We start from the raw sequence: 144,179 nt of genomic DNA on the forward strand, positions 1-144,179 counted from the left end.
TTTATCCAGCAATACACATTTAGATATATGTTTCCTTAAGAGAGGACACGTGGCATCCCCTAGGGGTGATATATGGCAGCCCCCCTAGGGCGCCATCTCATCCATGCGCCCACTCACATGCTGCTACATGGAAGCGTGGGGTCCACCCCAAGCAGGTGAGTCACCTACTTGGTCCAAGTAGGTACATCACCTACTTGCTTCCAAGTAGGTGCTACTCCTCCTTCCGCCTCTTTTATGGGTTCGTAATCTCGTATTACTTTAAGAGCCTGTGTATTCCTTTCTACTTAAGCTCGACGTGTCACAAGTAGCTTAGTTATGTAATACGTCCTAGTCGGTAGCTTACGCAAGCAAGTTGAGTTCCACGACTTGTTATTTGGCCTCCAACTCCTTTCAAATTCTTATAACTCTATTTCTAACCTTCCCTATTATGGGGCATCACATCCTCCATTCCTTAGATTTATTTGATAAAGTTTAGATACTCTGAGTCACGTGGCAACTTTTAAGGAGCTTAAGAAAGCGTTCTGAGACACAAAAGTACGGGGCATAACACTAACACACATGAAAAACTAGCAAAATCATCTGAAAAGTGATGTTTATCCAGCAATACACATTTAGATATAGCCATGGCTGCCAAGGTAAGCTCTCGGACTTTCCTTAAAAGAATTTAGATAAAACGTTGGAGAGGAGGAGAGGAAGCTATAGCCATGGCTGCCAAGGTAAGCTCTCGGACTTTGGTTCCATGAATTAATTATTTAAGATATCCTAAGGTGATATAACAGTGTTTAATAGCGTAAATTAACTATTTAGGGCAGCAGAGTAGAGCCAAAAATAGTCTGCTAACTTTCAACATGTTAAGGAGCTTCCGAAGTTAATTTTTAGCAAGGTATGTGTTGGTTCTCTTCTCCCACATTTTGGGTAAGGTTTTGGACATGTTATGAAGGTATAAGTATGTATTGGAAACATGAAAATATATAGGTTAGGACCAAAGAATATTGCAGGTCATGTAGGGGCTGATTTGACGCTATTCAAATGGGTTAAATTTTGGCTAGAGTCGTTGTTATTGTGGTGTTGTGTTGGGCGTTGTTTTGTAGTGCTGCAGGGATGGGACATGGTTAAAAATGACTGTATAGGCTTCTGGTTGCAGCCATGTAACCCTCCATTTTGGTGTGGTTAAGATTTTACGAAATAAATACTAAAAACTCTATTTTGGTATCATGATGTTGGGCGAGTCATTGGGAACTTGTATTACATTGTATTGTCGTAATTCAATGTTGTATAGTTGCTGGTTGGTATTGTTAATGTGGCTGCTAATATTTGGAGGCTAAAACGGAAGTTTGGATAGGGCAAGTTATAGGGGAGATGCTGCTCGACTTCCGCTAACTTTGGAACTAGTAATGAACTAGTCTAAGGAAATGGTTAAGGGATTGGTTCCTATGGGTAATTGGTGGTAGAATTACAAGCTGGAAAGTTGAAGGTCACTAACCTTAGAATTAATTTCGTGTTAAATAGGTTAAGGGAGTAGCGAAGCGAGTCTAGATATGATTAACCCGTAACAGGTATGTAAAGCTAACGTTTCCTTCTTTTGGCATGTTTTTGGCACAAGTATGTAAAGCTTACTCTTTCTCTTGGCATGATTTGGCATAAGTATGTAAAGCTAATCTTTCTTTTGGCATGGACTTTATGAAACAAATATATGAATTTTTTATGGTTCCAAGGAAGTTCCTATTCCTAGAGCCACTATGATGGCCAATTTCTTGATTTCCAAAAGATATTTTATTACGCTTTGATACGAGTATATAATTCTAGAAATTCTATTTTGATGTAATCTATAGTGACTTTTAAAAGGTACTTGATACGATTCTTGTCTTGATTTTGAACGATAGCTCTTTTTAATTATTCCATTTGACTTATGTTGAGTAGAATTCAAAGGAAACCTTTTGCTATGCTTCCAAATATTAAATGACTATTATTTTAATTATTCCATTGAGCCCCATAATATATTTTGAAATATGGAAATAATTTTAGAAAGACTATTTTGACATAGACCATCGTGACATCTGAAAGACATGTACTATGATTATCGCTCAATTTCTCTTATATGACTTGTCATTGGAGTTATGCTATCGAGTCTCTGGAAATGTTTTGTAATTTATATTGTATTTAGTTTCCCACTACTCCACTCGTGGATGCCTCAATACTTCTTTCACTGAGACCGGGCTAGGATTTGTTATCGTGCGTACTTCTCTGCATTATTCGTCGTGCCCCGATGTAAGAGGGCAGGTATGACTTGTACATGGGATTTGTAGAGTTATGATGTGCCATGTACACATATGATATGATATTATCTGATATGACCATCTGATATGATATGATCTGTTACGGAGATATTTCCTACTCCAGAGTTATGATGTGCTGTGGCACTAGTGACGGAGAGGCGACCACGATTTGTTCACCGAGTTCCATAATGGGGCCAGATATGGCATATCTTTTCTGCATACATTATCTGTGGTTATGAAAAGCATTTTGATATTCTGTATATCTTGCTCATTTTTGCACCTTCTGTTCTAGTAATGACTTTACTTATTACAGTCTATGCTTTACATACTCGGTACATTGTTAGCCCATGGATTTTTTAGGTGCTTGGGGTACAAATCAAATTTTCTTGGGTTCTTCTGTAGTAGCGTTCATAACGACTTAGCGAACGACACCAGTAGACCCAATGATGCTTTAGAGGGGTTTAAAAGTATTTTATTGGCGACGCAGGAGGAATTAAGCGATTTTGCCAGTATTTCGAGTGTGTTAGCCCATGGATTTTTAGGTGCCGGTGGTCCGGGTTCTATTTTTTGTGATTCTTCCATATTAGCATCCGTAATGACCTGGGGAACGACTCTAGTATCCCTGGCGATGCTTTAGAGGGGTTTAAAAGAATTTTATTATTGATGCAACAGAAATTAGCTGATTTTGCTAGTTTTTCGTATGTGTTAGCGCATGGATTTTTTAGGTGCTGGGGGTCTGGGTTGAATTTTTTTGGATTCTTCCATAGTAGCGTCCGTAACTATCTAGAAAATGACTACAGTGGCCCGGCGGCGATTTAAAGGGATTTGGGAGCATTTTATTGGCAACACAACAGGAATTAGATGATTTTGCTAGTTTTTCGTGTGTGTTAGCCAACAAATTTTTTAGGTGCTGGAGGTCCGGGTCGAAATTTCTTGAATTCTTCCATAGTAGAATTAATAACGACTTGGGGAATGACTCCAGTAGCCCCAATGGTGCTTTAGAGGGGTTTAGGAGTATTTTATTGGTGACGCAACAGGAATTAGATAATTTTGTAAGTTTTTCGTGTGTGTTAGCCCATAGATTTTTTTAGGTGTTGGGGGTCCGAGTTAAATTTTCTTAGATTCTTCCATAGTCGAGTCCGTAACGACTTAGGGAATGACTCCAGTAGCTCCGAAGGAGCATTAGAGGTACTTAGGAGCATTTTATTAGTGATGCAACAGAGTTAGGCGATTTTGCCAGTTTGTCCTGCGTGTTAGCCCATGAATTTTTAGATGCCGGGGGTCCAAGTCGAATTTTCTTGGATTATTCCATATTAGTGTCTGTAATGACCTGGGAATGACTAATTTAGCCCTGGCGGCGCTTTAGAGAGGTTTAGGAGCATTTTATTGGCGAAGCCACATGAATTAGGCGACTTTGCAGTTTTTTGCGTATGTTAACCCACAGATTTGTTAGGTGTCAGGGGTTCGGGTAAAAGTTTCTTGGATTCATCCATAATAGTGTCTATAACGACCTGGGGAATGACTCCAGTAGCCCCGACGGCTCTTTAGAGGGATTTAGAAGAATTTTATTGGCGACGCAATAGGAATTAGGCGATTTTTCCAGTTCTTTGTGATTTAGCCTATGAATTTTTTAGGTGCCGGGGGACCGGGTCGAATTTTATTAGATTCTTTCATATTATCGTCTTTAACAACCTGTGGAATGACTATAGTAGACCCTATGTCTTTTTAGTAGGGTTTAGAAGTATTATTTTGGCGACGCAACAGGAATTAAGTGATTTTGCTAGTTTTTCGTGTGTGTTAGCCCACGAATTTTTAAGGTGCCGGAGTGCTTTGTCAAATTTTCTTAGATTCTTCCCTAGTAACGTCTGTAACAACATCGGGAACAACTCTAGTAGCCTTGGCGGCGCTTTAAAGAAGTTTAGGTGCATTTTAATGGGGACCACTGGAATTAGGTTATTTTGCTAGTTTTTCGTGTGTGTTAGCCCACAGATATTTTAGGTGTCGGGGGTATGAGTCAACTATTTTTTGGATCTTTCCATATTAGCCTCTGTAATGACTTAGGGACCGACTCAAGTTGCTCCGGCGGGGCTGTAGTGGGGTTTAGAAGCATTTCATTGGCGATGCAACAGAATTAGGCGATTTCGCTAGTTTTTCGTGTGTATTAGCACACGAATTTTTTGTGTGCCGAGGGTGCATTTCAAATTTTCTTTGATTCTCCATAGTAACGTCCGTAAAGGCCTAGGGAATGACTTCAGTAGCTTCAACGACGCTTTAGGGGGTTTAGGAGCATTTTATTGTGATGCAATAGGAATTTGGCGATTTTGCCAGTATTTCGTGTGTGTTAACCCTCAGATTTTTTAGGTGTCGGGGGTCCAGGTCGAATTTTCTTGGATTCTTCAATAGTAGCATCCATAAAGAACTGGATAACGACTTCTGTAGCCCCAATGGTGCTTTGAGGGGTTTAGAAGCATTTTATTGGCGATGCAATAGAAATTAGACGATTTTGTTAGTTTTTTCATATGTGTTAGCCCACAAATTTTAGCTGCCGGGGGTCCAGGTTGAATTTTCTTAGATTCTTCCATAGTAGCATCCGTCACGACCTGGGAAACCACTCCAGTAGCCCCAGTGGTGCTTTAGAGTGCTTTACGAGTATTTTATTGGTGACGCAACAGGAATTAGATAATATTTCTAGTTTTTTTGTGTGTTAGCCCATATATTTATTAGGTTCCGGTGGTTCGGATCAAATTTTCTTATATTCTTCCATAATAGCATTCATAACGACTTGGGTAACAATTTCAGTAGCCCTAACGGTGCTTTGAGGTGTTTAGGAGCATTTTATTGGCGACGCTACAGGAATTAGGAGATTTTTACCACTTTTTCGTGTGTGTTAGCCAATGGATTTTTAGATGTCGGAGTTTTGAATTGTATTTTCTTGGATTCTTCCATATTAGTGTCCATAACGACCTGGGGAGCGACTCTAGTAGCCCCGGAGGCGCTTTAGAGGGGTTTAGAAGCATTTTATTTGCTACACATTCAGAATTAGGTGATTGTGCTGATTTTTCATTTGTGTTAGTCCATTGATTTTTTAAGTGCCAGGGTTCTGATCGAATTTTTTGTATTATTCCATAATATCATCCGTAACGACCTGGAATGACTCCAATAGCCCCAGCGGTGCTTTAGAGGGGTTTAGGAGGATTTTATTGGTGATGCAACATGATTTAGGAGATTTTGCAAGTTTTTCATTTGTGTTAGCCTACGGATTTTTTAGGTGCCGAGGGTCTAGGTCGAATTTACTTAGTTTATTCCATAGTATCGCCCATAGTGACCTGGAAACGACTACAGTAGCCCCAGTGGCACTTTAGAGGGATTTCAGAGCATTTTATTGTCGACGCAAAAGGAATTAGGCAATTTTGTCAGTTTTTCGTGTGTGTTAGCCCACAGATTTTTTAGGTACTAGAGGTTCGGGTCAAATTTTCTTAGATTCTTTAATATTTGTGTCTGTAACGACCTGGGGAATGACTCCAGTAGCCCCAGCGGCACTTTAGAGTGCTTTAAGAGAATTTTATTAGCGACGCAACAAGAATTAGCTGATTTTGCAAGTTTTTCATATGTGTTAGTGCACAAATTTTTTAGGTTCAGGGGGTCTAGGTCGAATTTTCTTGGATTTTTCCATAGTAGCATTCGTAACGATCTAGAAAATGACTCTAGTGGCCCCGACGGTGCTTTAGATGGGTTTAGGAGCATTTTATTGGGGACGCAATAATAATTCGATGATTTTGCTAGTTTTTTGTGTGTGTTAGCCTACGCATTTTTTAAGTGCCGGAGGTCCGTATAGAATTTTCTTGAATTCTTCCATAGTAGCATCTATAACGACTCGAGGAACGACTCTAGCAGCCTCTACGATGCTTTAAAAGGGTTTGGAGCATTTTATTGGCGATACAACAGGAATTAGGTGATTTTGCTAGTTTTTTGTGTGTATTAGCCTACAAATTGCTTGGGTGCCGGGGGTACGGGTCGAATTTTCTTGGATTCTTTTATAATAGCGTCCGTAACTACCTGGGGAATAACTACAGTAGCCCCGACGATGCTTTAGAGGGGTTTATGAGGATTTTATTGGCGACACAACAGGAATCAGGTGATTTTGTCAGTTTTTCGTGTGCGTTAGCCTACGGATTTTTTAGGTGTTGGGGGTCCGGATCGAATTTTCTTGGATTCTTCTATATTAGCATTCATAACGAACTAGGAAATGACTGTAGTAGCCCGGCAGTGCTTTAGAGGGTTTAGGATTATTTTATCAGCGACGCAACAAAAATTAGGCAATTTTGCCTGGTTTTTGTGTGTGTTAGCCCACAGATTTTATAGGTGTCGGGGATTCGGGTCAAATTTTCTTAGATTCTTCTATAGTAGGGTCTATAATGATCTGATAAATGACTCCAGTAGCTCCGGTGGTGCTTTAGAGGTTTTAGGAGCATTTTATTAGCGACGCAATAGGAATTAGGAAATTTTGCCAATGTTTTGTATGTGTTAGCCCATGGATTTTTTAGGTGTTAGGGGTCCGGGTCAAATTTTCTTGGATTCTTCCATAGTTGAGTCTTTAGCGACCTATGGAATGACTCCAGTAGCTCTAAAGGTGCTTTAGAAGGGTTTAGAAGTATTTTATTGGCGATGCAATAGGAATTAGGCAATTTTGCTAGTTTATCGTGCATGTTAGCCCACAGATTTCTTAGGTGCCAGGGTTCGAGTCAAACTTTCTTGGATTCTTCTATAGTTGAGTCTTTAGCGACCTATGGAATGACTCCAGTAGCTCTAAAAGTGCTTTAGAGGGGTTTAAAAGTATCTTATTGGCGACACTAGAGGAATTAGGTAATTTTCCCAGTTTTTCGTGTGTTAGCCCATGAATGTTTTAGGTGCCGATGGTTCGGGTTCTATTTTCTTGGATTCTGCCATATTAGCATCCGTAATGACCTGGATTTTCGTATAATTAGCTGATTTTGCCAGTTTTTCATGTATATTAGCCCACAGATTTTTTAGCTGCTGGGTCCGGGTCAAATTTTCTTGGATTCTTATCTATTAGCATCCATAAAGACCTGGGGAACGGTTGCAGTAGCCGGACGACGCTTTAGAGGGGTTTAGGAGTATTTTATTAGCGACGTAACAGGAATTAGGCGATTTTGCCAGTTTTTATGTGTGTTAGCCCACAGATTTTATAGGAACTAGGGATTCAGGTCAGATGTTTTTGGATTCTTCCATAGTAGCGTCTATAAAGACCTGGAGAATGACTCTAGTAGCCCCGGTGGTGCTTTAGAGGGGTTTAGGAGCATTTTATTAGTGACGCAACAGGAATTAGGCAATTTTGCCAGTTTTTCGTATGTGTTAGCCCACGGATTATTTAGGTGTTGGGGGTCCGGGTTAAATTTTCTTGGATTCTTCCATAATCGAGTTCGTAACGACCTAAAAAATAACTCTAGTAGCTCCGATGGTGCATTAGAGGGGTTTAAGAGCATTTTATTGGCGATGTAACAGGAATTAGACAATTTTGTTAGTTTGTCCTGCGTGTTAGCCAACGAATTTTTTAGGTGGCGGGGTTCTGAGTCGAATTTTCTTGGATTTTTCTATAGTAGGGTCTATAACGACTAGGGGAACGACACTAGTAGCCCCAACGGTGCTTTAGAGGGGTTTAACAGTATTTTATTGGCGACGCAAGAGGAATTAAGTTATTTTGCCAGTTTTTCGAGTGTGTTAGCGCACGGATTTTTTAGGTGCAGGGGTCCGGGTCGAATTTTCTTGTATTCTTCTATAGTAGCATTCGGAACGATCTAGAAAATGACTCTAGTGGCCCCGACGGCGCTTTAGAGGGGTTTAGGACCATTTTATTGGCGATGCACCAAGAGTTAAATGATTTTGCTAATTTTTCGTGTGTGTTAGCCCACAAATTTTTTATGTGCCGGGGGTTTGGATCAAATTTTCTTAAATTCTTCCATATTAGAGTCCATAACGACCTTGCGAATGACTCTAGTAGCCACGACGACGCTTTAGAGGGTTTGGAGTATTTTATTGGTGATGCAACATGAATTAGTCGATTTTGCTAGTTTTTTGTGTGTATTAGCCCATAAATTTCTTAGGTGTTTGGGGTGCGGGTCGAATTTTCTTAGATTCTTCCATAGTAGCATCCGTAACGACTTGGGGAATAACTCCAATAGCCTTGGCAACATTTTGGAAGGGTTTAGGAGGATTTTATTGGCGACACAACAGGAATCAAGTGATTTTGCCAGTTTTTCGCGTATGTTAGCCTACGATTTTTTTAGTTGCTGGGGATCTGAGTTGAATTTTCTTAGATTTTTCTATATTAGCATCCATAACGACCTGGGGAATGGCTGTAGTAGCCCGGCGACGCTTTAGAGGGGTTTAGAAGTATTTTATTAGCGAAGCAACAGGAATTAGGCGATTTTGCTTGTTTTTTGTGTGTGTTAGCCCACAGATTTTATAGGTGCTGGGGATTCGGGTCAAATTTTCTTAGATTCTTCCATAGTAGTATCTATAACGATCTGGGAAATGACTCCAGTAGCCCCGGTTGTGCTTTAGAGGGGTTTAGGAGTATTTTATTAGCGACGCAACAAAAATTAGGCAATTTTGCCAGTTTTTCGTGTGTGTTAGCCCACAGATTTTTTAGGTGTTGGGAGTACGGCTTAAGTTTTCTTGGATTCTTCCATATTTGAGTCTGTAATGACCTAGGGAATGACTCCAGTAGCCCCGAAATCTCATTAGAGGGGTTTAGCAGCATTTTATTGATGATGCAACAAAATTAGGCAATTTTGCCAGTTTGTCCTACGTGTTACCCCATACAATTTTTTAGGTGCCGGGGATTCGAGTCGAATTTTATTGGATTATTCTATAGTAGCATTAATAACGACTTGGGGAATGACATCAATAACCTCAACGATGCTTTAGAGGGTTTAGAAATATTTTATTGGCGATGCAATAGAAATTAACCGATTTTGTCAGTTTTTAGTGTGTGTTAGCCCACTGATTTTTTAGGTGCTGGTGGTCCGGGTTCTATTTTATTGAATTCTTCCATATTAGCGTTCGTAACGACCTGGAGAACTACTCAAGTAGCTCCGGCGATGTTTTAGAGGAGTTTAAGAGAATTTTATTAGCGACGCAACAGGAATTAGCTGATTTTGCCAGTTATTCGTGTGTGTTAGCCCGCAGATTTTTTAGGTGCTAGGGGTCCGAGTTAAATTTTCTTAGATTCTTCCATAGTTGCATCCGTAATGACCTGGAGAATGACTCCAGTAGCCCAGGCAGTGCTTTAGAAACATTTTATTAGCGATGCACCAGGAATTAGGTGATTTTTCTAGTTTTTCGTGTGTATTAGCCCACAAATGTTTTAGGTGATGGGGGTCCGGGTCAAATTTTCTTGGATTCTTCCATACTAATGTCCGTAACGACCTGGGAAACCATTTCAGTAGCCCCGGTGGCGCTTTAAAGGAGTTTTAGTGAATTTTATTAGCGACGCAACAGGAATTAACTGATTTTGCTAGTTTTTCGTATGTGGTAGCGCACGAATGTTTTAGGTGCAGAGGGTCCGGGTCGAATTTTCTTGGATACTTCCACAATAGCATCTGTAACGATCTAGAAAACGACTCTAGTGGCGCCGGCGGCGCTTTAGAGGGGTTTAAGAGCATTTTATTGGCGACGCAACAGGAATTAGATGATTTTACTAGTTTTTCGTGTGTGTTAGCCCACAGATATTTTAAGTGCTGGGGGTTCAGGTCAAATTTTCTTGAATTCTTCTATAGTAGAGTCCATAAAGACCTAGGGAACGACTACAGTAGTCACGATGACGCTTTAGAGGGGTTTGGAGAATTTTATTGGTGATGCAATGCGAATTAGTCGATTTTGCCAGTTTTATTATGTGTATTAGCCCACAAATTTGTTAGGTGCCGGGGGTGCGGGTTGAATTTTCTTGGATTCTTTCATAGTAACGTCCGTAACGACCTGGGGAACAACTCCAGTAGATCCGGTGGTGCTTTGGAAGGGTTTAGGAGGATTTTATTGGCGATACAACAGGAATCAGGTAATTTTGCCAGTTTTTCGTGTGCGTTAGCCTACGAATTTTTTAGGTGCTGGGGTTTGGATCGAATTTTCTTGGATTCTTCTATATTAGCATTCATAACGACCTAGGGAATGACTGTAGTAGCCCAGCGGCACTTTAGAGGAGTTTAGGAGTATATTATTAGTGACGCAACAGGAACTAGGCATTTTGCCTTTTTTGTGTGTGTTAGCCCACAAAGTTTATAGGTGCCGGGAATTTGGGTCAAATTTTCGTAGATTCTTCTATAGTAGCATCTATAACGACCTGGAAAAATGACTCTTGTAGCCCTGGTGGTGCTTTAGAAGTGTTTAGGAGCATTTTATTGGCGACGCAATAGGAATTAGGCAATTTTGCCAATTATTCGTATGTGTTAGCCCACAGATTTTTAGGTGTTGGGGGTCCGAGTCAAAGTTTCTTGGATTCTTCCATATTCGAGTCCGTAACGACCTAGTAAATGACTCCAGTAGACCTGATGGCACATTAGAGGGGTTTAAGAGCATTTTATTGGCGATGCAACAGGAATTAGATGAGTTTGCCAGTTTGTCCTGCGTGTTAGCCCACAAATTTTTTAGGTGCCGTGGGTCTGAGTCAAATTTTCTTAGATTCTTCTATAGAAGGGTCCATAACAACTTGGGGAATAACACCAGTAGCCCTAACGACACTTTAGAGGGGTTTAGAAGTATTTTATTGGCGACGCAATAGGAATTAGATGATTTTGCCAGTTTTTCGTGTGTGTTAGCCCACATATGTTTTAGGTGCTGGTGTTTTGGGTTCTATTTTCTTGGATTCCTCCATATTAGCGTCCGTAACGACATGGGGAATGACTCTAGTAGCCCCGATGAAGGTTTAGAGGAGTTTAAGAGAATTTTATTAGCAACACAACAGGAATTAGCTGATTTTTCTAGTTTTTCATTTACTAACTAGCCCATGGATTTTTTAGGTGCTGGGGTACGGATCAAATTCTCTTAGATTCTTCTATAGTTGCATCTATAACGACCTAGAGAATGACTCCAGTATCCCATGCGGTGCTTTAGATGGCTTTAGAAGCATTTTATTCGAGACGCACCAGAAATTAGGTGATTTTTCTAGTTTTTCGTGTGTGTTAGCCCATCAATTTTTAAGGTGTCGGGGGTATGAGTTGAATTTTCTTGGATTCTTTCATAATAGTGTCCGTAACGACCTGGGAAACCACTTCAGTAGCCCCAGCAGCGCTTTAGAGGGGTTTAAGAGAATTTTATTAGCGATGCAGCAGGAATTAGTTGATTTTACTAGTTTTTCGTATGTGTTAGCACACAGATTTTTTTAGATGCAGAGTGTTCGGGTCGAATTTTATTGGATACTTCCACGGTAGCGTTGGTAACGATCTAGAAAATGATTCTAGTGGCCCCGATTGCAATTTAGAGGGGTTTAGGTGTATTTTATTGGCGATGCAATAGGAATTAGATGATTTTGCTAATTTTTCATATGTGTTAGCCCACAGATTTTTTAAGTGCCAGGGGTCCGGGTCAAATTTTCTTAGATTCTTCCATAGTAACATCCGTCACCACCCGAGGAATGATTCTAGTAGCCAAAGCAGTGCTTTAGAGGGGTTTAGGAGCATTTTATTGGCAACGCAATAGGAATTAGGCAATTTTGCCAGTTTTTCGTGTGTTATCCCATGGAATTTTTAGGTACTGGGATTTGGGTCAAATTTTCTTGGATTCTTCCATAGTAGCATTCGGAATGACCTAGGAAATGACTCCAATAGCCCCAATGGTGATTTAGCAGGGTTTAAGAGGATTTTATTGGCGACATAACAGGAATTAGGCAATTTTGCAAGTTTTTCATATGTGTTAGCCCACAGATTTTTTAGGTTCCGATGGTCTAGGTCGAATTTACTTAGTTTCTTGTATAGTATCGTCCATAACGACATGGAGAACGACTACATTAGCCCCAGTGGTGCTTTAGAGGTGTTTAGGAGCATTTTATTGGTGGTGCAATAATAATTAGGCGATTTTGCCAATTTTTTGTGTTTGTTTGCCCATAGACTTTTTAGGTGTCGGGGGTCTGGGTCGAATTTTCTTGGTTTCTTCTATAGTAGAATCCGTAACGACCTAGGAAACGACTTTAGTAGCCTCGATGGATCTCTAAGATTGACTTGAGGTCGGATTACCAATAGTTGAGAGTTCGGGATTCTGATATCTCAAAGACCGCACTCAGGACTCATTATAGGTACTATGAGCTTGTGGTCATGTATTTTGGGCTAACTAATGCCCCAACTACTTTTATGGAGTTGATGAATAGTTATTAAGCTAGCGGGCTACTATCATTGGTTTGTTCAGAGTTTCTCTTTTATCGCATCTCTATTGACTTGGTTGACTCAGAAGATCATAGCTTTTCAGTGGACTGATGAGTGTGAGACGAGCTTTCAAAATCTTAAGGAGTTATTAACTTCAACACCTATTCTAGAATTACCACAGGATGGTGTGGCATTTATTATATTATGTGATACTTCAGGTGTTGGTTTGGGTTGTGTGTTAATGCAGAAGGGGAGAGTCATAGCCTATGCATCTCGATAGTTGAAGGTGTATGAGAAAAACTATTTTTATTTTGAAGTTATAGAGGCACTATCTTTATGGGGTGCATTGTAAGGTCTTTACCGAACATCATAACCTCAAGTATATCTTTTAACAGGCAAATCTAAACATAAGACAGCATAGGTGGTTGGAACTATTGAAGAATTATGACATCACCATTCTTTATCATCTAGGCAAGGCTAATGTAGTGGCGGATGCTTTGAGTCAAAAAGCACCTAGTATAGGTAGCTTATCCTTCCTTAAGGTGAAGGAGAGACCTTTAGCATTAGAGGTTCAGTCATTGGCTAGATAGTTTGTTTGACTTGATATTTTGAAACCTCACAGTATCTTGGCCTTTGTAGAGGATAGTTCTATCTTGATGGATCAGATTCGTACTCATTAGTTTAATGATGAAAAGTTGGGGACTATTCGAGACAAAGTGTTGAAGTGTGAAGCTAAATCGGTTTCCCTTGATCTAGAGTGAGTTTTGAGATTAGCGGTCATTTAAGTGCGCCCTAATTTAGTGATTGGTATGTAAGATATTGAAAAAAGACTCATTGTTCGAAGTATTCTATTCATCAGGTGGGTGGAAAAGATTTTTCATGACTTGAAACAACACTATTGGTGGTGTGGAATGAAGAGAGACATTGTGGATTTTGTGGCTAAGTGTTTAAATTTTCAATAAATGAAGTATGAGCATCAAAAACCGGGTGGTCCTAGCAAAGGATGCCTATTCCCGAGTGAAAATGAAAGCGTACTACTATGGACTTTGTGACAGGGTTACCCTTAACTTTGGGTAAACATGATTCATTGTGGGTGATTGTGGATCGGTTGACCAAATCAACTCATTTTATTTTAGTAAAGACTAGCTACAATGAGGAGCAGTTAGCTAGGATCTACATCTGTGAGATTGTTCAATTGTATGAAGTGCCCATTTCTATTGTGTCTGATATAGGTACGCAGTTCACCTCTCATTTCTAGAGATCTATGCAGGAGAAGATGGGTATTAAGCTTGAGTTGAATACTACTTTTCATCCTCAGACCGACGGTTAGTCCAAGCAGACTATTTAAGTACTAGAGGATATGCTTTAGATTTATGTCATGAACATTGGAAGTCAGTGGGACCAATCCTTTCCTTTTGTGGAGTTTTTCTATAACAACAGTTATCATTCCAACACTCAGATAGCATCATTTGAGGCTTTGTATGGGAGGAGGTATAGATCTCCCTTGGGGTGGTTTGATTCTTTTAGGATATGACCTTGGGGTATCGATTTGTTGAAAGATGCCATAGATAGGGTGAAGTTGATTCAACAGCGCCTTGTGACTGCCTAGAGTAGGTAGAAGAGTTATGCGGATAGGTGTGTTCATGATGTGTCATTTTCTATTAGTGAGAAAGTGTTGCTCAAGATGTCACCCACTAAGGGTGTGATGAGGTTTGGAAAGAAAGGGATGCTCAGTTCGAGGTTCATTGGTCTTTTTGAGATTTTGGAAAAGTATGGGGAGGTAGCCTATAGATTGGCTTTTCCAAGCCTTTCAACTGTTCATATTGTGTTCCATGTTTTGATGCTTAAGTGATACCTTCATAATGATTCTCATATAATTCAGTGGGACTTGATTGCTTTGGATTAAGATTTTTCATTTGAGGAGGTGCCTGTTGCTATCTTGGATAGACAAACTAGATAGTTGAGATCAAAGCATATTGATTCAGTAAAGGTGCAGTGGAGGCACCAACCTTTTAAGGAGGCTATATGGGAGGTGGAGTCCAACATGCATCATACATGCCCTCAACTCTTTGCCCCTATAGGTACTTTACTTTATTTTTTGTTCGAGGAAGAATGTGTATTTTAGTGGTGGATGATGTAATACCCTCTATTCTTGAGAAACTGCTTTTGTATGAAAAATGACTATTTTGCTCTTTTCCATAACATTTTCATACTTTGTTTGTGATAAAGGGATGGTTGGCATGGTTTTCGATGTGATCTGATGTGATTTTAGCAATTTGAGGTATTGTGTAAGAGGTTTTATTGAGATAGTTGACTTTGGTCAACATATTGAGATCCGAGTGTTGATGAGAATTCCTTTAATTTCGTTGCGTCCGAAATGTCGAGTTTGGTCTAGTTGAGTGTTGACTTAGAGCCCCAAGACCTTAGTTTTCATTTTGGGAATTTAGGCTAAAAGTTGAATTTTAGGCCTAAAAGGGGTCTGAGAGGGTATTTTCATCATAATGATCTTTTTTTTTGAAAATTTGACAACTCAATTGAGTCTGGAATATCGATTTTGGTGTGGTAGCATATCCAATTTATTTTAATCAGACTTCGAATGAATTTCAAGGGTCCGTTTGATGACTTAGATTCTTAAAAAGTTGTTGTTTCTGGTGCAGTCCCTCTCTCTCTTTGCATTCGCGGCTAGGGAGCTCCCGTTCGCGAAGAGTCTCTTTATGAGTCCATCGCGTTCGGGACCCTGCTTCCGTGTTCACGATGAGGTGACCTCCAATGCTTCGCGATTGTGACAATCATGCCTGCATTCGCCATGGTCTTTCTTTCTTCTGTTCCGCGATTGCGGCTTAGTGGCCCGTGATCGCGATTAGCTTTTTCGAGTGAATGAATAGTAACTTTGGATATTAGCCCATTTTTCCTCGTTCCACCATGTTCAAACATGTGGAGCTTTGGGAAGGTGATTTTTGAAGTAATTTCTTGGAAAAGCTTGTTTGGGGGAGTCCATTTTACTATTCCTCATCAATTTGTCCAATTTTAGTCTTTCGAAAATATTCAAAAATCAAGATTTCAAGGTGGGTTTTGGGGCTCCCTCTCTCTCAAATTTCAAAAATAAGTAAATTCATGATTTTGAACTTGATTTTAATAGAATTTTCAATCACAAACTCCTCTTGATGTGTATAACATAATTTTTAAATAAAATTTCAGTTTTGCCCTTATCATTTTTGAAGTGATTTTTGGATAATTTTGACACCGATTCTAAAACCTTGCAATATGGGTATCGTTATACTCGTTTTGATGAACTCATTTTATTCTTAAGAGTAGGTAATTATTTTGGAGTCGTTGTTCATGAGTTGAGCTTCGGTTAGAGTGTTCGTGTGAAATTTCAGCCTTCGAGGTAGGTTTAACTATCATTCGTTGAGACTGGAATGGGGTAATTGGTCATTCTTATGTTATCGACTTTGCGATGAGATTGTAATTATATTTAGGATTGTTGATTATATTGTGATGCTCGTCCAGGGGCTTGATTATATTATGTTGTCCGTGTGGGGGCTTATTTGTGCAGTTTAGCCCGTATGAACACCTTATTTGCTATTCTATTTTCTTTGAGAGCATGTGATTCATGATTTGAGTGTGAGAGAGGCTGATAATACTATTTGACTAGTAATGTCCGCGTGAAGGGTTGAGGGTTTTGATCACACTTGAGTAATGAAATGATTTCGAAAAGCGGTGAACACTTATTTCAATTTATTTCCTTCCTATTACTATATATTTGAGGGTGTATATCATGTTTAGCTAGAGTTTTGAGAACTTTATATCATTGATCTTGGAAAGTTGAGAAATGTGAAAATTCTTTTTGAGAAAGAAAATGAGACACTTTTTTTTATATCCTTGACCACGAGCTATGTGAAAAGTTGATGAGGTATTAAGATTGTGATTTGGTATATAGACTGTGAGTCCCCCATGGGTCCTTGTATGGAATCCTTAGCTCAACTGGTGTATATTGCAAGTTGTGCGACATCCTTGATTCCACTGTACCACCTCATCATTGCATCATCTCATTGGATTGCATTACTCTTTGAACTATTTAGCTTAATTGATAATATGTGAGATTGAATTATCCTTATATGTTTACTTTACTTGCGTCGTTCTATGTAAATTGACGGCATCGGTGTTGGAGTGGGACTTTTCTGTATGCAGGTAGAGGCGTTCCTTAGTTTATTTCATAAGTTTGATTAATTCCTTATACTCAATCGGTCAAACCTACTAAGTACATGTGGATTGTATTCACACCTAATTCTATGTCTCTTTTTATGCAGATCCTAGTCAGGGTATCCCGTGCGGCAGTTGACCTCTCTAGCAGATATCACATTATCAGATTAGTGGTGAGATCTTGGGATTCGAATCGCCACTAGTTCTATCCTTTATTTTTTAGTCTTTACTGTTACACAAAGACTTATGATGTAAATCGGATTCAATTATTGTATTAGATGCTCTTTACACTTATGACACTAGGTTTTGAGATGTTTTCTTCATTGTCCTTCTTTTCGTTTACTTTGTGGCCTGACTTCCTCTTTGGGAGTCTCGTATGAGTTTTACTGTTAGGCTTACACACTAGATTGAGGTTTGGGATATGTGTCATCATAACCTCGATTTTTGGATCATGACGAGGATGTTAAAGACCAAGAAGATAGTGTAGAGATATCCGCTCATCAACAACAGGAAGTATCATCAATATTTTTTTTCCTGTTTGTTGTGTATTATTAAATTTGTATCTTTAGTCAATTATATTAATTTTGAAGGTACTCCTTGATTGAGGGTTGGAAGTAATACATGGTTTATATTGACAATGTATACACCTTTGTAAAGTAGGGCAGATGATAGTACAATCTTTCATTACCTATGTTAGCACGGGCCTTGTCCATCTAGTATATAATATAAGTCAACAAAAATAAGCCTTGCAAAATACTATTTTTTCTGTTTGGTCCCTTGGCTCCTTTCACTCACAACAAAAGATCTATTTTAAATGAGATAAGTACAACCACTACTTTTTCCACTCCAATAATATTGTTTTCTCTTTCTTATATATTATTGCTACATAGTATAGTACATATTACTCAAGAATCATTTTTAAAAAATGGAAAAATCGCATGAGAATGAACATCCCATTAAGGCATTTGGATGGGCAGCTAGAGACAGTTCTGGGGTACTTTCTCCTCTCAATTTTTCAAGAAGGTACAAATTTATTCATTTCTTTGATTTGTGAAATTATACCGACTACGTTATTGTTATTGAGATTTAATTTTGGATTTTGAAATGGGTGCAGGGTAACTAGTAAAAAAGATGTGCAGTTCAAAGTTATGTATTGTGGAATTTGCCATACTGATCTTCATCAGATCAAGAATGAATGGGGCATCACCAAATATCCCATTATACCTGGGCAAGTTTACTCTTTTTATTTTTATTTTTTTATGTTCCTTAGTTGCGATCATTGAAAATTTTTTACCATGCATATAGGTAACAAAAAATTGTACATATTTATACAAAAACTGTTCACTCAATTTTACATAAGAGAATTTTTTTGGGTTTTTTTTATTAATATTCTCTTGTAAGAATTTCTGACTCCGCCACTTAGTAAATATGCAAGAGCTATTCATTAATAGCATTCAGCCTTCTATTATCTGTTGGGACCTATGTTGCTTAGACTATTCAAACATACATTTGGTCGTATATCGGATCCTACAAAGTTCGATATGGTGCTTCAAGGGTCCGAGCAACATAGATTTGCACTATGTGGTAAACAATTTTGAGCCTCAAGAAGATTATGTAAGTGGATGTTGCCTTTTAACACCCCAAAAAAAAACTTGGATGGAGGGGTCAGAAGGCAGGTCAATTTCTTATATAGTCACTCAATTACTTATAATTATTATATCAAGGAGTCATTTTTTTTATTCCATTTTTTTTCATTAAAGAAAATTATTATCTGAGATAATATTAGTTGAGTGACGAGAATGATCAACTCGTATAGGGATAGTAATTTATTTTTGTATAGTTTTAAGTCAACTAAGAAATGTGTAGCCAAATGTAAAGTGAAATTGATTAACAAGCTATGCCTTGGAGGTCAATATAGTTTTGAATTTATGGGATCAAAATTATGTCAATCTCAATTGATTTTTCAGGCATGAAATTATTGGGGTGGTAACTGAGGTTGGTAACAACTAACTAGGTAGACAAGTTCAAAATCGGAGACAAAATAGGCATGGGATATATAGTAGGATCGTATCGCGAATGTGAAAATTGTGCCAACGATCTTGAGAATTACTGTCCCGGTCAGGTAATGACAGCCAATGGTACTTACTCTAACGGAACCATCAGCCACGGAGGTTACTCCGATCTCATGGTTGTCGATGAGCATTTTGTCGTTCGTTGGCCAGATAATTTGCCTATGGAAGCTGCTCCCCTGTTATGTACAGGGGTCACAACTTACAGCCCTTTGAGATATTTTGGACTTGACAAGCCTGGAATGCACATTGGTATTGTTGGTCTTGGAGGACTTGGACATATGGCTGTAAAATTCGCCAAGGCGTTTGGAACCAAAGTGACTGTCATTAATACATCTCTTAGTAAGAAAGACGAAGCACTTGAGCGTTTAGGGGCAGACTCATTTTTGGTTAGTCGTGACCTGACCAAATGCAGGTTAGTCAGTCAATCAATCAATCAATCAACTATGCTTCAATTTCAAATTTATAATGGTATTCATGTGACATAGGAATAATAGAGTATGAATTTTCGTTTGCACATGTAAAAACGAGCAGGCTGTAGTGGGGTCGCTTGATGGTATCATTGACACTGTCTCGGCAGTTCATCCTATTTTTCCTATGCTTAATTTGTTGAAAACTAATAGGAAGCTTGTAATGGTTGGTGCACCAGAAAAACCATTAGAGTTGCCCGTATTTCCCTTGCTTTTAGGTACATTTTGCGTAATACTTTATTCTTCATTTAATTTCGAACATGTTCATTTCATTAAAATGATAATACAAGTTTATAATGTGGAAAATAGGACGGAAGCTAGTGGCGGAGAGTTCAACAGGAGGGGTGAAAGAGATGCAAGAGATGGTAAACTTTGCGGAAAAACATAACATAACACCGGATGTTGAAGTCGTGCCAATGAAGTACGTGAATACAGCGTTGGAGCGTCTCGTGAAATCGGACGTGAAATATCGTTTTGTGCTTGACATTGGCAATATAATGAACAAGAGTTAATATAGGGACATCTTGTTCTTGTTGTGTGTTTGTATTTTAAGCAAGAAAAGATGGTGTGAGTGCATAAGGGAATTACTAAACATTCCTTTCTACTACTCTTATGTTCCATATTATATGAAACGATAATAAGTATGCGTAATTTATTTTTAATAATATGTTAAATTGCACTGATGATGATGTAAAAAATCATTATACACTATCAATGAATATACTCTTTTTATAATTATTTTTCATCTAGTGTTTGGTACTCGCATTGAGGTTCGACAAATTCTGGACTTCTTTATTTTTATTTTCCATTCAGTGTTTGGTAGCTACTTTGAGGCTCCGATTAAATTTGAATTCAAGTCGAAAAGTCCTATATTTGAGGGGTAAAACGTTCTCTAATAAAGACGAATTTGTACTTAGAAATATTTGAATTCGAAACTTTTGATTAAGGATGAAGAATCACTTATTACTCTACCATAACCCTTGTTGGTGCATATAATATAACTTGGTAGTGACTCCGCGATAGCTCTCCAAAAAATCAGAATAAGGTAAAATTGAAGATAAGATTTGCATTTAATTCTTTAAATTGATTGTACGTTGTCTGATTTTTCGACAAAATCCCCCCAGCTTCAATTTTCTTTTTAATATTTTGATCGAAATTCAATTTGATCCAGATATTAGATTTCTTTTTCTTTTTGGAAATTTATGAATATTCTAAGCAAACAATATATTGGATCGAGTGACATGTCATTTAAAAAAAGTAACATGAAGCTTAGAATTGGAATGTACATAGTCAATACCTTTGAACGAAATGCGACAAAAGAAAAAGAACAAAAATTCATGGACCGACCCCATCATCTCCACCCCGTAGGAATTACGAGATCAACCCAAGGACGCCATCGGCATCCAGGGGTCACGAACCAACCGTTCAAGGCGTAACATTGAAACTGCTATGTAAGCTTTTGTTTACCGAGGGTTGAGAGAGATTTTGTTTATGAATTTTTGAGTAGAATATGATTGTGAAGTGTATAAGAAAAGAAGGTTTGTATGGCTTAAACACGTGTGGATATATTTTGTAATATTTGTCTCTTTTTTATTTTTATTTTATTGTCGTTCTATGTCTATTGACTATTCGGGGCAACACAAATTGTGCTCTCCGAAAACATAATTTCAATTTTCTATTCGATTCAAAATTCAAATTGAAGTATGGTGAGATGTGGGGGTTGAGGCGGGTGGGTGGGGTAGGGTACGTAGGCCGCTAGAGGAATGGAATGGGAAGAAAATAATTTATGTGAAATATTACGTATGAAACTTATTTTTTCTATTTTTATCAAGAATTTATTCTCCTGATTTTTAACGAAATTGCAAAAAAGTATTTTTCAAAAATATTTGACCAATCAAGTGTAGAATTTAGAAAATATTTTCCCAAATACCCTTCACAAGAAAATTATTCTACTGTGTGTATAGATCATATCACTTTGAATTTTTCATACTGAACACAGCCAATTTATTATTATTTTTTCAAATTATTGTTCACCATATCTTTTCTGATGGCCATTCTGGAAAGGTTAATCACAAACCATGCATATATCCTAATTAGTTATTGTGGAACGAAATTAAGGTGACGCAATTATGCATGGCCACACTATGTATAATTAAATAATTTAATCATATAAAAATAACTATTGCAGCCAGATCTTAGTCCAAGCAATGTCCAGAAACATCAGAGTATAATAATATATGTAATATAATAGTCTTATATTATTGATCCATAAAAAGGCAAATTGTACAGAGAAGACATGACGATAATATTTGCTTCACACCTCATCGACTACGTCATTATCTAAGGGATATTTATACCAATGAAAATTGAAAACCAATACATTTGTTGTAATAATATCTCCAAAAACCAAAAAATTAAATCAAGAAAATGGCTAAATCATATGAAAATGAACACCCAATTAAGGCAGGGCAGCTAGAGACACTTCTGGAGTTCTTTCTCCTTTCAATTTTTCAAGAAGGTACAAATTATTATTTTTTGGTTAAAAAAGTTACCTTTCTTTTTTGTTCAATTCTTGTAATTTTAATGACGTGTTTTTCATCTCTATCGAAAACAAATTGTCTATCATTACAAAAGAAAAGATAGGGTAAGATGTGCCTATACACGCTATAACAAAAACAGTTTTTAGAGACAATAAATGTATATATTAACGAAAGTGTTAAAAATCTTTATCAACATTAGTTAATTATCATTAGATTCAATGTTGTTATATATTTTAGCAGTATTTACAAAGAGTGTTAAAATATATTTGTTACTAATAATTGCCTCTAATAAGACATATTTAGCGACAATTAAGTTATTATCGTTAATTAATTACCACTAAGAATCATTTTTGGTATAGTAACACTATCTTGCTCGGACCCCACCTGTATGATTCCTAGGCTTCTTTCATCCACCTGTTTTGGCAAATTAATCCTGCCATTTATCTGCAATTTGTGTCCCCAAAGTGAGCATCTTCCCACCCATCCTGCCAATAGGGGAAAGAATGAGAAGAAATAATCTTCTATATAAAGAGAGAACACAAATTCATGAGGTATATACCTATATTTAATCTCAAATCCTGGGCTTAGAAGAGGAGCAACTGGCCTCTTCATGATGTTCATCTTTATACATCAAACGAACTCCAAACTTCTTCTTTTCTCCAGTGGAAAATAACCTAATGCGCCCATAGTCATTTGGTGTTTTTCCATTTGCATTAGATGCATTCCATAGGCCAGCAAGGGGTACCAACAAAAAATTAATACCAGTATATTTGGAATGGTTGGATAAGGAAAATTCCTGGGTGATCGACGACATCCCATTAATACCAGTATAATCATAATGCTTGGATAAGGGAATCAAGTGAGCTGTGATGTCAATTAATTTGCCAAAGCAACATACAGCAAATCCAAAGAACTTATCAGATACATACCAATTCTCAGGCAAATAGACTGTTACACTTGTACCTATTCGCTGATGGTGGAACCAACTTGGGATATCCCTCTCCCAACTCGTAAACACTCTTAGTGACAAGGAATCTGAAAGAGAGATGCCATGCTGCAATGATGAGATATTCTGAAACAACGAATTACAGATCGAATCATTGCTCCAATCTGCATTTATTGTGTCTAATTGTTGTGGAAATTCTGGCAGCTGTGTAAGCCTCTTGCAATATGGTAAGTTCAAGAATCGAAGAGCACCAAGCTGGGCTATGCTTCGAGGCAAATGCTCAAAATTATTTCCCCTGAGATCCAACTCTTCCAAAGAGGATAAGGATCCAATGTCTTCCGGAAGTCCTCCATCTATTAAATTGCAGTAAGTGAGATTCAGGCGTTCCAATGAGTGTAACCCTTCATTCACCTGAGGGAACACAAAGTACGCTCTATCTTCTGCTTTTTCTTTTTCAAAAGTCAACAATTTAAGCCTGTTCAAGCGGACGATGGAAGACGTAGGTCGTGAGATTAGAGTATATCTGGCATCAAGCTCCTCCAACTTTTCTAAATCGCCTATCTCTTCCGGTAAGCTTTTAAGTTTTGAGCAGCCCGATACATGTAGCTTCACCAAACCTTTCAACTTACAAATGCTGCTTGGAAGAACTACAAGGCTGTTTAACCTACTCAAATCTAGCTTTGTAAAATGAGCTAGCGCATGATTGATAGATAATGGCAGTTCCCTTATCCCAGACAATTGCATCTTAATCTTTGACTCCGGCTTCATTATTCCGACGATTTCTGGAAATTTCTTTAAACTAGAGCATTGGAAAAGACTCAGAGATTCAAGAGATTCTGCATTAACATATGGAAACCTCTCAAGGCTTTCACAATAAGACAAATTTAAAGCAATGAGTTTTCTAGAACATCTCAGGGAATGGTGAACCTCTTCAAGACTCGTACAATTTGCTAGAGTCAAATGCTCCAAATTTGACATCCCCGTGAAATCGGGTGTCCTCTTCAGCCTTTTGGAGTAACTTAGATCTACCTTCCGTAGAGACGGCAATTGCTGCTATTCAAAACACGGAAAGAATGTTGAAAAATGAGTAGTAAACGACATTTTTTAGATTATGACTGAAAGCGTGAAATGAAAATTTGTTTATTTTACTTTATATGGAAATTACATGCTCAGAAACTAGATAAACATGTTACTATTATAAATAGAAGGAAAAGTATCTACAAAAAAGGACCTTAATCCAATTTTTATTATCTCAAATAGAATGGTACCTTTGTTTCATTCCATAATTGATGCAACGAACTCCATCGGAGATCAAGATGAACAAGCCTTCTGAGATTAAAATTTTCTGGCAATAACTTGCAAGGATAATAATGCCAGACAAACCAACACAAGTTGTTGGGAATGACAATGGAACCATCATGACCATTGAGTATCAAAGAAAAATTGATCCTATCATGTATGCATAATATCCGAAGCCTTCGCATATTTTTCATTACGTCATATTTGTTAAAGAATAGATTTTCAGAATGAGTAAACCAGATTGCTTCCATTGCCATGGTCCCCTATAAAAAGATTAAACAAGTCATAACTTTACAATCCGCTTATCAATATCACTATATATTTTCTTACTCTATTCCCACCATGCAAATTTTTGAAACAAAATATAAGATACAAATATTAGTCAGACATTTCTTAAGAAATATTACAGCTTAAGAGAACCGATTTGTACAATTAATTCTATTATTGCTTGTTTAGCCTACATACCGTATTGTCCACCATCATATCTTTGAAACCTTCAACGTCCCATATTCTGCTAGGCTTTCCGGAATCTTTTTGCAATTTTACTATGTATTTACCCATATTTTGTATTAAGTCATGCATTTGAACTGTATCATTGTCAGAGATGAACACAAGAGACTTGTCAATTAGGACACTCAATTCAATATATGCTCCAGAATAACAGCTCTCAAGAATTGACAGGATGTAATCTTTTCCATACCCTCGTAAGAAGCATGCTATATCTAGAAATATGTCTTGTTGTGTAGTCTCCAGTCCATCATAGCTAATTTTGAGCTTTTCAACGATTTCTGATTTAGAGTTCATTTTCATTTGCTCTATAGCACTTCCCCATGCAGTTATGTCCCTATTATGTAAGAAAGAACCCCACACTTTTAGGGCTAAAGGAAGGCCTTGAGCATGACTTACAACCTCCAATGAGAGCTTCTCAAAACATTCACCTGGAACTTCTTCTTTGAAAGCATATTGATGGAACAATTTAATAGCATCATGGTCAAGTAGTCTAGTCACTTCATATACTACATCATTCTTTCCTATCAAATGCTTATCTCTAGTTGTTGCAATAATCCTACTGCCCTTGCCAAACCAATCAAGATCCCCTGCTAGGTTATCCAAATGATCATTGTGATCTATGTCATCAAGAACAACTAAAACCTTCTTAAATCGAAGTCTACGAGCTATCATGTGCTTTCCATCTTCCTTATTATTCACATAATTATCGTTTTTCCTCAACAGTTCTGAGAGAAGGATATTTTGCAAAGAATGCATTCCAGATTTGTTTTCTTTAATATCCGCAAGAAAACAAGCACCATCAAATTGATTCATGTTTGTATCGAAAATAGCCCTTGCTATTGTCGTTTTACCAACTCCTCCCATTCCCCAGATCCCCACAATCCGAACATCATTGATTTCCATCTCTAGTAAGGATTTTACTTTCTCTAAATGAGTATCTATTCCCACAACATTTCGCAAATAAGATACTGAAGCCTTGCATAATTTGGACGAAACTTGGTCAACAATATGTTGAATACACTCTGATTCAATCCTATAAAAAAGAAGAAGAATATTGCTGATATACACAGATAAGAGAATCAAGAATAAAAGGTAGTATTTCACATTATAGAGTACTCCATAATTATGATAAATCAAACTCTTGAAGAATTAATCAGAATATTATCCCTTCTTACTGATATAAATATATAATCAACCATCATTCATTATTAGGGAAATATGAAAAAATATATTTAAGATTCTGTCTCGACTCATTTTTGAGGTTTGTTCAATAGTAATATAGTATTTATAGGTAGTATTCTTTTCAATTGATGTGGGTTCAACTCACCCGTCACGGATATCACATCCTTTTAGATTTGCGGCAGCAGTTAGGGCAGTTCTCCATGCTTGCACCATCCGCATCCCCTCAACATCATCCTTATACCTCGATTCGTGTTTGGTAAATGCTTCTGCAAAGCTCTCACTTTGGTATCGAACATGTGATGGATCCACATCATAGAAGATCGGTATGACGGTTTGTCTATTTTCTTCCTCCTTGCATTCCATGATCTTCACTAGTTCATTCAAGCACCACCTTGATGTAGCATAATTCCTTGAGAAAACGACTAGTGCAACTTGAGACTCTTCGATAGCTTTCAAGAGTTCTTTTGAGATGGAATCGCCTTGCTCTAGCCTTTTATCATCTTGAAAAGTGAATATTCCTCTGTTTTTCAAACCTTCGTACAAGTGACCCATAAATATCTTACGTGTATCTTCACCTCTAAAACTTAGAAAGACATCGTAGTACTGTGAATCACTCGCAAAAGAAGAAGATGATGCCATGGATTTGGTTTATTTGTAGAAATTTGAGAAAAAAAGATTAAGAATTGTGTGAATAGATAGAATTGATGATATTTGGGTCCAAGTTATTATATACAGGACAACAAATAGGAAAAAGTTTCCAGGAAGATGGGATCTACTCCAATTGAATTGAATTGAATTATTGCTATGGGGTCCACAGTAATATGAACACAATGGACAGCTCAAAATATAAGTGGATGAAGCTGCAAAGAAAGACTATACGTTGGAATTATTGGGAGTGTATTCCATATTCTGTACGCGAATAGAGGCATGACTTAATTCAGATTCTGGAAAATCTTACCTAGGGTAAAATAATTTTTAATAAAGGCTACTCAATATTCAAGGCTCAAATCCAAAATATTTAACTAAAAATGGAGAAATAATTATCGCTCTACCACAATTGTTCGTATCCCTCTCTCTTTCTCTTTTTTGCCAAAGAAAAAAGGCCCTATAATTTTTCTACATGTGTAGTCTTAAATGATATAGGTAATTTACATAAAAAATAGTCAATAACAAATATGTTTTTTCGAACTCAAGATTTCTCAACTGTTGATATTCTATTTTAACTCACTGCTCTGAACTACTTAATTCATTTGCTTGATTGACCATTTTCAGTAATTAACTCCGATTCATAAATTGCTTATATACCATGCATGGATATCAATGGAGGAGAAAATATTTGGGCTTGGCCACTTGAGCTACATTGGTTCCAAGAGAGGTGTCATATCACCTGTACAAATGACGGAAGTTCTATAAATATATGTAGGTACAAAATTATTAATAAGTGTGTAATTAGATAGTTTTTCACCTATTTTTAATGTGTTGTTATCTCCCATCATAATGAATGGATGAAGTCAGATCGTATTGTTGGTGACAAAGAAATTACCCTTCTCTTTTCCTTGCACCTTTATCTTCTTGCACTTTTAGTAGTCCATATTGTGTGCATCTTACATTGGAGTTTTCAAGATTTTGAAGATTGTATTAAATTATTGGTGAAGTGTTGTACTATTGCTTTTGAATATTACTCATCCATAGTATGCAGTAGGAAATTCTTCTCTCTATGGCTCCAAATTCCACAGTAAAATATGTACACAATGGAGAGTTAAAAGTACAAACGGATGAAGCTGCAAAGAAAAAGAATATCCCAAATGAGAAGAACCACAATTTTAGTAAAGGTTGAATGGAATTATTGGCATGGGCGGAGTGTAACACCCCCAAAAGTTTTCACTAAAATTCGAACCCTTCTTCGTGTACGTGTAGGATCGAACTCGACTATTGTGAAGTGTATGCATGAGTTAGGATAAGTACCTAAGTAATTGAAGAGTGTTAGAGGTGATTTAGGGTCATAAGGGATCCCTAGAACCAAGCTAAGTCCAAAGGATTTGTCTTGGCTAAGTTTTTTCGATGAGTTCGTATAAGGGTCGACTTCCAATGACCATATCTTTTTGAATGTGACAATCTGGGTGGCCCTTGACCTATTAAATTAAAGGTCTTTGAGTCTTCTTTTCAACGCCGCCAAGATTGTAATTTTTGAAGTTCGGAGTCAAAAGTTATGACTATCTTAAGAAGGACTAGCACTGCAGGAATTTCAAGCCTGGCTATAACTGCAGAAAAACCTGGGCTTGGCACCGCAGTGGCGCGATGCGCCATTATAGCGCCAGGAACAAGCCTCAGTAGTTTGGTCCTTGGCGCGACGCACCACTATTAGATGTGCAGGTTTTTAAGCCCATTTTCTAGAACCCAGAAAATTTAGGCTTGGCGCTAGAAGGGCGCGATGCGCCATTATAGCGCCAGGAACAAGCCTCAGTAGTTTGGTCCTTGGCACGACGTGACACTATCAGATGTGCAGGTTTTAAGCCTATATTCGACTTGGCGCTGCAGTGGCGCGGCGCGCCACTATACCGCCAGGAGGATTTTAGCCCATTTTTCCAGATTTTTGAGGAAGGGCAAATTGGACATTTTCCCAAATGATATATACATTAGCCTTGGGACGTTTTGGACCATTATTTTCAGTCCCTCCCTCTCTCTAAAAGTCCTAGAAAATCCACTCTCTTCTCCTTCAAATCCATCTCCAACAAGGATTGCCTTCAAGAACTTCAAGGATTCAAGCCTTCCATTGAAGACCCAACATCAAGGTTTCTTCAAAGTCTTCACCAAGGTATGTAAGGCTACTCAAAACATGGGTTGATTCCACCCATGTTCCCTACACCTTCTTTGAGGTTAAGTGTTCATAAAAATGGAGTTTCTTGATAGACTTATATCCAAATGAGTCTTTTCATCTATTATCCCAATTTTTGTTATGTTGATGTTGTAGAGTTAAGAAATGATGTGCTACATGTTGGTATGAGTTGATTGATAGGAGTGGTTAAACATATTTTGTTGATTTCTTTAAATATGTTAATTTTCTTAAATATGTTGATTACCCTAAATTGTTGATTTAGAACCTTGGAGTCTTGATGAGTCCCGGAAAGATTTGCTAAATGAATAGAGGAATGATTGGATAGGATTGTATGATGTTATAAATGCATTTTTAAACTTCACTTGAAAGATACGATTGAGATTGATCGGATAGTATGATTGGAGGAGGTTTGATTGTGATAGAATTGACGATTTGACAAGGTTCCAAACGAGACTTGTCGATATGATTTGATTGAGTTGATTGGATGGAGTTTTATGAGCATTGAGTCTTGGGAGGAGTATCGAGCAATGAATTGGGTAAGAGTAAGTAATAACTCGAATCCAATAACTACATCGCCAAACGTAGGAGGGGATTAAACCGTTAAAGTCGTATGTTTCCCCAAAATTATTGTCCTGACATGATAGGACTTGGTTGGATTGGATCCATGATTGGTTGATTCGTTCATACCCTGGCAAGGTATGAAAGGACGTGGCAACAACGTCGACTTATTATACTATCACTAGCTCATAAGTGATGGTTGTCGGATAACAGAAACTCCTATATAGGTCTTGATAGTACTCTGAGTCGGATTGAATTGAATTGTATGTGATTGGTCCCGTTTAAACCATATTCTTGTTTAGACTTAGGACACTTGGTTGAGTTGTTCTTTCTTATGAGTTGAGACTCCGAGTTGATTTGATTCTTCTTTGATGGTTATTTCATTCGGCCATTTTACATACTCGTACATTCCATGTACTGACGCCATTTGGCCTGCATCATTTCATGATGTAGAGATAGGTACTAGAGATCATCAACCAATATACCGTTAAAGATCTATTCACTTCCAGCTAGTTGGTGAGTCCTCCCAGTTTTCAGAGGATACCGAGATTTTCTTTATCATTTTGATTTATTTTTCTTATTTTGATTTTTGGTAGCCATGGACTTGTCATTGGCACCTCTTGGATTGTTGATAGAGGCTTCATAGACTAGAGTGTGAAAGTGTTGAATTGTCCGTTTTGACTAGTTTTATTCTAGCTAGTTATTGATTGGGTATTTGTTTGGCCTTTGGCCCTAAATTATGAATAACATTCTTATGATTGAGTCTTCCGCTGATAGAATGTGAATGAATGAAAGTGTGACTGGACCAGGTGATTCGCTTGAAGGCCAGAAATGGCTTTTGAGTGTCAGTCACGTCTAGAGTACCCTTCCAGGACGTGACAAACATGGTATCAGAGCACAAAGTTCAAGAGTCCTAGGGAGTCTATGAAGCCGTGTCTAGTAGAGTCTTGCTTATGGGTGTGTTGTACACCACACTTATAATCAGGAGACTATAAGACATTAAGAATTGTTTCACTTCTTTCATACTCTGAACTCGTGCGATAAAGTTAAACTCTATAAAACTTCTTTTCTAATTCGTGTGTTTATACGTTGAAGATAATGCCTCCTAAGCATACTTCCAACCAAAGAAATGCCGATAATACAGAGATTCCACAATCAAAAATATGCCCATTGAGGAAAAGGGGCCGACTTGCAAGGTATGCTGAGGCACCTCAAGTGTCTACCACTCCGCCTGCACCAACTTTGAAGGCAAATTTTTGAGGAGCGATTGTTATACTCACTTAATTAGTGGCTGCCCGCAATGGTAACCAGAGTTCGCCAACTCTTAGCTCTAGTTCCTAAGAGCCTTTTACTGGCACAAGAATTAGAGACTTTTTGAAAATGAATCCGCCGGCATTCACGAGCTCTAGGGTTGATGAAGACCCCCAAAATTTTATTGATGAGATATGGAAGATCCTGAAAGCTATGCACGCTACGAAGATCGAGGGGGTTGAGTTGGTGTCTTATTAGCTCAAGAATATGGCAAATATCTGGTATAATCAGCGGGAACAAAATAGAGGAGAAAATGCTGAGCCTGTTATTTGGGATTCTGAGGGAGCCTTTCTTGACCACTTCTTTCCCAGAGAATTGAGGGAAGCGAAAGTGTAAGAGTTTGTGAATTTGAAACAAGAGGGTATGATCGTTAAAGAGTACAGTCTAATGTTCGTCCAGCTATCCAGATATGCTCCAGAGATAATCCCATATATGAGGTCGAAGATGAGGAAATTTGTCTTCGGATTGGGAAGACATGTGAAGAAGGAGTGCAAGGCAGCATTGTTGATCTCTGACATAGATATTTCCATATTAATGGTGTATGCTCAACAGGTGGAGGATGAGAAGAGGAAAGATATGGAGGAGCATCTGAGCAAGAAGGCAAAATCAGCTGGGCATGAGAATGAACAAAGGCAGAACAAGGGCAATAGGTCCTTCTTCCAGAAGAGGTCTTCCAACTATGCCTCATCCACCGCAAGTGCACCTATGTCGTATAACAAGTATGATCGGCAGGGATAGAGTCACCAGAATTTTAGATCCCAGGGTTCTTAATCCCAGGCTAGCATAGGTCGAGGTTTGAAAAGGAAGCCACTATGCGGCAAGTGCGGTAAACTCCACTTGGGAGAGTACTGAGAGAGGGATGCGGGTTGTTATAAATGTGGACAGGTGGTCCATTTTCAGAGAGAGTGTCCAATATGGGGCAACAGGGCCCAGTATTCTACCCCCGCACCACCAGCTAGAGGTAATCAGAGGGGCACTACTTCAGGTACGAGCGGAGGTACAAATCGTCTATATGTCATGGGTAGTCGCCAAGATCAGGAGAACTCCCCAAACATCGTGACGGGTATAATTCGATTCTCTTCTTTTGACTGTTATGTTTTGATGGATCTGGGTGCCACACTATCTCTTGTGACTCCTTATGTGGCTAGTAAATTCAATAAAATTCCTGAATGTCTTCTTGAGCCTTTCAGTGTAGCTACTTCTATTGGTGATTCTGTCTTAGCTGAGAGAGTCTATAGAGATTGTACTGTGTCAATCCATCACAGGGATACCTTGGCCAACTTAGTTAAGTTGGACATGGTCGATTTTGATGTGATCCTTAGCAGAGACTGGCTTTATGTCTGTTATGCCTCTATTGATTGTAAGACTCAGATTGTCAAGTTTAAATTCCCGAATGAGGCTGTCATAGAGTGGAAGGGTAGTCCTGTCATGCCTAAGGGTAAGTTTATTTCCTACCTTAGTGCCAGAAAGCTGATCTCGAAAGGGTGTATTTATCACATTGTCCGAGTAAAAAATGACAGTATTGAGTCTCCATTCCTTGAGTCAGTCCCAATTGTCAACGAATTTCCTGAAGTCTTTCCTGAAGATCTGCCCAGAGTCCCTCCTGATAGGGAGATCGAGTTTGGGATCGATGTCCTTCCTGGTACCCAGCCTATCTCTATCCCTCTATATAGAATGGCTCCTGCTGAGTTGAAAGAGTTGAAAGAACAGTTGAAGGACTTGTTAGATAAGGGATTCATTAGGCCGAGTGTCTCACCATGGGGTGCTCCCGTCCTATTCGTGCGAAAGAAAGATGGGTCCCTTAGAATGTGTATTGATTACAGGCAACTAAATAAGGTCACCATAAAGAACAAGTACCCTCTCCCCAGAATAGATGATTTATTTAATCAACTTCAAGGTGCCACTTGTTTCTCAAAGATAGACCTAAGATCGGGTTACCATCAGTTGAAGGTGAGGGAGTGTGACATCCCAAACACAGCATTTTGGACCCGTTATGGCCATTTTGAGTTCTTGGTTATGTCATTTGGGTTGACCAACGCCCCTACAACTTTTATGGATCTCATGAATCGAGTATTTAAGCCATATCTTAATATGTTTGTGATTGTATTTATTGATGATATTTTGGTTTACTCCAAGAATGAGGAGGAGCACGCCTATCATCTTAGAGTCGTCTTGCAAACTTTGAAAGACCAGGTATTGTATGCAAAGTTTTCCAAATGTGAATTTTGGCTTGCATCAGTGGCTTTTCTAGGCCACATTATATCTGGAGATGGTATTCAGGTTGATGCTCAAAAGATCGAGGCTGTGAAAAATTAGCCCGGACCTACATCCTCGATAGAGATAAGAAGCTTCTTGGGCTTAGCTGGCTATTATTGAAGGTTTGTAGAGGGATTCTCATCCATATCATCACCATTGATCAAGCTGACCCAAAAGAAGGCTAAGTTCCAATGGTCTGATGTATGTGAGGAGAGTTTCTAGAAATTAAAGACCAAGCTAACCACTGCTTCTGTTCTAACCTTGCCTGATGGAATAGAGGATTTTGTGATCTATTGTGACGCGTCTAAAATTGGTTTGCGATATGTGTTGATGCAGAGGGTTAAGGTGATAGCCTATGCTTTAATACAGCTTAAGGTTCATGAGAGAAATTATCCAACTCATGACCTTGAGCTGGCAGCGGTGGTATTTTCTCTTAAAATTTGGCACCACTACTTGTATGTAGTGCATGTGGATGTGTTCACCGATCATAAGAGTTTGCAATACGTCTTCAGCCAGAAGGAACTCAACCTGAGATAAAGGAGCTGGCTCGAGCTACTCAAGGACTATGATATGAGCATCCTCTACCATCCAGGTAAAGCTAATGCTGTTGCTGATGCTCTTAGCAGGTTGTCTATGGGTAGCACTGCCCATATAGAGGAGGGGAGGAAAGAATTGGCTAAAGAGGTGCATAGACTAGCTCGATTGGGAGTTTGGCTTGAAGAGAATAATGAAGGCGGAGTTAATGTTGAGGATGAGTCTGTGAATTTCATAATTTGTGGGGCCCTCCCCCGACCAAGCCGAGGTGGCGTACGTGAATTTTAAATATTTGGCTTTACGGAGTCGTCTATCAAGGTTATAGGATGATCCGGTCTCATAAGTAGAAGTTATGGATATTTGCACGTTTCTTTCCAACATACATGAGTTTTTAATTCAATTTCACTGAATGGATTTATAAGAAATTTAAGTTCGGATTCCCATAAGTAGAATTTTTTTCGAGATTCAAATTACAACCTACTACACTTAGGATATGCCAAAGAAGAAAAGGAAGAGTTTTACATACCTTATCCGCCTATTACACTCACCTCAACTCAACTCCCATTTTCTCCAAAATCTATAAATGGTCACAATTATCAATTGTAAGTTATGAACCCTTAAGAGTTAAATTTTTTTCCTTACTTGTCTACAAAAATTTGGGCAACACCTCCCCTATAAATTTAACATCCTCGAGAATTTAACTTAACAAAATATCAACAACAACATCCACAGTAATACCGAAAACATCAACAACACTACAAAATACATTGTAACATCAATAGTCTCCCTTTTTACATAAGGCAACCAATTCTACACCCATTTTACACCTTCCAACTAATATCAATATTTTTATGTCAATTCACTAATTCAAGACCAGCTAAACATAATTCAAAAGAAATTAACATTATTCCATACATTATATAAAAATTCCACCAAAACCATAATCCACCCAAAACTTCTACGAACGCAACGAAACTATCAAATTGCATTATGTTCTTCCAAATTCATTAAGAATAACAATAATTCTCATATTAGAATTTCACTTCCATAATTACATAAAACTATACTAAAATCACATAATTCCCTATAACAACTTATAACCAATTTTAAGGTCATCTCGAATCATTAAACTATTAATTACACCATAATCGTCATAACGCCACAACTAACAAGCTAAATAAAATTCAATTTCTCTTCCCCCAACCATCACACCACAAGGCCACACCCACTTGCACACCCATACAATCACACAGACACATACATCACAATTACATGATTTTCATTTAATTCTAACACTTACAACACATACACTTCTTCCATAACATAGAAAGGTAGAATTCTTACCTTTTTCTTTAATTTCGACTTGCCACAAACGTAGTTTTCTCTCTTACCCAATTATACCACATTAACGAGGACCTTGAACTTAACAAGAATTCAAGAAGGAAGAAATTTTTGGATCAAAGTTGAAGAACTTGGAAATTTTCTTCTCTTTTTTTTCCTAGAGTCGGCCCTAGTCTCACTCTCTCTCTAGTTGATGACTTTGATTTTTTTTCTTGAAGTTTCTAGTAAGTAGATGATATATTTATATAGATAATACATAAGTAATGGGCCTTCTTGATTAATTGCTATATAAGATTAGTTTTTCCATGGACTTGGGCCACTTCTTGTTTTGGGCCTCAACTTCTCTTATTATTATTATTATTATTATCATTTGAGCCCAACAAAACCATAAGTCTTATTTTTGTAATTCACAAACTAATTTCCAAAATTTCCAATTTTACCCTCGGCCTTCCTCCGTATTTCCACATTAATTTTTTCATGAACATCACACTGGTACAAAATAGAATAAACAAAATAAATCACAACGTCATTCCTTGCAATCAAAATTTTTCTTTCTTTTCGAATGCCCAAAAGTGCGGGATATAACAGAGACCATTTGCGAAGCACTTTAAAATCTTTGGTTTGATTTGCTATGCCCATGTTCCTTTAGTCAAAAGAAGAAAAATTAAATCGAAAAGGTGAATTGGGGATCTTTATTGGTTATTCATAGCAAGCCAATGGTTATAGAGTTTTCAACTTGCAAACAAAAATTGAGAAAGAAGAGATGTAGTAGTAGATGAACATGCTTATTGGAACTGGCATAAGGAGAAAATTGAGAAAGATATTACAGGTTTTTAAAATTTGTAATTGATGCCTGAAATCTAATCATTTGACTCTGAAAATTTGGAAGAAGAAGAAATATCAGACGGGGAATCCTCACATGATTCGCCAATTTTAAAGACAAGGATCCTTTTTGAGATTTATGAAAGATGTAATATTGCAATCTCGGAACCAAATAGCTATCAAGAATTATCAAGCCATGAAGTTTGGATTGAAGCTATAAATGAGGATATTGGTATGATAGACAAGAATGAAACTTGGAAGCTGGTTGATAAACCCAAGACACAAATGTAATACGGGGTGAACTGGGCTTATAGAACCAAACTTAATCCAAATAGATCAGTTTATAAATACAAAGCGAGGTTTGTTGTAAAAGGTTATGCGCAAGTTGCAGGTCTGGATTATGGAGACACATTTGCACCTTTTGCACGGCATAATACAATAAGGCTTCTATTTGCTTTGGCAGCTCAATCAAATTGGAAGGTATATCATTTGAATGTGAAATCAACATTCTTAAATGGACAGTTGCAGGAGGAGGTTTATGTCGACCAACCAGAAGGCTTTCAAGTTGCAGGAATGGAGGATAAAGTCTACAAGCTACATAAGGCATTGTATGGAAGTAAGATTGCTGCTCATCTCATTTATTGTGGCTTCAAAAAAAGTGAAAATGAAGCCACTTTATGTGTGAAGAAGGCTAAAGGATGAGATGTTCTTGTGGTAATACTCACTAATAAAAAACTGCCAAAAATGACAGAACAAAAAGCGACGGACTGCGTCGCAAATAAAATGCGATGGAGAAAACAACGCTATCCGTCGCTTTTTTTATTTTTAAATTTTTTTTAATAGGAGCGACGGACAGTGACGCCTAGTCCATCGCTTATTTTGGCAGATTTTTCTGCTAAAATTAAATATTATTTTTATATAAGTATTTTATATATTTTATTAAAAAATAATTATTTATAAATTAAATATTAAGACGCCGTCCGTCGCTTTTATTTTTATTTTATTTTTTTAACTTAGCGACGGATTGGGTCGCTAAGTCCGTCGCTACTGGTCAAAATATTTGGTCAACATATTTAAAATAGCGACGGACGGTGTCGCTTTGTCCGTCGTTTTTTGGTCAAAATGGCGGTCAAATATTTTTAAAAAAGCGACGGACTTAGAGATGTTGTCCGTCGCTTTTTGTTAAATATGTTCAACACAAAACATTTTTTTTCAGTTTTCTCTCTCTCTCTAAACTCTCTATTTCTCTCTGCCTTCTCTCTAAATCCGTCCCTCCCACCGCCGTCTCACCACCGTCCCACCACTGTCTCTCAGTCCTCCATCAATCAACCGCCGTCGCCACCGTCTTGTGGAGCTTTTGGACTATTATTCATTTTTAAGAGGTTAGATCTTAAACCTAAAACTAAATTTTTTTATTTTTATTTGTCATTTGTTAATTAGTTGATTACATTTAGTTTGTTGTAGTTCATTTGTATATTGGATTGTAAAATTAGTGAATGTAGTTATAGTTTTGATTTTAGGGCTTAATTTAGATTTGGATTGTTGAATTAGATTGTAAATTTTTTAGTAATTTGTGATGTTAGTTAGTTAATTAGGTGATTACATTTAGTTTGTTGTAGTTCATTTGTATATTGGATTGTGAAATTAGTGAATGTAGTTATAATTTTGATTTTAGGGCTTAATTTAGATTTGGGTTGTTGAATTAGATTGTAAATATTTTAGTAATTTGTAATGTTAGTTAGTTAATTAGATGATTACATTTAGTTTGTTGTAGTTCATTTGTATATTGGATTGTAAAATTAGTGAATGTAGTTATAGTTTTGATTTTAGGGCTTAATTTAGATTTGGGTTGTTGAATTAGATTGTAAATTGAATAGTAATTTGTGATTTAGTAGTTACTTAATTAGTTTATTTCATTTAGTTTATTGTAGTTTGTTTGTATTTTGGATTGTAATTTAGGAAGTTTTAAAGTTTGAAACTTAAAGAAAAATATTGAAACTTAATTAGAGGCTTGAGTTTTAGGACTTTAAAACTTATAATTAGAATAATTTAGATACTTGAATTTTAGGATACTTAAATTTAGAAGTTGAACTTAATTAGAACTTTGAAGTTGAAATTTTTGTTTACTTTAGAAATCTTGTTGAGGTTAAACTTCCTTTTGAACTAATTAAGCTAATGTTGAACTTTAGAATAACTTAGATACATGAATATAGGAAATTTTGAAATTTGAAACTTAGAAAAATATTGAAAATTGGATACTTGAATTATATATAGGACTTTAATTTAGAACTTATAATTAGAATAACTTAGATACTAATTTTAAACTTCAGGTTTGTATAATATTTGAAATCTTTAGACTTTAGAACTAATTAAGCTAAGTAGAGTTAGATATTTAAAGTCATGAAGTTGAACTTTAGGACTTTTGAAGTTAAACTTAGAAATTTTTTAGGTTTGTATAAATTTTGAACTCTTTAAACTTTATAGCTAGTTTGAATAACTTAGATACTTGAATTTTAGGATATTTTAATTTATAACTTCAACCTGAATGTCATGAGGTTTGAAACTTAATTTTTACTTGAATTAATTATAACTTGAATTAATTAGAATATGAACTTAATTATAACTTGAATTAATTAGAACATGAAATTAATGATAACTTGAATTAATTAGAATATGAACTTAATTATAACTTGAATTAATTAGAACTAGAACTTAATTATTATATAAATTAATTAATTATAACTTGAATTAATTAGAACTTGAACTTAATTATAAATTGAATTAATTATTATATGAATTAATTAATTATAACTTGAATTAATTACAATTTGAATTAAGTAGAGCTTGAACTTAATTATTACATGAATGAATTAATTATAACTTGAACTAAATTATTATATGAATTAATTAATTATAACTTGAATTAATGTCGGTTGTAGTCTCGATGAATTATAGTCTTTATGAACTAATTACGCTTGAATATATGTAATTTTATAGATTGATAATCGTTTGTGGATGTATAACATGCATTATGAAGTTGGTGGTGGTTTGAAACCTGAATTTATTGACAGTGTAAGAAGTTTTATCGATCATACCATGACACTTGATGTTTTTAAGCGAAATGGATTGGTTAGGTGTCCTTGTCGTGAATGTAGGTACTTGAAATTTTTTAATCCATATAGTTATGGTTCATTTGTATGGTAATGGATTTAGGCCCATCCAGCTACATATTATGAGAAAGATGCTCGAGGTCTTGTCTGTGCACCTTCAAATAGTGCTGCAGACCATATACTTGAGAAACTTGTCAGTCAGTAGAATGTTGAAGTGCAGGACCATGAGATTTTTAGGTTGAATGCACTCACACGTCCTTTAGACGATATGAATCCTAGTTGCTTTCCCTTTTGCAATGTTGAAGATAATGCTTTTAAGTGTCCTCTTCTCAGGGACCTTAGAAGATATAGGGTTATCATATCTACATATGCTAGCGCATTTCTTCTTTATGCAGAAGGCATCAAACGGGGACACTTCTGTCATATTTTCTTGGATGAGGCAGGACAGGCATCGGAACCTGATACCATGGTTCCTCTGTCACATCTTTTAAGGAAGGAGACAGTAGTAGTACTTGCTGGTGACCCACGGCAACTTGGTCCCATAGTTTTCTCAAAAGATGCTGAAAGTATGGATGGGGAACGTCATACATGGAAAGGTTATTTAAATGCCAGTTATATAGTGCTCTCGACGAAAATTATGCTACCAGACTAGTAAGGAACTATCGGTGTCATCGGATAATTCTGCAGCTTCCCTCAGAAATGTTTTATGGAGGAGAGTAGATCTCATGTAAAGAAGAAAAAACTTTTACTGGGACTTGGGTGGACCTGCTTCGAAACAAGGAATTTCCTTTGCTTTTCATTGGTTTACAAGGTTGTGATGAAAGGGAAGGAAGCAACCCGTCATGGTTCAACAGGACCGAAGCAAGCAAGGTAGTAGAGATGATCAGAGATCTGATAGAGAACAAAGGTCTGAAAGAGGAAGATATTGGGGTGATAACAACTTACAGGCAGCAAGTACGGAAAATAAGAAGAGCCCTTGAGAGCTTTGATTGGGCTAATATAAAGGTTGGCAGCGTAGAGCAATTCCAAGGTCAGGAGAGAGAAGTTATTATCATATCGACCGTCCGATCAACGATACAGCATAATGACTTTGATAGAATCCATCATTTAGGATTTTTAAGCAATCCGAGAAGGTTTAATGTTGCTGCTACAAGAGCCAGATCATTGCTTGTAGTTATCGGGAATCCACACATCATCTGCAAGGTAATTCTGTATTGCGATTTAATTTTTTTGTACCAATGTAGATTTTATATGCCATAGTAAAGGTGGAGTTTCTGTCTATCCTTTTTCTGAAAATTTTCCTTGCAATATTCGATATGGCAGGACCTCTACTGGAACAAGCTTTTGTGGTATTGTGCAGACAATGGATCCTACAAGGGCTGCTTCTTACCTGAAAAACTGGAGATCGTTCAAGAGGACTCGTAAGAAGCAAATAATTGGAATGATGATGCACAAACTAAATGTTGGGACTGTGAAGGAGCACAAGCTAATGATTGGGACCAAGACCAAGACCAATGGGGACAAGTTAACAATTGGGATCAAGATGAATGGGGACAAGTTAAGAATTGGAACGATGAAGGCACTCGCGATAATGAAGAGGAACAGAGTCTTCATCCAGCTTCAGTACTGCACTACACCTCGGTCCCTGATATGGATGAAGCTGAATGGTCTGATGGTTGGAAATAACTGCTTTTGGAGGTTGCGTTGAACCTCAAAACTCACAGAAAGATTTCTTCTCAGGTTCTGCACTAGCATATGCAGTTTTTGTATTTTGAAAAATTTCAAGCTCGGGAATTAATGGATAGCTACATATATACTGGTTTAAATTTTAATTAAAATTGTTGGTGATTACAAGTTTGTTGTGGATTATCGGATTATGTAGTCACAGACTATTTTTCAGTTTACAATGAAAAATATTGCTTATTCAAACTTTATGGTAGCTTAACTTATCAAATGTGTCTTTATTCTAAGACAAATTGACAAATGACCCTTTACAACAAGAGTTTCTGCTTGTTTGCTACTTCTTGTAAAATGATCTGAGAACTTGACTTGGATGTTGCTTTAGATTCTGCAAATTTTCTAAAATAAGTTGTTTTTCTAATATTTTATTTTTAAAAAAATATTAAAATAAACCAACAAGACTAAATTTTTGATATTAAACCAACTCAACTACTAAGAATCTCCCGTTGACATAAGCTTCATGTTGGATTCTTACCTTGTCTCCTTTTATTTATCATCCCTTTTGATCCCTAGGCGTTAACTATTTTCCAGTTTAGACGTGTATACCTTTTCATTTCCTTGATAGCCGTTTCTATCTCCTTCTACTTAATCACATCTTCATGGTGCCCTTTTAAGTTTTTAAATTCTCAAATTACAGTTATTAGAAACTGCATTAGCAAATTAAGAAAAGAATCAGAATGAGCTATTGAAATTCATTTAATCGGACATCACTTAATAGTAAGTGAAAAAAGAAATTTCAGAAACACATTCTGCTCCTCCTTGTTTACTTCTAAAAAAATAATATATACTTCCTTGTGGTCATAAGAATTTTTTACTTTTGCCGAGTTTTTTTTTTCACTTTATAATTTTTCCTTTTTCATTTATCCTAGAAAAATATTTTTATGAAATAACCCCATTTAACAGAATGGCGTCAAAAAGTTTAATTACTGACTTAAACAAAGGTGAAAAATTAAACGATAATAATTACGATATTTGGAGTCATAAAATATGGTATGTACTAAAGAGCAAATACTCTTGAAGGTATCAACCAGAAGTGGACAACACATAAGAGACCTTGAAGCTTATAAAACTTTAAAAAAGGCTCATTCCACTGTATGTAGAATAATAGTTAGTTTTGTAATTGATGACCTCATTCATGAATGTGAGAAATTCCCTGCTGCTCATGCCATATGGGCACATCTACGAGGAACATAATTGAATATCAAATTTGACACTTACAAGAAGCGTCATGATCAGAATGTCAAACAACACCTTAAGGTGATCTAAAACATGATAGCTCAACTCAAAAATGATGGCCATGTTCTCTCATATTAGAAACAAGTTCAAGCAGTGATTCAATCCCTCCCAATAATTGAAAACATTTGAAGGTTAACTTGACCCATAATGCTAATATCAAAAGCTTTTTTGATGTTGTCCGTCATGTTGAACTTGAAGACGAGCGGCTTAGTGTTGCTAAAGTTGCTTTTAATGCCTTTGTGACAGAATCAAGTGGTACTAAGTCTTCAGATTTCAAACAAAAGAAGAATTTGAGAAGGAATGAGAAGAACAAAGAGACTCGAGAAGGACCTTTTAAGAAAAAGAACAAGCCAAATTTCAAGAACGGAAAATAGTTTTTCAAGAAGAGATCACAAGAGCAAAATGAAGTGCTACAATTGCCAAGTTTGTCACGCCCCGAGCCTACACCCTAAACGTGGTCGGCACTCGAATATCATTATTGGTCCCAAGCACACCCTTGGCCTGACTAGCTAGTGAACGAAAGATTAAACATACATGCGGAAGCTTTATAAAGTGAATATTTAAAATTATTTAAAACATCTTATATTGCAAAAGTCTGAAATAAATCTGAATATAGATAATAATGACAATAATAATAATGTTTGAAACTTCTGAATATAAAAGACTGAACTGACTCACTAACTCTAACTATCTATGAAGTCTCTACTAACTGAAGATAGGTGTCAATACAAGACTCACGGCTACTTGACTATAAATCAAATAAAACTGAACTAATTAGATTGGAGCTCTCCGAAAGCGAAGAGGTCTCACCAACTGCTCATAAAATAATGCAACGCCAAATGGCTTCCATACATGAAATGCACGGTATGTAATAAAGCTGAATGAAAATACTGACTGAACTAAATAATCATGTTGAACGGAATACTGAATATATCTTGACTGAAAGTAAAACAATGCAGTGTAATGAAAAACCTCAAAGCTTTATAACTAAAAAAATGTAGCAATATTGAATATTGAAAATAATATAACTTTACTTTTCTTGGGGAGTTTCTCTAATCGACAACCATCACTATGAGTCTCGTGATGATACAACATTCTGTGTGCGTTGCCAGACCCATCCAATACTTTGCCAGAGTATAGGAAAATACCTTAACTTATGGATCCATCTAAATAAAAATTCTCTTTTGGGACTAAAGTGAGGAATCGTCCAAACTAATGGTACGATCCTATCTACGTTAGAGGCACATGCTATGGGATTTGAGTTATCTTAACTCGTACTCAAATCAAAGCCCAATGCTACTCCCAAAACATGCACTATGCTCAATAAATTTAAGGATGTCCCACTTTAGGGAAAAACTGAAAATCAGATACTTAGAGCCTTTGCTCAAAATACTTTCTTTAAACTGAATTGAACTCAATTTTAATTGACTGGAAGCTGCTTTCTCAAACTAATAATGCTACTTTTAAAAGTAGTCATGCTTTTTTAAAAATAAAGTAATGCATTTGGAACCCTTCAATTCCCTTAAAACTCATTCTCAATAATAAATACAAAATACTTTAACTCACTTAAAACTCGGTAAAATCATGTATAATGAATAGTAATGCAAAAGCTCTTCTTTAACTGATAACTCAAATTATTTTAGAACTTTACTTTAACTGAAAACAATATATAATCCATAGCAATATAAAACCTTCAAATAACTCTTTGCTAAATACGGTTCATGTGAAAAATATGCACTAAAACAATCAAAAATAAGGAATACAAATAGATGGTTAATAAAAATAAAAAAGATTATCAACGAATCAGGCTTTAGCTAAAACTGTTGTTTCTATGTTTGGTTCTATGAAACAGGAGTCTGTCTCATTAATTATCTTTTATTTTAATGTACTAGCTCGCTTTTAATTTGAGTTATAATAGAAGAAAATTCATTAAAAGAAGAAGAGACTATATTCCTGTTCAGTTAACTACTTATTAACTTTGTAATTAATCTGAGAATAGATTATGAAATCCCATAATCCTAACTATAATTAAGTATGTACCGTTTTCTCTTGTAAGCTTTAGCTAAACCTTGTTATTTCTAGTGCGAGTCTTGCTTCACTTTCTTTTTAGCTTTGCCAAGTAATATGCATTATTGTTATCATGTTTACCACTTCCTTCATCTTTATTTGTTCACTATATTAAAAATACATACCCAACAATACTTATTCAATTTATGAAATCAAGAGATAATTTACACTTAATTCTTAGTTTACCCTTATTAATAATTAGTAGTCATTTCCCTATTACATTTTTTCAAAACATTATATTTATTATATTCAAAGAGTGATATGGTAAAATTATCCTTCTATTTATAATTTATTAAGAATTGTGTAAACTTAATGGTGGATAAGTATTGTTGGACGGAGGAAATAATAATGAAGTAGAGAAATCTCAAGTTCGTATATGAGACACGTGCACTCTTCTACTGCCAAAAAATCAGTGTGTGAAAGAAATAAAAAAAAACTCAAAGAAATAATATAGACACAAGTGAAAAACCCAACCATGAAAATATGGAAAAATTTTTTTATCAAACCAGAGAAGATATGAGAATTTACTTAAAAACCGAAAAAGTACAATATTTCGAACTAAATTCAAATGAGAGGCAAATTAATATTATTTTTTTTATATAGTTCAACTTCACAAGTATACAATGACACGTTATTACAAATCTTACCTAATCATGAACCCTTATTAGTTAACCTACATATTCCCTTTCTGTAATTTTAAATGAAAAAAAAAAGTCATCCACAAGTAACCAACTCACCCACAAAGAATGTATAAATACCCCCAAAACACACACACATCACAGTACATTATGTCAAAAATGGGATCGAACGTCAAAATTTGCGTGCCTTTAGTTGCAATCTTAGTAATAGGGATGAGCTGCATGATTTCAAGAGGAGTAATGGCTCAATCTAACTGCATGAATGCATTTTTAAGCATGTATTCATGTCTTAGCTATGTAACAGGATCAACTCCAAAAAACCCGCCGTCGAGCTCTTGCTGCTCCGCCCTTTCGGGGGTGCTGCAATCTCAGCCCAGGTGCCTTTGCACCATTGCTAATGGAGGCGGTTCGTCGTTAGGAGTTCAAATTAATCAAACTCTTGCACTTGCGTTACCTGCTGCATGCAACCTTAAAACTCCTCCTGTCAGTAGATGTTATGGTAAGTAATTAATTAACAGTACGACTTTATGATCCATGCATTTAATTGTGTTTAAGATGATGTAATTAAAAGTAATGTTTTTCTCCCGCCGTTCTTATTTACTTATCAAATATTTTCTAATTTGATTTTCATTTTTATTTGTCAATTTTTGACAAATCAAGAAAGAACAATTTTTTTCTTCTTATTATACCTTCAATTTATTAACATTGAGTTAATGTCTTTGAAAAAATGTTGTGAATAAATATGTTTAAAATTCTATTCCCTCCGTCCCATATTAGATGGGAATCTTACTAAAAATGTTTGTCTCATATTACTTGATCATTTACTAAATCAAGATAGAATTAACTAATTTTTTTCTATTTTAGCCCTACAGTTAATATGGCATTTTGAATGTGAACAATTCTCAATACTAGATATTTCTATACTCTATGTATATTGCATTGATATAAACAAAGGGCAAAATGGTAAAGTCTTCCAATGTATTAATGATTTCTTAATCACCGTATAAAGTTGGAAGTGTCCATCTAATATAAGACGGAGATAGTACCAATTAATAGAAGTAAATTGATAAACTCACTATATCAATCATTGTTTTTTTAATAATTATGTCAAGTTAAAATTTGACAAGTAAAAAGAAACAGAAGGAATGGTTATATAACATTAATTAGTACAATTACTTTAGTAAAATAGTAGTAATACATTGTACCGGCTGTTACAGGTTAAACTACATTAATTAATAGTGTCAAAATAATAGTTGAGTCGCCTTTTGAGTAATAAACTTGTTGTTATTCTTTCCGTTTCAATTTGTTCATATTTTTTTCTTTTTTAGTTCGTTTTGCGAAAAATGAATTGTTTCTTTCTATTTTTGGCATGTTAAGTCCATAATATAAACGACATTAGTACATTCTATGTATCTTTAGTTTAAGACAATAAGATTCAAAAAACAAAATTTACTATCTTAAATTTCATGTCAAATCAAAATCAAATAAATAAATTGAAACGAATTGAGTACTCATTTTCGTACACTCATAGTTAGAAGCAATTAATTTATAAAATTTTCGTTTATATATATACACACACTTATCTCTGATTCTAATTTTGTCGCAATTGTGCTAATAATATTTGATAGCTGGTAATGGACCGGCAATGTCTCCAATCCCAATGGGTACTCCAGTGGGCTCGCCAGAGGGTTCATCTTTAGACGAGACTGCGGATCCTCCAATGCCAGGTAAGTCTTGAACAAATACACCACATGCCGTGCCTAGTCAGACTAAGAACATCTGAAATTGAAAAGGTCGAAAAATATTGTGCAAGTATAACTATAAATAGATTGCGAGTGTAATTTCACCGGACCATGTACAATATCTCTTAATTCATGAGGAATACCTATGATTGGTTATCATATTTTTAAAAAATAAAATAAAACATTGAAGTACTCAAATCATTCCGTGCCTAGTCAGACTAAGAACACCTGAAATTGAAAAGGTCGAAAAATATTGTGCAAGTGCAACTACAAATAGATTGCGAGTGTAATTTCACCAGACCATGTACAATATCTCTTAATTCATGAGGAATACATATGATTGGTTATCATATTTTTAAAAAATAAAATAAAACATTGAAGTACTCAAATTAACGGTAAATAGGAAAAAGGAAAGAAATTTAAAAAAACGAAGATCAATTTATAATCATGAATTACAACGTCTATTAAGCATCTATTTATGAGATCATACTTATACACTTTATGGTTGGACGTTTGGAGTTGACTAAACATTTTATTCGAACAAATATAGAATCAAAAAGATGGCTTTGTGTCGTTTATCAATTATTTATGATATGCTATACGTTTTATGGATGGATTAAGCAGGGCTCGAAGACAACTGGGAGTAGCAGTAGCTGAGTTTTCATCTGGGTCTAAAGAAGTTTGTTACATAAATTAGCAATACATTTTAATCTAATTTCATGTTATGATGTTATGTTGTGGGATTATTTATATTGGTAATTACTTGTGTACTGTTTCCGTTCATTTCTGTGTTGTATTTGCAATGAACTCCAAAAGTTTGAATTTATGTGGTACTATTACTATTTAATTTGTAATTGAAAATTGGTAGGTGTGAAAATTAATTTTGTCTACGTGGTGCCCTATTTAAACAATGTTCTCAAAGTTTTAGTATCATTATTATTTAATTAGATGAATAGCAAATATTTTATTTATGCCAGTGATGTGATATTAATTTATATCAAGGAAGTGCCCTAAGCTAAAATAGAGAGGAGAAGAATGCAATTATCTAATTAGAAATTTTAAAAATCTTGATTTAAGAATTGAACCGATTGTTAATGCAATACAGCCAACTCTTTAATATAGTAGTTAACAACTACAAAGTCCACAAATCAATTTCTTCTCGAGATCAAAGCTTGTCGTGTGGAAATGTTGTTGAACTATTGTTGGTGTTGAAATTGTGTTTCTCTGTAAAAAATTTGTTGCTGCTATGTAAATCTGAGGTTGCTGTTATGCAGAAATGATACTATTTGTACAGATTTTGCACTTACATTCTGCAGAAGGCTTGTAATTAAGCCGTACATAGATGTTGGTTCACGTGCCCCAATTTTTGCCTATAATTTTGCCCCTGATTTCAGCTCAAAGAAATTTTTGAACGAGTTATTAATCCATCTATTTATTAACACAATTTGTTTTAACCCGCTCATTTTAACCTTTAAATTCTTGAAGGTCTTAGTCTTGAACAGAATCCTCTGTTACGACTTACGACTTACCACCAAACAAATCGCATCAACTAGTCACCCATATAACTAACCACTACCCCAATTTTACCTAACTTCTATATATGTAAAATATGCCAAATGCTTATCAATGTCAATCTGTCATATAATTTCTTTTCTAGTCTTCCTCCCATCCACATCCTTTTTCCAATATAAACCAACAGTCATCCAGAAAGATTATTAGTATGTGATCAACCTTTTAAAATCAGAAACTCTTTTCTTCCTCCTCATTTCAGTGGGATTGATTTTTGCTAAAGGATGGCCCATCAAAGGTATGAAATGAGTCTTGCGTTGATTGTGTTCACGGTGATCTGGACTAGAGTAATTGCTCAAGAAAGCGATGACTGCACAAACGTGTTGGTCAGCATGTCGCCTTGCCTGAACTACATAACGGATAGCTCCTCGCCGCAATTCTCAGGTTGCTGCACGCAGCTTAGCACGGTGGTGGCTAAAAAGCCAGAGTGCTTGTGCCAGGTCCTCAATGGGGGTGACTCTAACCTGGGACTCAACATTAACCAGACTCAGGCTTTGGCCTTCACTACCGCTTGCAAAGTTCAGACTCCACCTGCTAGCCGCTGCAATGGTAAGAGAAGAGTATTCACTCTAAAATCCCCACTTATCAACACAAAAAGCATACAATCATATTTTACAACTACTACTATTACTACGCATCAATCTCGAGAATACTCCATTTGAATCTATAATAGATGAATCAATTTTGGGTTTACAAAAGTGCCTTAATATAATTCCATCAACTATGACAGGACGTGGATCTTCATCACAAGGAGGTTCCAATGATGCAATTTCAACCAATATGGCTGCTCTTTTTTCCCTATTCTTTCTCTTTATTGCTTCTTATGCTTCAATTATCAACATGACCTAACTTTCTCTACCTACCGTAGACTTTTCAGTGCATTGTATCTACTGTATTTTGTTAGTTAGTTTACTCTGTCATGAAAGTGGACTATTGCTGATTTGCCATTGTATTCTATATTCTACCGGCTAACTGTATCTTTTAATTATATTTAAAAGATACTATATAAATTGAGATAGAAATAAATATCAAATATAATTTACAAAACTTTTCTTATCATTATCTAACTATAACTTAAAAATAATCAAATATTCTCCTTTTTATGGTATGGATGATCTTTAATTATAAATAAAATCCTTTCGTAAGCAACAAAAAAAAGTATATTCTCCTTTTTGAATTTTTAATTGAAAAAAAGGTCAAAAATGTCCTTAAACTATTTGAAATAAACAAAAATGCACTCCGTTTATAGTTTAGTCCAAAAATGTCTTTACCATCAATAATTTGGTCCAGAGATGCCCTTATTGTTATTTAATGGATCAAAAATACCCCTATTATTACAAAATGAGTTTAAAATGCCTGTTTTCCGAATAAATATATATTTTTTTTAAAAAAAAACAAATCTTGCTCCTTAAAAAATATTACTTTTAAGAAACGTTACTCTTGATTTCTTTCTTTTTAAACCGCTTTAAGTAATAAAAATGTAGAAAATTATTTTATTTTTCATAATCTCATTTTATCAATTAAAAAGGAATAATTTCATGTAATCTAAATTTTAACGGATAATATATGTCATATATATAAGATCATAATAAATCCATCATTAATTTTTATTCAAATAACGATAAAAATAATTATAATAAAATAAAAAAAATAATTTTTTTTCTAATTGAAGTAGAATAAACATTTGCTAATAAAAGAAATATTATTAGGAAAAAAATGTGTTCAAAAAGTAAACAAATAATATATTTATTTGAAAAAAAGGGGCATTTTTGACTCATTAAATAACAATAAGGGCATTTACAGACCAAAATATTGACGGCAAGGACATTTTTGGACTAAACTATAAATAAAAAACATTTTTGTTCATTTCAAATAGTTTAAGAGCATTTTTGACCCTTTTCCCTTTTTAATATAGAAGTATATATGTACAACAAATTAAAAGTTGAAACATCTAAGGCAATTTTAAAAATTATTCTTAACCCTTGGGAATTACTACACTAGTTATAACAGAAAGTGTAGCTATCAGCTTGAGTACTGCCATCAAGAAAACAGTTTGCAAACACAACAACAACAACAACAACAACAACGAACCCAGTGTGATCCCACCATGTGGGGTCTGGGGAGGGTAGAGTGTACGCAGACCTAACCCCCACCTTAAAAGGTAGGGCGGCTGTTTCCGAAAGACCCTCGGCTTAAGAGAGAAGAACAAGGGAGGAGAAACAAGGAAAAACAAGACATAGGTCAGTAAAGCCAGGCATATAACAGACAATATAAAGATATAAATAATGAGAGCGATAAAGCGATAAAGTCAGGGTAGGAAAGATCGGGGATAAAGGGGCATTAACTACTATAGATAAAATAGGATACCCAAAGTAGACTGGGCCAACTAATATAAGCAGTAATCCCATGCAAAATCCTATGTTAAGACAAATGAGCGCGACTACGACTACTATGGAGAACCGATCGGCCACCTAGCCCACTATCTTAGTCTGAGTCCTCCATAGCCTCCTATCTAAGGTCATGTCCTCGGAGAGCTGCAACTGTGCCATATCATGTCTAATGACCTCTTCCCAATATTTCTTCGGCCTCCCTTTGCCCCTCCTGAAACCGTCCATAGCCAACCTCTCGCACCTCCGCACTGGAGCATCTGTGTCTCTCCTCTTGACATGCCCAAACCATCTCAGTCTCGCTTCCCGCATCTTGTCCTCCACCGATGCCACTCCTACCTTGTCTCGGATATCTTCATTCCTAATTCTATCCATCCTAGTGTGCCCACACATCCACCGCAGCATTCGCATTTCCGCGACTCTCATCTTCTGGACATGAAGTTTCTTGATTGGCCAACACTCCACCCCGTACAATAGGGTCGGTCTAACCACCACTTTGTAGAACTTGCCTTTGAGTTTTGGTGGCACTTTCTTGTCACACAGCACTCCGGAGGCGAGCCTCCATTTCATCCACCCTGCACTGATGCGGTGTGAAACATCGTCGTCGATATCCCCATCTTCCTGTATAATAGACCCAAGGTATTTGAAGCTTCTTTTCTTTTGAATGGCCTGGGTACCAAGCCTCACTTCCCCGTCAGCCTCACGCGGCAGGCCACTGAAACTGCACTCCAAGTATTCTGTCTTGGTCCTACTCAATTTAAATCCTTTAGACTCCAACGTCTGTCTCCAGCCCTCCAGCTTGTCGTTAACTCCGTTGTGAGTCTCGTCAATCAGGACTATGTCATCTGCGAACAACATACACCAAGGCACCTCACCTTGTATTTGTCTAGTCAATTGATCCATCACCAGGGCGAATAGAAACGGGCTAAGAGTCGATCCCTGGTGCAACCCCATCGTAACAGGAAAGTGCTCCGAGTCCCCCCCTACCGTCCTTACCCTGGTCTTAGCTCCATCATACATGTCTTTAATCGCTCTAATGTATGCCACAGGTAAACATTTCGCCTCCAAGCATCTCCATAGGACCTCCCTTGGAACTTTGTCATAGGCCTTTTCTAGGTCAATAAATATCATGTGTAAGTCCCTTTTCCGCTCCCTATACTGCTCTACCAATCTCCTTAAGATATGAATGGCTTCTGTAGTCGAGCGCCCCGGCATAAATCCAAACTGGTTCTCTGAAATAGACACACTACTCCTCACTCTCATTTCTATCACCCTTTCCCACACTTTCATAGTGTGACTTAGCAGCTTGATACCTCTATAGTTGTTGCAGCTTTGAATGTCTCCCTTGTTCTTGTACACGGGAATGATTGTACTCCACCTCCATTCTTCAGGCATCTTCGATGTCCTGAAAATGACATTAAACAGCGCAGTCAGCCACTCCAATCCTACCCTACCTGCATTCTTCCAAAATTCCCCAGGGATCTCGTCAGGTCCGGTCGCTTTTCCCCTGCTTATCCTACGAACAGCTCCCATAACCTCCTCAACCTTTATTCTCCTACAATACCCAAAGTCGCGACGCCTATCCAAGTGCTCCAAGTCTCCCAACACAAAGTCTCTGTCCCCTCCTTCGTTCAAGAGTTCGTGAAAGTATGACTGTCATCTCTGTCTAATGCACAATGAACAATAGTTGGTCCTCTGAGCTTCACTCCCAATTCTTGGAATAAAATAGTAACCTAAACTATCTCAACAGTTAAAGTAGCTAGGCTCCCGTGCTCTGCTTCTGCAGAACTCATAGCCACATCCAAAAAAAGATACCTAATAAATAAAATTAATTGCCTACGAGAAAGAACGTCCACAATTCACACCTTCTAAACAAGGGTGTGCCACAATAGCAGGACCTCATGGAACCTATTCAAAGACTATTCATCTAAGGGGACTGTATTTCTATTTATTGATGACATAGACAAGTTTATCAGGGTACTTTTGGATTTTGTCCAAGTCTCTTGGCTGTCCAGTTTTGTAAGATACGATTGTCATCTAATTTCACCTGGTGCAACACATCATGTTACTTGAAACATGCAAGTGTTACAAATTATACTGTTACTTGACTATGAAATTGTTGTACAGAAGAAAACAAAGAAAAAAACTATGCTACAGCTAACTCAGCATCATTCTTGAATATAGGAAAAAGTTGCAAAAATTCATGTGCCCATCTCAAACAACATACTTAGTGTAATCTTACAAGTGGGTCGGAAGTGAGCAGAGAGGCTATTTCCGGTAGACCCTCAACTCAAAAGAAGTGTAATCAAAGCAGGATTGACAAAAAAAACCAACAAAAAATTAGCAAGATGAACAAAGCAAAAAAGCAACAGGCAATAGCAAAAATTCAAGAATAAGATACTACACAAATACTAATAAAAAAGGTGAAGATGGGGAGAGGAGACTACCCCTACCTCTTCCACATAAAAGTTCTACAACACTTGACTACCTACTATCCTTTTACCTTAATACTCGACCTCCATACCTTCCTATCAAAGGTCATGTACCACACTCTTTATACAGAATAAACAATGTCCTTTTAACACTACCCACACTCCTTGACACTGGAACTAGCACCAATACGATGGAAGCATTTTTGTTTGGCTTGACTAACAAAGGTAAAAGCAGAACTTTCTGAAGCAAAAAGGCAAAAAAGACTGACAACACCTTATGAGGTTTGAGCAAGAAGTGCAAAGCACAATTCACAACATTAAAACATATATGAATTTAGCACTATAAGGATCAAATTGCAACTAAAGTAATTAATTTTAGTATCCTATATACAAATGACCCTTGTGGTCAGACCCTTCCCCGGACTCCGTGCATAGCGGGAGTTTTAGTGCACCGGACTGCCCTTTTTATATATATACACAAATGACATTAATCCAACTCCTCAAAGTTGAGATTGAAAGAACTGAACACATTGTATCGGGATCACTTTGTGCATCGTCAGGGTTAAGCTGACAGTTGCCTTTGCGGGTTCAACAGAACCCGATAGGTTTGGCGTAGACCCCTGTATTTGTGTCGAAAAAATCCATGTAATATGTATAGAAAATCTATCAAGAATCCAATAATCTTATTCAAAACCCAAAAACTCAAAATCTAAACTCCTCTGTGCATCATAATGTGAAGCACACGCTTCTATTAAGCGCATGAATTCAACTCTAGGTAAAAGGGGTGAACAAGAGGAAAAAGATGTCCCAAATCTCTATTGGAAATGGAGGGGGAAATGAAAAGGGACAATCAAATTTCAATGCTTCTTTTATCCCTTGTAACCATGGCTATGACGCATTCTCTATGTAAAGGACTCTCTAATCCTTGTACATTTACTAAATATTAACCAATGACAGGGATTACATTCCCGTTTACAAACGTGTCTTTGTTTCCTGCCCAAAAAAAATTTAAAATAAAAAAAGAAGATGAAAAACAGGTTTCTTCTAACCCTGCAAATGACATATTTTACAGATGTTGAAGAAATGTGGATCCAATTCTCAAATCCTACTTTGCCAAATCATTCAATTTTAGTAGTCTGGCAAAACATTACCTCTCAACTTAAAAGAAGAAGCAATTCACAAGATAACAAACATAATATTGAAGAGATTCTGTCAATTTGCAGCATTCCTGGCTCCTCTCTTTTTCTTTAGATGAAAAATGGATCATATTCTTTTCTAATGGGAAACAAAAAATGGAGTATACTAATTTTAATTCATCGAATAAATCAAAGAACTGCATTCCCACTAACTTTCCACGATCAACCCCCCCCCCCCCATTTAGGAGCTAAGTTATCCACCAGGTAAGTTTCACGACAATTGAGTAGACAAACAGGGTAGCTAATTCCAAACTAAAATCTACTAGGGATGCAAACAAAACTTGAACTACAGTATTATGGTGCTATTAGAACTCACCAACAAGCAACAATTCATCTAAAGCCAGTAAGATTCATACTTGTTTGATATGTAAAACTGATATTTTTTCACATGTATAATCTTTTTAAAATGTTTGAGATTTTATAGGATGTATAGTATAACACCACAAAGTACCCACTGGGGAGAGCTAAGGAATGAGTGTTTCACTTCATCCGAAATGTCAAAATAGTTTGCAGCAGACCTCCAATTTATGCATTAGAAGAGAATCCCATCGCCATCCCTTTTTACCCTCAGAACAACAATAGCGCTACTCATACCAACAACGGGTGGAACCTACGTGAACCTAGTCAAATACAAGCGGGAGAAAGTCAACATCCAATTTACAAAAAATATAAATGTATATATACATATTTCTATAAATTTGAACATAAAATGTGTTATTCTTGATGGCCTTATTCTTAAAACCTAGGATAAGACCTCATTGGCAGCACACTCCCTCTATCAGTGGTGTCCAAGATAAATAAATCTTGAAACAAACTCCAATACATTAAATACCTTGAATATGATGTACCAATAAATCATAATTATGTTCTCATGACACAACTCTCTTACATGCCGAAACTACTACTACTTCTAAGTTTCCAAACTAGTAAGGGTGCTATATGAATTATCTATATCCATACTGCTCCATTTGAAAAGTAACTCCTGTATTTATCTCCTTTAACTAGAAGATGAGAATCAGTTCAGATGACAAGAGGCCGAAGGTATTTTTGGCCCTGACTGAGTTCAGCACCAAGCATAAGGTTAAGTTTGGTTGCGACACAAACTACCAAGTTTCAAACACAGTCATAACTACAAGAAAGTTCCCATCACATTCTACAGCCAAATAACCTCCTTATAATGACACCATCAACCAGCCAAATAACCTCCTTATAATGACACCATCAACCAGCCAAATAAACAGCAAAAATGAGGAGGAAAAATGCTAAGCACCTAGCTTCTCAAGTTTGAAAATTGTTGCATCCTCTGGATACTATTTAATGAAGATATTTACTGGATAAAAAAAACAGAGCTTCTCAAGTATGACAAATCAGGATAATCATTGTTACAATCGAAAAGACGGTCACAAAGGGAAATACAACTTATAGCAAGTCGTCTACCTAGAAACTCAGCATGTATCAATGTGACCGAGACCGCATAAATTCTTCAAGTTTTTCCCACACCTCAAGTGCTGCAGCCCTGTCCTGGTGACGTTTGTTCTTACTTATCTGCAAATTCCATTTGCAATAGCATTAATAAGACATAATAACCGTACAGTATTAAATGCAAACTGTCGTCATCTGCACAAAAATTGCCGATTTTAAAGATGAGAGCAAAATGCACAATCGTTAATGTGCTAACCGAAATAATCTTGACATTCCATTGCTTCACAGTCTTTGCTGACTCCACGCTATCATCCTCAAAACGCAAGAAAAATCCTACAACTGTAACAAAAGCGAGCAAATCTAATTTCAGATTCCGAGTGAAAATTGACCCAAAAAATCACTACTTTTCTAGTTAAGAACAAACAAGATTACTCCGATCCTTTTAGGAAATAATATTGCAAGAGGCTATCATTATTTGACAAACAATATGACAAAATTCCAGCTGCACATAATCGTTCAAAACTTACTCCTGTTAAAGATCTCAACATGATCCTTAAAAGGCCAATCTTTGAATTGCCAGTCTTTCCCCAACACAAAAACTGCCACCACCCGGTCCCAATCCTCTGGCTTCAAGGCAGAAGGCTTATCTCTGACCTCATATGCTGTAACTACCCTATCCCTACTAAACTTCTTTTGTACCGTTATACAATCTGGTTTTGACCCCTTCATCTGCTTCAGTTTCACATCAGTTGGTATAAACACCCCATCCTCCAAAAAGTCCTTCACATTATAGATGGTGATCAAAGTTGAAAACGCACTGGGAACCAGAATAATCGGAACACCCTCCCCTATCTTACTCCCCTTCAAATGCATTTTCGCCTTGGGCCCTCCATCATATCCTATTTCATCACCGCCTCCATACCCTCTATCTATCCGATTCTTTGCAACCAACCCATCTTTTCTCTGCAACGATTCCGCCCGCTGCCGCTCCTCATCTCTTCGCAACGCAGAAGTAAAAACACTATAGAAATCCCGGTTCTTACAAAACAAAATCGATTCCCTGTCCTTCAAAGGCTTCTCTGCAGCTTTAATCAACTCAATAGGGTTTTGATTTTCCAAAACCCTAAAATCACCCAACCCATTCTCCTCATTGCCTGCAACACCAGCTGAAACAGAAATAGGAACTGAAGTATCATTAGGTTGAGGGAATTTGAGGAATTCAATGGAGTCGGAAGATGCAGTCTTTCCGGTGAGATAATCGAGAAGGGGTTTACGGTCAGGGAGGGTGACGGCAGGAATACGAAGAGAACGAGATTGCTGGATGTATTCTGTGTGTTTGAGGTGGTGATTGATGATGAAGTTGATTAGGGTTTCGAGAGTGTAGCGATTAGCTTGAACATGTTTAGAGCGATAAGCGGTTTCGATTGTGCAAGGGAAAGAGTAGTCATTGCCGAAACGGTAGTCGTCGCCGATGCGGACAATCTTGTGGAGCTCGTTGCGGATAGTGTACTCGCGGAGGAGTGTGAGGGGATCCATGGAAGATGGCCGTTAGGGATTGAAAATTGTAGCTGAAATTATGGGGCTTGGAGTATGTTGGACTAGTTCATAGGCTTCCCCATAGCTGAGTGCAAAATCTGTCATATTATAACAACAAAAAGAAGATAGTCATGTTATGTTTTCAAATAATTTTTACCATTGCTCAATTAGGGGCAAGGCAAAGGAAATGAGAAGGAAAATACATGGGAATCGAATTCTCATCAATACGGGGACGTGAGTAAATATGAACTAGTATTGTATGTAAAATTGTGGAACGAAACATGAATATGTATATATATCAAAGAGAAACAAGAACATTCAACAGAATCATAAGCATAACATAAAAGGACGTGATTGAATGAAACATAAATGAATCGTAACGGTATAACTGAAGACCGTGAGAGAAAATATAAAGTAAAGTTGGAGCTTTAAAAATCGTGAGGCGGGCCTTAACCAAATAGTCATCTTTCATAAATCATTAACTCATAAAAACAATCTTTTCATTTCATAATTTATCATACTGTTTAGATTAACCCGACATAACCACCATGGGAGCACATGGAGTCTGATTTCAACTCGATCAATTAAGCCACCTCATACCTTTCCGGGGGTGAGGTATACATGTCCTGTGGATCCATAATATAATACAACCTTACCATGGGCACATAGAGGAGTCACTCGAACCAACGGTACGATCCTTAATGTACGTCAACAAACGTAATTTTGGACATTCGTTATCTGAACTTATGCCTTCTCAACGTTAACTATTTCTCCAACAATATTATGAAATAGCCTGAAGCCCGTATATTATATTTTGGCAACACTTTATGTAAATATGTTTGGCTTGAAAGCCCATAAGTCATATCGTGGAGCTCATACTTGTTTATCATAAATAGTAACGTTTAACCTTTAAAAAATCATAGTATCCATAATTTTCATAGAAAATCATCAAAAATCATGGTTCATAGTCACATGAGACATGTCATAAGCGAAATCCTTAAGAGTAACCATCAAACTCAATTTTCGTAGAAAAATCATACTTTTCATTATTTCAAAATTCATTGGTGAAAATATAGAATCCATGAAATTTGAAATATCATAGGCATTAAATACTATCATGGTGTTTCATAAAGAATAAAGAAACTTCAAGACATGAGGGCTTAATCTAATCTTAACTCATTCATGGAAGACATTCGAAAATATGGGAACGTAATTGAAACTCTAGCATTGATCGAAGAAGAATCTCAGAAGTCCATTTTTGAACCTTGAGATAAGTTCTCTTAAAAATTCTAAGTTTTGATCATATATTATTGCTTAAGATTCATAATCATATGTTAGAATCACTACAAAATCGTAGGAGTATGCTTACCTTGATGTGAACGAAAGTATAATCTCTTTGATAGATAGTCAATTTTGATCAAAATCAAGTCTTGAACCCTATGAGTGAGTTCTTGAGAAGTTTTCTTGAAGTCTATGAATTTCATGAGTAAGAAGTATTAATTTGTGTTAAAATGAAGAAGTCATCAACGTTCTATAATTAATTATTACCCTGGATAATGAATGAACCTTGAATGAAGCTGGGTTCTTGAAAGTTTTTCTTTCTAGGATAAATTTTCGGAGTTAGGAGTGAATCACTATCTTGGGGTACTTTTATTATATTTTTCACTCCCAAGTCAAGAACCCAACGTCTTGGGCACACAGCAAGGCAGTAGCACTGCCTTTAGTGCACTATCGTGCAGCTGATGGTTTTGACGCACAACAAGGCAATGTTCAGTAAAATGGACATAATTTCTTGAACAAATATCATATTGACAAATAATTTATTGTGTTCAAAATTAGATTCAAATATCTTTAATTTGATAGATTATAGTCCACGTAACTCTTCGTATTCTAAGATATATACTTGTTTGAAGTTGACCCTCGTATAAATTACGATAAAAAACTTTATCGGTACAGAAATTTTCTGCTCAACTTTGTGTTAAAGTTTCCTTATGACCATAATTCATATCCAACACATTTCTCACACTTAAGACTTGACCTTTACACCTTGGTACCATCAAATTTATTGGGTTCAGATCTAACTACATACATAGAACGGTTCAAATCTTCGCCCAAAAGTTCGAGGTGTTACAATCGTTGACTAGTGGATCTTTATTAAGTTATATGTGTTTGAAAGTATATAATCACAAACATTTATTTATAAAAAAAAATATATGAAGATATTTGATTTTTCAATGCGTCGCCTTAGGATGATTCGGTATCTTATTTATGAACTACGACTTGTTCATATGGAAAGACTATGTAGCATTGGAGAAATTTTAATAGTGTTCATAACTTATACGATTTTCATATTTTTTTAAAAGATCTAACTTAAGAAATTTAAATTACATGTCCAAATAAAATTTTAATTTCATATCAATTTGATATTATATTATATGTCCAAACGGGCCCTAAGATTACCCGCTAAAGAAGCATCTTATTTGTCACTTTGAAACAAAAAATTGGCTAAATTGAATTTTTATAGGCTGATCACACAATTTAATAGAAATATAATCAATTTACAGAGGATTACATTTATGAAATATTTGACTAAATTGGTATACTTGAATTGCAAACATATTGATACTCTGAGCGTTGATCTTGTTACATGGGAGCCTCTAATTGGCACATACCAATAAGGAAGATTAGCTGAATATGGTTAGTCAATCTCTTCAAATGGAAAGTATTGTCGTAGGAAATAGCAGAAGAAAAGTATAATTTGGAAAACTTTCTGCTAGCCGAAAATCATTAACTAAGATCGGAAGATTCTATTAAAGAAGAGCTAGAAAGTGAAAGGAAGAATTTAAAAGGGGAACTTGGTTAGGAAAGAAGTCTCTTGAATTGCTTTGATTTGTCTTGAGTACAAATGTATAAGACCATCCTTATTTATACTTGTTTATGCATAGTTCTAAAAATTCTTCTAGATACATCGATAAGAAAATTCTAGTAATCTTATCTTCTAGCAATTACTCTAGAATATTTAGATGTTTCTTCAAGATAATGATCTATGTTTCTACACTAGGACATTCTACAAAAATCTATTTCAAAAACTCATCTTTAACTTTTTTCACACTCCCCCTTAAAGAATTTTTTTTAAACTACCCCAATCTTGTTGTGGATTAACTCAAATGAATCTTTTAGAAGTGACTTGGTGAAGATATCGGCAATATTCTCCTGACTTCGTACTTCCAAAGTATTTATAGTTCCATCAAGAACAATGATGTTCCACCTTAATGGGATTAGTTCTTGCATGAAATATCGAATTTTTTGCGAGCTTGATGACACTTTGGTTGTCTCCAAACATAACAACTTGTCCCCGTTGTTACGAATAGGCCAATGGAAAAGGAATTTGGGCCAGAAAACTTTGGGTAGTAACTTCGGAAAAATCTAGCCTAGGCCAAACTTTGATGAATTCTGAGTCAAGTGAGGTCTAAGGTAAACTTCTAAATGGTGGGGGATCGAATCTTTAATTTTATAATTCCAAAGTATTTATAGTTCCATCAAGAACAAAGATGTTCCACCTTAATGGGATTAGTTCTTGCATGAAATATCGATTTTTTTGCAAGCTTGATGACACTTTGGTTGTCTCCAAACATAACGACTTGTCCCCGTTGTTACGAATAGGCCATTGGGGAAGGAATTTGGGCCATAAAACTTTGGGTAGTAACTTTGAAAAAATTTAGCCTAGGCCAAACTTTGATGAATTTTGAGTCAAGTGAGGTCTAGGGTAAACTTCTAAATGGTGGGGGATCGAATCTCTAATTTTATTGAGTAAGCTGATAGCCAAGATGATACGAAGCCTTTACGTCTTTGCGGAATCGCATTCGGGCGAGTAAAACTCTTAGAATTGGACTTGGCATGAAGGGTATAATTTAATTCATCTTTGGAAGGGGGTGTGTTGTGAAATAGGCCAAAAACACTCTTGGCGCGATAGTGGCGCATCGCGCCACTGCGGCGCCAAGCCCAAATTTCCAGCAGTTGCAACCCGGGCCTAAAATTCCTGCTGTGCTAGTTTGTCTTAGGATCGTCATATCTTTTGACTCCGAACTCCAAAAATTACATTCTTAGTAGCGTTGGAAAGAAGACCCAATGACCTTTAATTTGGTAGGTCGTGGGCCACCCAGATTGTCGTCTTTCAAAAGATAGGGTCGTTAGAAGTCGACCCCTTAAACGAACTCATCATAAAACTTAGCCACGACTAACCTTTTGGACTTAGCTTGGTCCTAGGGGTCCTTTGTGACCCCACCTCACCTCCAAAACTCTTCAATTACTCAGGGACTCATCTTAGCTCATGCATATACTTCACAATAATAGAGTTCGACCCTATCCGAATACAAGAAAGGTTCGAATCTTAGGAAAAAATTTTAGGGGGGTGTTACAATATCTCCCCCTTGGGATCATTCATCCTCGAATGACGAGTAAACCAAGAATGGACTCGGGGCACAAATCACAATCAGACTTCGGTCAATCAACCAATCAAATTCTCAATTAACTTACTATCCAAACTCAAAATGCACAAACGAATTCAAGTCAAGAAAGTAGGCATTACCTCCAACATTCCCATCGATAGGCACGAATAGATGGGGATATTTAGATTTCATATCTTCCTCCGCTTCCCATGTGGCTTTCTTAACAAACTGATTTCTCCACAGGACTTTGACTGAGGCGGTCTCTTTGTTCCTTAATTTACGAATTTGGCGATCAAGAATTTGGACCGAAACCTCTTCATAGGATAAGCTATCCTTAACTCCAATACTATCAATGGGGACTACCAACGAGGGATCGCCTAAGCACTTCTTCAACATTGAAACGTGAAATATCGGATGAATAGAGGTGAGCTCCGGGGGTAACTCCAACTCATAGGCGACACTCCCAATCTGCCTCGCAATCTGGTAAGGACCAATGTATCTAGGACTAAGCTTCCCCTTCCTTCCAAACCTCATGACACCCTTCATAGGTGACACTTTCAAATACACTCAATCATCCACCTCAAACTCTAAGTCTCTCCTCTTCACATCGGTGTAAGATTTTTGGTGGCTTTGGACTGGCTTTAGCCTGTTTTGAATAACTCTCACCTTCTTCATGGCTTGGTGAACAAAATAAGGCCCAATCAACTCAACTTCACCAACTTCAAATAACCCAATTGGCGATCTACATCTCCGCATATACAAAGCTTCATAAGGAACCATTTGAATGCTTGCATGATAGCTATTATTATATGCAAACTCTATGAGAGGTAAGTGATCATCCCAATTTCCTTTGAAGTCAAGCATACAAGCTCTCAACATATCCTCCAATGTCTGAATGGTGCGCTCCGCTTGGCCATCCATCTGAGGATGAAAGGCCGTACTAAGGTTCACCTTTGAACCCAGTCCTTTCTGAAAGGATCTCTAGAATTGGGAAGTGAATTGAGCTCCTCGGTCTGAAATGATAGACAAGGGAACCCCATGCAATCTGACGATCTCCTGAATGTATAACTTTGCATAATCTTCTGCAGTGTCAGTGGTCTTAACTGCCAAAAAGTGGGTTGATTTCGTCATTCTATCCACAATCACCCAAATCGAATCATGTTGCTTTCGGGACCTCGGTAAACCTGTGATAAAGTCCATATTAATCATCTCCCACTTCTATTCTGGGATTTCTATATTTTGAGCCAAACCACATGGTCTTTGATGCTCAACTTTCACCTATTGGTAATTCGGGCATTTGGAAATGAATTCTGCAATATCTCTCTTCATCCCACTCCACCAATAGATATCCCTCAAGTCATAATACATTTTTGTAGAGCCCGGATGAATAGAGTATCTGGAACTATGCACTTCGGCCATAATTCTCTCTCGAACATCACCGACAGCAGGTACACACAACCTATTTTGGTACCTTAACACACCATCTCCCCCTTTGGTAAAAACCATCACCTCTTGTTTGTGAACAACTTCCTTCAATTGGAGAAGGACGGGATCCTGATCTTGTTTCTCATTTACCTCTGCCACAAGTGAGGATGCAGACCCATCCTGAACATTAACTCCACCTTCATTGTTCTCTTCAAGACAAACTCCCAATCAGGCTAATCTATGTACCTCCTTCGCCAATTCTCTCCTTCCCTTCTCCACATGGGAAGTGCTACCCATAGACAACCTGCTAAGAGCATCAGCAACAACTTTAGCTTTACCCGGATGGTAGAAGATGCCCATATCATAGTCTTTGAGTAGTTCGAGCTATTTCCTTTGCCTCAGGTTGAGTTCCTTTGGGCTAAAGACGTATTGTAAACTCTTGTGATCGGTGAACACATTAACATGCACTCCATACAAGTAGTGGCGCCAAATTTTAAGGGCAAATACCATAGCTGCCAGTTCAAGGTCATGAGTTGGATAATTCCTCTCATGAACCTTAGGCTGTCTTGAAGCATAAGCTATCACCTTTCCCTTCTGCATCAGCACACAGCCCAAACCAACTCTAGATGCATCACAATAGATCACAATACCTTCTGTTCCATCGACCAAGGTTAGAATAGGAGCAGTGGTTAGCTTGGTCTTCAATTTCTGGAAACTCCCCTCATAAGCATCGTACCATTGGAACTTAGCCTTCTTTTGGGTCATCTTGGTCAATAGTGATGATATGGATGAAAATCCCTTTACAAACCTTCGATAATAGCCGGCCAAACCCAAGAAGCTTCTTATCTCTGTCGGGGATGTGGGTTTGGGCCAATTCTTCATTGCCTCAATCTTCTGAGCATCAACCTAAATACCATCTCCAGATACAATGTGGCCTAGAAAAGCCACTGATGCAAGCCAAAATTCACATTTGGAGAACTTTGCATACAATACCTGGTCCTTCAGAGTTTGCAAGACAACTCTAAGATGATGGGCATGCTCCTCTTCATTCTTGGAGTAAACCAAAATATTGTCTATGAATACAATCACAAACATATCAAGGTATGATTTAAATACTCGGTTCATGAGATCCATAAAAGCTGCAGGGGCATTAGTCAACTTGAAAGACATCACCAAGAACTCAAAGTGGCCATAGCGGGTCTGAAAAGCTGTCTTTGGGATATCACACTCCCTCACCTTCAATTGATGGTAGCCCGATCTTAGTTCTATCTTTGAGAAATAAGTGGCACCCTGAAGTTGATAAAATAAGTCATCTATTCTAGGGAGAGGGTATTTGTTCTTTATGGTGACCTTGTTCAGCTGCCTGTAGTCAATACACATTCTAAGAGACCCATCTTTATTTTACACAAATAGGACCGGAGCACCCCATGGTGAGACACTCGGCCTAATAAATCCCTTATCTAACAAGTCTTTCAATTGTTCTTTTAACTTAGGCGGAGCCATTATATATGGAGGGATTGAGATAGGATGGGTATCAGGAAGGACATCAATCCCAAAGTCGATCTCCCTATCAGGAGGGACTCCAGACAGATCTTCAGGAAAGACATCAGGAAACTCGTTGACAATCAGAACCGACTCAAGGGATGGAGAGTCAATACTGTCATCTTTCACTCGGACAAGGTGATAAATACACCTTTTTGAGATTAGCTTCCTGGCCCTAAGGTAGGAAATAAACTTACCCTTAGGCACGATAGGACTAACCTTCCATTCTATGACAACCTCGTTCGGGAATTTGAACTTAACAATCTGAGTCCTACAATCAATAGAAGCATAACAGATATAAAACCAGTCCATGCCTAGGATCACATCAAAATCAACCATGTCCAACTCAACTAAGTCAGCCAAGGTATCCCTGTGATGAATTGACACAGTGCAATCTCTATAGACTCTCTCAGCTAAGATAAAATCACCGACAAGAGTAGCTACACTGAAAGGCTCAAGGAGATATTCGGGAATTTTATTAAACTTACTTGCTACGTAAGGAGTCATAAAAGATAGGGTGGCATCTGAATCCATCAAAACATAATAGTCAAGAGAAGAGACTCGAATCATACCCTTCACGACGTTTGGAGAGTTCTCCTGATCTTGACGACTACCCATGGCATATAGTCGATTTTTACCTCCGCTCGTATTTGAAGCAGTGCCCCTCTGATTACCTCTAGCTGGTGGTACGGTGGTAGAATAGTGGGATCTGTTCCCCCATGCTGGACACTCCTTCTGAAAATGGTGTATTTTGCTGCATTTATAACAACCAACCCTTCCCGCTCTGCACTCTCCCAAGTGGAGCTTACCACACTTGACGCATGGTGGCTTCCCTTGCGAACCTTGACCCACGCTAGCTTAGGATTGAGAATCCTGGGGTCTAAAATTCTGGCAACTCTATCCCTACCGATCATACCTATTATGCGGCATAAGTGCACTGGCGGTAGATGAGGCATAGTTGGAAGGCCTCTTCTGGAAGAAGGACCTGTTGCCCCTATTTTACCTCTGTTCGTTCTCATGCCCAGCTGATCTTACCTTCTTGCTCAGATGCTCCTCTCTGTCTTTTGTCTTCTAATCTTCCACCTATTGAGCGTACACCATTAGTCTTAAAATATCCATATCGGAGATTAACAATGCCGCTTTGCACTCTTTCTTCACATGTCTTCCTAAATAAGAGACAAATTTCCTCATCTTCGACCTTACATCTGGGATCATCTCTGGAGCATACCTGGACAGCTGGATGAACTTCAGGTTGTACTCCTTAACAGTCATGCCTTCTTGTTTCAGATTCACAAACTCCTCTACTTTTGCTTGCCTCAATTCTCGGGAAAAGAAGTGGTCAAGAAAGGCTCCCTCAAATTCATCCCATATAGCAGGTTCAACATCCTCACCTCTTCCTTGCTCCCATTGGTTATACCAAATATTTGCCACATCTTTGAGTTGATAGGACACCAACTCAGCCCCCTCAATCTCTGTAGCATGCATAGCTTTCAGGATTTTCCACATCTCATCAATAAAATTTTGAGGGTCTTCATCAACCTTAGAACCCGTGAATGCCGGTGGATTCATTCTCAGAAAGTTTCTAATTCTGGTAGCAGCAGACGACTCTTGAGAACTAGAGCTAAGAGTTGGCAAACTCTAGTTACCATTTTGGGTAGCCACTAATTGAGTGAGCATGGCAATCGCTCCTCTAAAGTCTGCTTCCAAAGTTGGTGCAGGTGGAGTAGTAGGCATTTGAGGTGCCTCCGCATACCTCGTCGGGCGGCCTCTAGCCCTCGATGGGCATACCTTTGACTGTGATATCCCTGCATTATCAGCATTCCTCTGGCTAGTAGTACGTTTAGGAGGCATTGTCTGTAATGTATAAACGCACGAATTAGAAAGGAAGTTTATAAAGTTTAACTCTATCGCACGAATTCAGAGTGTGAAAGAAGTAAAACAATTCTTAATGTTTTATAGCCTCTTGATTATAAGTGTGGTGCACAACACACCCATAAGCAAGACTCTACTAGATACTGATTCATAGACTCTCTAGGACTCTTGAACTCTGTGCTCTGATACTATGTTTGTCACGCCCCGGGAGGGTACTATAGGCGTGACCGGCACTCGAAAGCCATTTTTGACTTCCAAGCGAACCACCTAGTCCAGTTACACATTCATTCATTCACATTCTCTCAGCAGAAGATTCAATCATAGGAATACTATTCATAATTTAGGGCTGAAGGCCAAACAACTATCAAATCAACAAACAACTATAATAAAACTACTCAAATGAACAATTCAATATTCCCACGCTCTGGTCTATGAAGCCTCTATCAACAATCTGGGAGGTGCCAATGACAAGCCCATGGCTACCAACAATCAAAATAAAGGAAACAAAACAAGAAATAAAGAAAGTCTCGACATCCTCCGGAAACTAGGAGGACTCACCAACTGGCTGGGAGTGAGTAGATCTTCAATGGTGCGCCGGTTGATAATCTCTAGTACCTGTCTCTGCATCATAAAACGATGCCAAATGGCGTCAGTACATGGAGTGTATGAGTATGTAAAATGGCCGAATGAAATAACATTAGAAAAGGTCAAACCAACTCGGAAATCTCAACTCAGAAGGAAGAACAACTCAATCAAGCATCCTAAGTCTAAACAAGAATATGGTTTAGACGGGACCAAATCACTTACAATTCATCAATCCGATTCAGAGTACTATTAAGACCTATATGGGAGTTTATCTTACCCGACAACCATCACTTATGAGCCAGTGAAAGTATAACAAACCGACGTTGTTGCCACATCCGTTCATACTTTGCCAGGATATGAACGAATCAATCAATCATGGATCCAATCCAACCGAGTCCTATAATGTCAGGACAATAATTTTGGGAAAACATCTGACTTTAACAGTTCAATCCCCTCCTACATTTGGCAGCGTAGTTATTGGGTTCGAGTATGGACTATACTCTTGCCCAATTCGGTGCTCGATACTCCTCCCAAGACTCAATGCTCATAAAACTCCATCCAATCAACTCAATCAAATCATATCAACAAGTCTCATTACAACCTTGTCAACTCATCAACTCTATCACAATCAAACCTCTCCCAATCATACAATTCGATTGATACCAATTATATTTTTCAAGAGTAGATTAAATATGCATTTATAACAACATACAAATCTATCCAACCGTTCCTCTATTCATTTAACAAATCTTTTGGGACTCACCACAACTCCAAGGTTTTAAATCAACAATTCAAGATAAACAACATATTTAGGGAAATTAGCATTTTTTGTCATAATCCACATAGTTAATAACATCAATAAAGCATGTTTAACAACCCATCTCCATTGACTCATACTAACAAAAAGATTTTAGGAATTTCTTAGCTCAACAACATCAACACAATAAGAATCAAATTAATAGATGACAAGACTCATTTGGACAGAATAGCTAATAGAAAGAGATTTAGAAGGACGAAGAAGTTCTATTTCATAAGCTGTGTTATAATTAGAGCTACCATGTATTTATACTACTAAATAATGACTATTGATTCTCTAAACAGAATCCTAACTAACTGCAATGTAACAGTAATCGTCACTAACTCTAGGAAATGAACAGTAACAATGAATAGTAACTCTTAACTAATTTCTGGAAATATTACTAATAGCTTCCCTTCATTTTATCTTTGTTGATTGGATTTCTTCACTTAAACTTGTATCATCAGCCAATTTTGTACCTGGGTACTTAACACTTCCAAAGACCAAGCTTTAGATTACATCAACAATATTGCAATTCCCCATCCATGGTTGAGTTATCCGCATTAAAAACAAAGCAATTGGGTCAATTTCTGTGACACCAAATTCTGGTCGTTTTAATAACTATAGAGCAGAGATTGGTTATGTATTGGCTTACAGGTACTGGGGTAAAGGGATTGTGACAAAAGCAGTGAAAATTGTTGTGTCAAACATATTTTTAGAATGGCCAAATCTTTAGAGGATTGAGGCTTTGGTGGATATAGACAACAAAGGATCACAAAGGATATTGGAAAAAGCTGGATTCTTGAAAAAAGGTGTTCTAAGAAAGTTCATGTCACGCCCCGGGAGGGTACCCTAGGTGTGGCCGACACTCGAAGGCCATTTCTGACCTCCGAGCGAACCACCTGGTCCAGTCACACATTCATTCAATCATGTTCTCTTAGCAGAAAACTCAATTAATGAAATACTGTTCATATATATATGGGGGCCGAAGGCCAAGCATTTTCAACCCAACAAAATAATATAATAAGGCTCCTTAAAATAACAGTTCAACCTCCCCACACTCCAGTCTATGAAGCCTCTATCAAAGTCTAAGAGGTGCCAATAACAAGTCCATGGCTACCAATAATCAAACTAAAGGAAACGACAACACACTATACAAGAAAGCTCAACATCCTCCAGAAACTAGGAGGACTCACCAACTAGTTGGGAGTGTATGTGGATCTTCAACGGAGCGCTGGTTGATGATCTCTAGTACCTGTCTCTGTATCATGAAACGATGCAGGCCAAATGGCGTCAGTACATAGAATGTACGAGTATGTAAAATGGCGGAATGCAACGAACATCAAGGAAGAATCAATCAACTCGGAATCTCAACTCAAAAGGGATAACAACTCAATCACATGTCCTAAGTCTAAACAAGGATATGATTTAGACGGGACCAATCACATACAATTCAACTCAATCTGACTCAGAATACTAGCAAGGCCTATTTGGGAGTTTTTCTTACCCGACAACCATCACTTATGAGCCAGTGAAAGTACAACAAACCGACGTTGTTGTCGCGTCCGTTCATACTTTGCCAGGGTATGAACGAATCAACCAATCATGGATCCAATCCAACCAAGTCCTATAATGTCAGGACAAACATCTCGGGGAAGCATCCAACTTTAACGGTTCTGTTACAACCCATATTTTTGTACATTTGGACATTTGGAATAATTGTAACAAGTGAAGGATAATGGTACGTTTTGGTCTTGTTTGATACATAAGTTGGTTATGGAATTTTGGAGATGGAAATATTGGAAAAAAAAAAGAATAAGGAAAATAAATATATATATATATATATATATATAAGTTGGAAGTTCACAAAATGTAGTTTATGAAAACATATGGGCCAAGGGATTGGGCTTTGAAAGAAATCAAAATAATAAGAGAGGCCCAACACAAGGAAAGGGCCCAAGTCTTGGAACTTAGCTCATTAATTAAGTGGCTTATATATATATATATGTTGATGACTTTTAAGTCATATTTATCCATTAAGTTTTCTTTATCAACAAGAGGATTCAAGAGAGTTCTAGAGAGAAAGGAAGAGAAGAAACTTGAAGCTAGAGAAAGAATAGGTTCGGCCAAGGGAAAAAAAAGGTAAGTCTCCGATTTTGCTTCATGAATTAATTATCTAGGGTGTAACAAGGTGTTATGAAGGTATTGGTAATGAAATTTTATGGTTTGGAGCAGCCCAAAACGTCACCGAACAGCCCCAAAGTTTTAGCCGCGCTAGGAGAGCTTCCGAGGCAAGTTTTGGAGAGTTTCGGTAAAGGTAAGGTCTCTCCTTTAAAATTGGAGTTTATGATGTTGTTATGAGGTGTATTACGTGTCCTAAATATGGCTGGAAGCAGAGAAAATGTATAAGGGGGCATGATGCTGGAAACTACTAAATTAAAGTCGTAGTAGCTAAATCAAAGTCGCGTAGTGTATGGTCGTTGAGGCACTGCGGGTGCAGCTGGTTGGATTGTATGTTGCAGGGCTTTAAAGTATTTTAAAAAGGGTGTGGTTGCTGCTGGTTGCAGCCACACGACCCCCCGTTTGGTATGGTTAAAGATTTTACGAAATAAAGGTTAAAAACTCTATTTTGGTATCGTAGTTTTATGCTAGTTGTTTGGAGCTTGTGTTGTGTAAAGTTGAGGTGATTTGATTGTATATATACTGCTGGTTGTTGTTGTTGATATGATTGTTGAAATGGTGGCCGAGTTGAGATCTCGGGGATGGTGTATTTATAGGGGAGATGCTGCCGAAATTTCGGCAGATTAGAAGTTAATTTGTTTGAAGGATTAAGACGAGTATATGGTGATGAATCTAATGACTATGTCAACTCTCTTGAATGTAGACTAACAAGTTGGAAGAATAAGAAAAGCTAGTAAGGCGCGGTACAGGTATGTAAAGCTAATCGTTCCTTCTTTTGGCATGTCTTTGGTATAAGTATGTAAGGCTTACCCTTTTTTTTTCAAGGCATGATTCCGATGTGATGGTTTCATAAGTGCTTCCACATTTTCTTTGTTTTCAAAAGCTAGGTGTCAATGGTCCCAAAGAAATGACTACTTTTCTTATAAACCATCAATATTTTTCAAAATGTCTATGATTTTCCAAAACAAAGGTTTACAATATTACAAGCTTTTATGACAATGACGATGGATATGTTTTACAACGACATTGATGATGTCGAGGATGAGAATATGTCTATGATGGATATGATAAGAACGGCTTCATGTATGTAATGTTTACTCTTCTTTCTTTTGGCATGTTTTGACATAAGTATATAGAGCTACACTTTCTTTTGGCATGATTTTTATGAAACAAGTATATGATATTTTATACAATTTCAAGGAAGTCCTATTCGTAGAGCCACTAGGATGGCCCATTTTCTTATGTTTCCAAAGGATATTTTCTCGTGCTTAGATACGCGTATATGATTTCAAAAGTTTTATTTTGATATAATCCATGGAAATTTTTGAATGGTACTTGACATGACTCTTATCTTATTTTGTGAATCATAGCTCATTCTAATTATTCTACGAGTCTTGAAAATTGGTCATATGTGCATATGTATACGATTTGACGCCTTATAAGATTGTGACCTTATTCTACGTTCTCTTAATATTATCTTTCTTTGATAGTCTCATCCTATAATAATTGTTCCTTCAAGGTGAGACAAAGCGACCGTGGTTAGTCTATAATACAATCGGAGGTTACCGACCTTCCGTCACTTCGATAAATATACGACTTTCGTTGGGCTCTCGTGCATGCTGTCTATATGTATATGTATATGTATATGTATATGGGGGATATGGAGAGGTGTATATGTGGCGCTATAGATGCATTCCCACCTGATCAGTTGGAGTAATTTTCATCCTGGACGCGGGATGCCCGGACGCGGGAAATATGTGGGCACGCCGACGTTGTTCGGTGATATGACTTCTATTTTCTATGCATATGAAAAAGATATGTTTTATATGATAAGACAAGCATGCATGGCATCTGGCCTAAAAGGGCACTCATATGTACAGGTTACTCTCTTATCTCACTATATGTCTATGATTCTACGATATGGTTGTTCATACCTTATGTTCTTTATTATGCTGATTTTCATGTATTACATACTCAGTACATTACTCGTACTGACCCCCTTTTCTTTGGGGGCTGCGTTTCATGCCACGCAGGTACACCTAGACAAGTAGAAGCTACTATAGAAGATGTTCCAGCGGGGTTAGCAACTCCACTTGTTCCTGGAGTGCTGCCGAGTCAGAGTATATGCGCTATGATGTTTCATTCGACGTTAGAGACTTTGCAGACAGAGTCGTGGGTATAGAGTGTCAGCTTTGTAAGCGGCGTCACCAACCGATATGTTATTATATAGTATGTCATGAGTTTATGAGATGATGGATTTCGGATAGCAAGATTCGGAAAGCGTAGCTATGTTTTTCATTTCTTTTTTATGCAAAATTCTAAAGAGATTGAGAATGTAATATGAATTAGCGGGTTCGCTCGGTTCCGAGCACGGAGTTGGGTGCCCATCACACCCTGTTGAGATCGGGGTGTGACAAAGTGGTATCAGAGCAGGTCGGTCAAAGGGTTTTCTGCAAAGTCGTGTCTAGTAGAGTCTTGTGTATGGATGTGAAGCCGGCCACATTTATAAACAGGAGGCTATAGGACATTTAGGATATTATCTTTTTTTATTATCTTAGATCGTGCGATAGAGCTGTCTATCAGGATAATCTCCTTTTAATGGACTACGAGATGTACGGTCAGACCTCTACGGGAAGCTTGTTTCTGACCCTCTTTCTTGCAGGTGGGTACAGGCTGTGGTGGGAGATGAAGAGACCAGCTCTAGACAGTATAGAGGGTGCGGAGAAGGTCCCTAGGGTACACATGGGACCTCAGGCTCCAGGACCAAGCAGGCAGAGCCCCAGTTATTCGATTGAGACGAATCCCTCTGAAGACCCTGATTATGTTATAGGGACCGATCCTTCAGAAGGCTCAACGACAGGTTCCCAAGAGCATCTGATGACCAGGAAAGTGGTTCTAGAAGCCACGCTAACTGCTCTTATGACCGAACACTATGTCAGGCCATCTCCTACGGTAAGTGTTACGATATATTCGAGCCCTCTATCTTGGTCGTCGGTGAACCAAGAATTTCCTGGCTATCAATATATTTTGGATTCAAGCGAGGAAGACGATGAGGAACAGACAAGCAAATGGCATCCAGATAGTGACGGGGAACATACTTCACCTCCTAGGTCACCGGATCGAGCTGGGGACTGATCGATCATAGGTATAGGAGAGTGATAAGTACAGTTTTTGCTAGTTATATGGGGCAAGTTGTCATTTTTGTTTCGGCCTAATGTAGGAAGCCCTGTGCGGCTGGGACATGAGATGTTATAAATGTATGTATATATTAGCCCTGTGAGGCACTGCGAATGTGATATGATATGATATGGATATATATATATGTTGGCCTTGCATGGCATTGTTCGTATTTCCTGAGTGCAGGTTTGAGATAGTAAGGAATATAGAGGAAACTCTGTTGGAATTTTCTAGAAAGAAAAAGGGAATAGATAGCTCCGAACGGAAGGAGTGGTATGAAAAGGCGAGAAGATAAGACCATTATTAAAATAGAATTGACATGAGATTGAGAAGAATTAGAAGTTAACCTCAGGTACCCGACAAGGATAAAAGCTTATGAGATATAAAGAAGTATTGTGGATATGTGATTTCGCCGTGAAAAGTATAAAGACCCCTCAAGGATGAGGGACGTAGCTCTGCAAAATCATTGACGCGTTGCGAGCCCATTAAGTGGAACAAGTGGTATCCACTAGAATAAAGATAGTGTTATAACAGAGCTAGAAACACGGGTCACTGGAGTACAAGTACATTCGGATGGAGAAGTTGAAATGAGTGTGAGCGCTAACTAATCACTAGTGGGGAAGAAAGGAATTTTCCCTATAGTCTCTATAAGATTTTGAAGAAGGTTTTATTTAACATTCAAGGACGAATGTTCTAAAGGGGGGGAGAATGTTACAACCCATATTTTTGTACATTTGGACATTTGGAATAATTGTAACAAGTGAAGGATAATGGTACGTTTTGGTCTTGTTTGATACATAAGTTGGTTATGGAATTTTGGAGATCGAAATATTGAAAACAAAAGAATAAGGAAAATAAAATTATATATATATATATATAAGTTGGAAGTTCACAAAATGTAGTTTATGAAAACATATGGGCCAAGGGATTGGGCTTTGAAAGAAATCAAAATAATAAGAGAGGCCCAACACAAGGAAAGGGCCCAAGTCTTGGAACTTAGCCCATTAATTAAGTGGCTTATATATATATATATATATGTTGATGACTTTTAAGTCATATTTATCCATTAAGTTTTCTTTATCAACAAGAGGATTCAAGAGAGTTCTAGAGAGAAAGGACGGGAAGAAACTTGAAGCTAGAGAAAGAATAGGTTCGGCCAAGGGAAAAAAAAAGGTAAGTCTCCGATTTTGCTTCATGAATTAATTATCTAGGGTGTAACAAGGTGTTATGAAGGTATTGGTAATGAAATTTTATGGTTTGGAGCAGCCCAAAACATCACCGAACAGCCCCAAAGTTTTAGCCGCGCTAGGAGAGCTTCCGAGGCAAGTTTTGGAGAGTTTCGGTAAAGGTAAGGTCTCTCCTTTAAAATTGGAGTTTATGATGTTGTTATGAGATGTATTACGTGTCCTAAATATGGCTGGAAGCAGAGAAAATGTATAAGGGGGCATGATGCTGGAAACTACTAAATTAAAGTCGTAGTAGCTAAATCAAAGTCGCGTAGTGTATGGTCGTTGAGGCGCTGCGGGTGCAGCTGGTTGGATTGTATGTTGCAGGGCTTTAAAGTATTTTAAAAAGGGTGTGGTTGCTGCTGGTTGCAGCCACACGACCCCCCGTTTGGTATGGTTAAATATTTTACGAAATAAAGGTTAAAAACTCTATTTTGGTATCGTAGTTTTATGCTAGTTGTTTGGAGCTTGTGTTGTGTAAAGTTGAGGTGATTTGATTGTATATATACTGCTGGTTGTTGTTGTTGATATGATTGTTGAAATGGTGGCCGAGTTGAGATCTCGGGGATGGTGTATTTATAGGGGAGATGCTGCCGAAATTTCGGCAGATTAGAAGTTAATTTGTTTGAAGGATTAAGACGAGTATATGGTGATGAATCTAATGACTATGTCAACTCTCTTGAATGTAGACTAACAAGTTGGAAGAATAAGAAAAGCTAGTAAGGCGCGGTACAGGTATGTAAAGCTAATCGTTTCTTCTTTTGGCATGTCTTTGGTATAAGTATGTAAGGCTTACCCTTTTTTTTTCAAGGCATGATTCCGATGTGATAGTTTCATAAGTGCTTCCACATTTTCTTTGTTTTCAAAAGCTAGGTGTCAATGGTCCCAAAGAAATGACTACTTTTCTTATAAACCGTCAATGTTTTTCAAAATGTCTATGATTTTTCAAAACAAAGGTTTACAATATTACAAGCTTTTATGACAATGACGATGGATATGTTTTACAACGACATTGATGATGTCGAGGATGAGAATATGTCTATGATGGATATGATAAGAACGGCTTCATGTATGTAATGTTTACTCTTCTTTCTCTTGGCATGTTTTGACATAAGTATATAGAGCTACACTTTCTTTTGGCATGATTTTTATGAAACAAGTATATGATATTTTATACAATTTCAAGGAAGTCCTATTCGTAGAGCCACTAGGATGGCCCATTTTCTTAAGTTTCCAAAGGATATTTTCTCGTACTTAGATACGCGTATATGATTTCAAAAGTTTTATTTTGATATAATCCATGGAAATTTTTGAATGGTACTTGACATGACTCTTATCTTATTTTGTGAATCATAGCTCATTCTAATTATTCTACGAGTCTTGAAAATTGGTCATATGTGCATATGTATACGATTTGATGCCTTATAAGATTGTGACCTTATTCTACGTTCTCTTAATATTATCTTTCGTTGATAGTCTCATCCTATAATAATTGTTCCTTCAAGGTGAGACAAAGCGACCGTGGTTAGTCTATAATACAATCGGAGGTTACCGACCTTCCGTCACTTCGATAAATATACGACTTTCGTTGGGCTCTCGTGCATGCTGTCTATATGTATATGTATATGTATATGTATATGTATATGGGGGATATGGAGAGGTGTATATGTGGCGCTATAGATGCATTCCCACCTGATCAGTTGGAGTAATTTTCATCCTGGACGCGGGATGCCCGGACGCGGGAAATATGTGGGCACGCCGACGTTGTTCGGTGATATGACTTCTATTTTCTATGCATATGAAAAAGATATGTTTTATATGATAAGACAAGCATGCATGGCATCTGGCCTAAAAGGGCACTCATATGTACAGGTTACTCTCTTATCTCACTATATGTCTATGATTCTACGATATGGTTGTTCATACCTTATGTTCTTTATTATGCTGATTTTCATGTATTACATACTCAGTACATTACTCGTACTGACCCCCTTTTCTTTGGGGGCTGCGTTTCATGCCACACAGGTACACCTAGACAAGTAGAAGCTACTATAGAAGATGTTCCAGCGGGGTTAGCAACTCCACTTGTTCGTGGAGTGCTGCCGAGTCAGAGTATATGCGCTATGATGTTTCATTCGACGTTAGAGACTTTGCAGACAGAGTCGTGGGTATAGAGTGTCAGCTTTGTAAGCGGCGTCACCAACTGATATGTTATTATGTAGTATGTCATGAGTTTATGAGATGATGGATTTCGGATAGCAAGATTCGGAAAGCGTAGCTATGTTTTTCATTTCTTTTTTATGCAAAATTCTAAAGAGATTGAGAATGTAATATGAATTAACGGGTTCGCTCGGCTCCGAGCACGGGGTTGGGTGCCCATCACACCCTGTTGAGATCGGGGTGTGACAGGTTCAATCCCCTCCTATGTTTGGCGATGTAGTTATTGGGTTCGAGTATGGACTATACCCTTGCCCAATTCGGTGCTCGATACTCCTCCCAAGACTCAATGCTCATAAAACTCCATCCAATCAACTCAATCAAATCATATCGACAAGTCTCATTACAACCTTGTCAACTCATCAACTCTATCACGCTCAAATCTCTCTCAATCATACTATCCGATCAATCTCAATCATATCTTTCAAAAGAAATTTAAAAGCACATTTATAGCAACATATAGACATAACCAATCATTTACTCCATCCATTTGAGAAATCCTTGAGACTCATCACAACTTCAAGACTTTAAATCACACTTTAAAATAGGCAACACTTCTTAAAAAATAACATCTTTTATCATAATCCACATAGTTAAGAAGATCAATAAAACATATTTTAACAACTCATTTCCATCAACTCATACTCACATAAGGGATCATTTTAGGGACTTCCTAGCTCAACAACATCAACACATATAGAATCAAATAAATTGGGGACAAAACTCATTCAACCATGAACCATACCAAGAAACTCCATTTTCATGGACATCTAACCTCAAAGCAAGAGTAGGGCACATGGGTGGACTCAACCCATATTTTGGATAGCCTTACATACCTTAGTGAAGACTTGGAGAAAACCTTGTGGTTGGGTCTTCAATGGAGAACTCAAACCTTGAAGCTCTTGGAACTCTTCTTGTTGGAGGAGGATTTGGAGAGGAAGAAGAATAGAGAGAGAGAGAAGAACTCCTAGGGCTTTTTAGAGAGAGAGTGGGGGCTGAAAATATGATCTCAAAATAGTCTAGGGTGATACATATATAATTTGGGTAAGTTACCAAATTGCCCCTTCTCAAAAGTTCTGAAAAATAGGCAAAAATGCACCTGGCGCGATAGTGGCGCATCGCGCCATTGTAGCGCCAGGCTGATTACGCCTAAAACCTGCATACCTCGCAGTGGCACGCCGCGCCAAGGACCAAACTACTGAGGCATGTTTCTGGCGCGATAGTGGCGCGTCGCGCCCTTACAGCGCCAAGGCCAATATTTTCTGGGTTCTGGAAATTGGCTTGAAAAACCCTGCACACCTTTAAGTGGCGCGCCGCGCCAGAGACCAAACTACTGAGGCATGTTTCTGGCGCGATAGTGGCCCGTCGCGCCACTGCGGCGCCAAGCCCAGTTTTCCAGCAATTGCAACCCAGGCCTGAAAATCTCTGCTGGGCTAGTTCATCTTAGGATCGTCATATCTTTTGACTCCAAACTCCAAAATGCATATTCTTGGTGGCGTTGGAAAGAAGACTCGATGACCATTAATTTAATAGGTCGTGGGCCACCCAGATCGTCATATATCAAAAGATAGGGTCGTTAGAAGTCAACCTCTCATCTAAACTCCTCCTCAAACTTAGCCACGACGAACCTTTTTGGTCTTAGCTCGATCCTAGGGGTCCTCCGTGACCCCACATCACCTCCAACACTCCTCAATTACTCGGGGACTCATCTCAACTCAAGCACACACTTCTAAATAATTGGGTTCGACCCGGCACGATACAAGAAGGGTCCGAATCCTAGGGAAGAATTTTGAGGGGTGTTACAGTTCAAGACTAAAAAGGGGAGATCAAGAGATGAGGTCATATTTAGCTTTCTATCTACAGATGCTCTTCAAGACTAGTTCACTTACCTTAGAGTGTTTGATTGGAATTCAGGCTGAAATAGTATGTATTATATATAGACTTTATCAATGATATGGCTGAAAGGACTACTGCGTGTGTTTTGTTTGTTTGGGGGTGGGTCAGTGGGTCTCATTATCATTCTCGTTACTCAGAAATGATCCACACAGATTCATAGACATCACATCTGAAAATTTATTTGTTGTCCATCCAGCAATATAAATGTGTATCCTTCAATATTTAACTAACAGTCTACCTACCTATGTAGCCTCTTAATTAAGGTAAGACTCCTAACTAGTTTAGACAACACTTTGAATGTAGACTAGATTCTTAATTAATGTAAGAGTCCAAATAAAAATTTATGAAAAAGGAAATAGCTAAAAGAGGCTCACTAAAAATAGCTAAAAACAAAAAAAGAGAGGTTAGAATGCAAATACTTATCTGCACCGGGTGTTTACACCAAAACCAATTCAAGTTATCATGATTAAGTGATTTAACGAAGTGAAAGTATATATTACCATAGTTAAATGACAATTGTATATATTCTCACACATATCATGCATCCATTGGGTACGGTGTAAACACTGGTTCATGTAAGTTTTCAACTAAAACTGATTGTGTCACAAAACATCTGGATCAAAAGTAATGGCTACTTCCCTGCGTATTTCGGTGCAACACTATTATTCATAAGTAAATAGTTTTTCAGCTCAGTATTATAGTTCTTAGCTGGAATCTATTGCTGGATTCCAGTCCTATAGTTTGTAACTTGAATCTATTGCTGAGTAGACTTCTCGAAATCTACGGACATGAAAAGCTCCAAAACACTACCTACTTCGATAATTCCATAAATAGAACGGTTCCGTCACAATCTTGCTTTTTATCAGCCAAATACCCTCTTTAGTTGATTGTAATGACTTTCTTTTCAGTTCCAATTAAGTTGATTGTTATGTCCTATCAAGTGCTATATGTTCTTTCAATGCACTTCTTTTTTCAGTGATTAACTGCAGAAATTTGGATCACAAAGTGAGTTCCAGATTCAGAATGTTCCTTCTGTGTATATTAAGGGAAATCACATAACTAGAGTTTGATAATCTCTCTGAGAAGCAATCCAAAGCTAGGCCAGTAAAAGAAAGAAGATTACCTGACCAAGAACAGATAGGATCAAGGAATCCCCAATTGAAAACCACTCATCACTAATGCCAAACATCCGGTTCAATCCGGTTACCAGCAGAACCTATCAACACGTCGATTACACATGAGTCAATCTAAACCGACAGGAAGGGCCACACAATAAAACAGAAGATATTTTGGGACAGATACCTGTGTCATCCCAAGAGTTGAACCAATAATAGTTGTCACAAGGAATATTTTCCTTAAAGGAACTTTCTTTAAAAAACCATTGTAAAGCGCAATACCAATAAGTGATGCAACTGAAGTAACAAGCTTAATTCTGGAGTGAAACCATGTTTATTGGTTTTAAAATCAACAAACTTCAGTTAAAAAACTTGCATCTTGCATTTAATAATAATCTGAACAAGAGACTTGAAGTTGATCATACATGAAGAAAAACGTAGCAGAACCTGATTGTGGTGTTGCCTGAAATAGGAAAACAAATAGCGTGGGAAGAAAAACATTAGGCTGCTTAATAGCTCCCCATAACTGGATAATGCTACGTTTTGAACTGTCAAAGAAGCCATTGCCTAAAGAGTGATCCCTTGCTGGGCCATGTACAGGCTCCTCTTTCACAAGTAAAGATACTGCAGATGTTATCAGTGGAAGTAATGCTGTTACACCAAAGAGGGACCTGGAGGAATCAAAACATAATTAACTGACTGAACATTAACATTGCTCAGACCAACACAGGCTACAATATCTCAACAGTCTGAAAAAATATCATACCTCACACCATAAGAAGGGGCAGCATCATAACCTTCTATATTCTTATGGTTATGATGTAAATACTCATCATTCAACAATGAAGAATTACCATGTTTCTCAGAGGAAAGAGTTCCTGTTAACAGATGCCAATAACATTTCAGCGACAAAAAACACATAATTTTAAGAGATCCAAATATTGATTGATTCATCAATAGTCCACAGAAAGCCAGCTGTTAGAATTATGCTTTTGAACTGCATTAATTTTATTTTACTGCTTAGTTTTTGAATAAATCCTAATTAATAGTTAGTTAGCTAGCTTTTCCTATTTATTAGTAATTAGTTTATTAAGATATTTTGCGGAGATATTCTAAGCTAGTTTATCATTATCCTTTTACTATTTTTGTTCTTAGAAATATAGAGTCCAAGAAATCAAAATATAATAATTCTCTTTGGCTTCATTGCAGTATTTTTCTCTCAAATTCTTCCTCTGTTATTTTCTTAATTTCTTTATTAAAAGACTCACACTAGCATTAAAAGTGGAACAGTTAAATTGTGAGGGTTGGACAAGTCATTTGGTACAAATAGCTCTATATAACGAAGCAAATTCAGTTTTATATAACTAAAATTTAAGTAAAATTAAAATGACTTGAATTTTAGTCATATAGAACTTCAAATCCCGCAAGTCTCAAGTTATTTCGTAGATAGATTTGCAAACTTCTACGCACTTTAGGTATGCCTTAGATCTTTAAAGGAGTTATGAATTTATTTATTTTTTAAAAAAATAAATTTGAAGTTGAGTTTAGGAAAGGATATTTAGTAGTAGATAAAATAATTTGTGAAACTTCAAACTGGTCAACTGCTTTTCTCAATAGATTTTACTAACCATTCATTTATTTTTTTTAAATACACGTCTTGCCTTGTCACCCAAGTAATGAATAATCCCAATAAGTCCACCAAAATTGACCCATTCTCTCACATTTTCAACCATATATTGCAAAGTCTTCTCCCCCGAAATTCTCCAGCAAATTCTGATATCTTTAATTTTGATCATATAAAGAAAATGGATGAAACAAGTCGCAAATCAGAAGGAAAAGAAATTGAAGACGAATTAACTGAAATAACTCTGAGGCAAATTGAATTGTCAGATGTGGATGATTTCATGGAATGGGCAACAGATGAAAAAGTCAGCCAATTTTGCACCTGGGATACTTACACTTCCAAAGACCAAGCTTTGGATTTCATCAACAATATTGCAATTCCCCATCCGTGGTTACGAGTTATCTGCATTAAAAACAGAGCAATTGGGTCAATTTCTGTGACACCAAACTCTGGTCGTTTTGATAGTTGTAGAGCAGAGCTTGGTTATGTGTTGGCTTACAAGTATTGGGGTAAAGGGATTGTGACAAAAGCAGTGAAAATTGTTGTATCAAACATATTTTCAGAATGGAAAAATCTTGAGAGGGTTGAGGCTTTGGTAGATGTAGACAACAAAGGATCACAAAAGGTGTTGGAAAAAGCTGGATTCTTGAAAGAAGGTGTTCTAAGAAAGTTCAAGACTATAAAGGGGAGATCAAGAGATGAGGTCATATTTAGCTTTCTATCTACAGATGCTCTTTAAGACCAGTACAACTACCTTTGAGTGTTCTGTTTGAGGGATTGTTACACTTATTTTATAATGTATCGTATTATATTATATTGTGTCAAATTGTATTCAAAATACTCGAATAATATGTAAGTGTACTTTGTCTCAGTGGTGGAGCTAAGATTTTGAGTGTTCTGTTTGAGTCATTGTTACTGTTATTTTATAATGTATCGTATTATATTATATTGTGTCAAATTGTATTGAAAATACTCGAATAATATGTAAGTGTACTTTGTCTCAATGGTGGAGCTAAGATTTTTGTCAAGATATTTATAATTTAGAACGAATAAAAAAAAATACCTAAATGGTTAGATTACTAAGATTGGCTACAAAATAGTCATACCTCATTTCATATATTGGCTACAAAATAACCATACCTCATCTCATATTTAATAATAATAAAAAAAAACGCCCCTCTCAAGGCTCAAACCCAAGTCTTCAACGCAAATTTGCACACCCTTGACCATTGGGCTATCTTTCTTTAGTATGCCAAGAGTGTTCAACAATTAGTATATATGCTACAACATTGATATTTAACATATATACTCGCAAAAAATTTCCGACGAAGAGATTTGACCACTCTTAGCTAGGTGTAGCTTCGCCCCTACTTTGTCCTCATATAACATGGAAGCATTTACCTTGACTTCAGTCCCGGAGAGCTAGCCCTTGATATACCTTAAGGTGAACGACTTCATCATATGACTGTCTCAGGGAATATGAAGAGAATGACTAACCATACTAGGAGATAATTTCCGTTTCAAATTATCTGTTAAAGTTAGTTGTTTCAAATTATTTATTATTTTAAAAGTTTAAGACAAAATTAATTATATTTTTTTCATTTTATTTTTAAGAGTAATTGTTCTTGAAGATTACAAATACTTCAATTATGGATTGATAACACTAAGGGGTCGTTTGGTAGAGTGTGTTAGTAAAAATAATGCATGCATTAATTATGTGTATTAGTAGTACCTTGTTTGGTACACTATTTCATGACATATATAACTAATGCTTGTATTAGTTATACAATCTATTGTGTATTATCGCTTGCATTACTAATACCATGGATTTTTAGGTATTAGTAATGCAAGGGAATTTAATGCTTGCATTATTATGGTTAAAGACTCAATTACCCTCAAAATCCCTTTTACATCTTTTTCATCATAATTGTTGAGGATATTTTTGTAAATAAATATTTTTATGCAATGCATGTTATTTTTTAATACACTAAACCAAATAATTCATAAGAAATATTTTTTTGATAATTAATGCAAGCATAACTAATACAAGCATTATTAATATATTCTATTTAGCATTATTTTAATATACTCTACCAAACGACCCCTAATAGAGTAAATATTCAATAAAGATAGATGATGTCTTAAGATATACATAAGGATAAAACAATCGAAAATCCTTCTTAATTAGTACTCCCTCCATTCTATTTTAGTTGTCAGGATAAGGTCTTACACAATCCTTAAAAAAAATTAATAAGAGATGCAATTTGACTAATATAACCCTATTATAAATATTCTTCAATCATTACGAGAATTAGTCTCTATTAATAAATTATTAAATTTATACATTAAATATCATAGATTGATGTGATCTGTATTGAATGATAGGCAAGGAATACCAAAAATTTAACAAAAAACAATATGTAGTAATAGAGTAGAGTTGTAATAATAACTTTTTTTACATTTCAAAATGACTTAATTAATATGGGTAGAGTTGGAAAAAATGACTAATTGTTTTTTGATTGTTTAAATTGATAAATAATGTTGGACAACTATTTTTAGTATATCTGACAACTAAAATGGGACGGAGGAAGTAATATTTTTTTAAGGAATGTGTAAAAGAAAAACATTATGGACAATTTAAGTCAAAGGAGTGTGTAAACATTTTTTGAAATATATTTTTCTAGATTGTCCTAGTGTAGAAACATTGATAATTATCCTGAAGAAATATTCTAGAATAGTTGCTAGAAGATAAGTTTACTAGAATTTTCTTGTAGATATATCTAGAAGAATTTTTAAAATTATCCATGTACAGGTATAAATAGGGATGGTCTTAATACATTTGTACTCAAGACAAAATCAAAGCAATTCGAGCATTTTCTTTCCTAACCAAGTTCTCATTTTAAATTATTCCTTTTACTTTGCAGCCTCATCTTCTTTAGTTGAATCTTCCAATTTTAGTTAACGGTCTTGGATTAGCTGAAGGTTTCTCCAATTATACTTTTTATTATTATTTTCTACATGGTATCAGAGTCATACCCATACATTGACTTCTGGTTTTTATTTCAAGATCGAGTTAGTGGAAAATTCAACTGGTTTCTCTATATGGATTTCAACGATCGTGCTAACAGATTGAGGATGAAGTTGTTGAACCAATCCAATTACAATGTATGAAAGACTTGTATGGAATCATACCTTGTGGGAGAGGATTTGTGGGATGTTGTTAATAAGAGTAACACAAGTCCACCTAACGACGGACCAAAAAATAATAGCAAATACAAGAAGTGGAAGAAGAATAATGCAAAGGTAGAGTTCATCGTGAAGAGGAATATCTCCTCCAGTTTATTTGATCATATTATAAAGTGTAAATCAAATCATGAAATATAGAGGAGCCTCGATCGTTTGTTCAACAAGAAGAACGAAGCTCAGATACATATATTGGAGAATGAATTGGCTAACACTACATAAGGTAATCTCTCTATAGCTGAGTATTTTTTGAAGAGTAAGAACTTATGTTCTGAGATATCTCTATTGAATTCGGATGAGGCTATCTCTGAAGTACGAATAAGAAAAAATATTATTCGTGGTTTGAAATCAGAATATATTTCAAGGATGGGCTCAACAACCATCCTTGGAGGAGTTTGAGAATATGTTATCATCACACGAGCCTCTAGCCAAACAAATGGATGGGGTATCAATCGAAAAAAGGAAAGAAAATGCTCTTGTATATAACAAAAGAGGAAATTATAGGAAAAAAGTAACATATAGGCCACACTCTCAAACTCTAAGGTGGTTCAACCCCGCTAGGAAAGGATGAAGAGTCTACTAATAACTACAAGACTCTCAAATGTTATCGGTGTGGTAAAATATAACGCATAAAAAGATTTTGTCGAGTCAAGGAGAGCAATATAACTCAAACTGAGAAAGTTGCTGAAGAATAAGAAAATTGGGAAAAAGTGTTTCGTAGCTGCGACTCGAACAGTAAATGTCATGACTTCTACTAATTTTGAAAGAGACTGAATTGTGGATTTAGGATGTGGGCATCATCTAATTGGAGATGAATATAAATTTTCCGGCTTTCATAAATACAATGATCGTGATGTCATTGTAACAACAGATAGTACATTTCATCACGTGGAGAAGGAATGCACGATTGTCATCAATGAGAAGTAGGAAGACTCAATCACTCTCAACATTGTGTTTCATATTCCAGGGATGAGGAAAAATTTATTTTCAGTTGCAAATGCCGTAGATGCAGGAAATGATCTCCTATTTGTCCCACATGATGTGAAGTTCCTTTGAAATATCAAAGAACTCAAGGTGTATGCCATTCATACAGGTAAGAGAGTTAATGATTTATATGTCTTATTTTCCTCTAACTCATATATTGAGAAGATGAGTAGCAATGATACTGCATATCTATGACATGCTAGATTTGGGCATCTTAACATGGATAAATTAAAAGTCATGGTAAAATTGAATCTAGTAAATGGATTACCTAACTTAAGAAATTATGGCGGAGGAGAAATTTGTGAATAATGTCAATACGGAAAGGCACATTGTCTTCCGTTTGATAGATCCTTATCAAGATGCATTACTCCACTAGAGTTAATTCACAATGATTTGATGAGGGCCAACAAGAACTCTTTCGTTCTCTGACTATTCTTATATGTTAGTTTTTATTGATGATTTTACTATATTCATATGGGTTTATTTTGTGAAGCACAAGTTAGAAGTTCTCAACAAGTTCATGAAATTCAAAGAAACCGTTGAAGGCGATCTTGGTTCAAGAATAAGGAGGTTGCGAATAGATAATGGTGGTGAGTACACTTTTGAAGAGTTCCTCTCTTTTTGTCGTCAACATGGCATTAAAAGAAAACTTACTTGTGCTGATACGCCACAGCAAAATGGAGTGGCAGAAAGAAAGATTTGACACTTAACAGAGACATGTAAGAGCTCGCTTCATGCCAACAATTTACCTAGAGCTATGTGGGCTGAAGGTATGAAATGTGCAGCATATGTGATCAACAGGATGCCGCTTTCTCCAAACAATAGGACGTCACCCTATGAATTAATGTTTGGAGAAAAGTCTAGCATCAAACACCTAAGAGTATTTGGCTATCTGTTATGTTCATATCCCTGATTTTAAACAGAGCAAATTGGATCCCAAGGCAAGAAAATGCATCTTTGTTGGATATGATGATAGGAAAAAAGGTTGGAAGTGCATGGATCCGAAAACTCATCGTTTTGTTGTTTTTAAGGATGTTGTATTTGATTAAATCTCCTTGTATTATAGAGTTACATCAAAAGAAGAGAGTTCTAAAATATTGAACCATGGAGCTTCAAACTTGCCCATCATAAGTGCTTCTCTAGATAATACAATTTCTGAGGAACTAAGCGAAAGGGGAGCTCGAAAACTCAATAAGAAGATGATGCATTAGTTTCACAAAGACCAAACATAACTATTGTTAAGCTAGCCTGCTTTAGAGATGAAAAATTTATTAGTACATATTCTTGTTTCTTTGCAGGGCCAATTGACGATGAAAAATCTTCGTCTTTTGAAGAAGCTAAAGGAGTCAAAGAATGGAAGCTTGTTATGGATGATGAAATGGAGGCTCTAATTAAAAATCAAATTTGGAGCCTTGTGCCAAAGCCAAGAGATGTACAACCCGTTTCTTGAAAGTGGGTTTACAAAATCAAAACAAGAGAAGATGGCAGAATAGACAAATATAAAGCTAGGTTGGTTGGTTGAGGCTTTTCTCAAAAACATGGCAAAAACTACGAAGAAACCTTCAGTCCAGTGGCTAAGATGATCTTAGTTCGAGTTGTACTAGCCATGGCAACATCATATGGTTGGAAACTATGGCAACTTGACGTGAAAAACGTCTTCTTGTACGGAGAACTTGACAAAGATATTTATATGGAGCAACTACCCGGATATGTTTCTAACTTACATTCTGATTATGTTTGCAAACTTAAAAAACACTTTATAGATTCAAGTAGGTTCCACGAGCATGGTATGAAAAAATTACTCAATATCTATATTTTTGTGGCTATGTTGCATCACATTCAGTTCCTAGCTTATTTTTTAAGAAACAAGGAGATTTGCATGTGGTTGCTCTCTTGTACGTGGATGACATGACAATAACAGTAAACAATGATGATGAAGTTGCAAGGCTTCAAGAAGAGCTTGCTATAGGATTTGAGATCAAGAAGCTGGGAGAATTACATCATTTTCTTGGCTTACAGGTAATAAACACGAGTAAATGGATCTTTGTTACCCAAGAAGGGTATACCAAGAAGCTTGTTGATAGGTTTGGGGTGAATCAACGCAAAAAGTCCTCTACGTCTTTTGAGACTAGCGCGAGGTTAAGGTGTGAAGAAGACTCACTTCTTGTAGATCCCAAGCATTTTCGAGCTCTAGTTGAAAGTCTCTTGTATTTGACTATTGCAAGGCCAGACATTGCTTTTCTATTGAATATGTCAGTAGATTTATGCAATCACCAAGAAAGCCACACTTGAAAGTTGTGAAGAGGATTCTGAAATATATCAACTCAACATCAGATTTGGGCCTATTTGTTCAAAGAAAGAATAATTTGGTACTAACGGCTATACCGATACAGATTTTAGTGGTGATATGGATAATTGAAGATCTACATCAGGCTATATTTTTCTCTGTAGTGGAATAGGTATTTCTTGGTCAGCAAGAAGCAAGACTCAGTTTCTTCGTCAACTACGGAGGCGGAATATAAAGCAGCAACTCTTACTGCTCAAGAATGTGCGTGGCTTGAAAGACTTGCTGAAGATTTGCATATATCTATATCAAAGCCAACTAGGAACTTTGGTCTCACGACCTCGACCCGCCGTGACTAACACCCACACTAATCCTCAAGTGGGAAAATCATTTCTACAACTCAAGCTAACAACACTCGTAAGATATATACAATTTAAATATTGTGGAAGCAAGTTTAATCAATAAGAAATGCTGAGTTCCCACAAACTCAAAAAATAATTTAATCAACAAACTTAACATGCGAAAAACATCCCAGGTACTAAAAGTCATCGTACCAAAACTCTAAACAACTCCAAGTCTAAATAGGGAACACAATTCCCAAAGAAAGTCATCAAATAACACTAATGTCTAAACATCTAAGTCCCGAAAGTAGGACTTGAATCAAAGAGAGAGAGAGAGAGAGAGTTCACGACAACCTGCAAGAATAGCTTACCCTTGAACTCGGACACTATCACTCCTCTAGGTGAGGTCTCTTGTAATGACCCTCCAGGTCATTTTCCTAATACTGCTTCTTTTTCTTCATTTAGAGCATTCCTATAGTGACCCTGTGTCATTTATGACCTGCTGGCATTGATAGCACGACTGCCTGGTCGTTCGTTTGGGTTTTAGACCCGTTTCCCTGTTTCAGAGCTTTTATAACTTGAAAAGTTGACTTTAGTCATAACTTCAGGAAAATGACCTCAAAACGGAATTCTGATGATTCCATTAGCTATGGAATGGCCAAATTAGGCTAGTATCATGGTCGGAATGAGTACCGAGGCAATCGGTACAAGTTCGAGGCCATTTGATGTTTTTTTTTCTTTGAAATTTGGCCTATGGTTGACTTTGGTCAACTTTCCTGGAAAACGCACTCGGATAAAAATTCTAACAGCACGACTAGTTTTGGGATGTCTCTTTTGGTCTAGAACGACCCTTCATTTGCTTCCTGAGGCTTCCGGTCTAATCCCGAGGCCTATTGTGCAATTTGGCTCAAAATGACCTTTGGGTGTACCCACTTTCTGTCATAATGACCTCGTATAAAAATTTTAACTACGCTATTGAGTCTGGAATGTCGAATTTGGTAGGGTAGCATATATCATTTGCGCGCATGGAATTCCGAACGAATTCCAAACACCTCATCGGAGTATTTAGACTTGTGAAATATGAGCTTTTTAGTTGAATCTGGTGCAGGAAAATTTGGCCTTTGCGATCGCGGTGAACAGTGTTGCATTTGCAAAGGATCAGCCTAGTTACTCTCCGCATTCGCGTAGCACTTTTCATCGCATTCACGGAGAACAAATTCACCAGATCCTCTTTAGTTTTTATATGTCATGTTTCAGCATTTGCATCAAACTTCAAAGGACGATATATCACTCATTCCTAGCTCAAATTAGGTGATTCAAAGGTCCAAATTCAAGATATTTTTGTGGGGAATCTAGTGGTGAGCTAGGAAACGTGAATTGTTTTTGTGTGAGGTAAGAAATTGAATTTAGCTACTGCTTTAGTGATTTTTGGAGTTGAATTTTATTAAAATTGTAGAGGTTGTAACTGTAACACCCCTCAAAATTTTCCCTAAGATTTGGACCTTTCTTGTAGATGGGTAGGGTCAAACTCGAGTATTGTGAAGTATATGCATGAGTTAAGATGAGTCTCTGAGAAATTGAGCAGTGTTAGAGGTGATGGGGGAGTCACCAAGGACCCCTAGGACCAAGCTAAGTTCGAAAGGTTCGTCGTGACTAAGCTTTAGGGTGAGTTCGTATAAAAGATCGACTTCTAATGACCCTATCTTTTAAAATATGACAAAATGGGTGGCCCACGACCTATTAAATTAAAGGTCATCGAGTCTTCTTTCCAACGCCACCAAGAACATAAATTTTGAAGGTCGGAGTCGAAAGATATGACGATCCTAAGACGAACTAGCATGGTAGAGATTTCAGGCCTGGGTTGCAATTGCTGGAAAACTGGGCTTGGCGCCATAGTGGCGCGATGCGCCACTATTGCGCCAGGAACGTGCCTCAGTAGTTTGGTCCCTGGCGCGGCGCGCCACTACGAGATGTGCAGGGTTTTTCAAGCCAAATTTCTAGAACCCAGAAAATATGGCCTTGGCGCTGTAAGGGCGCGATGCGCCACTATCGCGCCAAGAATGTGCCTCAGTAGTTTGGTCCTTGGCGCGACGCGCCACTACCAAATATGCAGGTTTTAGGTGTAATCGACCTGGCGCTGCAATGGCGCGACGCGCCATTATCGCGCCAGGAGCGTTTTAGCCTATTTTCCAGAACTTTTAAGAAGGGGCAATTTGAGTTGGATTGAGTTGAATGGTATGCGCTTGGTCCTGTCTAAACCGTATTCTTGTTTAGACCTAGGACACTTGATTGAGTTGCTATTTCTTTTAAGTTGAGTTTCGATGGATTTGATTTTTCTTTTATGTCGTTTTATTCGGCCATTTTACATACCAGTATATTTCACATACTGACGCCATTTGTCATGCATCGTTTCATGATGCAGAGACAGGTACCAGAGATCATCAACCGGTGCTCTATTGAAGATCCACACCCACTTCCAGTTAGCGGTGAGTCCTCCTAGTTCCAGAGGATGTTGAGCTCTTCTTGTATAGTTTTGATGTCACTTACTTTATTTTGATTGTTGGTAGCCATGGGCTTGTCATGGTCACCTTCTAGATTGTAGATAGAGGCTTCATAGACCGAAGTGTAGAAATGTTGGATTGTTCTTTTGAGTAACCCATTTTAAAATTTGTTGTCGAGTCGACAATAGCTTGGCCTTGGCCTTAATTTATGAACAGTATGTCATTAATTGAGTTTTCCGCTAAGAGAATGTGATTGAATGAATGTGTGAATAGACCAGGTGGTTCGCTCGGAGGTCAAAAATGGCCTTCGAGTGCCGGCCACGCCTAGGGTACCCTCTCAGGGCGTGACAAACATGGTATTAGAGCACAGAGTTCAAGAGTCCTAGGAAGTCTATGAAGCCGTGTCTAGTAGAGTCTTGCTTATGGATGTGTTGTGCACCACACTTATAAGCAGGAGGCTATAGGACATTAGGAATTGTTTCCCCTCTTTCATACTCTGAATTCATGCGATAGAGTTAAACTCTATAAAACTTCCCTTCTAATTCGTGCATTTATATGTTACAGATAATGCCTCCAAAACGTACTGCTAGCCAGAGGAATGCTGAAAATACAGAGATGCCCCAGTCTGAGGTACGCCCGGCAAGGGCTAGAGGCTGACCTGCGAGGTATGCGGAGGCGCCTCAAGTGCCTGCTACTCCGCCTGTACCCACGTCAGAGGCAGAATTTAGAGGGGCGATTGTAATGCTCACTCAGTTAGTGGCTGCCCAAAATGGTAACCAGAGCTCGCCGACTCTTAGCTCCAGTTCCCAAGAGCTATCTGCTATCACCAGAATTCGAGACTTTCTGAGAATGAATCTGCCGGCATTTACGGGTTCTAAGGTTGATGAAGACCCCCAAAACTTTATTGATGAAATGTGGAAAATTCTGAAAGCTATGCATGCTACGGAAATTGAGAGGGTTGAGTTAGTGTCTTATCAACTCAAGGATGTGGCAAATATCTGGTATAACCAATGGGAGCAAGGTAGAGGTGAGGATGTTAAACCTGCCAGGTGGGATGGATTTGAAGGAGCCTTTCTTGACCATTTCTTTCCTCGAGAGTTGAAGGAAGCGAAAGTGGAGGAATTTGTGAATCTAAAATAGAAGGGTATGACAGTTAAGGAGTATGGTCTGAAGTTCATACAGCTGTCCAGGTATGCTCTAAAAATAATCCCAGACATGAGGTCAAAGATGAGGAAGTTCGTCTTCAGGTTAGGGAGACATGTGAAGAAAGAGTGCAAAGCAGCATTGTTGATCTTGGATATGGATATTTCCAGATTAATGGTGTACGCTCGATAGGTGGAGGATGAGAAGAGGAAGGACAGGGAAGAGCACCTGAGTAAGAAGGCGAAATCAGCGGTCCATGAGAGTGAACAAAGCCAAAACAAGGGCAATAGGTCCTTTTTCCAGAAGAGGCCTTCTAACTATGCCTCATCTACCGCCAGTGCACTTATGCCAGAGAACAGGTATGATCAGCAGGGACAGAGTCACCAAAATCTCAGAACCTAGGGTTCTCAATCCTAGGCTAGCATAGGTCAAGGGACGCAAGGGAAACCACCATGCGGCAAGTGCAGTAAGCTCCATTTGGGGGAGTGCAGAGCGGGGAGGGCCGATTGTTACAAGTGCGGCCAAATAGACCATTTCTAAAGAGAGTGTCCAGCATAGGGAGACAGGGCCCAGTTCTCTACCACCGCCCCACCAGCTAGGGGTAATCAGAGGGGCACTACTTCATGTATGAGTAGAGGTACAAACCGCCTATATGCCATGGGTAGTCATCAAGATCAAAAGAACTCTCCAAATGTCGTAACGGGTATGATACGAGTCTCTTCTCTAGATTGTTATGTATTGATGGATCCGGGTGCCACCCTATCTTTTGTGACTCCTTACGTGGCTAGAAAATTCAATAAAATTCCTGAATGTCTTCTTGAGCCTTTCAGTGTAGCTACTCCCATCGGTAATTCTGTCTTAGCTGAGAGAGTCTATAGGGACTGCACTATGTCAATTCATTACAGGGATACCTTAGCTGACTTAGTTGAGTTGGACATGATTGATTTTAACGTGATCCTTGGCATAGAATGGCTTTATGTCTGTTATGCCTCTATTAATTGTAGGACCAAGATTGTTAAGTTCAAATTCCCAAATGAAGCTATCATAGAGTGAAAGGGTAGTCCTGTTGTGCCTAAGGGTAAGTTTATTTCTTACCTAAAGGCCAGGAAGCTTATCTCAAAAGGGTGTATCTATCACATTGTCCGGGTGAAAGATGACAATGTTGAGTCTTCATCCCTCGAGTTGGTCCCGATTGTCAATGAGTTACCCGATGTCTTTCCCGAAGATCTGCCTGGAGTCTCTTCGGAAAGGAAGATCGACTTTGAGATTGATGTTCTTCCTGATACCCAGCCTATCTCAATTTCTCCATATAGAATGGCTCCAACTGAGTTGAAAGAGTTGAAGGAGCAGTTGAAGGATTTGTTAGATAAGGGATTCATTAGGCCTAGCGTCTCACCATGAGGTGCTCCCGTCCTATTTGTGCAAAAGAAAGATGGGTCCCTTAGAATGTGCATCGATTACAGGCAGCTAAACAAGGTCACCATAAAGAATAGGTACCCTCTCCCCAGAATAGATGACTTATTCGACCAACTTTAGGGTGCCACTTGTTTCTCAAAGATAGACCTGAGATCCGGCTACCATCAGTTGAAGATGAGGGAATGTGATATTCCGAAGACCGCTTTGCGGACTCGTTATGGCCACTTTGAATTTTTGGTCATGTCCTTTGGGTTGACGAATGCCCCCACAACTTTTATGGATCTCATAAACCGAGTGTTTAAGCCATATCTTGATATGTTTGTGATTGTATTCATAGATGATATTCTGGTCTACTTTAAGAATGAAGAGGAGCACACCCATCATCTTAGAGTCGTCTTACAAACTTTGAGAGAGCAGGTATTGTATGCAAAGTTCTCCAAATGTGAATTTTGGCTTGTATCAGTGGCTTTCTTAGGCCATATTATATATGAAGATGGTATTCAGGTTGATGCTCAAAAGATTGAAGCTGTGAAGAATTGGCCCAGACCCACATCCCTGATGAAGATAAGAAGCTTCTTGGGTTTGGCCGGCTATTATCGAAGGTTTGTAGAGGGATTCTCATCCATATCATCACCATTGACTAAGCTGACCCAAAAGAAGGCTAAGTTCCAATGGTCCGATGCTTGTGAAGAGAGTTTTCAGAAACTGAAGGCCAAGTTAACCACTGCTCCTGTCCTGACCTTGCCCGAGGGAATGGAGGGCTTTGTGGTCTACTGTGATGCATCCAGAATTGGTTTGGGTTATGTATTGATGCAAAGGGGGAAGGTGATAGCCTATGCTTCAAGATAGCTTAAGGTTCATGAGAGGAATTACCCAACTCATGACCTTGAGCTGGTAGCTGTGGTATTTACACTTAAAATCTGGCGCCACTACTTGTATGGAGTGTGTGTTGATGTATTCACCGATCACAAGAGCTTACAATATATTTTTAGCCAGAAGGAACTCAACTTGAGGCAAAGGAGATGACTCGAGCTACTCAAGGACTACGATATGAGCATCCTCTACCATCCAGGTAAAGCTAATATTGTTGCTGATGCTCTTAACAGGTTGTCTATGGGTAGCACTGCCCATGTGGAGGAAGGAAGGAGGGAATTGGTGAAGGAGGTACATAGATTAGCCTGATTAGGAGTTCGACTAGAAGAGAACAATGAAGGTGGAGTAAACGTTCAAGATGGGTCTACGTCCTCACTTATGGTAGAGGTAAAAGAGAAACAAGATCGGGATTCCATCCTCCTTCGATTGAAGGAAGTTGTCCACAAACAAGGGGTGATGGTTTTCACCAAAGGGGTAGATGGTGTATTGAGATACCAAAACAGATTGTGTGTGCCAGATGTTAATGGTATTCGAGAAAGGATTATGGCTGAGGCGTATAGTTCCAGATACTCAATTTATCCCGACTCTATAAAAATGTATCATGATTTGAGGGAAATCTATTAGTGGAGTGGGATGAAGAGAGATATTACGGAGTTTGTTTCCAAGTGCCCAAATTACCAACAGGTAAAAGTTGAGCATCAAAGGACATGTGGTTTAGCTCAAAACATAAATTCCAGAATGGAAGTGGGAGATGATCAACATGGACTTTATTACTGGTTTGTCGAAGTCCCGAAAGCAACATGATTCGATTTGGGTGATTGTGGATAGGATGACAAAATTAGCCCACTTCTTGGCGGTTAAGACTACTGACACCGCATAGAATTATGCAAAGTTGTATATTCAAGAAATCGTCAGACTGCATGGGGTTCCCTTGTCTATCATCTCAGACAGAGGAGTTCAATTCACTTCCCAATTCTAGAGATCCTTTCAGAAGGGATTGGTTTCGAAGGTGAACTTGAGTACGACCTTACATCCCCAGACGGACGGCCAGGCAGAGCGCACCATCCAGACATTGGAAGATATGTTGAGGGAATGTATGCTTGACTTCAAGGGAAATTGGAATGACCACTTGCCTCTCATAGAGTTTGCATATAACAATAGCTATCATGCAAGCATTCAAATGGCTCCTTATGAAGCCTTGTATGGGAGGAGGTGTAGATCGCCCATCGGGTGATTTGAAGTTGGTGAAGCCGAGTTTATTGGGCCTGATTTTGTTCACCAAGCCATAGAGAAAGTGAGAATTATTCAAGATAGGCTAAAGACAGCCCAAAGCTGCCAAAAATCTTACACCAACGTGAGGAGGAGAGACTTAGAGTTTGAGGTGGGTGACTGGGTATACTTGAAAGTGTCACCCATGAAGGGAGTCATGAGGTTCGGAAGAAAAGGGAAGCTTAGTCCCCGATATATCGGTCCTTACCAGATTTTGAGGCGGATTGAGAGTGTTGCCTATGAGTTGGAGTTACCCTCAGAGCTAGCCTCTATTCATCTGGTGTTCCACATTTTGATGTTGAAAAAGTGCTTGGGCGATCCCTCGTTGGTAGTCCCCATTGATAGCATTGGAATTAAGGATAACTTATCTGATGAAGAGGTTTCGATCCAAATTCTTGATCGCCAAATTCACAAGTTGAGGAACAAAGAGATCGCCTCAGTCAAAGTCCTGTGGGGGAACCAATTTGTTGAGGAAGCCACATGGGAAGCGGAGGAGGCCATGAAATCTAAATATCCACATCTATTCGTGCCTACCGATGAGAATATTGAAGGTAATGTCCATTTCCTTGACTTGAATTCGTTTGTGCATTTTGAGTTTGATTGGTAATTGTTTGAGAATTTGATTGGTTGAATGACTAAATTTTTGATTTTGATTTGTACCCCGAGTTCATTCCTAGTTACTCGTCATTTGAGGATGAATGATCCTAAGGGGGAGATAATGTAACACCCCTCAAAATTTTCCCTAAGATTCAGACCTTTCTTGTAGACGGGTAGGGTCAAACTCGAGTATTGTGAAGTATATGCATGAGTTAAGATGAGTCTCTGAGAAATTGAGCAGTGTTAGAGGTGATGGGGGGGTCACCAAGGACCCCTAGGACCAAGCTAAGTTCGAAAGGTTCGTCGTGGCTAAGCTTTAGGGTGAGTTCGTATAAAGGATCGACTTCTAATGACCCTATCTTTTAAAAGATGACAATCTGGGTATCCTACGACCTATTAAATTAAAGGTCGTCGAGTCTTCTTTCCAACGCCACCAAGAACGTAAATTTTAAAGTTCAGAGTCGAAAGATATGACGATCCTAAGACGAACTAGAACGATAGAGATTTCAGTCCTGGGTTGCAATTGATGGATAATTGGGCTTGGTGCCACAGTGGCGCGATGCGCCACTATCGCGCCAGGAACATGCCTCAGTAGTTTGGTCCCTGGCACGGCGCGCCACTACGAGATGTGCAGGGTTTTTCAAGCCAAATTTCCAGAACCCAGAAAATATGGCCTTGGCGCTGTAAGGGCGCGATGCGCCACTATCGCACCAAGGATGTGCCTCAGTAGTTTGGTCCTTAGCGTGACGCGCCACTAACAGATGTGCAGGTTTTAGGCTTAATCGACCTGGCGCTGCAATGGCGCGACGCGCCACTATCGCACCAAAAGCGTTTTAGCCTATTTTTCAAAACTTTTGAGAAGGGGCAATTTGGGAATTGTCCCAAATTATATATGTATCATCCTTGACCATTTTGGGAACATATATTTCGCCCCCTCTCTCTCTCTAAAAGCCCTAGGAGCCTCTCTCTCTCTCTCTCTTCTTCTTCTTCTCCATTTCCAACAAGAAGTATTCCAAGAGCTTCAAGATTCGAGTTCTCCATTGAAGACCCAACAACAAGGACTCTTCAAAAATCTATTCTAAGGTATGTAAGGCTATCCAAAACATGGGTTGAGTCCATCCATGTGCCCTATACCTTCTTTGAGGATAAATGTCCATAGAAATGGAGTTTCTTGCTAGGGTTATGTTCAAACGAGTTTTGTTATCTATTAAAGTGATTCTTGCTATGTTGATGAGGTTGAGTTAAGAAACTTCTAAAAAGAGTCTTTATGCGAATATGAATTGATGAGAAAGAGTTGTTAAATATGCTTTATTGATTTTCTTGACTATGTAGATTATGATAAATGATGTTGTTTTCTTAAAAGGGTTGCTTAGCTTGAATTGTTAATTTAAAGCCTTGAGGTTGTGATGAGTCTTAAAGATTGATCAAATAAATAGAGGAAATGGTTGGTGATTTTTGAGAGTTGTTATAAATGTGCATTAATGTCACTTTTGAAAAATATAATTTGGAGATGATTGATTGTGTTAGAGTTGATGAGTTGACAAGGTTTAAATGAGACTTGTCGATATGATTTGATTGAGGTTATTGGATGGAGTTTTATGAGCATTGAGTCTTGGGAGGAGTATCGAGCACCGAATTGGGTAAGATTAAAGTCCATACTCGAATCCAATAACTACATCGCCAAATGTAGAAAGGGATTGAACCGTTAAAGTTGGATGCTTCCCCAAAATGTTTGTCCTGACATTATAGGACTTGGTTGGATTAGATCTATGATTGGTTGACTCATTCATGCCCTGGCAAAGCATGAACGAACGCGGCAACAACATCAGCTTGTTGTACTGTCACTGGCTCATAAGTGATGGTTGTCGGGTAAGAGAAACTCCCACATAAGTCTTGATAGTACTATGAGTCGGATTGAGTTAAATGGTATACGATTGGTCCAGTCTAAACCGTATTCTATTTTAGACCCAGGACACTTGATTGAGTTGCTATTTCTTTTAAGTTGAGTTTCGGTGGATTTGATGTTTCCTTTATGCCATTTCATTCGACCATTTTACACACCAGTACATTTCACGTACTGACGCTATTTGGCCTACATCATTTCATGATGCAGAGATAGGTACCAGAGATCATCAACTGGTGCTGCATTGAAGATCCACACCCACTTCCAGTTAGCGGTGAGTCCTTCTAGTTCCGGAGGATGTTGAGCTCTTCTTGTATAGTTTTGATGTCACTTACTTTATTTTGATTGTTGGTAGACATGGGCTTGTCATGGGCACCTTCTAGATTGTAGATAGAGGCTTCATATACCGGAGTGTAGAAATGTTGGATTGTTCTTTTGAGTAACCTGTTATAAAATTTATTGTCGAGTCGATGATTACTTGGCCTTGGCCTTAATTGATGAATAGTATGTCATTAATTGAGTTTTCCGCTAAGAGAATGTAATTGAATGAATGTGTGACTGGACCAGGTGGTTCGATCGGAGTTCAGAAATGGCCTCCGAGTGTCGACCACGCCTAGGGTACCCTCCCGGGGCATGACAGTAACTTGATCATATGAACTTTGATTTGAGTAATTTTTTAGGCTAGACTGTAGGGTTTCTCGCAAAATTGTCCTAGGGTAATTTTTTTGGGTTGGAAGGGTCTCATTTTTTTAGAATGTGGTAATCAAGAAGTTGTAGTTTTTGACCCTTTTAATCAATTTTTTGTGAATTATGGTTGCATGCTCATCCCACGTAGTCTCCAACCTCAAATTGTGTTATTTGGTTTATTTATGAGCATGAGGTGACGTTTAGAACCTATTTTTGGGGTCAAATCCTGTAACACCCCCCCTAAATTTTTCCCTAAGATTCAGACTTTTTTTGTATTCGGGTAGGGTCGAACTCTATTATTGTGAAGCATATGCATGAGTTAAGATGAGTCCTTGAGTAATTGAAGAGTGTTGGAGGTGAGGTGGGGTCACAAATGACCCCTAGGACCAAGTTAAGTCCAAAAGGTTCATCGTGGCTAAGTTTTAGGATGAGTTCGTTTAAGGGGTCGACTTCTAATGACCTTATCTTTTGAAAGACGAAAATTTGGGTATCCCACAACCTACCAAATTAAAGGTCGTCGAGTCTTCTTTCCAACGCCACCAAGAATGTAATTTTTGGAGTTCGAAGTCAAAAGATATGACGATCCAAAGACAAACTAGCACGACAGGAATTTCAGGCCTAGGTTGCAACTGCTGGAAATCTGGGCTTGGCGCTGCAGTGTCGTGATGCGCCACTATCGCGCCAAGAACAAGCCTCAGTAGTTTGGCCCTTGGTGAGGCGCGCCACTACGAGGTGTGTAGGGTTTTCAAGCCTATTTTCCCAGAACCCAAAAAACTTGGGCTTGGTGCTGTAAGGGCGCGATGCACCACTATCGCGCCAGGAACAAGCCTTAGTAGTTTGGTCCTTGGTGCGATGCACCACTAAAAGCTGTGCAGGGTTTTAGCCTATTTGACTTGGCGCCGCAGTGGCGCGACGCGCCATTATCGCGCCAAGAGTGTTTTTGGCCTATTTTCCCGATTTTGGAGAAAGAGCAGTTTGAGAATTTTTCCAAATTATATATACACAAGACTTGAACATTTTTGGACCATATTTTCAGCCTCTCTCTCTCTCTCTCTAAAAGCCCTAGAAAATTTCCCTCTCTTCTTCTTCTTCTCCAAATCCTTCTCCAACAAGAAGTGCCTCCAAGAGCTTCAAGATTCAAGCTTTCCGTTGAAGACCCAACATCAAAGTTTTCTTCAAGTCTTCTTTAAGATATGTAAGGCTACTCAAAATATGGGTTGAGTCCACCCATGTGCCCTACACTTTCTTTGAGGTTAAATGGTCATAAGAATAGAGTTTCTTGATAGGCTTATCGGTTTTCCTGAAATAGTTTTCCATCTTCCTCGAAGCAATTCCTGGATTAACCACTTCCAATACAACATTTACTTATCAATTGATATCAGAGCTAATGATTCTTGGCTCGGAAATGGTTAGAAGTAAAAAATCAAGATAAACCAGTGGAGGAAATGGAGGACAATTTGTGGCAAATTCAAGAAATTGAAAGCATTAATGGATGGAATGGCGAGTGTTAATGATGTAAGTGTACTTCACTTCATACTTCAAAATGATAGATTACACCTAGAATATATACACAAAGCTAGACACAAAGGTCAAGAACATATCTCTAAGATCATGCCTATTACCTATAATATTTGACTATTTCTTACACATTTACCTACAATATTTGACTATTATCTTACACGCAATCTAATAGTTGAAATACTCTTTGACAATATTTAACAACGAGCATTAATGATCATAATGTTCAGACCAACAAGGATTTGATCAAAATGAAGCAAGTTCTTGGTGGGTTACAACAAAAAGACAAGGTAGCTGATGAGGGTCGAGCTGAATCTTCTGTTGGCATAGGTCGAAACCTGAATTCGAAAAGAGAGGTACCAATTGGGGGTGAAGGGTCGAAGGACCAGATGCGGTTGAATTCAAGGAAGCTCAATTTGGGTCCAATGGTATGGGCAATTCCAATACTCGATACTCTAGGATTGATTTTCCTAGGTTTTCAGGCCAAGATCTGAGGACTTGGTTATACAAAGTAGATCAATCTTTCTCTATGGATGAGATTTTTTATGATCAGAGGGTGAAGGTTACATCTATCCATTTGGATGGAGATTAGGGGTGTCAAAATGAGCCCAAATATAGGTAATTCACCCAATCCGTCCAAACTTTTATGGGTGGACTCAAGATGATTTGTATTGGGTTCAATCTTAACTCATTCAAGCCTTAACCTATTTTAAAATAATCTTGAATTGAGCCTAACTTAATCTCCAATTTCAACCCACTTTAAGGCTCTTTATTTGCATGAGTGTAATGTATGTTCTCATATTAAATGTATGAATTACTATCTATTTTATATCTTTTAAGATTAATATATCAATTTGTAATTTTTTATTTTTTATTTTCTTGAGTTGAAATTCAGATTGTGGTTATAAAAGCTAAATAATAATATGTTAAAATTATTAAGATTTAGTGGGTCAAATTCGGCGGGTCATGACCCAACTCGAATTTTAGCTCAATTGAGCCTAACCCATTTGAGCCCACAGTAAATTTGGGTGGGTCATAACTCAACCTAATTTTTATTTCAACCAGTTTTAATCTTCTCAATTTTAACCAACCTGGCCATTTGACACTCCAATGGAGATGTTATTGCTTGGCACAGATCTTACATAAGATCTAGAAATTCTACTTTGGATCCTACATGGACTGAATATGTTGTGGCTTTGAATGTGATATCAGAATGTTATAGTTAGTAGTTGAGCCATCTTATTAGTTAGCTGATTAGTTGGCCTTGTTAGTCAGTTAGCTAAAGGATATAATTAGTGAGAAAGTTGGTTAAATAACAGAATTAGTTAATAGCAGTTACCAAATTAGATTCTTTCTCATTTCTATAAAAGGGTATTGTATCATTACAAATTGAATCATCAATTGAATATAAAAGTACACTTTCCTATTGAATTCTATTCTTCATTTTCTATCTTTTCATCCACCGTAGCTGAATAACTCAAGCTTCTCCGCTAAGCTCGTGTCCAGCTCCCTGCCTTTTGAGTAACAGAATGAAAGGTTTGGGGATGCCTTTGAAGATCCTATGGAGCCAATTAAGAGTTCGCATCAAACTGGTAAAGTCAAGAATTATCAGGCTGAATTTGACAGATAAACTGGGGTTAATTTGTTTATGGAGAATGCTATTAGCTATTTGTTATTTAGTTTTGATGATCAATAAACTATGAGACCTGATACACAGACCTGGTCCCATAAGTAAGTCAAGTTGCAAACAGACTGGTCAGCTGTAAAGCTGCCACCCTCTAATGTGGTTGGTAGGAACAGCAGAGGCAGCAAACCTAACAGCCAAACAGATGAAACCTAGGATGAGTATCTCCAACGTTAATACTCAAACCTTGGGCAACAAACATTTTGGCTTTTCTCACTTGAAGAATTGACAATCAAAATGGCTTTTGTGTTCTTTCAAGAAAAGACAAACTTCATCAAAGTTGCACGGGACCTGATAGAGTTGTTCACGAGATATTCTTCCTTTTTGCTTTGTTGTTGCATTGAGTCTTACGTGTAACATTGTAAAATCAATTTCTGTCATATAAAGGAATCTTGATTATCTCTCTTTGTATTGCATGGTTGTAACTTCATTGCTAGAGTTAGCCTTGAAATGGTTAGGAAAGTCTACATTACTGAGAGACAATTGTGTAGTGGGCAATAGAGATATTGCTTGGGCTCAAGTCTTGTAATAGTGGTATTGCAAGCAAAGGAGTGGAGAGGGTTAGTAACTAGTTACAATAGGTTATAATATTTTACTTTGCTCTTGCATCTTAGTGAAGATTGACAGCTAAATCTTGAGGGTCAGGTCGTGATTTTTTCTCCGTTGAGCAAGAAGGTTTTTCACGTAAAATAGTATGCCATACTTTGACTTTCCAATCTGTCTTAAAGTTTATAATTCTTTCAAGGGACCAGGTCCATTGACACAGTGGTGGACTCGTGCAAAGCTATTAATTGGTATCAGAGAAAGTGTTCTCTATACGGTTAACACTAAGAGAAGATCCTGTGAGTTGAAAAATGGCTGCTCCACCTAATCTTGAAGAGGGACAATCTGTCACTGGGCCACCTAGATTTAATAGTCTGTTTTATGGGTGGTGGAAGACTTGCATGCATGACTTTCTTATGGCAGAGGATAGTGAACTATGGGATATTGTTCTAGATGGATCCTATGTTCCTATAAGAGAGGTGAAAGAAGGAGAAGTTACTCGAGTTATACCCAAAACTCGAAAGGAATATGATGAAGCTGACAGAAAGAATATAGAAAAGAACTTGTAAGACCCCGTAAGTCGTAAAGTTGGAACTAAGGAGAAAAGTCTTAAAATTTTGAATCCATCCGTATGAACGAGTACCTCTATGGCTCGTAGATATTCCCACGGCTCGTAAGGTTGGGTTGTATAGTGACCCTTCGAACAAAAGTTGAAGTTTCCTCAAGAGAGATTCTACGACCTTCCAAGATGAGTCGCCCCCAAGAAGACAGGTCATAGAAATCTCTCTTCAACCAAAGTTCAGGGGCTTTGTTCAAAGTTTCCCTAAGACCAGGATGATGACTTGACAGACCGACTCATAAAAGCAATGACGGGTCATAAGAATCACCCGTCCTAAATTTCAGAGACTATATTTTAGGCTCTTTTCTCAAGCCTATAGGATGGGTCGTTTGGATGACTTATCGTTACGTCGATGACTCGTAGAAGGGTATCCGTAAGGCTAATTTTCCAGATTTAATGAAGGGCAATTGTGTCTTTTCCAAAGTTCAGTTCAATGAACCTAGACACTTTTATGGCCAAGTTCAAAGTTTGTAAACACTCTTCTCTTCAAGACCCCACCCTATTCAATTCATTCTCTCAAAATTTCCAAGGCAAGAACTCACAAGGTCCCTCAAGTTTTCTCTCTAAATTCAGGCTAGGGTTTCCAATTTCTTCAAGGTACTTCTTCAACTCCTCGTGAATTCAAGAAAGGTATGTGGGTTTTCATCCATGGGTCCTTCCACCCATGATGCCCAAATATTTTCTCAACCTAGTAATTCAATTCAAAATGATGAAATCTTATGGGCTTTACATGATGACTTTAAATGCATAGATTATGATATAGTTGAAGTTTCTTTACATATATTGATGGATATTGACTCTTGATTTCATGAAGTTATGATGTTATTAAAGTGCCTATATGAAGGCTTGAAAAGAGTTTTAAGACATATATGGTGGGTTTCTTTAAGAATGTATATTTTATGCATTTTCATTACTCTCATGAATGCAAGAATTCTTTAAAGGCATTGAAAAGTTTTTACGAAATGAACCCACCTAGTTTCTTATGATGAAATAAAGTTTAAATAAAGTTTGACTCTAATGAATGTTATGAAGTAAATGCTTATGAATGGGAGTCTTTATGAAATGATTGATTTATGAAGGGCTTCTTAGCCAAAGTAAGGTTTCAATGTGAAAGGACAATTCTCGCATTGAATCAAATAAAAGGTTTTAACGAGCTATTCCACCAAATGATGTTTTAATGTTAAATTCATATAATGCTTATGCTATATTGATGTTTAAATGTTATTCCGTGGGACTTGACCTAGCATCGAATATAGCATGCAGATGGGGGCTCGACCGAAGGGGTTCTTAAGTAAAGTCTCATGTTGCATTAATTATGTGACACCATAGGGGCCTCGTCGGCTATTTTAGGCTAGTGGATCCATGATTAGCCATTTAAGTTAAAGTTAAAGAATGATTAAAGTTGATTGAAGTTCTACCTGGCAAGTAGCCTCCCCGTGCCAACTTAGGGGGATATGTTGGATTCCATGTAATAGCTCGCATGGTCTTAAATGTTTTAAGGATTCATATGATGATTTCTCATGTATTTATTCACTTATGCATATTGTCTATACATGACTCTCTCTTATGTTCTTCATTTCATAGCACACTCACATACTTAGTATATTCAAAGTACTAACGCATACTTTTGCCTACATGATATCACCATGTAGGGACTGGCGTCGCTCCACACTCTCCTCCTCGTGGCTAGGTTGAGCATTGAAGGCTACCATTTTAGCGCGTTCTCATGTTCTGAGAATGACACTCCTATATTATCTAGCTTATGTTATATTTAGACATTTAAATTAAGTTTGGTAATTTTGACTTAATCTTGAGGGTGAGCTAGGGACATGTCTTAGTCCCCGCCAAGTCTTAATGTAAGAGGTATTGTTGGACATTGTAAAGGATGTTATGTTGTATTTGACTCTTATTAATATGAAGCCCCTTAGTCTCTATATCCCTTACGTTTCCATTTGATTTGTTTATCATTACCAATGATATGCTCAATGAATGCTAAGAGGCTTGGGTGAGGTACCTACGGGTGTCTCATTCATCGTGTCACGTCTAGGTCTTAGGCTTGAGTCGTGGCGGAACTACAAAGCAAAACAATTACTGGTCTGCGGAATAGGACCTAATAAATACAACAAGATTTCTGCCTGTGAATCTACCAAGGAAATATGAGATTGCTTAGGGACTGCTCACGGAGGAACTACTCAAGTAAAGGAGTCAAAAGTTGATATGTTGACTACTCAATAACCTCACTATGAAGAAAGGGGAGACAATTCAGGAAATACATACCAGGTTCACCTTCATCACTAATAAACTTCGGTGTTTAGGTGAACCTATCCATCCCAACAAACAAGTTTGAAAATTCTCAAAATTCTTCCTAAGTCTTGAGAGAGCAAAGTAGATGCTATCACTGAAGCAAAGGATCTTAAGATTCTCACTATGGATGATTTAATTGGAAATCTTCAGACCCATGAGTTAAGTAAGGAGCAAGACTACTCCAGGAAAGATATGAAGAAAGAAAAATCCTTAGCTTTTAATGTAACTCAGAATGAGGATTATGAAGAAGATCAGGATATGGCATACTTAACCAAAAGATTTCACAAAATCATAAGGAAGCATGGAGAGTTCATGAAAAAGGGAAACACAAGCAGAGCTGCTAATGGCACTGACTTGTGTCATGGATATGGAAAACCTGGACATTTCATCAGAGATTATCCTATGTAGAAAGGAGAATACAGAAACTATGGCAAGACTGAAAGAGACAGAAACAAACGAAGGGACTAGGTCCCTGACAAAGTAAAACGAAGAGCAACAGCTGACTATTTAATGAAGAGGGCTCTTGCTGTCTGGGGAAACTCTTCAAGTGACTCAGAGGAATCTAATCGTCCAGAAGATGGCTTTATGCTGGCTATAAAGGATGATGATGATGATCTGTTTAACTCTATGTTTGCCTTTATGGAAAAATCTGATGGTGAAGAAGACGAAGAGGTAACCTTGCTTGACCTTAAGGAAAATCTCAATGCCTATTCCTTTAGGAAACTCAAAAAAACTGACTTGTGTTTTGAATGATTCATTATGTGAATTAACATCTGAAAAGGATTTCCTAATTAATAGTATTGATATTTTTCAAGATGAAAATACTGCCTTGGTCATCCAGATGTCTAAATTAGAAGAAAAAAATATTTTGTTGCAAGATGAAAACAATCATGTCAAGTAAATATTGGAATGTAGTCCAGAAATAGATGTTAAGCTGAAGGGTAAGGCTAATAGAGTTGAGCTTGAACTTGAAGAAAGTCTTAAAAACTCTGAATTAAAATTTGCCATGGCCCTAGAAAGAAATCTCCAACTAGAGAAGGACCTGATCCGTTTCAAGGAAGAGTTAAGTAAATCTCTCAAGTGGACCACATCATCCAAAATACTAGAAAATCTGACAAATCAAGGGAACAATGGTGGAAGGGGTCTAGGATGCAAAATGATAGATCCTCCTTTCAATCCACATAGCAAGTATGTGTCAGTGTCTGATAACTTGTTGTGTATTCATTGTGAAATGGTCATCTAAAAAGGGACTGCTATGCTTGGAAAAGGTCTGAGAAGAATTTCTCAAATTACTTTTTGCATAAAGACAGTCAAAAGAAGACACCCGGTCTTAACAAAAAATTGAGAAAGATGATGTTGCCTTACTAGACTACGAAAGCCTTGATTACACCACTTTTTGCATATTGGGAGCTCAAGCTTATGTGGGTTCCCAAAGCTAATCAATATCTTTTGTGTAGGAAAAGTCTGGAGGAAGTAATCAGTGCTGGTTTGGTTGCTAAAAGCATATGACCGGAAGGACTGAAAATTTCTTCTTTATGATTGGAAGGACTAAAAATTTCCTCTCTCTTAAGGCTATTCAAGGTGGAAGTGTCTCGTTTGTAAATGGAAAAAAAGGTTATATTCTTGGCATTGTAAGAATTGGAAAGACACTTAAGCATTCAATTGAAAATGTGTACTATGTAAATGGGTTGACAGCTTGTCAGCGTATCTCAAATTTGTGATAAAGGAAATGAAGTCACATTCTTGTCTGAAAAATGCATTGTCACAAATCTATCATCGCAGGAAGTAATCTTGACAGAAAAATGATGTAAGAACATGTATATAGCTGATTTAAACTCTAATCAAGGAGGCAATTTAACATATCTCAGAGTTCAAGATGAAATTGCAAAACTGTCGCATAGGATGCTGAGGCATGTTAGTTCATCCTTGCTAAACAAGCTTATAACCAAGGACCTGGTTCTCAAACTTCCAAAGGTGAACTTTACAAACAACGGAGTATGTGATTTGTGTCAAAGGGAAGAAAACCAGGACCTCCTTCAAACAAAAAAAAAAGTAAGCACCACTAGACCTTTTGAACTCATACACATGGATTTATGTGGATAGGTCAAGATACATAGTTGAGGAGGAGAGAAGTACATTTTTATCATTGTTGATGATTTCTCAAGGTTCACATGGATGATGTTTCTGAAAACTAAGAATGAGATGGCTAATGTGTTGATAACTTTTGTGAAAATAATCCAAACCAAGATGAACTACAAGATAGTAAGGATCAGGTCAGATCATGGAATAGAGTTTGAAAATGCTGGGGTTGAACGCTTTTGTACAGAATAGGGAATACATCACAACTTCTCAGCACCTAGAACTCCATAACAAAATGGGGTCGTTGAAAGGAAAAACAGGACCCTGGTTGATTCTGAACTGCCAAAGAATTTCTGGGCTAAAGTAGTGAACATGGCTTGCTATGTAAAAAAACCAATGAATGGTCAAGCAATACTAAACAAAACTCCATATGAACTACCGAACAATCGAAAGCCTAAGCTAAGTTATCTTAGAGCTTTTGTGTGCAAGTGCTTTGTGCTGAACAATAGAAATGATGATTTGGGTAAATTTGGTCCCGAGAGTGATGAAGGTATATTTGTTGGCTACTACTCCTCCAGCAAACCCTACGGAGTGTACAACAAGAGGACACTGTTGTTATATCCCATATTTTATACGGTTGGATATTTTAAAGTAGCCGTGGTAAAGTAAAGGGAATGACCATCTTCCAAAATTTATTTTAATGTACAAGTTGATTATGAATATTATTTATGAACATTAATAGTGTGAAAATTTGGGAAAGACAAAGGGCAAAAAGAAAAATTCGCAAAGTGGCATATGGTAATATTGTGGAAGGCTAGGGGTAAAACGGGAATTTCACAAACTGTTCAAGAATTTTTTTGAAAGACCAAAGTGTATATGGCAAGACAATTAAGTCATCTTTATTTGTTAAAGAAAGTTGTAGAAAAATGGAGAAGGGGTCATGTGTCTATATTCATATTTGAGGGACTTATTTTAAATATGGATAAGTGGTGGAAGATATATATATATATATATATATATATATATATATATATATATATATATATATATATATATGTGTGTGTGTGTGTGTCTTATGAATCATTAGGGTCATTCTTATCCCAAGAGAATTCTAGAAAATTCAAGAGGAAGAAGAGAAGAGAAACTTGAAGCTAGAGAGAGAGAGCTCGGTTTTGAGGGAGAAAAAGAGGTAAGTCTCCGATTTCGCTCCGTGAATTGATTATCTAGGGTGTACCAAATTGTTATGAAGGTATTGGTAATGTGAATTTATGGTTTGGAGTAGCCCAAAACGTTACCAAACAGCCCCAAAATTTTAGCCGCGCTACGAGAGTTTCCGAGGCAAGTTTCGACAAGTTTGATGAGTTTCGGGTAAGGCAAGAGTTTCTCTTTTGAACTGGAGTTTAGGATGATGTTATGAGGTATATAATATGTATTAAATGATGCTGGAAGTGGAAAAATTTCACAAGGATGCTTGACGTTAAAAATAAGCTAGATTGAAGTCGTAGTAGCTAAATCGAAGTCGCGTAGTGTGTTGTCGTTATGGTGCTGCGGGTGCAGCTGGTGGGGTTGTGTATTGCAGGGATTTAAAGTGTTTTAAAAGGGGTGTGGGTTCTTCTGATTTCAGCCACATGACCCTCTATTTGGTATGGTTAAAGATTTTACGAAATAAAGATTAAAAACTCTATTTTCGTATCGTAGTTTGGGACTAGTTGTTTGGAGTTGTATTATGTAAGGTTGAAGTGATTTACTTATAAATATGTGATGATGGTTTTTGTTGTTGGTTGGTTATTGATATTGTAGCCGAGTGAAATCTCGGGGATGGTGTATTTACAGGGGAAGTGCTGCCGAAATTTTGATAGAAAAAAATGTTAGTTTAGGATGAGAATCTTGGATATCTACAGCTAATGTTTGCATTCGTTAACATTGTTATAGATTTATTTTGGAAGGCCAAGAGTTAAGTGGGATTGACTAAGGAAGCGGAAAAGGTATGTAAGGTTTACCCTTCTTTCTCTTGGCATGTTTTGACATAAGTATATAGAGCTACTCTATCTTTTGGCATGGTTTGTATGAAACAAGTATATGACATTTTATACAATTTCAAGGAAGTCCTATTCGTAGAGCCACTAGGATGGCCAATTTTCTTGAGTTTCCAAAGAATATGTTCTCGTGCTTAGATACGTGTATATGATTCCAAAAGTTTTATTTTGATATAATCCATGGTAATTTTTGAAAGGTACTTGACATGACTCTTGTCTTGATTTTTGAATCATAGATCATTCCGATTATTCTACGAGTCTTGAAAATTTGTCCTATGTGCATATGTATACGATTTGGCGCATTACGAGATTGTGACCTTATTCTATGTTCTCTTAATATTATCCTTCGTTGATAGTCTCATCTTATAATAATTGTTCCTTCAAGGTGAGACAAAGCGACCATGGTTAGTCTATAATACAATTGGAGGTTACCAACCTTCCGTCACTGCGATACATACATGACTTTCGTTGAGCTGTCCTGCATGCTGTCTATATGTATATGTATATGTATATGTATATGTATATGTATATGGGGGATATGGGGACAGTTCATATGTTGCGCTATAGACGCATTGCCACCTGGTCAGTTGGCATAATTTTTATCCTGAACGCGGGATGCCCGAATGCGGGACATATGTGGGCGATATGACATGTTCTATTTTCTATGTACATGAAAAAGAAATATTTTTAAAGGAAAGACAAGTATGCATGGCATCCGGCCTAAAAGGCACTCATATGTACATGTTACTCTCTTATCTCACTATATGTTCTATGATTTTATGATATGGTTGTTCATACCCTATGTTCTTTCTTATGTTGATTTTCATGCCTTACATACTCGGTACATTACTCGTACTGACCCTTTTTTCTCTGGGGGTTGCGTTTCATGCCGTGTAGGTACACCCAGACGAGTAGAAGCTATTATAGAAGATGTTGCAGTGGGGTTAGCAACTCCACTTGTTCTTGGAGTTCTGCCGAGTCAGAGTATATGCACTATGATGTTTCATTCGAAGTTAGAGACTTTGCAGACAAAGTCGTGGGTATAGAGTGTCAGCTTTGTAAGCGGCATCATCAGCCGATATGTTATTATGTCGTATGTCACGAGTTTTATGGGATGATAGATTTTGGAGAGCAAGATTCAGAAAGCTTAGCTATGTTTTTCATTTCTTTTTGATGTAAAAGTCTAAAGAGATTAGGTATGTAATATGAGGCAGCAGGTTCGCTCGGCTCCGAGAATAGGGTCGGGTGCCCATCACACTCTATTAAGATCGGGGTGTGACAACTGTGCATTGAAGAAAGTGTCCATGTTATTTTTGATGAATCTGGAAAAATAGATAAGCTCAAAGATAAAGATGATTTTGAGATTGAAAAACTTCTGTAGATTCAGAGAGACAATGTTGTTGCAAGTGATAAAGCATAAGCTGGTGATGCTGAAAATGATGATAAGACTAATGAAGACAAAGAACCAAAGATGGGACGTGGTTCAACTCAAGGAGAAGAAGAACCAGTTTAGTCCACAGACAATGGGGATAACAGTCAAGTTCAACGTGAAGAGACTTTATCTGATGACGAAGGGACAAATACTGCTACTGATCAACAACCACGAAATCACCTAGGGTGGAAGCACCAGTCCTCTCATCCCTTGGATAACCTTGTCTCACCATTGGATTTTGGAATGCATACCAAAGCTAAGACTAGAAATCTAGTGGATTTTTTAGCATTTTTGTCTACCATTGAGCCCCCAAAATGTGAAGGAAGCACTGAAGGATGCGAATTGGGTAAACTCCATGCACGAAGAACATCATTAATTTGAGAGAAGCAAAATATGTCACTTGGTCCCTCGTCCCACTAGCAAAACCATTATAGGAACCAGGTGGGTGTACAGAAATAAGATGGATGAAAATAAAGTGATAACCTGGAACAAATCAAGGTTAGTAGTTTAGGGATACAATCAAGAAGAAGGGATCGACTACGATGAAATATTTGCTCCTGTTACCAGGATGGAGGCAATTAGAATTCTGATTGCATTTGTTACTTTTATGGAATTCAAGTTGTTTCAAATGGATGTCAAGAGAGCATTTATGAATGAATACTTGAAAGAGGAAGTGTATGTCTAACAACCTCCTGGATTCGAAGATGTTGATCAGCTAAATCATGTGCTCAAGCTTGATAAAACACTGTATGGTCTGAAATAGGCCCCAAGGGCCTAGTATGAGAGGTTGTCAAAATTTCTACTTAGCAACGGATTCAATAAAGGAAAGATTGATAACACACTTTTCTTGAAGGCAAGAGGAAGAAAATTGCTGATTGTTCAAATCTATGTGAAGGACATTATATTCGGAGCTACTTCAAGTTCCTTGTGCAAGGACTTTGCTAAACTCATGTCAAGTGAATTTGAAATGAGCATGATGGGAGAATTAACCATTTTTTTAGGATTGCAAGTAAGGCAATCACCACATGATACTTCTATATGCCAAGAGAAATACGTCAAATATCTCCTAAAGAAGTTCCACATGACAGAATCAAAGACCAATTGACAGTCCTATGGAAGCCAACTCAAAACTTGATGCCGATGAACCTGGTCCTACAGTTAATGAAACTATGTACAGAGGAATTATTGGGTCTCAATTATATATGACAGCTAGTAGGCCTGATATTGTATTTAGCATAGGAATGTGTGCAAGGTTTCAAGCTTGTCCGAAAGAACCCCATCTGAAGTCTGCAAAGAAGATACTATGGTACTTAACAGGAACTAAGAACCTGGTCCTGTACTATCTGGCTGGAGATTCTTTCAACTTGGTAGGGTATGCTGATGCTGATTATACAGGATACTTAGTTGATAGAAAAAGTACATCAGGAATGGCTCACTTCCTAGGATCCTCCTTAATTACCAAGAAACAAAAATCAGTTGTTTTATCCATTGCAGAAGCAAAATATGTTGCAGCGGCCTCTTGCTGTGCTCAATTATTGTGGATCAAACAATAGTTGGAGGATATTAGAGTACTCACCGATACCATTCCATTGATGTGTGATAATACAAGTGCTCTCAACATGGCCAAGAATTCAGTCCAACACAAGAGAACAAAGCATATTGATGTGAGACATCATTTTTTGAGAGATAATGTCTAGAAAGGGAATATATGTATGAAGTTTTGCAAAATAGAGGATCAGATTGCTGATATTTTCACAAAGACTGTGAGCAAGGATCAGTTTGAAAAGAATCGCTAAAAGCTTGGAATGATCAAACCAAACTAACCAACTAAGTGATCCATTCACTCCTTTTTATTGACTAGATTCAGGACATAGGTATCCTTACTCTTATAATGCACATGTGGTCTAAATTCAATTTTATAAATGGAGATAAGGTCGATAGCTTGATTTCTCGTGAAAGTACGGAAGAAGGTCGTTGAGGTAGAGTCCATAGGCAAACTTCTTAGGATGTTTTTTCCCTGTTCCTGGTTCCTTTCGAAGACCTATAGTAGCCGCAAAGCACCATTCTGTGCACTCAGAATAAAATAGTAATTCTTGCCCTGCCTTCTTTCGGCTTAAGAAGGTTGCGGTGAGAATGTGAATCACTTTGGAACTCTAAGGGAATGGGCATTTTAGGGTAGGCGGGATCTAAAAGCTCTCCAACGTGTTGCGGAGCCTTTGGCTGTGAGAGATACCTGTGTAGGTATACACCCATGATCGATCAAATGAAAGGAAAGAAATGGCAAGATAGATCTAAATAATCAATATTCAAAACTTAAGAGGGACCATGTCCCTACTCACAGGTTAGCATTCTCTATACTGATTTTGAACTACTTTCTAGAATCTGCTAAAACTGCCATGTGTCAATCACCCCTCTTCTGATCCGCTGTCTTTTCAAACTGGACACCCAAGAGACACTACCCATAGGGACCAGACACATATCTTCACTCTGATTATAAGGGCCTTATTCAAATTCTTGCATATTCTACTCTAAGCTCTTCTCATTCTTCTTCAAATTAAAATCATCAAGTCCTCTCAAAAACAGAATAATATTCCTTCTTTTCCTTTTGTTTCTTCTTTTCGAGCATTTCTAGTTATCCATCCCCTTCGAAAAAACCCTACATGTCTGAACCTAAAACTCATTCTCTGATTTTGATAAATGATCCCATGCCAGAAACATAAATTGCTCACTCCTTGAGTCAAATACATCTCCTCTATCCTCTCCTACACATGAAAATACTCCAATTTGTTCTCCAACTCTTATGATCTCTAAATCTCAAGAGTCACCGCCCCAGGTTTCTTTTCACTCTTTGGCCAGGTCGATTCTCCATTTTTCACAGAACAAACATTCAATTGTTATTACTTCCTTATCCAAACCTGGTCCAGTATCTTTAAATATGTCAAAACATCATTCAGATAGAGATTTGCCTGATGAATGTACCGCTGGGTCAAATATAATAGTTGTAGAAAAAGAATGGGTTATCCAAAGTCTGACTAAGATGAGAGAAGATAGAATCAAATCTTCCTTCTCTAATAAGAAAGAAAAAATCACCGGATGCCTCTATTTTAGGGTTGAAGCTTGTCTTCGACCAGACCCCAGTGCATGAATTGTCTAAGGAACCAATTGATGAAGAAGAAGAGGATGCCGATGAGGTGCCTATTATGACTAGGTGTAACATCCCCTAAAAACGTTGTATACGATGTTTCAATTCTCGCCTAAACATGATATAGCCTCTGTATTCTGGGCATAACTTTTCATAGGAATATCCAAATTGGGTGATTCAAATTTCTGAGTAACCATAAGATCATTACCTACAACTTTTGTGAAGACCATATTTTAATTTTCAGAGGTTAAGTAGGTCAAATAAATTAATATTTGTAAGGTAGGATGCTGTGACGGAAAGGAATATTTATAGAAGAAAAATCATATCTCACTGTAGGTTTATCCAAATTGGTTGATTCTTAAACGATATGAAACTAGACTTCCGTATATACAATTCTTATGGAGACACTAAATCCTAATAAGGAATTTATCTTATTCAAACGTTGCTCCAAAAAAGAGTATTCTGTCAAAGATAACTCATTTCACCTACCATAGAAAGATCTAGATACATTTGACATCACTCATGACATAAATTGTCCTCCATTTAACATCATTCATGACATCAATATATTCCATTAAATTTTCAGATTTTTCTTTATAATTATTTTATTTATTGTTAGGTCCCTTTTTCCCACCTATAAATACCCACCTTATTTCCTTATTTTATTCATCAAGCTTTCTCAAGCAAATCTTCTCTCTATACACTTCTTTACACATTCTCAAATATAGTTTTAGTTCTTAGTAGTGAAGAAATACTATTCCGGTGATTTATATACTCCGAATAGTATACAAAACGTTCCGGCAAGGAGAGAAGCTAGGACTCAAGAGTGTTCATTAAGTCTTTCGGTACCAACTAAAGCTTCAGATTCCAGGTATGTAAGGCTTCAATGAGAGTATCCCTTCCACTCTCATTTCTAAATTATTTTGATTATATGATAAATTATATATATTTTTTAAGCTCTACTCTAAGTTATGTGGATGTTTATCCATGGGTTCTTTCACCCATATAGTCCAAAAAAAATCTTTCAATTAAGTCTTTTGATTTCAAGTAATATTTTCTTATGGTAATTCTTATTTTTACTTAATAGTATAAATCATGGTTAAACTAATGATTATTGGTCTATTTTGATGCAACATAATTTCATATGTATGAATTGATGGTTTGCAAGTAATTCCTCTATTTATCTATTTAAAGGTTCTTGAAATTCATGGTGGGTTGTTTAAAGCATGATTTTTAATTAATGGATTTCAAAGTATTTATGTATATTTATTTACATACATATTTGCAAGTTGAAGTGATTTGAACCCACCTAATTTTACTATGTTTTTAATAAAGTTTGACTTGAAAGCTTTGACTCCAAATAAATGTTTATGAAAGCAATATCTATGATAAAAAGGGAGTCTTATGAAATGAAAGAATGATGAAATGATATGAATGATGGATTCTTTATGCAATAAGGACAATTCTTGCATATTTGAATTATCAAATGTTTTAATGAGCTATTCTACCGAATATGATGTTTGAATTCTCAAGTTATATGCTATGAATGTTTTGAAGTATTAAACTATTCTGTGGGATTGACTTAGCACCGAATGAGGCATTGAGGTGGGATTCGGTAAGGGAATCCTAGTAGCAACCCCTTTTCTCATTAACTATGTGCCAACATAGGAGCCCTTGTAGGCTTAGGCTAATGGATCCATAAATAGCCCTTAAAGTTAAAGTTAAAGAAATGAATGAAGTTAACGGAGTTATACCTGGAAAGTAGTCTCTCCGGCCAACATAGGGGGTTATGTTGGATTTCGTGTAATAGCTCGCATGGTCTTAAATGTCGGTTATGGTTAATTTCCCACAAAATGAATGTTTTAAAGGATATCTATATGATTTATTATGTATACATTAAATTATGTTCCATATTACATAAATGTTTTAATGTTTCCTCAATGTTCATGCATCCTTACATACTTAGTACATTCAAAGTACTAATGCATACTCTTTTGCCTACATGATATCACCATGTAGGGATCAGTGCTCCTCCTCGTTCTCCTCTATGTGGCTAGTTCATATTCCATTGAAGACTACTTTTGGTGAGTTCCCATGTTCCGGGAACAATACTCCTTTATCTTTTTAGCTTATGATATGTTAAGATATTTTACTATGACATTTCTTCTATTATGATTGAGGGTGAGCTAGGGACTTGTCTTAGCCCCGTTAAATCTAATAGTTAGAGGTATTGTTGGACATATGTAAGTTGAAGATTTACTATTATGATTTCCTCTTGTTTATTTATCATCATTACCTATGAAAGGCTAAAAGAATGCTAAGAGGCTTGATTGGGGTACTTTCGGGTTCCTCACTCGCCATATCACGTCTAGGCCCTAGGCTTGGGTTGTGACACTAGGTTAAAAGGACAAAACAACAGAAAGAAAGGATGGCAGACTAAGGGAGTCCAACTCATCATGAAAATCTTGTGATTGATTAATTGGTTCAAGAAAACAAAGCATAAGAAGAAAAGGAAGTTCCAAAAGAAATTGTGGCAGTTTCTAAGAAAGGGAAGAAAGTAATTTCTAAGTCTTCTAAGAAGAGTAAAGATTATGCTACTCGGGGCACTCAAAAGAAGTTACTTAGCGATGCAATAATGGCAAGCAAATCAAAAACCATGCAGAGAAGGAGACTACGACATAGAGCAGTGATTAAAGAGGACACTGTTCCAGATGATCAAGTAATTGATTTTTCTAAAGTTGCTGAGGATTGTGACACCATTTCTGATGATGTGATTACTGCCATAAAGAAGAGATGACGTGAAGGTTCAATACTGTGCCAAAAAGTGGGCAAAAGAAACGTAAAGAAACTGCTAAGGAAAAGAAATGTGTCACTGTGGAGGTGTCTACTCTTGAGAAGGGACCAAGTCTTCCTAGCAAGAGGCAAAGAGTAGAAAATGTTTTGAGCAAAGATGAACGAGTCAAAATTCTACGTACTTAGAAGGTGTTGAGTGGTAGAATTTTTTATCCAGAGGTTTGTGATCGTCTAGGAATAAGGGACCTGGTTGACTCTGTTGAGGTTCAAGGGTGGACAATATTATTTGAGTGGCCCGTTCCCACTCTTCATGAACAAGAGGTATGTGAGCTCTACTATAATATGAATTTTGCTGATGATGGTAGTCTCAATACACTAGTGTGTGGAATCATGTTCCACATTTTTGAGGAAAATTTGGGTGAAATTCTTAGTGTACCGAGGGAGGGGGTTGCTTTAGTGGATAAGGAGGTTACCACACATGACTTTATCCTTGAAGATGGTATGTTACAGGAGTTGAGTTGTACCGGTGTTCTTAAAAAATTCCTAAAGGGCCAATATCAACTTTATTTTGAGTTTGTGAATAAAGTCCTTTTTCCTAAATCAGAAAAGAGGACCGTCACATCTTCAGCTGGCTTGTTTCTAATGGAAACACTTAGCAAACTCAAAGCTATCAATCTTCCAGCCATTATGATGGAGCATATACGCAAAATAATGACGGTGAAAAATGGCAACCAAAGGTTGGGATACGTGTATCTGCTCAACCTAGTCATCAAACATTTTGGAGTTGAAATGGGAAAGGGTTTTAAGGGCACCATCAACAAAGCTTTCTCTCAATCCACTCTTCTGAAGTGTGAGTGTGTTGAAGGCCGAACTAACAACAAGGCAAAGTCTCAGGTATCTGATCTCTTGAGCAGCAGGAAAGGTTGAAGCTAGAATTAGAAGAAATGACGGTGACCTTGGCTAGCGGAGATGCCGAGATTTCACGTCTCAATGCCCAGCTGTTGTACGCTAAAAAAGAGAGACCTGGTTCAAGTGAAATTGCTGAGTTGAAAGCTCAAAATGTCAATCTTACTGCTGAAGTTAAAACTTTAACTCAACAGTTACTTCAGGCTCACGCTGACATCAATACCAGAATGACCTTTCTTCTTTAGTCTCTTGCTCCTAAACCTTCCTCCTCCTAATTCCTCAGTCATAGACCTTTGTTCTTTTCTCTTCTGTTGGCAGTTTATGTGTCATTCTTTTGTAGTTCTTCTTCAGTATAATGTAATGATGTACTCTTTTAATATGAATGTGTTAGTTGTTTGTTTCTACTGCCTGCTTCTTTTCTTTATAATGTTCTACTCATGTTCAGTGTAGCCTAGTGGCTATGAATTTACTCTGCTGGTGTATTATATTAGTTTGGTTTACTATGTTTCTTTGTATGATGCCAAAAGAGGGAACTGTGTGGTTCATCTTGAGATGGGAAGTTTTTTTATAGGACGACTTGGTTGGAATAAAGGCAAGGGAAACATGAATATATTGGCTGACATTGGTGGAATAACAGATATTGTTGATAGGGGGAACATTCGTTGGCTTACATAGTTTGTCATCATCAAAAAGGGGGTAAATGTTATTTAGTTTTATTGATCAACAAACTACGGGACCTGATATACAGACCTGGTACCATGAGTAAGTCAAGTTGCAAACAGACGGGCCAGCTGTAAAGCTGCCACCCTCTGTTGTGGTTAATAGGAACAACAAAGGCAATAGACCTAACAGCCAATTAGATGAAACCTAGGATGAGTATATCCAACGTTAATACTCAAACCTTGAATAATAAAGTTTTTGGCTTTTCTCACTTGAATAATTGACAATCAAAAGGGCTTTTGTGTTCTCTCAAGAAAAGATAAACTTCATTAAAGCTGCACTGGAACCTAATAGAGTTGTTCACAAGATACTCTTCCTTGTAGCTTTGTTGTTGCGTTGAGTCTTCTGTGTAACATTGTAAAATCAATTCCTGTTATATAAAGGAATCTTGATTATCTTTCTTTGTATTTCATGGTTGTAACTTCATTGCTAGAGTTAGCCTTGAAGTGGTTAGAAAAGTCTACATTACTGAGAGGTAGTTGTGTAGTGGGAAATAGAGATATTTCTTAGGCTCAAGTCTTGTAATAGTGGTATTGCAAGCACATGAGTGGAGAGGGTTAGTAACTAGTTACAATAAGTTGTAATAGTTTATTTTGCTCTTGAACCTTAGTGAAGATTGACAGCTAAATTCTGAGGGTCAGATCGTGATTTTTCCTCCCTTGAGCAAGGAGGTTTTCCACGTAAAATAGTGTGCAATACTTTTACTTTCCGATCTGTCTTAACATTTATAATTCTGTCAAGGGACCTGGTCCGTTGACACAGTGGTGGACTCATGCAAAGTTATCACTATTTTTTGGGTGGTTTAAAAACTGAATTGAACAAGGAAATTAGGATGCAAACACCTAAAACTTTAATGCGGGCTTACAGGCTCTCTAGGTTGCAGGAAGAGATCTTGGAGGCATAAGCACAAGCATGGGGAGCTAACGCTGTTGGTAAGACTCGGCATTCCATTTTACCCACTCTTTATCCTCCTAGATATGAAAATTACCAGAAACCATACACCAACAATTGTTCTGCACCCATTAGTTCCTTCAAGAAACCTTTTGATTGTGTTAATAATAGACCAAACAAGTTTCCTAATTCTGATAGAATTTTGTTAACTGCTGCTAAAATAGATGAAAAGAGGGATAAGGGACTGTGATTCCTTTGAGATGAAAAGTATGCGAGACGAGATATTTGCAAGGCTAAGAAATAATTATTTTTGATAGAAGTAGTAGATGACAAAGAGACGGGAAGAAACTCAAGTGCATATTACTTGGAAGAACCAGTTTCTATTGGCTAAGTTTTCGTATGAGACCATAGAAGGGTTAATTTCAAACAACCATATCTCCTAAAATATAAGGAATTAGGTGGCCTATGACCTATCAAATTAAAGGTCTTTGAGTGTTCTTTCCAACTCCACCAAGATTGCATTTTTTGGAGTTTGGAGTAAAAGTTTATGTCCAGTCGACCAGAGAGGTGCGCGACAAGTCCGCGACGTGGACCTGTCGCGGACTTGGCCAGTTTTCCAAATTTATTTTGTCCAGAGAGGTGTGCGACAAGTCCGCGACGCGGACCTTTTGCGGACATGGCCAGTTTTTTTTTAGATTTTTATAAGGGCAACTTGGACCATTCCCTATTATATATATACAATCTTAGACGCGTTTTTAGGGCATTTTTGCAGTCTTTAGCCTCCTCAAAACCCCAAACTTCATCCTCTTCTCTCTCAAATCATTTCCAATTTTTCTCTCAAACTCAAAGGATTCAAGGCTCCTCATTGAAGACCAAGAATCAAACTTTCTTAAAAGTTTCAATCTAAGGTATGTGGGTTTTCATCCATGGGTTCTTCCACCCATGGAGCCCAAATATTTTCTCAACTTAGTATTTTAATTTTAAATGATGAAATCTTATGAGATTTTACATGATGGTTCCAAATGCATAGATTATGGTATATTTTAAGTTTATTTACTACTATTGATATATATGTATATTGACTCTCAATTTCAAGTGATGAGTTTTTATGGGTTTTCATACTACGATTCCAAATGTATAGATTCTTGAATATTAGAAGTTTATTTTCCTATATTGACTTATGTTGATTCTTATTTACATGAAATGGAGGATTTATCAAGGTTCTTATATGAAGGTTTTGAAAGGTAGTTTTAAAGTGCATATGGTGGATTGTTCCTAAGATGTTTGATTTGATGCATGTATATCACTCTCATGCATACAAGTATTATTTAAATGTATTTGAAGGTTTTTATGAAATAAACCCACCTAGTTTCTTATGATAAAGCAAAGTTGAAATGAAGTTTGATTCCAAATGAATGTTTGACAATGTCTACAAATGAGTTTAAAGGTGCTCTTTGCAAATAAGTTTTGTGAATGATGATTCTATAATGTTCAAGCAAGTTAATAATAGGGTGATTTGAGGCCCTAAAGATATTTCATGAATAAAGATATGTGATGATGAAAGGTCTACACTCACATCACATGAGACAAAGTTAAGTAGTTATTTTATGATTTTGTTCTTATGAAGAGTGGACGGGTAGTAGATATGGCCCCTCCCACACGATGATTGAGTTTATGTTTTATGGTTTGTCTATTTTGTTGAGAGTTTACCTAGCACCGAGTGGACCTTGGGATAGGCATTCTCTCCCGTAGCAAAGGCAAGAGACCCGTAGAAAGATCTCATTGTCCCATAACTATGTGCCACCGTAGGAAGAAGGATCACCCGTTAATAGAGGCTTGATTCCTTACAAAGGGTCATCCATTAGTAGAGGCTTGATTCCTTAAGTACCTTAGTGGATCCACTTAGGCATATAGGAGTCTATCTTGTCAAGTAGTCTCTCCCTTTCCTCTGATGTATGGGTAAACATTGGAACTCCATGTTATGGCTCACATGGTTTATGTCGGTTGACGGTCGCTCTCACAAAGGTACAAGGTCCCTCTTTCAATGTTTAAGATATATCATATGATGTCTACTATGTCTATCACAAAGTAAAGTATATGCTCTCATAAAGCTAAAGATTTCTTTCAAAAAGTTTATGGTATACTTATTTATGATTCATGGTATTTTGCAAGTATATGGTTTCTTATAATGTCTCATGATTACCTCTATAATGTTTAAGTTTCTTTTATGATTCATGATGGTTTCAATATTTCATTGACTAAGCTTCATAACTCCAAATGGTATTTCAAATGAATACAAGGTTCTAGCATGGTCCATTGTATCACCTTATTGTATAGCGATATACGGCATTACAAGCTCATATACTTAGTACATTCAAAATACTAACGCATATTTTTGCCTACATGATATCACCATGTAAAAACCGACATTGCTCCTCGACCTCCTCCACGTGGCTAGCTCGGATTAGTTTGAAGATTGCTTGTGGTGAGTTCCCATGTTTCGAGAACAACATCCTTTTTATTCTAAGCTTATGTTATGTAGAACATTAAGACTTTTATTAAGGCTTTTCTTGAAACTTATTTTGAGGGTGAGCTAGGGATATGTCTTAGCCCCCGCCAAGTCTTTAATGTAGAAGGTATAGTTGGACATAGGAAAAGATGTTATGTTGTCTTTGACTCTTATTAAATGTGGAGCCCCTTAGTCCCTACATCCCTTTTGTTTTCCACTTGATTTGTTTATCATTACCAATGAAATGCTTAATGAATGCTAAGAGGCTTGGGTGAGGTACCTCCGGGTGTCTCATTCGCCGTGTCACGTCTAGGACCTAGGCTTGGATCGTGACAAAAACTTATGAAGGGCATTATGAGTTTTTGGTTATGCCTTTTGGTCTAACTAATGCACCTTCTTTATTCCAATCACTTATGAATTTTTTTTAAAACCTTTACTTAGGAAGTTAGTTTTGGTTTTCTTTAATGATATTTTGATCTATAGTAAGGACTTGTCTACTCATTTAGTGCATCTACAAGCTATGTTTGATATTATGAAGCACCATAAGCTTTATGCTAAAGGTTCTAAATGTGCTTTTGGAGTTCTAGAGGTGGAATAATTGGGCCACTTTATAAGTGCTGCTGGAGTTGCAATTGATCCTAAGAAGATAGATGATGTTAAAACATGGATAATACCAACAACTATGAAGCAATTGAGAGGCTTCCTTGGTCTTGCAGGTTACTATAGAAGATTCATTAGAGGATTTGGTGTTATTTCAAGACCTCTTAATGAGTTGTCAAAGAAATATAATTTCACATGGCATGAGGAAGCTACTACTGCATTTGAGAAGCTCAAGGAAGAATTTGTCAAGCCCTTGTAGTTGTCTTGCTTGACTATACTAAGGTGTTAATTATTGAGACTGATGCAAGCGAGGTGGGTATTGGTGCTGTGTTGATGCAACAAGGGTATCTAATTGCCTATATTAGTATATCCTTGGCAGGCATCATTCTATGTGTGTGTTTGATATAGAGATCTTAGCTCTTATCTTTGTTGTGAACAAATGGTCTCATTATCTGCCAGGCAACCATTTTCTTGTGAGGACTGATAAAAACCCTTGAAATATTTGCTTGATTAAAATATTCACTCTGATTTTCAGGTTTCTGGTATTTCTAAGTTGATGGCGTTTGATTTCTCTATAGAATACAAGAAAAGGCATGTGAATAAGGTTTATCCAGGAACTGAAGAGCTGAGTTACTTGCTATTTCATTGTTGAAGCCTCATGAGAGCTTACTTGATCTGCTCAAGCAGTCTTGTAATTCTGATCTTATATTACAGGACTTTATGCTAGATTGTAGGTTCAAACCTGTAAGTCTTACACTTGATCAATTCACCGTTGAGGTGGAAAGATAGTTGTGGGAGATAATGTTCAATAAAGGGAGGATATCGTTGAGTTATGACACTCAACACCTCAAGGGGGGCACTCAGGGATGGATGCTATTGTTAGAAGAGTTCAGTCTCCTTTTCATTGGAAATCAATGGTTCATGACATCAGGTCATTCATCAACAGATGTGATGTTTGTCAAAGACACAACTATGATGCCTCTGCTTAACCTGGCCTTTCTCAACTATTGCTTATTCATGAGGGGGTGTGGACATATATCAGCTTAGACTTCATAGAGGGATTGCCTAAATCAAAAGGGAAAGATGTTATTTTTGTGGTGGTAGATAGATTGAGCAAGTATGGGCATTTCATAGGACTGCAACATCCTTATACTACCCAGTTTTTGGCTTAAGCTTTCTTGGATAATGTCTTTAAACTACATGGAATGCGTTCTACCATGGTAAGTGAAAGAGATCCAGTTTTTCTGAGATTTTTTTGGCAAGAATAATTTAGTCTTCAAGGGGTTAAAACTACATCATTCTACTGCTTAATAGAGGTCTTGAACATAATAGTTGAAACATATCTTAGGTGTTTTTACTCAGATAATCCTCAAGGATGGATTTCCTGTATATCCCTTTGCTGAATAGTGGTATAATACCACGTACCACTCTGCCTCTAAATGCTCTCCTTATGAGGTTGTATATGGTCAAAATCCTCCTATACATTTGTCTTACTTAGCAGGTGAGACTCAACTTGAGATGGTGGATAGATCACTGGAAGCTAGAGAATCCATCAGAGTTACTTAAGTTCCATTTATTCGGGGCTAAACAGAGGATGAGGGACATGGCTAATAAGCATAGATTTGATAGAAAATTTGTGGTAGGTAATTGGGTTTACTTGAAGCTACAACCATACAGACAAGTGTGTATCTTCCAGACCCTTCAACAAACTAGCTGCTAAGTACTTTGGTCTTATTTGATCATAACTAAGGTGGGTGAGGTTGTCTACAAGCTCTTATTACCAGCTGATATGTTAATACACCTACATTCCATGTGTCTCAATTGAAGATATGTCATAAAATGCCTGTTGTACTTTCTCATCCTCCCGTCTTACATATGTCCAGTCCTTGTTGCCCTCTCCCTGAGGTTGTTCCAGATAGAAGGATGGTTAAGAAGGGAAATAACGCTGTTTTTCAAGTTCTTGTCAAGTAGGTGGGAATTCGTTGAAGTATTGCGATATTTACTGTTATTGTTTCTTTTTAATTTAGTATTTTATTTCTGAAATTTAGTTATTTAGTTGAGGTAGGATAGGAGTTTATTTAGTACCTTAGTTGAAATAGAATAGGAGTCTTTCATCTATTTATTTTCATGTTTAGTATGAAATAAAATAAGCAGAATATTTTTGACTGCATAGTCTTTTCTTCTTCTCTCAAGAAAAACAAATGGTATCAGGAGTTTTTTGATTCCAAAGGCTTGTGAGTTAGAGTCGACCAAAAAGAAAACCTGCATAAAACCAAATACTATGGCTTCAAGCAATTTCTCAATTCCTCCACCCCCTATTTTTTCTAGAGAGAATTATCCAATTTGGGCTGTAAAAATGAGAACCTATTTGCGAGCATATGATTTGTGGGAAGTGGTAGAGGTTGGAGGAGATACAAATCCTTTGCCAAATAAACCAACTATAGCGCAAATTAAGAATCACAAAGAAGAGGTTTCAAAAAAATTTAAAGCTCTCTCTTGCATAAAGTCAGCACTTCAAAAGTAATTTTCACAAGAGTAATGGGTAGTGAGACTGCAAAGGAGGCTTGGGACAAGTTGAAAGAAGAATTTCAAGGAAGTGACAATACCAGGCAAATAAAAATGATAAATCTAAGAAGAGAATTTGAAATTCTCAGAATGAAGGATTCAGAAATCATTGAAGAATTCTCCAACAAGTTGATGAAGGTTGTAAACCAGATCAAACTTCTGGGAGAAGAGCTTTTCGGCACAAGAATCATTGAAAAAGTTCTTGTGAGTTTGCCAGAAATATTTGAAGCAAAGATCTCTTCACTCGAAGATTCGAAGGATCTCACAAAAATGACACCTTCAGAGCTTGTACATGCTCTTCAAGCTCAAGAACAAAGAAGATCCTTGAGGCTAGAAGAAGTTGCTGAAACTGCTCTTCAAGCCAAGTTTAAAGGTAAAGATGCAGATGCAAAATGAAGAAAGAATATCAGATGCTTCTACTAATTTTAGGGGGGAAAAACAAGGTGATTCTCGCAACGGGGCCAAGAAGAAAGAAAACATTCCACCATGTAAGTTCTGCATAAAAACCAATCATAAAGAGGATGATTGTTGGTTTAAAGGGAAGAAACCGCCTCTTCAATGTAGATATTGCAACAAGCTTGGCATGTTGAAAGGTTTTGCAGAGTGAAAAAGGAGAACTACCAACAAACTCAAAAAGCCAACGTTTTAGAAGTTGAGGACCAGGAGGAGTTTGTGTTTACAACGATGGTAACAATAAGATTGGATGATGAAAGCACCTGGTTTCTGGACAGTGGTTGCACACAACACATGACCAGCAAACAAGAATATTTTATGAAGTTAGAATCTGCCAAAGGCCTTGTCAAATTGGCAGATAAAAGCAAGTTGACGATTGTTGGAAAAGGAATAGTGGAAATTGAATCTCCCAAAGGTACTAAATTTATTCAAGATGTTTTGTTGGTGCCTAATCTTGACCAAAATCTATTAAGTGTTGGTCAAAATGCTGGAACAGGACTATATTTTGTTGTTCAAAGATAGAAAATGTGTTGTTTCTGAACCTAGTAGACAAGAAGTGATTACTGTTGAAATGATAAAAATAAGTTTTCCTTTGAATTGGAACTTGAATTTTGAGCAAGCTTGTCGAAGTAGTAGATGTGAGCAGGATTCAAAATTATGGCACAAAAGACTTGGCCATTATAACTTGAAATCAATTCAATATGCTCAAAAACATGATTTAGTGAAGGACTTGCCTGAAATTGAGTTATGTTCAGATGTATGTGAAAGTTGCCAGCTAGGAAAGCAACACAGATTGCCTTTTTCAAATTCAGCAACATGGAGAGCAAGTGAAAAGTTACAATTGGTCCATTCTGACATTTGTGGACCAATGGAAACTCCTTCGCTCAATGGCAGCAAGTATTTTATTCTTTTTATAGATGATTTCACTAGAATGACTTGGGTATATTTTCTTAAGCAAAAGCTTGAAATGATTGCTGTTTTTAAGAAGTTTAAGGCTTTTTGTGAAACTCAAAGTGGATGCTTGTTGAAAACTCTTAGAACATACAATGGGAAGGAGTATTCTTCAAGTGAATTTCATTTGTTTTGTGATGATATGGGAATTGAGCATCAATTTACAGTCACTTACTCACCGCAGCAAAATGGAGTTTCTGAAAGGAAAAATCAATCTATTCTTGAGATGGCCAGGTGTATGATTTTTGAGAAGAAGTTGCCGAAGTCTTTTTGGGCAGATGTGGTAAACACATCAATCTAATTTGCAAAATAGACTACCAGCAAGGGAAGTGGATGGAATGACATCAGTTGCAGCTTGGAATTGCATAAAACCATCAATTAGACATCTGAAGGTGTTTGGTTTATTGTGTTATACTTATGTACCAACTGTTAAATGGAGCAAGCTTGATGAAAAAGCTGAAAAAGGAATTTTGGTTGGTTATAGCTCTATCTTTAAGGGCTATAGACTTTACAATATTGAATCTGGAAAAGTTTATATAAGTAGAGATGTGAAGGTGAATGGAGATGCTTATTGGGATTGGACTACATCTCAAGACAAAAAGATGGATGTTGAACCTACTTTACAAGATTCAAATGAAGACTTGGAAGCAGAGAATGATGACGATTTTTCTGTTAGAGGTACTAGACCTTTGGCAGAAATTTATGAAAGATGTGATCTTGTTGTCCTGGAACCTTCAAACTTTTAAGATGCAAGTGGGATTGAAGAATGGAAGCAAGCAATGAAGGAGGAAATAGCCATGATTGAGAAGAACGAGACATGGAAACTCGTTGACAAACTTATTGGAGTTAAATGGGTGTACAGAGTGAAGTTGAATGTGGATGGATCTATCAACAAGCACAAAGAAAGGCTGGTCATTAAAGGTTATTCTTAACAGCCTGGAGTTGATTACTCAGATACTTTTGCACCTGTTGCAAGGATGGACACCATCAGAATTTTTGATTGAGTTGGTAGCACAAATGAAGTGGAAAATCTGGCATTTAGATGTCAAATCTGCCTTCTTGAATGGTTTTCTAGAAGAGGAAATTTATGTAGCTCAACCCGAAGGTTTGTAGTTCAAGGAAATGAAGGTAAGGTGTATAAGCTTCAAAAAGCTCTATATGGTTTGAAGCAGGCTCCAAGGGCTTGGTACAGTAGAATCGATGCTCAATTGTGCAACCAAGATTTCCAAAAAGTGACAATGATGCTACACTTTATGTGAAGATACTCTCTAATGATGGCTCATTAATTATTTCTTTCTATGTTGACGATTTGCTTGTTACAGGCAATGATGAGCAAGAGTTGCAGAGGTTTAAAGTGAAAATGTAGAAACAACTTGAAATGTCAAATTTGGGAGAGATGAAGTATTTTCTGGGGCTGGAAGTACACCAATCAGAGGTTGGAACTTTTCTCAATCAGAAAAAGTATGCTTTGAATATTCTGAAAAAATTCAGAATACAAAATTGCAAACCAGTTCCTACACCATTGGTTTTGAATACTAAATTTTCAAAGGAAGATGGAGCTGAAAAGTGTGATGCTTCATTTTATAGAAGTTTGATTGGAAGTCTCTTGTACTTGACGGATTCAAGACCTGATTTAATGTATGCTGCTAGTTTGCTTTCAAGATTTATGCAAAGTCCCAGCGACATTCATTTTGCTGCTGCGAAAAGAGTGCTTAGGTATTTAAAAGGAATTGTACAACTTGGAATATGGTTCAGACATGTTGAAGAAGGTGCTTTGCTTGTCTTTGTTGATAGTGATTAGGGTGGAAATATTGAAGATATGAAGAGCACTACTGGCTATGCTTTTTCCTTGGGTTCTGGTGTGTTTTCATGAAATTCAAAGAAGCAAGAAATAGTGGCGCAATCTACTGCAGAGGCAGAGTATGTAGCAGCATCTACAGCAGCAAATCAAGCTATTTGGTTGAGGAAATATGAAGAGCACTACTGGCTATGCTTTTTCCTTGGGTTCTAGTGTGTTTTCATGAAATTCAAAGAAGCAAGAAATAGTGGCGCAATCTACTGCAGAGGCAGAGTATGTAGCAGCATCTACAGCAGCAAATCAAGCTATTTGGTTGAGGAAAATTTTGAAGGATCTGCGAATGGAATTGCAAGTTGCAACTAAGATCAAATGTGATAACAAATCAGCCATTGCAATTGCAGAAAATCTAGTGCAGCATGGAAAAACAAAGCATATTGCAAGAAAGTATAAAATGAAGACAATAAAGACCCATACTAGTTATATTAACAATAAACCCATACTAGTTTGCATAATTTTCAGCAAGTTGTTTCTCTTTGTCTTCTCTTCTCTTTATTCCAACACATATCCTTGTCAATTTTCATGCCATTAGAGAAGCTGAGAAAAACAAGGAAATCAAGCTTGTTCATTGTTGTTCCGAGGATCAACTCGCTGATATATTTACCAAAGCTCTTCCCAAATTCAGATTCGAAACTCTTCGTGAGCAACTTGGAGTTACCAGCAAACTTCTCAAGGAGGAGTGTTGAAGTATTGAGATATTTACTGTTATTGTTTCTTTTTAATTTAGTATTTTATTTCTGAAATTTAGTTATTTAGTTGAGGTAGAATAGGAGTTTATTTAGTACCCTAGTTGAAATAGAATAGGAGTCTTTCATCTATTTATTTCCATGTTTAGTATGAAATAAAATAAACAGAATATTTTTGACTGCATAGTCTTTTCTTCTTCTCTCAAGAACAACAGAATTGAAGCTGATCAAGCCACTTGGGAGTGCATCAATGAGGTGAAGCACAAATGTTCTAATTTTCTTCCTTAAGGACAAGGATGTTTTCCTATAAGGAGGTATTGATGTAAGTTTAAGTGAAGAGATCCAATCAACAAGATAAAATGAACGGAAGCTGTTGGTTAGTTACATTTCCAGAAATTAGTTAGAGTTATTGTTCACTGTTAGTCTGTTACTGTTGATTTCCTAGAGTTAGTTATGATTAATGTTACATTGCAGTTAGTTAGGATTCTGTTTAAAGAATCAATAGTCATTACTTAATTGTATAAATAGATGGTACCTCTGATTGTGACACAGCTTATGAATAGAACTTCTTCTTCCTTCTAAATCTCTTTCTATTAGCTATTCTCTCGATTTTCCTAAGATAGTTTTCCATCTTCCTCGAAGCAATTCCTGGATTAACTACTTCCAATACAGCATTTACTTAACAATTGTGTATCAGCTAACTTTTTCATCTGCTGCCCATTACATGAAGTAATCTACATCGACAGTTCAATTTGCCTCAGAGTTATTTCAGTGAATTCGTCTTTCGTGTCTTTTTCGTCTGATTTGCTACTTGTTTCATCCATTTTCTTATTGCCCACTTTATGTAAAAATGAGAACAATCAAGACTTAAGAGGCTATGCGATTTTGTGGGGGGAGACTTTGCAAGCATAGGCGGATCCAAGATTTTGATTCCCTGGTGCCACGCTGCTTTAAACAGTAACCTATGGCAAAAAGTAAAGCAAGATAATACTTCAGAGGTTTAGGGTTCTAATCTACTTATTCACAATTCTTTTTATGATAAATTCGCTATACAGATGTCCTACATGATAAAATTTTTTTAAAGAAAATACAACCATAACAGGGCTTGAACTTGCATTAAACTTGAGTTTTAACCACTGGTACCACAAGGCTCAATATTTCTATGGGTTCCATGCTTAATATTTATAATTTTATTATAAATATATATACAAATATACATGTATGTACAAGTTTTCAACCGAGCCTATCAGGTGGCGTGGCACCACCTCCAATCTACATAGATCCGCCCTTGTTTGCAAGCTAAGGGTGAAATTTTTGGACTTTCATACTCAATGTTCGAACCCGAAACCTCTGATTAAGGAAGGAACCACCCAACAACTGCAACACATCCTTTTGTGGTGAAGTTCCACATATTATTTTACCAACTTCTAAAAAATAAACCTTTTTCTATCCTCAACTTCAACTACTTTTTCTAAAAGAAGAATTCAAAGAGCCTTTTAAAGTTTAAGTGCTACTTAAAAATTTACAAATCTACTTCGAAATATGCAATATTTAAAATTACATATGACTGAAGTTCAATTATATTTTATTTGAATTTCAACTATATGTGATTGAACATCAAAGAAAAAGGAAATATCATATATGAAGTTGTTCTAAAATGGATAGACATGTTAGAAAAAAAAAATTAAATAATAATATCTAAATAAAATAACACGTGAAATTTCTAGTTTCCTTGTGTAGATAATATAGTAATCCAATTTTCTTCAAGGCAAAAGAAATACGGAAAAGGGTCAAAAATACCCCCCATCCATCTTTTTGACTAAAAACACCATTTTACTCATTTTTTGGTCTAAAAATACCTTTCCATTCACTTTTTTAGCCTACTATAACTTTTGAAACTAACAACACTTTTTTTTTATTTTGTAAAAATATTTTTCATGTGTCACTTTTTTATTGGATGAAATAAAAATCCCACCTCCATTAATTTTTTCATAATTTATCTAAATCAAAAACAATATACCTCTTCAAGACCCCAATTTTTTTTAATATCTAATAGTTTTTTGTTGTTGTAGTTTTTTCTTCTTATTTTTTTAAAGTTTGTTTTGGGATCATGAAGAAGGATATTGTTTTGATTTGGATAAATTATGGGGAAAATATTTTTAAAATAGTTTTTAATTTGCGGTATTTTTTTTAATTTAGTTTTTCATGGTCATCAAACACATATATTGTTTTGGTTTGGATAAATTATGAGAAAAAATTGAAAAACGTTTATAAAAATCTTTTAGTTATACGTATTATTACATAGTGTTACAATAACTATCTAAAAACTATCTTGTAATAACTTTTAATTTATTTTTTTTTAACTATCTTGTAATGACTAATTTAGTTTAAAATAATTTTTAACTATCTTGTAATAACTAAAAAATAATTTAGTTATACGTATAATTAAAATATTTTATTTATTTTATTTATACAAATTATAAAAAAAATCAGTATTATTAAACAGAAAAGAAAAATCAAGTCAAAAACTAAGAAAATCTAGTCTTTTTTTTTCTGGTTAACCGGATAAAAAAAATTATAATCTTGTTCATCAATGTAGCTTTTTTCTTAAAAAAAATGGAAGGGGGGTGGGGGTGGGTCTTGAAGATGTATATTTTTTTGGCTTAGATAAATTATGAAAAATAATTAGTGGAGGTAAGATTTTTATTTCATCTAATAAGAAAATGACACATGATAAATATATTTTAAGAATAAAAAATAAAGAAAGGGTTGTTAGTTTCAAGAGTAATAGTGAGTCAAAAAGGTGAATGAAATAGCATATTTAAATCAAAAGATGAGTAAGAAAATATTTTTAGATCAAAAATTAAATAAATAATATTTTAAATCTTTTATTATAATTCCGGAATATTTTTAATCACTCACTTTTCAAGAAATATATACGACAAATTTCTTCGAAGTGAACTGAGAGAGAGTATAGAAATTGTTACTACTTCTCTAGATCAATTCTCCACTGTTAACGAGTCACGTGATTATTTTCTCCATATTTATTTCTAAGTTTTTTTTTCTTTTCTAACACGAGTATTTATTTCTATGTTGACTGATTCTAACATGATTATCTTCCCCAAATTTTCTCCTAGTCACCAATCTTAAATTTTCTAATTCCTGCTCAATGAGGGTCAGGTCAACCTCTGCATTTGGTTGAGCCCGGATTTCGCCGGAAACAGCATTTGATCGTCATCTCTACCTGACACCAAAATGTCAGTCACCGTTGCAGTGCCGGAAAACCCAGTTGAACAAGACAATGATGCTGAACCGTTGCTTGATTCTACAAATCGTAAGTTACGCACACATAATTAACGATATGTTTGTATTACGCAATATATGTGGTTAATTCTACTAAGTCATCTTACACTAGGTAGATGCTGAAAAAGAAAAGTAAAGTTTTTGTATTTCTTTGCTCATTTTCCAGGAAAGGACATAGAATTACGGTTACAAATTCCAATTTTCAAGTACATGGCTGTTCATTGTTACGATTGCAAGTTTGATAACTTGCAAATGAAATTGTCTGTTGTTTGCTGGGGGGAAAATGTCATTTTGGTTAACTGTAAAATTTTGGAATAAGGGGTTAAGGCCTAAAGGCAAGTGGATTAAGGTCTATTATGTTCATTTTCTTTTGGCCAAACCTCCTGGGGAGGAAACGAATACAAGAATTGACATTGCCCAAAGGAATAGGAAAATACAGGCAAGAAGAGGGTTGATAGTCTTCTTCCATGGAAGATCTCAGAAAAGAAGATAAAAAGGTTTTCTAGGTTATTTCTGAATGCCCTCTCCTGCTTTGAGAGGACTCTTTTATAGGCCAAAAAAGTCGATCAGTCTTTTCAATGTGAAATGACTACCAGCTTTGCACTGAAAAGGCTACTTAGTGGCTCGTGCCTGGACTCTAGAATGATTGTTGATCTATCAAGGATCATTATGAGGGTGTTCCAGCTATAAAGTGATCCTTCCCCAGAAGGGTCCTGTTGGCTACCCGGTTACAAAGCAGCCTTGGCTGTCCCGAGGCAGCACCAGTCCAAGTCACATCGAGATGATCCCTTCAAATTTTCCTAAGCTGGAGTAATCATCTCATCGATTCTGACTTAACCATGTGTCACGGGCCAGCCTGCCCTTTTATCACACATGGATTTTCCCCATACATCTGTTTGTTAAAATTGGGGTACCAAATCAGTACAGTTTATGACATAATCCATATTCTTCATGCTATAGGAATTGATGGAAAACTGATCAGTGCCATTCTCATACGCGGAGAATGCGCAAGTAGTTGTAACATATTATTACTTCAAATTGAATTGTCTGCATAGCAATTTTGTTCATGCATAGTATACAAGGAACAAATTACTTCACCAAAAAGAAGAATACAAGGAACAAATTATTACTTAAAATTCAATTGTCTGCATAGCATTTTGTGCATGTAATATAGAATCAAGTCCATTGCATGTACAAAACCTTCTAGAAGATTCTCTATGGTGCTTTAAACATATCAAACTAAGGAGACACATGGGAATTTTTACGAAGCAGAGGAAAGCTCTTCCTTAAAGGTGCAGAGACGTGGGAGAGCAATCATACTCTTTAATAGTGCTCATAATTGGAGGGGAAATGGATATAGAAGATTACAACTAGTTCGGATTAAGGGTTAGTTGATTGATTGGTCGGATGATCCTACTTTCACAGAATGGGAAGAAATCCTGAAGGACCAATGTGGCGCACATTCCGAAACTCGATGAATTATGGGGCCACCATGGCCCATCTCTCTACCTTCTCCACTCAAATACTGTTTTTTTTATGACAAGGGAAACCCGCAGCCATTACCCTTTGGGTGCGCATAGGGTAAAACCACCGCATCTATACAATAGCTCGCAAACCACACAGGAGAGGTAACCGCACTAGGCAAGCTCGGTGCGACGAGCTCGACCCAGAAGGCAAACCCCTTGCTTTCGCTGGCAAGGGATTTCGAACTTGAGACTCCAACATGGAAGCCCCAAGCCCAAACCACTGGGCCACCCCGAAGGGTCACTCAAATACTGTTTTTTATCTGCGGCAAGGTTAGAATATTTGTGTACGTTCGGGATTGATACTTCAAAATGTTCAACCATCTTAAACCCATGTGTGCTCTTAACACGAAAGAGCAGCTACTCATTGAAGTAGGACTTATCATTGTTTTTCTCCAATATATTAACTAATGTGTGGTTTTCAGTGTAATTTTAGCAGATTTTCTTTGCCTAACCTAGACATTCTGGTTAAAAGGTTCTTGATATTAGCTATACCACATTCCTATGGAAAAACAAATTCCACGAGGATGCACAAGTATCAACATATTGGCATGAAAGAGGATAAGGTGTTATCCATGTTTACAGAAGTTGACATAGGTTTCAATATTTATGACATTTCCCTATCTGCAATCTGCAGGACATGGGGATCTCCTGACAACCACTAACAACGAAGATTCTAGTTCATCTGATAAAACTGGCTCTCACAAGGACAAAATTTTTATTAGGTCAGCCAGATGCTTCGGGGTGGAACTAACCCCAGATAAGATAGCAGTTGCTATGGTATATTTTGTTCAAGGTGTCTTAGGGCTTTCAGATCTTGCTGTTAGCTTTTATTTGAAAGATGACCTACACCTAGACCCTGCAGAGGTATTCCATCTTCTCGGGGAACACTTCTTTACATTGTTTGTTGAACTTCCACAAACTTGTATTTTATCCGAAAGTGCTCATTTGAGTTGGCAAACTAATTATATTGTCCTGAAGTTTTACATGGATTCTGAACCTAAGATACATTAAGGGTCAGTTGCTTGAACTATAAGTTTATTTAAATGAAAATCTCTACTTAGCAATGGTTCATCTCATAAGTTTGCTCATTCTCCTCCTTTTCCGTCATGTCTGTCTTTATGTAACTAGTTCGGGTTAAGTTATAGTTTTTATTGTTGTATTATTCTACATCTAGGTTTCATATTTTTCTAAATTCAATAATTACAGTGTTGCTCTTAGAAACTATTTATAATTTAGTTTTTGTCTCCTTTTAGCCAGTTACATCATCATTCATCACAGGAAGTTATATAAATGTAAACGTACTTATGCATTTATGTTATGTTTACACGCTATCCTCCTCTTCTTTGGAACTGTTATATGTATGAGGTGCTTTTACCAATGGTATACTATACTTATGGTCATTTAACATTTTCTTATCTATTCCTACTCAGATCAATAAATAGAGTTGATTGGACAATATGAATCAGCTTGTGGGTTATGTATTCATCCTCATCTAGGGCCTGAAACCATGAAACTAGGCATATCATATTATGAAATTGATTCATAGTTTTCTGTAAAGATTTTGAGTATGATATTTCCATTTTATCAATCTTTGCCTCAGTACTTCTGTCTTCAGTTAATAAAGAGCATTTTTAAATGGAAACTGTTTGACCTGGTGTCAATTTTATATTCTATTAGTGGCACCCTCTACTTTGGATTTGAGTACAATGACTGACACATTATTTGTGGCTAACTAGACAGCTGTGATATCTGGTTTCTCATCATTGCCATGGCTTATAAAGCCGTTATATGGATTCATCAGGTTGGTTTTAGTTTGCATTTCATCCTTATTCATTTAACAAATTATTTCTAGTAAATAATTTGTCATGACATTGTATTTGCTTTTATAGTGATTCCTTTCCACTCTTTGGATACCGGAGAAGGTCATATTTGGTACTATCAGGACTTCTTGGAGCACTCTCATGGTTTTTGATGGCGACCTTTGTAGACAGCAAGTATGGTGCTGCTTTCTGCATACTTATTGGTTCTCTTTCTGTTGCTTTCTCAGATGTCGTAAGTTCCTTTTGTTTCTAGTTGGTTTCAGTTATTTGACTTGTGGTGTTAGGTTTGTTACCTAGTCACAATAATGCAGGCCTACGTCCCATTATTTATCTACTGTTTTTGACTTGATCAAGAGGTTGACCACAAGTTTTTTGGGATTTGGGCCTTCACAATTGGAGGACACGCTAAGAGATTGTGAACTGGAAACCAGCTTATTAACAGCTCCGTGCTGTAAATTAATTCTCTTTTTCCTGCATCTATTCCAATGCATTATATTCACAAGTTCTTGCTAGTTACACCGTAGCTTGACTTGGATTGAAGCAACTGTAAAGCCTTTTGAAATTTTGAAGGAAGCCTGTCAGATGGATCCTTGGAGAAAAGGGCCAGAGATAACGTCTGAGATTCTGAGACATTATCTGAAGTTAAAAGTCTAACAAACAGCTGTGTCGATATAAAAAGATAAATATGATAAGTTTTCAAAAATTCAGTTATTCAATTATGACCACTCATTAATAGTTGACTATTAGAGAAAGCACACTTTTATTTACTCATGTATGACTTAAATATGCCTTTCACATGTGGTTCAGGTTTTTTGTTTTTGTGGGTCAAATGTGTGATATATTTTTAATGAAGGGTGGTAGTGAGACTTGAACTTGGGATCTCTGCCTGCTTCGGTAAGATATTGTATCGTGTGACCATCTTTTAAAAGCTCAATTTGCTAGAGAGAACAATCTTTTATTTGCTTCTTCAATATCATTGAAAGTCCAAAAACCTTACTAAACTTATACAACCAGAAATTATGTATAAGAATAGTCAAAGTCACATATATAACCAGTGTTTTCTACGAAAAGACCATGTTTAACTCCTATGGTATATTGAACATGGTTTAGGCGGAGTGTTTTGTCCAACTTGTATGAGGAACATACACAACTATCTAAATGAAGTGTATGAAGCAGAATGCACTTGACAGGTTGTATCTCTCTGTCTGTGTGCTGTTACATTTATGCACAGAAGAAGTATGAACGAAAATGATCATAGTAGAATGTGTCGTCCCTTTATATTTGGGTTGTTGCCAATTTGAGTAGGCAAATGACCTGATCATGGTTTCCGAACCTATAATTCGCTTCGTTAAGGGTAACCTTGTTAGACCGAGCTAACTATTTGTACCAAATGACTTCTCCAAGCCTGACAAATTATCTGTTCCACTTTTAATGTTGGCTTTCTGTGGACTATTGATGATACAATCAAAATTTGGATCTATTAAATTATGTGATTTTTGTTGCTGAAATGTTGTTGGCATCTGTTAACAGGAACTCCTTCCTCTGAGAAACATGGTAATTCTTCATTGTTGAATGATGATTATTTATCATAACCAGAAGCATGTAGAAGGTTATGATGCTGCTGCTTCTTATATTCTAGAAGAAAATGCATAACAGCGTAGCTTTATCTTATTGAAATGGAATAACTCACCACCATAACAATGCAAGATATGGAAGTATATAAGGTGGTTAAACTATTAGTCTTTCTGAGTTATATTATCAATAACTGGGGTTTAACTGGTGTCACAATCTATTGTGCTACTCATTGCCAGAGACCCCGCTCCTTCATCATCATTCATGTTTGTGTGAAATCTTGGCAATATTACATACCGGGGGGTGGGGGTGGGGGTGGGGGGGTAACTTGAGCTTGAATTTTAGTTGTTACACATATTACCAACTCTATTTGCTGCTCAAATGGAATGACGTTTATCTTTTTGCTTGTAGTGTTCCTCTAGTTGTTTTCAAGCTGGTATCTTCTTTTATTCTCCTGGTTATCCAGGATATAAAATTGAGGTATGATGTAGGTTGTTGATTCCATGGTTGTTGAGCGGGCACGTGGTGAGTCCCAAAGCATGTCAGGATCTCTTCAGTCACTTTGCTGGGGTTCTTCGGCATGTGGTGGAATTGTCAGTTCTTACTTTAGTGGATCCCTTGTGGATGTTTATGGTGTGAGGTATGGTATTTTTTTCAGTCTGTTGAGATATTGTAGCCTGTGTTAGTCTGAGCAATGTTAATGTTCGGTCAGTTAATTATGTTTTGGTTCGTCCAGGTCCGTTTTTGGTGTAACAGCATTACTTCCACTGATAACATCTGCAGTATCTTTACTTGTGAAAGAGGAGCCTGTACATGGCCCAACAAGTGGTCTCTCTTTAGGCAATGGCTTCTTTCAGAGTTCAAAAAGTAGCATTATTCAATTATGGGGAGCTGTTAAGCAGCCTAAAATTTTTCTTCCCACGCTATTTATTTTCCTATTTCAAGCAACACCACAGTCAGGTTCTGCTACGTTTTTCTTCATGTATGCTCAATTTCAAGTCTCTTGTTCAGATTATTACTAAATGCAAGATACAAGGTTTCTGACTGAAGTTTGTTGGTTGTAGAACCAATAAACTTGGTTTCACTCCAGAATTCTTAGGCCGCCTTAAGCTTGTTACTTCAGTTGCATCACTTATTGGTGTTGCGCTTTACAATGGTTTCTTAAAGAAAGTTCCTTTAAGGAAAATATTCCTCGTGACAACTATTATTGGTTCAGCTCTTGGGATGACACAGGTATCTGTCCCAAAATATCTTCTGTTTTATTGTGTCTTCCCTTTTGGCCCTTTCTGCCGGTTTAGATTGACTCGTGTGCAATCTATGCGTTGATAGGTTCTGCTCGTAACCGGATTGAACCGGAAGTTTGGCATTAGTGATGAGTGGTTTTCAATTGGGGATTCCTTGATCCTATCTGTTCTTGGTCAGGTAAACTTCTGCCTTAGTTAGTTCTGTCTTGTACTGACCTAGCTTTGGATTTCGATTAACAATCTCTAGTTATGTGATTTCCCTCAATATACACAGAAAGAACATTCTGAATCTTGAACTCACTGTAATTCAAATTTCTGCAGTTAATCACTGAAAAAAAGAAGTGCATTGAAAGAACATATAGCAATTGACAGGACATAACAGTCAACATGGAACTGAAAAGAAAGTCATTACAATTAACTAAAGAGGGTATTTGGCTGATTAAAAGTAAGATTGTGACGGAACAATTCTTCTATTTATGAAAAGATCAAAGTAGTAGACTGCAAAGCAGTTCTGGATTTTTGCATGTCTATAGATTGCGAGAATTCTACTCGGCAATAGATTCAAGTTAAGAACTATAATAGGACTGGAATTCAGCAATAGATTAAGAACTATATTACTGAGCTGAAACACTAATTAACTTATGGATAGAAGTGTTGCACATAAGGACATAGGGAAGTAACCATTACTTTTGATCCAGGTGTGTTGTGACACAATCATTTCTAGGTGAAAACTTATACGCACCAGGTGCTTACACCATATCAATGGATGCACATGTGTTTGAATATACACAATTATCACTTAACCATGATTAATTAATATATATTTTCACTTCGTTAAATCACTTAACCGATGGTAACTTGTATTGGTTTGGTGGTGCGGATAAGTATTTATGGTCCGTCTTTTCTTTTTTTGTTTGTTTTTAGCTATTTTTAGTTAACTTCTTTTAGCTATTTTCTTTTTCATGCTTTTATCATTTTTTATTTGGAATCTTGCATTAATTAAGAATCTAGTCTATATTCAAAGTGCTGACTAAATTGATTAGTTGTCTTACCTTAATTAAGAGGCAGGCTACATAGGTTAGGTAGACTGTTAGTTGAATGTTGAAGGATACACCTATGCACAGTTATGCACACTTTGTTGGTACTTGAAATGTTACCTAAAAATTCCAACTTTGTAAGATCCTTAAGATCACCACATGGTTGTCCTAAGAAATTTACCCTTTTTTACTGTAATGCCAACGTTTGGGAAGTAATTCTAAGTTTCTACCAAGGAAGAAAAAGAGGGAATCTCTAAATTTGGTTGAGGAAATCAGATTGATCAGTTGGTTTTGATTCTTTTGAGACTAGAGGATAATGGTATCCTGGCAACTTTTTCAGGATTGTCTAACTTGTACTTTTTTCAGGCTTTCTTCATGCCTGTTCTTGTATTAGCTGCAAGAATATGTCCACTGGGAATGGAGGCAACTTTCTTTGCAACCCTTATGTCGATAGCCAATGGGGGAAGTACCCTTGGAGGCCTACTTGGTGCAGGTCTAACTCACATCCTTGGTGTCACCAAGGACAAATTTGACAACTTGGCTCTCCTAATAATTATCTGCAATCTCAGCTCCCTGCTGCCTTTACCACTACTTGGCCTTCTTCCTCGAGATGAACCTGATTCAGAGGAAAATACTAATATTGAGATGACGCGGTACTAAATTCCTGCCTTCTCTGCATATAACATGATGACATGAAACTGCTTATGTGGTCTCGGGGATGGTTGATCATTTCAGCTTTGCTTTAACTGCAGCTTTTTGATATAACAGTGGGAGAGATTGTTTACTCAGTAGGAGAGAATTCACTCATGTAATTGTAGGGATTAGTAATATTTACTAGTACTAGTTTTTAAGCTAACACACAGAGAGTAGTTCTCCTGTATTTTTTTTCTTTAATTCCCCCAGAAAAATAAGTAATTATTTGATAAATGGATTACCAGAAAACAATTAAGAACTAATTACTTGGGGCAGCTAGTGAAGAAACCTAACACAAATGGTTGACACGACACTTGATCATTATTAATTAATTCGTGTACCAATTTTCGGAGGTTTGGATTATTTGTTAAATGTTTGATTGACTATTGGCATGTTTAGGTGGCTGTTTGTTTGTTTGTTGCAATCAACATATTGTGTGGTAACTATGAAATGTGCAGTTTTCAATTAAAAATTTATCAAAAGAATTTTAGGTCGAAAATCAAAATATTTTTCAGAATTTATTACTTTCCTATGACCATTCTATCAAGAAAATTATATTATATTAATTACTCCCTCTACTTCAATTTGTTTATCTTATTTCCCTTTTTATTTCTTTCAAAAAAAAATATCTCTTTCCCTTTTTATACTATAACAAATAAAGGATTTAGCGGCAATAATCTATTTACTGCTATATTATATTTAGTGAAAATAATAAATATGAGTATTTATAATTAACATTCTATATAAAAACCACTAAAGGCTATAATGATTATGGATGCAATGTCATTAATTCAATTGCTGCTAAATATTTTTGTAGCAATAAATATTGCCGTTAAAAAAAAAATCTATTGTTACTGGTGTGTTTGATATGAAGGAAAATCATCATTTCCTAGAAAATGTTTTCTTGAAAAATAAATGGGTTTCTCACTTTATTTCTAGTGTTTGATAAGCAAGAAAGATAATATTATTCAAAAAGCATTTGCATGTTATCTAGCAAAATATTAAAGAGACGGATAGGGATGGAAAGTGAGGGTTCAGGGGTGCCGGGGGTTGGATGGTCAAGGGGTGAGGCGTGGGGTTGGGGGAAACAATAAAATTGAAATGTAACTTATGCTAATTGTTGTTCCTACTTCCATTAGAGAAATCATTTTCATCATTTTTAAGGAACTTATTTTCTTGAAATATAGGAAATTAAAATTGAAAAACATTTTCTAAAAATATTTCCCTTCATATCAAATACACCATCAAATGTCATTTTTGTTGTAGTGTTAACAACTCTTTAATTTAACCTTCCAAATGATATATTTAAAATCACAAAATTAAATGATATTTTAGTATATTTGACATATCTTTAATTTAAGATCACAAGATTCAAAATAAAAATTCTATTTTTTTAAACTTTGTATCAAGTCAAAATAGGACAAACAAATTAAAATGAAAGATTAAAATTTTTAGAAGGTATTTAATTTGTGAAAGAAGATATTTTAATTTTATTTTTTTTTACAGAAATGATTATCGAAACACCATTAGTAAAGTTTGCTGGCAAATGTACATTGAATATTTTAACACTCACGATTAGACATTGCAAATAAACGGATTGGATTGAATTTGGACACATTAAAATGGATTGAGTAAATAAATAAATGGCTTATCAATTCATTTAAAAATTATTTGGACTAAAATGAGTTGGGCTGAAATGAGCTAAAGAGTGGATTATAATTAGAAAACATTAGTTAATTACACAAACATTTCTATCATTTATTGATTCTCCCTATAATTTGTAAAAGATTACATATTGTCTCACTAATTAATAATTTCATATCATATTTCAAATTAGATATACCTATATACATGCATTTTTGCTATCAGATACACTCCGAAATACAGATTCATAGGGAGAGAGGTGAACGAGAGAGGAGAGAGGCAAGCGAGATAGGACGAGGCAAGCGAGAGAGTCTGTGTATCACATATACATGTGAATCACACTTGATACATGTATCTGGGATACTAGATACATTATGAAAAATACAGATACAAAGAAAAAGAGTATACATATACAAAGGGAGAGAGCCAAGCGAGAGAGGGAGAGAGGCAAACGAGGACTTGGATATAGTGTATCTAGAACAAATTACACTTAATTTTGACCTAATGTATCTGAAGTTCGGATTTTGGTAAGATTCGTAATATTGTGAAGGAAAGTATTTTACTCCTAAACTAGTGAAATTTGTATTGTTTGCACTTATAATTAACCCAATCCGTCAATTCTTACTAAATTTTGATTTTTTTATTTGTTCTTTTTATAATTTTTTAATACCTAATAATTTTATTGTTAGTATTATTATAACTATATATAACATATTTAATTTTAAAAAATACTTCTATTTGAAAATATTTTGATGAGACTTCTCATTACCCAACTAAACCAAGAATTTTGAAGATATTTTGATAAGATTTTTCATTATTAAATTCAAAATTTGAGAATCTCAAATTGAATATCGAATGTCCATTCTTAGCTAGGTATCAACTCAAATTTTGATGAATTAAAATGAATTTGGTTGATATGAGCTCAACTGATAAGTAAATGAGTCAATAATTAACTCAAACTTAAAAATTTATGATTTTATATTAATTTTACCACCTCTCATCATGACCATATCACTCATACCAAAAGCAGCCGAATAAGTTGTGAAACATACCAACTGGCTTTTTTTGGTTGAAAAATCATTTGGATGAGTTGGATTTTTCAATTAATTCTGACGGCTTTTCAGCAATAAATGTTTTTTTCAGATCAAATTGCAGCATGTAGTGTTTGTTTTTGGACAATTAATTAATTCGATTGCCAATTCATACTATAACTTGTTCAGTACCAAAAAATATCACATGCAATGTCACAAAGTTGGAGGTTGGAACAAGACACTCCAATCATTGAACCAACTTCAAACTTCTTAATTGAGTGGAGAGAGAAGTACTTATAATTTCATAATCGTTTCAAAATAAGTCTCGTTTTTAATTTTTTTTCAAAGTCTTTTTAAAAAATATAATATGTTATTTACTAAATTATTACTCTTATTTATTAAATGTTTCTTAAAAATTGAATACTATTTAGAGGAAATAGTTGTTTAATATAAGGGTCTAATTGAAAATAATTACTCTTCTATTTATTTATATTTGTCCAATTAATATTGACTTGACACACTCTTTAAGAAGTACAATAAATAAAATAATAAATTTTGCTATATCACCCTTTGAACATAATAAATTTAATGCTTTAATAAATTATCTCTTGATATTCCAAATTGGATGAGTAAAAGTGAACATCTAATTTTATTTAATGGATAAGTAAAAGTGGACAGAAAAAATATTAATTATTGTCTTAAATTTCTAATGCGGAAATTATTTTGGAATAATAATTTTTCATTTTTGTTAAAACTATACATATTTTGGGAGGAAGGAAATATATAACAGCTCTAATCAATAATGTTAAACCCTTACCTAACAATTTCAAGACTTCTGATCATTTGATAATAATTTAATTAGAACTCACTAATCTGATAATCAATGACTGCATATACAAGTACTTAATATTTCTTCCTCAATACATGTAGCTTTTGACTAGCCATTATTGATAAGTGGAATGATTACTATTATTGTTAGGAGATGTGAAGAACAATATCATAATGGATGAGGGAATAATGCGCCGCATGATAATTAAACGGAAAAAGGCCAAAATGATCCTTTAATTATTTGAAATAGATCACATATACTTTTAAACTATATTTTGGTTCAAAAATACCTTTTTCTTCATATTATTGACTCAAAAATACCCTTGACGTCATATTATTGACTCACTTCTATCCTCCGTTTGACGGAATGAACTGTGGCATCCCATGTGTATTAATTTATACCACGTAAGATCTCCACATAAGCATCCCACCCCACCCCATCAATTTAAAGACTCAAATCCATCCATTAAAAGACCCAAACTCATCATTGACTCTCGTAGTTATGGTTTCCTTGACTCCCATAGTTATGACTGCCATAATTAATTTGCAACAGTTTTTAAGCAAACTATTAATTGGTTATTTAATTTGCTAAACTATAGTTTTCATCCAGTTGACATAGCTAACAAAGGGTGATAGGTTTAATTTTCCAAAATGGCAATAAAGCAAATGTGCTACCTAATCAAGCAGGTGCTTTTCTAGAAAGAAGATTGGTGTGGTCAGGCCTGGAATAAGATGCTGAACAACATAATCGTATGTTCAACGTGATCAATAGATGCTTGGGAAGTAACTGAAGTGTTCTTCCTAAAGCCAGACAACAAATAGGGGTGTCTAACTGTTGCAAATTGTTACGGGAGTTGCTTAAAAACTGCTGCAAATTAATTGTGGCAGCCATAACTACGGGAGTCAAGGAAACCATAACTGCGGGAGTCAAGGATGGGTTTGGGTCTTTTAATTGGTGAGTTTGGGTCTTTTAATTGATGGGGAGTGGTGGAGTGGTTATGTGGAGATCCTATGTGGCATAAATTAATACACATGAGATGCTACATTTTATTCCGTCAAACAAAGGGGTAGAAGTAAGTCAATAGTATGACGTGAAGGGTATTTTTGAGCAAATAATATATCGTGAAGAGTATTTTTGAGTCAGAATATAGTTTAAGGGTATATATGTTCTATTTCGAATAGTTGAAGAGTAGTTTTGGCCCTTTTCCGATAATTAAATGATGTTTAATTTGGTTTACCAATAATGTTG

General features: G+C 36.9%; 6 protein-coding genes, 3 long non-coding RNA genes and 3 pseudogenes across 16 annotated transcripts; 9 read left to right on the forward strand and 3 right to left on the reverse strand.

The window, feature by feature from the left end:
* The first annotated feature begins 17,689 nt into the window (after window positions 1-17,689).
* Window positions 17,690-20,129, forward strand: LOC129901660 (8-hydroxygeraniol dehydrogenase-like; annotated as a pseudogene).
* A 1,513-nt stretch (window positions 20,130-21,642) lies between these two features.
* Window positions 21,643-26,597, reverse strand: LOC129899239 (TMV resistance protein N-like). Of its 3 annotated transcripts, XR_008769492.1 has the most exons (6): window positions 26,014-26,597; window positions 24,642-25,719; window positions 24,146-24,439; window positions 22,861-23,930; window positions 22,491-22,727; window positions 21,643-22,416 (listed from the first exon to the last, which is right to left on the reverse strand). XR_008769492.1 is itself a non-coding variant. In XM_055974123.1 (5 exons), exons 1-4 carry the CDS (start codon window positions 26,505-26,507, stop codon window positions 22,503-22,505), a joined length of 3,294 nt encoding a protein of 1,097 aa, XP_055830098.1. In that variant the 5' UTR covers window positions 26,508-26,594; the 3' UTR covers window positions 21,643-22,416; window positions 22,491-22,502. The 3 variants fall into 3 exon arrangements, 2 of the variants coding, with proteins under 2 accessions (XP_055830098.1, XP_055830099.1); XM_055974123.1 differs by having other exon boundaries at window positions 22,491-23,930; window positions 26,014-26,594; XM_055974124.1 differs by having other exon boundaries at window positions 22,491-23,927; window positions 26,014-26,593.
* Window positions 26,598-35,773: 9,176 nt separating this feature from the next.
* LOC129900024 (probable RNA helicase SDE3) lies at window positions 35,774-40,510 on the forward strand (annotated as a pseudogene).
* Window positions 40,511-44,467: 3,957 nt separating this feature from the next.
* On the forward strand, window positions 44,468-46,999 carry LOC129900760 (non-specific lipid transfer protein GPI-anchored 5-like). Its single transcript, XM_055975787.1, has 3 exons — window positions 44,468-44,816; window positions 45,946-46,044; window positions 46,684-46,999. The coding sequence occupies exons 1-3, from the start codon at window positions 44,468-44,470 to the stop codon at window positions 46,704-46,706; spliced, it is 471 nt and encodes a 156-aa protein (XP_055831762.1). The 3' UTR covers window positions 46,707-46,999.
* An 853-nt stretch (window positions 47,000-47,852) lies between these two features.
* Window positions 47,853-48,568, forward strand: LOC129898970 (non-specific lipid transfer protein GPI-anchored 5-like). Its single transcript, XM_055973699.1, has 2 exons — window positions 47,853-48,177; window positions 48,359-48,568. Exons 1-2 carry the CDS (start codon window positions 47,853-47,855, stop codon window positions 48,475-48,477), a joined length of 444 nt encoding a protein of 147 aa, XP_055829674.1. The 3' UTR covers window positions 48,478-48,568.
* LOC129898969 (protein CDC73 homolog) lies at window positions 48,075-56,752 on the reverse strand. Of its 3 annotated transcripts, none has more exons than XM_055973698.1 (4): window positions 55,593-56,752; window positions 55,322-55,404; window positions 55,081-55,188; window positions 48,075-48,169 (listed from the first exon to the last, which is right to left on the reverse strand). In XM_055973698.1, exons 1-3 carry the CDS (start codon window positions 56,599-56,601, stop codon window positions 55,099-55,101), a joined length of 1,182 nt encoding a protein of 393 aa, XP_055829673.1. In that variant the 5' UTR covers window positions 56,602-56,752; the 3' UTR covers window positions 48,075-48,169; window positions 55,081-55,098. The 3 variants fall into 3 exon arrangements, with proteins under 3 accessions (XP_055829673.1, XP_055829671.1, XP_055829672.1); XM_055973696.1 differs by lacking the exon at window positions 48,075-48,169 and adding an exon at window positions 53,944-54,263 and having other exon boundaries at window positions 55,593-56,751; XM_055973697.1 differs by lacking the exon at window positions 48,075-48,169 and having other exon boundaries at window positions 54,927-55,188.
* Window positions 56,753-67,622: 10,870 nt separating this feature from the next.
* LOC129900025 (uncharacterized) lies at window positions 67,623-77,989 on the forward strand (annotated as a pseudogene).
* LOC129900354 (uncharacterized) lies at window positions 69,316-71,647 on the forward strand. The gene is made up of 4 exons (XR_008769604.1): window positions 69,316-69,411; window positions 69,505-69,586; window positions 70,154-70,199; window positions 71,484-71,647. It is a non-coding gene; the product is annotated as an uncharacterized LOC129900354 (long non-coding RNA).
* LOC129900355 (uncharacterized) lies at window positions 73,892-75,917 on the forward strand. The gene is made up of 3 exons (XR_008769605.1): window positions 73,892-73,975; window positions 74,543-74,588; window positions 75,879-75,917. It is a non-coding gene; the product is annotated as an uncharacterized LOC129900355 (long non-coding RNA).
* A 535-nt stretch (window positions 77,990-78,524) lies between the features above and the next one.
* Window positions 78,525-79,953, reverse strand: LOC129900353 (uncharacterized). Its single transcript, XR_008769603.1, has 3 exons — window positions 79,848-79,953; window positions 79,090-79,752; window positions 78,525-78,949 (listed from the first exon to the last, which is right to left on the reverse strand). It is a non-coding gene; the product is annotated as an uncharacterized LOC129900353 (long non-coding RNA).
* An 809-nt stretch (window positions 79,954-80,762) lies between these two features.
* Window positions 80,763-81,663, forward strand: LOC129899686 (uncharacterized). The gene has a single exon (XM_055974710.1). It carries the CDS (start codon window positions 80,887-80,889, stop codon window positions 81,442-81,444), a length of 558 nt encoding a protein of 185 aa, XP_055830685.1. The 5' UTR covers window positions 80,763-80,886; the 3' UTR covers window positions 81,445-81,663.
* A 49,558-nt stretch (window positions 81,664-131,221) lies between these two features.
* LOC129899080 (folate-biopterin transporter 1, chloroplastic-like) lies at window positions 131,222-139,790 on the forward strand. Of its 4 annotated transcripts, XM_055973876.1 has the most exons (10): window positions 131,480-131,566; window positions 131,702-133,624; window positions 133,696-133,925; window positions 134,798-134,862; window positions 134,951-135,113; window positions 136,945-137,093; window positions 137,190-137,435; window positions 137,518-137,686; window positions 137,783-137,875; window positions 139,101-139,790. In XM_055973876.1, the coding sequence occupies exons 3-10, from the start codon at window positions 133,836-133,838 to the stop codon at window positions 139,392-139,394; spliced, it is 1,269 nt and encodes a 422-aa protein (XP_055829851.1). In that variant the 5' UTR covers window positions 131,480-131,566; window positions 131,702-133,624; window positions 133,696-133,835; the 3' UTR covers window positions 139,395-139,790. The 4 variants fall into 4 exon arrangements, with proteins under 4 accessions (XP_055829850.1, XP_055829853.1, XP_055829854.1 ...); XM_055973875.1 differs by lacking the exon at window positions 131,702-133,624 and having other exon boundaries at window positions 131,222-131,566; XM_055973878.1 differs by lacking the exons at window positions 131,702-133,624; window positions 133,696-133,925 and having other exon boundaries at window positions 131,223-131,566; window positions 134,802-134,862.
* Window positions 139,791-144,179: the final 4,389 nt, after the last annotated feature.

Source organism: Solanum dulcamara, chromosome 8 (genome assembly GCF_947179165.1).
Source record: "Solanum dulcamara chromosome 8, daSolDulc1.2, whole genome shotgun sequence".
Lineage (NCBI taxonomy): Eukaryota > Viridiplantae > Streptophyta > Magnoliopsida > Solanales > Solanaceae > Solanum > Solanum dulcamara.

Coding starts and splice junctions, on each gene's coding strand:
- LOC129900760 (XM_055975787.1), top strand. CDS start 44,468: ATGTCAAAAATGGGATCGAACGTCAAAATTTGCGTGCCTTTAGTTGCA. Junction 44,817..45,945: donor TCCTGTCAGTAGATGTTATG/GTAAGTAATTAA, acceptor AATATTTGATAG/CTGGTAATGGACCGGCAATG. Junction 46,045..46,683: donor TGCGGATCCTCCAATGCCAG/GTAAGTCTTGAA, acceptor TGGATTAAGCAG/GGCTCGAAGACAACTGGGAG.
- LOC129899239 (XM_055974123.1), bottom strand. CDS start 26,507: ATGGCATCATCTTCTTCTTTTGCGAGTGATTCACAGTACTACGATGTC. Junction 24,440..24,641: donor ATATGATGGTGGACAATACG/GTATGTAGGCTA, acceptor ATCTTTTTATAG/GGGACCATGGCAATGGAAGC. Junction 23,931..24,145: donor AATTATGGAATGAAACAAAG/GTACCATTCTAT, acceptor TGTTTTGAATAG/CAGCAATTGCCGTCTCTACG.
- LOC129898970 (XM_055973699.1), top strand. CDS start 47,853: ATGGCCCATCAAAGGTATGAAATGAGTCTTGCGTTGATTGTGTTCACG. Junction 48,178..48,358: donor ACCTGCTAGCCGCTGCAATG/GTAAGAGAAGAG, acceptor CAACTATGACAG/GACGTGGATCTTCATCACAA.
- LOC129898969 (XM_055973698.1), bottom strand. CDS start 56,601: ATGGATCCCCTCACACTCCTCCGCGAGTACACTATCCGCAACGAGCTC. Junction 55,405..55,592: donor TGTTGAGATCTTTAACAGGA/GTAAGTTTTGAA, acceptor CTTTTGTTACAG/TTGTAGGATTTTTCTTGCGT. Junction 55,189..55,321: donor GGAATGTCAAGATTATTTCG/GTTAGCACATTA, acceptor TGGAATTTGCAG/ATAAGTAAGAACAAACGTCA.
- LOC129899686 (XM_055974710.1), top strand. CDS start 80,887: ATGGATGAAACAAGTCGCAAATCAGAAGGAAAAGAAATTGAAGACGAA.
- LOC129899080 (XM_055973875.1), top strand. CDS start 131,488: ATGTCAGTCACCGTTGCAGTGCCGGAAAACCCAGTTGAACAAGACAAT. Junction 131,567..133,695: donor GTTGCTTGATTCTACAAATC/GTAAGTTACGCA, acceptor TGCAATCTGCAG/GACATGGGGATCTCCTGACA. Junction 137,436..137,517: donor TCTGCTACGTTTTTCTTCAT/GTATGCTCAATT, acceptor TGTTGGTTGTAG/AACCAATAAACTTGGTTTCA.